The following is a 144,179-nucleotide window of genomic DNA, read 5'->3' on the forward strand; positions in this document are numbered from 1 at the left end:
CTTGGCTCCTCCTCTTCAGCAAGTGCCCCAAAAGAAAGCCCATTTTTATGGGGGCACTCGTATGAGCTTGCTGCTGAGCTGCCCTGTCTGCATCTCACAGACAGGGTGGCTTGGCCCCACCCCGTGCTCCCTCGCCCCAGAGTTTGATTGACAATAGCCCCTGCTGCTATCAATCTGCCCAGTGAAGAGGCACAGGACTGGGAGAGCTTCTGTTCTCGTGCACAGCGCTGGATCAAGTTTGAGCTCAGGTAAGCGGTAAGGTAAGGTATGCTGGGGGGGGGCAATCCTATGTCACAGACGTTTTTTTTTTTTTACCTAATGTATACAATGTATTAAGGTAAATAAAAAAACTTCTGGCTTTACAACCACTTTAAAGTAACAGGAAGCAGCATGGTGACCTCATCAGGGTAATTTTGCTCCTTCATTGTCCAGTCACAGGCTAGGGCATGTTCTATTCAGGCTGCATTGCTCATCTGATTGTAATCTGCAAAGAGGTCAGAGTCAGATGACCTGGCTGTGAGTCTGGCAGGAGTACCTGTATCACAAGATCGGATAAAAAGAACTTACAAATCTCTTGGCAGCTAAAACAGTTAAAACACATGCAGTTCAACTTTGTTTAGGCTGCTTGCTCTAAATACTGTATTTTATTCTCAATAAAAAATTCCTATGAAAACATTCAGTTTCTGCCTTTGACATCAAGCTGCCCTATATTTCTTTGGTGGGAAATCCTTCCATGCATCAATTCTTAAGAAATAATAATAATAGCCTGTGGCCTAACCGCTGCCCAACAATTCTGATTAAATACTGCTCACTTCATAAAAAATCTATAGTATCATTAAATAACGAGTATTCATAACCTGGAATATTGGACTTCCTTTAACTGCACTGATTATAGACGTGGTTGACATTGAACATAGTCATGACCCTGTGTTACCTGTAATGACAACCTGCAGCAAGTTTGTAACTCTTGTGGACTTTTCACCTCTGTTTATGTCATCTGGTGGGTGTGACCCAACATTATAAGTCCAACAGCAACGTGAACACTCATTTAGACTCATTGTAATGAAGGTCGGTCATTGCGTGGATGACAGAAGAGACGCAAGGAACAAAAGGTGCGTTGTAGCTTCTCCAGGTATATAAACAGGAAAACAGGAGGTAAGCCAGATCAGCAAACTGAAGCAGAAATTATGTGATGTCTCTTCTCATGAAATGTCCTCATTCTTTCAGCAAAAGCACATTATTGTATACTACACTTGAAATTGAGAACATTAGGCAAAGTCCAAAGTTTATTATAAATTAGCCAAGTGAAGAGGAACTTACCTGAGCATGCATATTGTATTGGGGTGCACAGACAGTAATAAAACCTGACAGGTGTTCTAATCCCTTTCTACTCTGTCCAAAACTAAAAATAAAGTTTTTCCTTTAGTTATATTTTAAGCTTAGGAAGATTTTACCTCCTTCGTGACCAGGCTATTTTTTGCTATTGTACACTGTGCTACTTTAACTGGTAATTGCACGGTCATGCAATGCTGTACCCAAACAAACTTTATGACATTTATTTTTCACACAAATAGAGATTTTTGGGTGATATTTGATCACCATTGGGTTTTTTTTTTTTTTTTAATTGTGATATATACACAAACAAGGCAGACGATTTTGAAAAAAAAAACAAAAAAAAAAACTATATTTTAAAATTTTTGCCATAAAACATCCAATGAAAAAAAACGAATTTCTTCATAAATTTTGACAAAATGTATTCTGCTACACCTTTTTGATAAAAAAAAAATCCCAATAAGTGTTTATTGACTGGTTTACATTAAAGTTATAGCGCCTCTACAAACTATGGTGTGTGTGTGTGTCTATATATATATATATATATATATATATATATATACACGTGGGTGTGTGTATGTATGTACGTTTTTTCGGCGTAGGGCTTCCCCTTTAAGTCCATACCAGGGGATGGGGCCAGCGACATTGACTTCCTACCTTACTACCTGGAGTCACGCTCAAAATGAACAGACTTTTCTCCGTGCGGGAAAAGTCCATTCATTTCAAAAGTAGGGCGGACTAGCACACACACGGCCATATTGTCCGCCGGACTGCGAGTCTGGTGGACAATTTTTGAGTCAAAACTACTTTATAAGTTCTCCGGACTTTTGGGTAAAAAAAGTCCGCCGGAGCCCACACACGGGCGGATTGTCCTGAGGACTCGAGTTTGATCGTGTGTACGCAGTATTACACATTTTTTCACCAATAAATAGGATTGATCTTCCTCCCCCAGATTAGAAAAAATAGTTATGGGTGTAAACTGTAATGCCAATTGGTGTACTATAATAGTGTTGATGTGCTTGCTCAATTACCATGACTCCTTACAGAACTATGTTATTATGTACTTCATCTATAAAATGTTTAAGGAGTATTCATGTACACAATATACTATTAAAATGACTGATAACCCCAAAACAAACATTGCCATACATAAATTGTCAGATAACTAAAGATCCATAAATGAAGCATTCCAGATTTTAACATGATGATCTTTTTCATTTGTGATTGGAATTGCCTTAGAACTGAGTACAAGGTGTTATTCCCAGCAGTATCAGACTGATATAGAGTGACTTACAGTCTTACAGTCTTCAGGATGTTTTGGGGTTCATTCACACCAACTTTACTCTCTGAAGAACGATTAAGTTTAGATTGTGCATTTGACTGATGGTGAGGAGTGGTTGTATCTCCTCCTCACTGCCTGCTTTAACCCCTTGAACCTAAAACTGGCACTTCACAACTGTGGACATTGCACATGGTTGTGGGACACTTGCAGAGTAGTCCCATTCACTTGAATGGGCACCACACCCACCGAAAGCAACGGGATATAATTTCTGCTGCAGCTGTGGCATATATACAACCCTTGTCACTGCCTCTGCAGCTAAACGTGGTAGCGATTGGGGGCCGTAAAAGCGTAGCTCAATTGCAGGGTTTTACTGCCCCCCCACCACTACTGTGAACAGGGGTGGACTGACAACTCATGGGGCCCCCGGGCAATAGGAGATTGTGGGGCCTCCAGGCAATCAGAGATTATGGGGCAACACAGTATACACACACAGTATACAATCACACAGTATACACATACATGTACACACAGTATACACAGACATGTTTCTATTGTCTGAGAAGGTACTGGAGAGTTGGGGCAGCTATAATTTCAGGATTTTTAGACCAAAAGGATGTCGGTAAGGGACATTTCAGAGACAGATGTAAAAAAAAAACACAGATTTCTACATACTGTCCCTGGTTTTACTGAGGCTGGCAACCCTGATGGGGCCCCCTAGTGGCCCGGGGCCCTCGGGCAGTGCCAGAGTAGCCTAATGAGTCCTTTCTCCAGCTAAGCTTTCTATAATTCTTCGGTTGTGATGTACCAATCATGCAAAACGTAAATATGTAAACAGAAATTCTCCATTCACACCTATTTATTTGTATCCCCTTCTCCTTCAGGAGCTGTGATCTAGTTTTTTGTGCTACTATGTTTGATCAGGGAACTTGTTAGGCATTGAGAGCTCAGGCCATATTACCTGCTTGGGCTTGCATACCACAAGATATCATAAGGGATTGATTTTAGTTATAGTGGTTCCCTTTATTACAGAGGAGACACAAGGAGGATGTAATAGGATGATTGTCAACTTAGCTGTCCAACAGATTCAATATTACCACTTGAACTTTGGAAGATTTACCCCCCTTCATGATCAGACAATTTTTTGTAATACGGCACTTTATTACTTTAACTGACAATTGCGCGGTCATGCAACGCTATGCCAAATAACCCCCCCCCACACACACACACACACACAAATAGAGCTTTCTTTTGGTGATATTTGATCACCAATGAATTTGTTTATTTTTTTGCACTATAAACAAAAAAAGACCAATATTTTTTTTTAAAGTTTAGGCCAATATGTATTCTGCTACATATTTTTGGTAAAAAAAATCCCAATAAGCGTATATTAATTGGTTTGTGCAAAAGTTATAAAGTCTACAAAATATGGTATATATATATATATATATATATATATATATATATATATATATATATATATAATTGATTTTTTTTTCATACTAGTAATAGCAGCGATCGGCAACTTATTGTATAGTGGGACTGCAATATTACAGCAGACAGTCGGACACTAACTGACACTTTTAAACTAGTGACACTAATACAGTGATCAGTGCTAAAAATATGCACTGTCACTGTGCTTATGATACTGGCTGGAAAGGGGTTAAACCTCTAGGGCAATCAAAGGGTTAAATGTGTGCCCAGCCTGTGTTTTGTTTGTACTGTGTGTGGTGCTTTTACTATAGGAAGTGAAGGAGATTCTTTCCTTAAGTATGCTCCATTGCGTGACATTGGTGAAACCAGTCAGGGACCAGCACTGCTGGAGCTGAGGGACTCTCCTAGCTGCCGATGGAAGAACTCCTCCAGTGGGGGGTAAGCGAAGGGAAAGGAAAGACAGATTCTGGTGGTAGGGGACTCAATTCTTAGAAGGACAGAGAGGCCAATCTGTAACAAAAACCTGAAGCGCTAAACAGTATATTGTCAACTGGGCGCTCGGGTTTGGCACATAATGAATCTGGTGGACAGATTACTGGGAGGGGCTGGGGAAGACCCAGCTGTCATGGTGCATGTTGGCACCAATGACAAGATCAGAGGCAGATGGCGTGTCCTAAAGAATGATTTTAGGGACTTGGGAGCTAAATTGAGGAAAAGGACCTCCAAGGTAGTATTCTCAGGAATACAGGCAGAGGGAGATTAGGGAAGTAAACAAGTGGCTGAAGAGCTGGTGTAGTAAGGAGGGGTTTGGGTTCCTGGAGGACTGGGCTGACTTCTCAGTCGATAACCAGTGCTATAGAAGGGACGGACTGCACCTAAATGAGGAGGGTGCAGCTCAGCTGGAAATGAAGATGGCCAAAAAGTTAGAGGGGTTTTTAAACTAGTCGATGGAGGGGAGGGACCAGAGGTAGAGATAGTCAGAGCAGAACATATTCCAGAGGGTAGTATTGGGGGCATTAGTGGTAGGTTGACCAAAGCACATAAACCCAAGGTAAGTATAGTAGCAAGTCCTAGTTGCAATCTCAGAACACCCAATAAGAGGATAATATGCGACCTACATGACATGTTCACAAATGCCAGGAGCCTGGCAAACAAGATGGGTGAACTAGAGATACTGTTGTACAAGGAAGATTTTGATTTTGTGGGAATTTCAGAGACCTGGTTTAACAGATCTCATGATTGGCTGGCAAACATTCAAGGGTATACCCTTTAAAGCAAGGATAGAGAGGGTAAAAAAGGGGGACGGGTATGCCTATATATCAGGAATAATGTACAAGTGAATGTGAGAGATGACATCACTAAGGGAGCTAGGGAGGAGGAATCCTTATGGGTAAAGCTCCAAAGGGTTGAAGCTAAGGGGAAAATAATAATGGGAGTATGCTATAGAGGCCCCTTAACCTGAGGGAGGAAGGGGAGACAGATCTCCTATCACAATTTGGATTAGCAGCAAGGATGGCAAGTGTTATCATAATGGGGGATTTTAACTATCCTGACATAGACTGGGCGGAGGGCGCATTCATCTAAGGCCGCGTACACACGGGCGGACTGTCTGACGGACTTGGTCCGCTGAAACGTGTTTCAGCGGACAGTCCGCTCGTGTGTGGGCTTCAGCGGACTTTTTCAGCGGACAGTCTGGCGTACTAAGTCTTTCGGAATTTCCGTAATATTGTCCGTCCAACTTTGGTTTCAGCGGACAGTCCGCTCGCGTGTAGGCAAGTTGGACGGACTAAGTATAGCGCATGCTCAGAAAGGATTTACACGGCCGAAGGTTGCATTGCAGTGTATTGGACGTTGTATTTCTAGTCCCGTCGTACGTGCTGTACACGTCATCGCGCAAGCTTTCAGCGGACTGTCTGTTCATCGTGTGTGGTCAAGTCCGTTCATTCAAAAGTAGGACGGACTGTCTGTCGGATTGTCTGACGGACTTAGTTGGCCAGACAGTCCGCCCGTGTGTACGCGGCCTTAGGCTCGCCAGCTCCTAAATGTCTTGCAGGACAATTTTATAGGTCAGATGGTAGACGCACCAACTAGAAATAAAGCGTTACTGGATCTACTGATTACCAACAATACACACCTGTTAATGGATGTGGAAATACGGGCAAATTTAGGTAACAGCGATCACAGGTCAATTGGTTTCAGTATAAATCACACAAATAGGAAACATAAGGGGAATACAAAGACTGAATTTCATAAGAGCTAACTTCCCTAAACTACGAACCTTTCTAGAAAGCATAAATTGGGATAAAATCTTAGGAACAAAGAACAAGGCTGGATGGACTGGATGTTCAGGAACGTCCTTCAGAAGGAGGGGGATCACGCGCGCGTGTGCCCGCCCAGCAGCGTGATTCCGATGCACTTGTGTCACCCGGACACGGCGCATCTCGGAGCGGCAGGAGGGCTCTGTGATTGTCCCTCCTGATCACATGGCGGCCGTGTGTGATGTAAACAAACAGCTGGTTGCTAGGCAATCGGCTCTCCTCTCTTCACGCGGAAGTCGCTGCTGAGGAGAGGAGAGCAGATCGCTGCAGCTGGCTGGTGATCAGTGAATATGAGCTGTTTTTTACAGCTTTTTACTCACTGAGCACCAGTCGAGTGTAAAACACACATGTCCCCACACATGTCCCCAAATAATAAAAACACATGTCTCCCACATATGTCCCACTAAAATTACATGTCCCAATGATTATCTGCACACATATGTCCGTGATCACCTGCACACATCTGTACATGATCATTTGAGCACATATGTCTGTGATCACACAAACCAATTATTATACACTTAACGGATTTTTTTTTACCAAAAACATGTAGCAGAATACATTTTGGGTTAAATGTATGACAAAATTCAATTTTATTGGATTCCTTTTAAAATAGAAAGAAGAAAATCTTTTTTTTTTTCCAAATTTCTACTCTTTTTTTGCTTATATATATATATATATATATATATATATATATATATATATATATACATATATAAAAAGGAAAACGGAGTCGTGCATGGATACCACCAAAATAAAGCTCTATTTGTGCAAACAAAATGATAAAAATGATAAAAAATTTAATTTGGGTACAGGGTAGCATGACCGCATGATTGTCATTGAAAGTGCGAGAGAGATGAAAGCTGAAAATTGGGCTGGGAAGGAAGGGGGCGAAAGTGCCCTGTATTGTAGTGGTTAAATAAGGGCATTAGCCAATGCATCCCATTGGGTAATAAATTTAAAAGAGCAAACAAAAGTCCTGGATGGCTTAACTCCAATATAAAAATGCATACTAAAAAAGCAAAGTTGAAGGCCTTCAAAAAATACAAGGTTGAGGGATCATCATCAGCATTCAGACTTTATAAAGAATGCAACAAGAAATGTAAGGGTGCAATAAGGACGGCTAAGACAGAAAATGAAAGACACATAGTGGAGGAGAGCAAAAAAAACCCCCAAGAAATTATTTAAGTATGTAAACAGTAAACAAGGGAGGACAGACCATATTGTCCCCATAATTATGAGGAAGGACATCGGGTTACAAAGGATGGTTACAAAGGATGGGGAGCTGGCGAAGGTATTGAATTTATTTTTCTCCGCAGTCTTCACTAGGGAATCGGGGGGCTTTGGTAACCAAAACTACAGTGTTTATCCTCATGACACGTCACAGGAAGCACCTCCATGGTTAACAGAGGACAGAATTAAAATTAGACTTGGGAAACTTACCATTAATAAATCACCGGGACCAGATGGCTTGCATTCGAGGGTGCTTAGGGAACTTGGTCAAGTAATTGCCAGACCATTGTTCCTAATTTTTACTGACAGTCTACTGATTGGCATGGTACCAGTTGATTGGACAAAAGCCAATGTAGCACCAATATTTAAAAAGGGCCCAAAATACATCCCTGAGAACTACAGACCAGTTAGCCTAACATTAATAGTACGTAAACTCTTGGAGGGGATGATAAGGGACTATATACTAGATTTTAGTAGACATGTGCATTCGTTTTCGTCCGAATGCATTTTCGTCGCAGAATCCGAAAAAATAAAGATCCGACATAAATAAATGCTTTATTTTCGTTATCGTTGTTACAACATTTCGATATAGAATAGGAGATTCAACGTGACTCTTACAATAACAATCTGTGTCTATTGAACCTGTGGTCAAATGTGCCTAACCTTACCTCTATTAGTCCAGGATTATATAGAGAAAAGATTAGAAAGAGAGAAAATATTCGACATAGAGAGAAAAGATTCGACAGAGAGAAAAGATTCTGGAATTGGGTGGGGGAAGTAAAATAAAAATAATGATAATGATGAATGTTATTGGCTGATTGTAACCAAAGAGGAGGAGCAGTAAAATAGCTAGAACTAAGTACACACGTACAGCCAACTTACTTTCACTTACGATTGCTAGCAGAGAGAGACACACACACTGAATCATTTCAGAAGACAGTCAATCTTAACTGGTCTGTTTGAATTGTCACTTGTCAGAGAACCCAAATTATTATTAAGCATAAGCACAGCATCAGAATAATAGTGAAGCAAGCTACAGTTCAACTTAGCTTTTTCCTAATAATCTGCTGCTATTGTGTTAGTGTGAGAACCTTATAGTGATACTAGTGTTGCTGCTAGTGTTGTTGTCATAGCCTCAGAGGCTGCCTGTGTTGTGGGGGGGATTTATTATTATAGAATCTTGTTATAGAATCTTGTTACCTGTCTGATCAGTGATCGCTATCACCAGTCCACCAGTTTCTGTTTGAACGAGTATATAATATATATACAGAAACACTTGTAGATGGCCCAGGAACGTCCTCCAATGCCTCCATGTCACTCTCACAATGGGTTGCCGCCTCTTATATTACTCTGCAATACTCTGCAATACCCTGCAATACTCTGCATTACCCTGCAATACCCTGCAATACTCTGCAATACCCTGCAATACTCTGCAATACCCTGCAATACTCTGCAATACCCTGCAACACCCTGCAACACTCTGCAATACCCTGCAATGCTCTGCAACACCCGCCAATACCCTGCAACACTCTGAAATGCTTTGCAACACTCTGCAATGCTCTGCAACACCCTCCAATATCCTGCAATGCTCTGCAACGCAATATTCTGCAACGCCATACTCTGAGATACCCAGCCATACTCTGAGATACCCAGCCATACCCAGCCATAGTCGGTGATACCCTGCAATACCCAGCCATAGACACCCCCCCCTCCCGCCGCCCTCCGGTGCTTCTACCGACTCGCCAATACGATCAAATCCAGAATCTTTTTTTTTTTTTCAGGCTTCCCAGCTTAGAGGTGTTATTGACCCCATATGTCATGCCATATTCCTATTACAAGGGATGTTTACATTCCTTGTAATAGGAATAAAAGTGATCCAAAAATTTATTTTTGGGGAAAAAAATGTCAAACTAAAATAAATAAAGTAAAATGAACAATACATTTTTTTTTTTTAAAGCGCCCCTGTCTCCATGTGCTCGCATGCAGAAGCGAACGCATACGTAAGTCCCGCCCACATATGAAAACGGTGTTCAAACCACACATGTGAGGTATTGCTGCGAACGTTAGAGCGAGAGCAATAATTCTAGCCCTAGACCTCCTCTGTAACTCAAAACATATAACCAGTAAAAAAAAAATTAAATCGTCGCCTATGGGGATTTTTAAGTAGCGACGTTTGGCGTCATTCCAGGAGCCTGTGCAATTTTGAAGAGTGACATGTTAGGTATCAATTTACTTGATGTAACTTCATCTTTCACATTATGCAAAAATTGGGCTAACTTTACTGTGTTTTTTTTTTAAGCACAAAACAGTTTTTTTTCCCAAAAAAAAGCATTCGAAAAATTGCTGCGCAAATACCGTGCGAGATAAAAAGTTGCAACGACCACCATTGTATTCTCCAGGGTGCATGCTAAAAAAACATATATAATGTTTTGGGATTCTATGTAATTTTCTAGCAAATAAATGATGATTTTTACATGTAGGAGAGAAATGTCAGAATTGTCCTGGGTGCTCCAGAATGCCTGATGGCGCTCCCTGCATGTTGGGCCTCTGTATGTGGCCACACTGTGTAAAAGTCTCACACATGTGGTATCGCCGTACTCTGGAGTAATAGCAGAATGTGTTTTGGGGTGTAATTTGTGGTATGCATATGCTGTATGAGAAATAAACTGATAATATGACAATTTTGTGAAAAAAAAAGTAAAAAAATCTTGATTTTGCAAAGAATTGTGGGAAAAAATGACAACTTCAAAAAACTCATCATGCCTCTTACTAAATACCTTGGAATGTCTTCTTTCCAAAAAGGGGTCATTTGGGGGGTATTTGTACTTTTCTGGCATGTTAAGGGTCTCAAGAATTCAAATAGGCCGTCAGTACTTCAGGTGTGATCAATTTTCAGATATTGGCACCATAGCTTGTGGACTCTATAACTTTCACAAAGACCAAATAATATCCACCAATTTGTACTTATTTTTACCAAAGATATGTAGTAGTATAAATTTTGGCCAAAATTTATGAAGAAAAAATTACTAATCTGCTAAATTTTATAACAGAAACAAAGAAAAATTCATTTTTTTACAGAATTTTCTGTATTTTTTCTTTTATAGCACAAAAAATAAAAAACCCAGCAGTGATTAAATACCACCAAAAGAAAGCTCCATTTGTGTGAAAAAAAGGACTAAAATTTCATATAGGTCCAGTGTTGCATGACTGAGTAATTGTCATTCAAAATGTGAGAGCACCGAAAGCTGAAAATTGGTCTGGTTATTAAGGGTGTTTAAGTGCCCAGTGGTCAAGTGGTTAATCAGAGAAGCAGCCGAGAGGCCCATGGTAACTCTGGAGGAGCTACAGAGATCCACAGCTCAGGTTGGAGAATCTGTCCACAGGACAACTATTAGTTGTGCACTCCACAAATCTGGCCTTTATAGGAGAGTGGCAAGAAGAAAGCCATTAGTAAAAGAAAGTTATAAGAAGTCCTGTTTTCAGTTTGCGAGAAGCTATATGGGGGACACAACAAATATGTAAGAAGGTCAGATGAGACCAAAATTGAACTTTTTGGCATAAAAGCAAAACACTATGTGTGGTGGAAATCTAACACTCCTCATCACCCTGAACACACCATCCCCATTGTGAAACATGGTGGTGGCAGAATGTTGTGGGGATGTTTTTCTTTAACAGGGACAGGAAAGCTGGTCAGGGTTGATGGGAAGAGTCTACAAAAGACTTGAGACTGGGGCAGAGGTTCACCTTCCAGCAGGACACCAACCCAAAACATACAGCCAGAGCTACAATGTAATGGTTTAGATCAAAGCATATTCATGTGTTAGAATGGCCCAATCAAAGTCCAGACCTAAATTCGATTGAGAATCTGTAGCAAGACTTGAAAACTGATGTTCACAGACACTCTCCATCCAATCTGACAGAGCTTGAGCTATTTTGCAAATAAGAATGAGCAGAAATGTCACTCTCTAGATGTGCAAATCTAATAGAGACATCCCCAAAAACACTTGCAACTGTAATTGCAGTGAAAGGTGGTTCAACAAAGTATTGACTTAGGGGGGCTGAATACAAATGCACCCCACACTTTTCACATATTTATTTGTAAAAAAATGTTGGAAACCATTTATCATTTTCTTTCCACATTACAATTATGTGTCACTTTGTGTTGGTCTATCACATTAAATCCCAGTAAAAGACCTTTACATTTTTAGTTGTAACATGACAAAATGTGGAAAATTTCAAGGGGTGTGAATACTTTTTCAAAGCACTGTATGCAGACCTTTGTCCTGTGTGTCGATTGGGGGGTGCCAGTGGACATCCATTGGTCAGCATATGTGGCTTCTGCTATGACTGCATCTTGAGGCGATTCAGTTTGCGTTGTGCGCTATACAAATATCTCATTCATTCATTTATGACTAATCATAGCAGAAGTGGCGCACCCCCCTAGGAAGGTGCAGAATCACGTATATATACACTTGTTATCGTACAGAACAGCCGCCCTGTAGCAGTGAATTTGCTAAGTTTGCTAAGTGGTTAATTAACAGAATAGAAGTTCACCCTAATATTCTCCCTGGTCTTCTTTTCCAGTGATGGTGGGAATGGAGATCACGGTAAGCAAGGCCTGATTTACAGTGAGGTGCATGAGACAATACAATAACAAATCTTGACAATGAAAATTAACCACACAGTAAAAAGAAAATACATAATTAGAAGTTAACTTAGTAAAACAAATAAAAAAAAGTATGTGTCAAAAACTTTAAAGTGTTTGTAATCCCTAACATACCCAGTGAAGTTACTGGCCTCAGGTGATACATAGAGATGAAACAAATCATCCTACATAAGTTGTGCCTGCTGTGCTGAATTTATAAGTTTGTCAGAGAGTTCAGAAAAAAAAACTTAAGTTACACTCTGCAAAGCTCAGTGAGGAGAGCTCTGAGAGCTGATTGGTGGAAAGAGACACACCCTCTCCACACAGCACACAGGAACAGAGCTGAGGCTTTCAATCAGCTGGAGGTCCCTCCCCTGTCACCTTTTTTCTCTTGGTGTCAGGAAAACTTGTCAGAAGTAATTCATGCTGATTACAGAGGAATGAAGCAGCAGGCAGAAATGACACTTTGTGCTCTCAATTGAGACAAGCACATGCTATAGGAATATGCTTTGTTCATACTTCATGACTAAGGTTTAAAACTCCTTTAAAAAGTCAAGTTTGGCCCACCCTATCTTGTTTGCCAATTCACTGGTAATTTCGGCCACACAAGGCAAAAGAGGATCGGTAGGAAGGCCCCAAAGGCAGCCAAAGGTATCATATGCATATAGTCTGAATTTCTCAGGTTTATCACAGAATATTTTAAAGCAGATTCAGGACATTAAGAGAAACTCTGACAGGTATTAAAGTGGTTGTAAACCCTTACAAACCACTTTGACCTACAGGTAAGCCTAGATTAAGGCTTACCTGTAGGTCCAAGCAATATCTCCTAAACCTATATGGTTTAGGAGATATTTGCCCGAAAACGGGCACCGCTGTCTACGGCGCATGCGCGCAGGCACACTGAACGCGGCAGTTCCAAGAATGGAGCTGCCGCATTTGTCGACTCCCGTGCGCATGCGCGGGAGTGACGTCATCGCGGCTTCGCCGAATGACAGCGGCGCAGCTGCGAGACGCCACCAGCAAGATGGATGCGGCGGACTACAGGGGACAGCGGCGACTTCGCTGGCTCCTGTGTGAGGTAAGTGACACATAATGGGCTACTATGCGATGCATAGTAGTCCATTATGCTTTACCTTTGCAGGGAAAAAAAGAGGAAGTAAACTTATCAGGGTTTACTTCCTCTTTAATGGTTAATTGTATTGTGTTGAGGAAATGTTTCTCTGTTGAAAGGAATTATTTTATGTTTTTGTTCTGACACCCGTTATCTGGACAGGAAGTAAAAGGAAAGCTTCCTCATGGGGATACACTCCTATACATTTAGTCTATTAGAGTTTTTTATGCTGTATCCCCATAGGAAGGATTTCTGTTAATTTCCTGTTTTGTCTGATAACCATCAAAAAAACTGTTTGGGGGCTTTTTTCTTCTTTCCTTTTCTGTCTGAGCAAGAATAAATCACTCAAATAGGCAGACAACAAACAAAAAAAAGATGATGGTGGTTTTAAAACTTCCTCACCCTGTTCAAAGTTAAAAAAAAAAAACACTTTTGTTTGTATTTTGTATTTGCTTTGATTAAATAGGAGCAGGGAAGACACATGACAGGACATTATTGCATGGAGTTCTGCACTATAATAGAGGCGCTCCATTGTGTCCTTGTCTATGCTCGCTACAGTGCATCAGAGAATTCGATTTATCGTTATTATGCTTGCATATGTGGTTGCAGTAAAGTGAATAACCTGGTGTACACTATCACTCTGAGAATTAGAGATCAGGGTTGGAAATTTTATGTTGAAGTATAAAAAAGATGTATATTCTGTTCAGTTTTATAAGAGGATTTAGACTTGTGCACAACGGAAAAATTAGTTCGTAAAATACATAATTTCGTTCTGTTATATTCGTTATGTTACGTTAATAAGTTTTCGGATAATTGGTTATTATTCGTAGAGTGTCTAATTCATTCGTTCCTATTCGTTGAAATTCGCTATTGATGTATGTATAGACATTCGTGATAATGATTCGTAGTTTGGAAAGTCATTTGTTTATTGAATCTTTTAACACACACAATGACAACGTCTCTTCTCCTCGGCTCAAATACAATACAACACCCTTCTAACGCAGTTCTCAGGAATGCACTTTGCCAGTAATCCAACCTCCGGCACAAAATTAATCAGCTGATTGGACTATAAGATTTACTTTAAGCTGACCTTTTGTTTCATTAGATCTTTAAAGAATTACCGAATCATGTCAAATTCATTCAAATTCATTCGTTATATTTCTTTCGTATTCGTTGTTATTCGTTATATTTTTATTCGGACATTCGGATGCATCCGAATGTCCGAAAAAAGCAAAATTCGGCCGAATTTAGATTTGTTACAAAACTAATTGCACAAGCCTAAGAGGATTATCTTTATTGAACAATACAGGACACAGGAATAGACCATTGCTAATATGCTGTTCCTTACAGGTGATTTCTGTCTGTTTATGTTGACGGGTGCATGCCTGTGACGCTATAGGATCTACGCAAGGGAGTTTTATTCTATGCTTTACTTATTTAAAGATGTACTGTTATTTGACTCCATACCCATGAACATTGTGGCCCCTTGGCTATATATTTACTGTGGATTATACTAAGATCGTATAATTCTGAGCTTTTCCTACAGAAGCAGACACTCGTTTGTGTGCCATTCTTAGCTACCTCTGCGTGGGACTTGTGTGAATGATTGATGGCCCACTCTGCACTTCTGTGTCCTTGTGACATCTTTCATGTATGTCTGCAGTGTTATATATGCCCTTAGTCCAGCAGCACTACTATATGATGACTTTTGATGTGTGATCCCTTCCTGACTATTTTCTCTGACGAAGGGATGTTTGTGTCCTGAAACGCGTCAGTCAGTCTCGACTCTGGGAATTCATCTTCAAGTTTCATCCAATTTTTAACTGATTTGGTACTTACTAAATTTGTATATATGTATATTTACTTTAATAAAATATATTGTATTTTTTGTAACTTTTGTACTCTGTTACTGTTAAAGTCCCAGTTTCTTGGGGGGTACCTCCTTTTTGAACCTACAGGTGATCAGACATTGGCAAAAGCTTTGCACATAATCCTGCTCATTCCTTGAGGATTCATTTTTTGCTAGTGTCCTCAGGTGTTGTATGTCTTAACCCTTTGTATAAGTTTTTTTTCTACAATTTTTTGACCAGATTTTCCTACCTCCTTTGACTAACAATTTTATCAAGGTCGACTGCTTACTGCCTTAATGGTTCATTCTCAATTTCTGGATCTGAGACCCCCCCCCCCCCCCCAAGCACATCTTGGTAACTGTCCCAGTCACGGGACAGGCTTATAATGTTTTGCTTCAGCACTGGATCTTGCATTTGGCGTTAACCTTGGCACATGGTGCAACAAGTGTCATTTGGCTTCCACAAGGTGCCCCCTGACATGGGCATTCTTTGTTAATTTGCATTCAAATTTCTAATGCCAGAGATTTTCTTCCCTTCCACAGAGAGCACTTTGAGGTGAATTTCATTCCCATCTGCTTAACATTGTAAACCCTGTCCATTCCTTGAGGGACCATTTTTTAGCCAGATTTAGTTAACCCAAACAGATAGTCAGACAAGCCAGTAAATCAGGAAACTGAAGAATCAGCGTAGTGGAACAGCAAGCGGGATCAGGAACCAGAAGGGACATCAGCCAAGCAAGTCCTCAACAGGTACACAGGAGAGAGTCTCTGGATGTGTTTTTTTTTTTGTGGTTGAACTAGATGGACTTGTGTCTTTTTTCAACCTGACTAACTATGTAACTATGTAGGGCGAAGGCAGACAGGGACTGAACTGAACAACTTAAGTAACCAGCAGGACTGACAAACTTGATATCATCATCAGATGAGTCACTGTGGAAAAGATTGGAGCTGGCAATTAACCGACAGCTGAGCGGCCTGCTCTGAGAAGGAAGGGCTGAGCCCATCCCTGACATGGGCATTTTCACTTTATCAATACAGTGGGTGTTAGTTTCAGTTTTCTACTCAGGAACTGATTTCAAGGCTTACCAACTCCTGTATCGAAACTCCTGTCCTTGAAGGTTTAAATACCCTATTATACAAGATGCAATGTTATGATGTATTTTGGTAGACAGGCTTCCACAAGGTGCCCCCTGACTAGGGATGAGCTTCGAGTTCGAGTCAAACTCATGTTCGACTCGAACATTGCCTGTTCGCCTGTTCGGCGAACAGTGAACAATTTGGGGTGTTTGCAGTAAAATTCGAAAAGCCGCGGAACACCCTGTACAAGTCTATGGGAGAAATCTAAAGTGCTAAGTTTAAAGGCTAATATGCAAGTTATCGTCCTAAAAAGTGTTTGGGGACCTGGGTCCTGCTCCAGGGGACATGTATCAATGCAAAAAAAAGTTTTAAAAACTGAAGTTTTTTCGGGAGTAGTGATTTTAATAATGATTGTGAAACAATAAAAGTGTAATATTCTTTTAAATTTCGTACCTGGGGGGTGTCTATAGTATGCCTGTAAAGGGGCGCATGTTTCCCGTGCTTAGAACTGTCCCTGCACAAAGTGTCATTTCTGCAGGAAAAAAAGTAATTTAAAATCACTCTATGAATTGTCGGCTCCCGTAATACAGAGAACAGTCATTAAAAGTCATTGATAAAAAAAAAAAAGCATGGGGTTCCCCCAAATTCAATTACCAGGCCCTTCAGGTCTGGTATGGATATTAAGTGGAACCTGGCGTCAAATAAAAAAAAAAAGGCATGGAGTTTCCCCTAAAAATCCATACCAGACTCTTTATCCGAGCACGCATCCTGGCAGGCCGCAGGAAAAGAGGGGGGACGAGAGAGCGCCCCCCCCTCCTGAACCATACCAGGCCACATGCCCTCAACATTGGGAGGATGCTTTGGGGTTCACAGACCCCTTAAAGCACCTTGTCCCCATGTTGATGAGGACAAGGGCCTCATCCCCACAACCCTGGCCGGTGGTTGTGGGGGTCTGCGGGCGGGGGGGCTTATCAGAATCTGGAAGCCCCCTTTAACAAGCAGACCCCCAGATCCCAGCCCCCCCCTGTTTGAAATGGTAAGGGGGTACAAAAGTACCCCTACCATTTCACAAAGAAAGTGTAAAAGAGTGTTAAAAAAGACAAACACACTTTTGAAAAAGTGCTTTATTAAAAATAAAAAAATAAAAAAAAAGATTCCAGTGGTGGTAATCCACTCTTGCTATCCAGCGACGGATGATCATCTCTCCGGGGTCCAGCGATGGCTGATCTGATCCAGCGACGGGTGATCTCTCCGTCCAGCGCAGCGCAGTCCATCCATCCTCTGTCTCCACTGGCTGAGACACTGCGGGGATCCCGGCAGCCTGACATTTCTTATATGAGGAGGGCGGGGCCACCCGTCACCTGACCCCGCCCCCTCTGACACAAGTGGGGAAGCCTGGCTTCCCCAATGACGTGTGGGTGACCCCGGTTTCCGTTACATCAGAGAGGGGCGGGGTCACCCACAGTTTTGTATGCATTGTTTCATTTCTGAGCATGCGTAGCCTTGCTCTTACAATTTTATTCGGACAAAAACCGTACTAATTATACAAAAATCGGACACTGTGTTCACATCCGACAAAAAATGTATAGTCTGCACATCCAGCTTTTGTCGTACGAAAAATCGGAAGGCGCCCTACTGTTGAAGGCACCCTACTAACGATCCAAAAATCAGTCATTAGGCAAAATTTGAATTCCTATTTTCGTATCGTGTGTGCGGGCCTTTAGCCTAAGGAAACATTTTTAATAGCAGTAAAAGCTTTACCTGTAATGGTGGGAGGAGCCTAACATAAAATAGCCAATCTTCCTCTTTCACCTATTACATCCAGATAGCTGTTACAAAAGCTTTTCTTTCTCTTTTTCTAATTTCTTTCACCTTCAGGCTGTCAGTATTAGTTTTCTCACCTTCAGTTAGTTTTGTCTCCTTTTTTAATTTTTTTCTTTGAAGCTTTGAGTCAATTTCCTGGCTCATAGGTGCCATTGCGTCAGTTTGCTCTAGTGCGCATGTGCCAATGTCATCGGCACATGCAGGGGACGGGGGATATCTCCTAAAGCATGATTTACAACCACTTTAATGCATTCTCCGCATTAGAGTAAAAAAAATGTTCCAGTACATGTATCACCTCCTCATTCCTCCTTATATTTACCTGATCCCTCACTCGATCTGGCACCATGCTTGTTTGTAGCGGCTCTCCCCGCTCTCATGGGTTTTTCTGAGGCAGCAGAAGTAATTGGTGTCCGTCAAATCCTATGGCAAGGGAGCGAGAGGCAGGGCTAAGCCGCGCTGTCTGTGTCTATAGATGCAGCCAGCACGGCTCAGGATGGAGCCCCCAGATGTGCCAAAATAGAAATAGACTTCTTGTGGTGGCACACCGAGAAGAGGACAAGCCAGGAGCACCAATGGGGGACCCCAATAGGGGAGGATTGGGGCCACTCTTGCAATTCTATTGCACAGAGCAGGTAAGTGTAATGTGTTATTTAAAAAGAATATACTTTACAATCACATTAACAGTTATGAAGGATGAAAGTACAAAGTCTATCATAAAAGGGAAGTATACATAAAACAAATTGCTTTTATTATCACTGATTAACTAGTGTGACCCTGAGAGAGGGTACTGGAGTCATGATTTTTGAAAAAAGGCTTTAAATATAACAAAAATTTGAATTTGCCACCTAGTGCCATGGGAGCGTGCCCGGGGTCAATGTTTGCAGGCAGCCAGCGATTGCGGCGAGGAGAGGCTGAACAGGGAGATGCCTATGTAAACAGGGCATTTCCCTGTTCTGCCTAGCAACATGAGAGGGATCTACTCCTCCCTGTCATCGGTAGCAGTGATCTCTGTCATGTTGTAGTGAGCCCATCCCCCCTATAGTTAGAACACATCCAGGGAACACACTTAACCCCTTGATCGCTCCCTAGTATTTAACCCCCTCCCTGCCAGTGTCATTTATACAGTAATCAGTGGCTATTTGTAGCTCTGATCGCTGTATAAATGTCAATGGTACCAAAATAGTGTCAAAAGTGTCCAATCTGTCTGCCATAATGTCACAGTTCCGATAAAAATCGCAGATTGCCTCCATTACTAGTAAAAAAAATGGAAAATTTATATCAAATACTTACCGTAATTTTCCTTTCCTGATGGGCTCCATGGCAGCATACGTGTGGGTTAGCCCCACCTCCATAATTACCCAATAGGACCTCTACTCCCATAAATCTTTGCTCCAAGCTGCTATCCGTGTTCCGTAACTAGCCTACTCCAACATTTGGGAGGGAACTCCTGCTGCCATCAGGAAAGGAAAATTACGGTAAGTATTTGATATAAATTTTCCATTTTCCTGACAGGCTCCATGGCAGCATACGTGTGGGAAATAACTCGCCAAACACACCCGGGTGGGCTAAAAATGTTGAGCAAAGAAACTAGAAATTTATTTTTCATTGTCCACTGACAATACTTGTAAACCAAAATTAACAGAAGAAAGCGCAGCTGGCTCTACACAATAATGGGAAACAAAAGTATTAATTGAAGACCAGGAAGCTGCTCTACAGATAACTTCTGGTGCGACATGTCGAACTGCTGCCCAAGAGGTCGAGATGCCCCGAGTTGAATGAGCCGTCACTGCCTCAGGAGGAACCATGCCATTAGCCTTGTATGCCCTTTGAATCGTTTGGACCACCCAAGATGAGATTGATCTTACTGATGCTCGCATCCCTTTATTTTTGCCATGGAGAAGGACAAAAAGAAAGTCTGTTCGTCTGAACGAGGCTGTAGCGTCCAAATATTGCTTCAAGGTGTGACCAACATCCAAGGGATGAATCTCTTGGTTGTCTGACATTCTAAATGTAGGTAGCACGATCTTCTGATTTTCATGTAACTTTTGGATTTGACCCAAGCATAGGGATCAGGACCACTCTGTCCGGAAAGAAGGTTAGAAATGGTTCCACAGACCCAAGATTCCTAATTTCCGACACTCTTTTGGCTGAAGTTATTGCCACCAAAAACACCGTCTTGATAGTGAGATCTCCTAAAGACAGGGGAGCGTCCGAACTTTTTCCAAGATCAGAAAGAAAATCCAGTACTAATGGAAGGTCCCATTTGGGAAACCTGGGCCTTTTTTGAGGCCTAAGCCTGATGGCTCCTTTAAAGAATTGTTGTATTAATGTACGATTCGCCCACGAAACTCCTGTAAAGGCTGAAATGGCTGAAACTTGTACTCTCAGAGAACTAACTGCCAGAGACAAGTCTAACCCTGACTGAAGGAAAGACAAGATATCTTGAACTGCCGGAGAATTATATGAATTTGACCTAGAAGACATGTGGACCATAAACCTGGCCCATATACGTTCATATACTTTATTGGTACTCTTCTGTCTGGCACTAAGAAGGGTTGGAATCGCTTCTTCTGGGCAACCCAGAGCTTCTAGCCTTCCCCTCTCAAGAACCATGCTCTGAGGTGTAGACAGGATGGGCACGGGTGTAACAGTGTGCCCTGGGACAGTAGATCTGGCCTGAGAGGCAGGGGAACTGGATCCCGATAGCTGAGGAGCAACAGCAGAGGAAACCAAGGCCTGTTGGGCCAGAATGGTATTATCGCAATGATCTCCACCTTCTCCCCTCTGAGCCTCCGAAGAAACTGTAGGATTACAGGAACTGGAGGGAAGGCATAGGCTCTCTGGAACTTCCAACGATCCGTGAGAGCATCTGTCCCGAACGCCTGAGGATCTCTGAACCTCGAGTAGTATCTGTGCATCTTGCGATTGTACGGTGAAGCGAACATATCGACCTCTGGAGATACTCCCAGAGTCAGAAGCCACTCGAAGACATCCCTGTGAAGGGACCACTCATTGTTGTCTATTCTGACCCGTGACAGAAAATCTGCTTGAACATTCTGGACCCCTGGGATGTATACAGCAGAAATGTTGACCAAATTCCTCTGAGCCCAGCTCATTATCGGTTCTACTTCTCGTAATAGAGACCAACTGTGAGTCCCTCCTTGTTTCTTTATATAGGCCAGCGCAGTTGTGTTGTCCAATCTTAACATTACTGACGACCCTGCCACCAGATGGCGAAATGCTATGAGCGCTTGAAAGGCTGCTCTCAACTCCAGGATGTTGGAGACCACACACAGCGACGGGAACGACCACCTTCCTTGAGCTACTTCCGTAAGGCAATGAGCGCCCCAACCTTTGTTGCTGGCATCTGAAGTTACTATTACCCAAGAAATGGGGACTATCGAATGATGGTTGCGTAGATTCTTCCCTTGAAGCCACCAGAGGAGAGACATCCTCATCGCTGGAGTAAGGAGTATGGGTTGTGCTTGACTGGACGAGTCCCATTGTTGCAGAAACCCTTTCTGGAAGGGACGAGTGTGCCACTGGGCCCACTTCACCATAGGGATGGTGGCCGTCATTGTGCCAATCACTTTCAAACATTGTAGAGCCGAAAGATGAGATGATTCCCAAGCCTTGTGAATCCTGTCTCGGATCACACTGATTTTCTCCTCCGGTAGGGAGATAGTGCCTTTTAATGTGTCGAACTGAGCCCATAGAAACACGATAACTTGAGTTGGAACCAGATGGCTCTTCTCCAGGTTCAGGAGCCAACCAAACGTCTGCAGAGTGGAGATGACTAAACTCTTGTGTTCCAGAATTTGATCTCTGTCCTGAGATAATAGGAGCAAATCGTCCAGATAATGATGGAGACGAACTCCTTTGACTCGTAAAAGAGCTACTATCGCTAGGAGTACCTTGGAGAAGACCCGAGGAGATGTTGTCAACCCGAATGGGAGACAGGTAAACTGGAGGTGTTGATCGCCAACTGCGAAACGGAGAAATTGCTGGAAATCCCTTGCTACTGGCACGTGAAAGTATGCATCTTTCAAATCGATTGAGATTAACCAATCCCCTAGCTGCACCGACTGTTGGATTGTAAGAAGAGATTCCATCTTGAACTTTTCCTTGCGAATGAAGGAATTGAGGTGGGTCAAATCTATCACCGGCCTCCATGCGCCATTTCTTTTCTGAACCATAAACAGAGGAGAATACATGCCGTCGCCACGTTCGTCTTCTGGCACGGGCACGGCTGTGCCTTGATCCAGTAAACAACTTACGTAGGTCAATAGGACCTGTTTCTTTTCCTCCGAGCTTGGAATTGTTGTGGGAACGAACCTTAACCTCGGAGTGTTGATGAAAGTCCACTTGTGACCCGAGGAAACCGTCTTGACGGTCCAATAATCTTGAATTGATGCCGCCCAAACATGTCGGTAGTGAAGAAGGCGAGCCCCCACCCGACATGTTTGAGCGGGCCCAATTTCAAAAAGATTTAGTAGAATCTTGGTTACCTGCGGAAGCCCCCTTTGAGGTTTTCTTAAGGGAGGATTGTCTGGACCTCCAAGACCTAGAGAACTCCCTGCCGGGTCTATAACTGCTCGCTTCTCTAGCGCGATCCGAGGTCTGCCTTCTTGGAAAAATAAGTTTTTGGTTTTGAAGACGTCTGTCTTGAGGGAGGAACCCAGACCTCCCACCTGTGGCCCGGGATATGGCGCTATCTGGTTTATTACCAAACAAGGAGGTTCCCTCAAATGGTATACGACACCATGCCTGCTTAGATGTTGGATCCGCCAACCAAGGACGGAGCCACAAAGCATGGCGTGCCGAGACTGCTGCCAACATAGCCCGAGACAGAAGGCGGGTAATGTCAATAGATGCCTCCCCCAAAAAGGCTGATGCCATTCTGATCTCCTGAATGGGAGAGTCTTTAGCCGTATTCACTGAGATACCTCTCAAGAACTCCTCAACATTGTCGGCCCATGTTTCAATAGCCTTTGAGACTGCGGCTAAAGCCAAAGTTGGTTTACAAGCCATCCCTGAAGTTAGATAAATTCTTTTCAGATCTGAGTCAATTCTTCTCTCTAACAGGTCTTTGAAAGATACTGTGTCTTCCAAAGGGAGAGTCACGTATTTGACTAAACGCATAAGTGCTGCGTCTACCAGAGGAGCTGATTCATGGTGCTTCACATCACCCTCCTTAAAGGGGTACAATTTAGACACTTTTGATTGCATGGAGCTCTTCCTATCAATCTTGCTCCACTCTTCAGTAATGATTTCTCCCAATTCAGATAGGAAAGGAAAATGTTGCCGTTCCTTTTTGAGTTGTTTGAAAAACTTTCTTTGTTTGGGGAGGGGGGAAGTAGTGGGTTCTTCCCATTTTAAAGCTTCTTTCACTGCCTTGACAAGAGCAGGTACTAAAGCATAATCAAATCCTACTCCTGGATCCTCTAGATCCGATTCGCTGTCAGACAAGAGCACAGAGTGGTGGCTTGGTTGAGAAGATTCCCCAGTCTCTTGTAAGAGCCCTTCACCTCCTGAAGGACATAATGGGTCTGAGGGTGATTCCATAGAGTCATGAGCTTCCCTCTGCTGCAGGGATTCCTTTACCACCCTTCTCACCATAGATTCCAAGCGTTGATCCGCACCATCTCTTTCATCTGCGACTTTAGAGAAGCAATGATCACAGAGCGATTTGTCTGATGGGATGGGCATCTTACAGCCCCAACATGAATTAACTGGTCCTCTGCTTGAGTGCGAGTGACCACTGCGTTGTTCAGATCTGGAAGACCTATGGTGACCAGACTTTGATGATGATTTACGGTGGTGCGATTTTGACGATCCACTGCGACTATGCGCACTGTAATGCGGTTCGGACCTAGAAGGGCTATAAGGAAATATACAAAAGAGAGAGAGAGACACAGACCAGGCTGGTATCAAATGCTAAAGAATACTCCACATATACACAGCAATCCAGCCATGCACATACCTGTTACAAGCGGGCAGGTCACTAGTAGACAGTGAGGCATCCATGACTAAGAACGCTGACTGTAACAACAATAGACCCTCATAAGCAGCCATACAAAACACAGGAGCAACAATACATCAGAGCAGATCATAACCTACCTTACACCAACCAGAGAATGGCCCCGGGAAGTCGCTGAATTTCCTGCAATCATTCCCAAATTCTGACATCTCTCACTGTGTTTTAAATATGGCGATCATGACGTCATCAGCGGCGTCAGACGCGAGATGCCCGCGCGCATGCGCGGGAACCAAGCCTCACTTTGGATTTGGGTCCGCGCATGCACAGAACGCAGCGCTGGACCCGGAAAACAGGAGGAGAAAGGCTGCTGGAACGCGGAAGCGTCAGCGCCTATGCACAAGAACCAGCTGGCATATGAAAAAGACACAGGTAGAAAAAACACATAAACACTGCTGCCATGAAAAACTGAATTTTTACAGCTCACCACTCCACCAACGATCATCTGGCTGAACAGATTCAAGCACACACCACCGATCCACCGGGCAGATAATGGCCACCTTACATAGCAGGTAATAAGCCGTGCGCACTTATCTTCGGACAAACCAAGCATGCTTAACAGACAGGGCCTATCGGAGGAAAATAGCTTGATAGTCGGCCGACTTGATCGTAGTGAAGATCTCTTCAGATAGGAAACACCTGTCCTATGGAGGAGGACAAAAAAGGAACACGGATAGCAGCTTGGAGCAAAGATTTATGGGAGTAGAGGTCCTATTGGGTAATTATGGAGGCGGGGCTAACCCACACGTATGCTGCCATGGAGCCTGTCAGGAAAAATATATTATAATAAAAATGCCATAAATGTACCCCCTATTTTGTAGACACTATATCTTTTGCACAAACCAATCAATATACACCTATTGCGATTTTTTTTACCAAAAAAATTTAGGTACATATCAGCCTAAACTGAGGAAGAAATTTGTTTTTTTATATATTTTTTGGGGATATTTATTATAGCAAAAAGTAAAAAATATATATATTTTTTTTTAAATTGTCAGTCTTTTTTGTTTATAGCGCAAAAAATACCACCAAAAGAAAGCTGTATTTGTGGAAAAAAAGGATGTAAATTTTGTTTGGGTATAACATCACACGATGCAATTGTCAGCTGAAGCAATGCAATGCCAGATTGCAAAAAAATTCTCTGGTCAGGAAGGGGGTAAGTCCTTCTGGAGCTGAAGTGCCAAAAGACACTCAAGCAGTAAGGCATATGTATTATAATATGATAATTCACTCTCCACCTAAAATAAAAATAAACATACAAAGTGTATATATCAGCACAGATGGACAAATGTACATATGGACAATACAAATATGAATAAACAAGCATATAATACTGTACGATAAAGACAAAGATTATAAAAGTGAATAAAGTAAAAAAAAAAGACAAATATGTGTATAATGTCCAAACAGAAGGATAAATATCCTGGTGAGACACTAATCCCACTTAGAGCACGAGGCACCTTGCCGTCCCACAGCACCAAATGTTCAGACACACCACTCCATGTATGTATGATCCTGTGTTAATGCGCTCAGCACAGAGATATTAAAAGCAAGGAGGGACAACCATAGTGCAGTATTTTTTTTTTAAATCATGGTAATGCACATACAATAAGAAGACAACATGTAACAAACAATAAGCACCGCCGGATTCCCAAGTGTGCATAAAGATGTCACATGTTCGGTCCAACCCAATGCATTTCCCTGCAAACAGCGTCTTCAGGGGATAGAGGCACCTTTGTCTTTACTATACCATGAGTGCAGGCTGCTGGCCATCTCTTTCCACAAGAAATAAAAAAAAAATAAAGAGTGAGTATGACACTGCTTATTTTTGGTGTGGGCACAGTGGTGTGTGTCCCTTTAAATGCACCTTCGATAAATATGTAAAAACAACTCTTAGTGATTAGTGATATATGATTACAATACCGTATTAGTGAATAAATTCATAAATCACTGAAATCATCAGAACTGTACCCTATGCAAAACACATAATATACAATAAAGTGACTGTGCTGTGCTTAGAATAATTCCTAGCATCCGCGAAAAAGTGACATTTGCTTTGCAGCTTCCTCTCTTCTGTTTGCTTTCAATTGCAAAGGACTACATATCCCAGGGTATCCTGCTGCCTGAAAGCAGTGATTCCTGTACTGACTCCGCCTCCTGAAACTCCTCCTCTTAACCACTAGGTACTTCAGAAGGCAGGCTCTGTGAAATGTGGGACACTGCAGTGCCTGCTCACAGGACATAGGGCATATGTGTCATAGAAATCCAAGAAGTAAATGTGTGGGAATATTTACAAAGTAAGTTTACAAATTTCAAGACCATTCAGAGTAATAGGAGTAAGCTAGAAATATCTCAAATACAATGTGGAAATGAATATGTAATTTTACAATATGACCATAGATACTCTTTAACCACTTGACCCCTGAAAGGTTTACCCCCTTCAAGCCAGGCCATTTTTAATTGTTGCAGTTCCGCCTGCTGAAAACAATGGGGGTACTTACCTTAATGTCCAGGGAATTTTTTTCGATAAGGCACTGCGCTAATTTAACTGACAATTGAGCAGTCGTGCGACACTGTACCCAAATAAAATGAATGTCCTTTTTTCCCCACAAATATAGCTTTCTTTTGGTGGTATTTGATCACCACTGCATTTTTGATTTTTTGTGCTATAAACAAAAAAAGCCAATTTTGAAAAAAAATTATAATTTTTTGACTTTCTGCTATAAAACATATCCAATAGAAAAATGTAAGAAATCACATTTCAACATCAGTTTAAGCCAATATGTGTTCTGCTACATATTTTTGTTAAAAAAATCCCAATAAGCATATATTGATTGGTTTGCGCAAAAATTATAGCGTCTACAAACTATGGGATATTTTTATTACATTTTTTTTTACTAGTAATGGCGGCGATCAGCAACTTATAGTTAGACATTGCGGCGGACATTTTGACAGTAACTGAAACTTTTTACGCTTTTTGGGAACCAGTGACACGAATACAGTGATCAGTGCTAATAATATACACTGTCACTGTACTAATGACATTGGCTGGGAACGGGTCAACATCAGGGACGATCAAAGGGTTAAATGTATCCCTAGCCTGTGTTTTACTATACTGTTAGACATGCTTTTACTAGGGGAAGACATGGATACTAGTCCCTCCTTTGCAGAGACACAGAATCCATGCCTTCTCTCCTTTCAGAAAGGCGATCTGCCTTCTTTACATAGCAGTTCTGTCTCTCTGGCTGTCTCTCTGCAGTGCCCAACTGATCGTCTCCCGCTGTGTGTAATTAAAGCTAGAGCGAGCCGCGACGGTGCGCATTTGTGCCTCCTACCTCTAAGTGCAGGATCACGTAAATATACATGATCCTGTGCACAGCTGCCGCCCTGTAGCAGTAGAACGGTGCTATAGGGTGGTCGCTAAGTGGTTAAGCAGTATGATGGTGTCACTTTCCAACCCGTAGCTTGCTGATTGGACAATAAAGAAGCACCAACACACTAATATGTTCCATGCCCATGTGAGCACATGTGCATGCAGCAAAGTTGGGATTAGCTACGTACTAGTGCTGCCTATCCCTCTCCTAGTCTGAGTGCTGCTGTGCAGGAAATATAAGAAGATTATAATATTAGAGATTAATCAATAATTTTTATACCTGCCTTGAATTTAGCTCTATGTAACCATTGTTAGTCTGAGGTTTAATACGGCCCTTTCTGCCAGACATGCATTGAGACCAAGCAAGGCAGAAGAAGAAGTCTGCATCTGCCTATCTGCATTCATCCAGCATGGATATTAACCCCCCTAGCGGTAATCCCGAGTCTGGCTCGGGTTGGGATTTTAATTACAGGAGCGGTAACCCCGAGCCAGACTCGGGATCACTTCGTTCGATGCAGGGGAGGACACAGGGAGAGTTACTCACCTTGTCCCCTGGATCCAGCGATGTCCGCCACGCTGTGTGATCGAGCTGTCCTCCGCTCGATTCACAGTGCCGAATGCCGCCGAGCTCCGTTCCCTGCGGCGTTACGGCGCACGGGAGCGGAGAACGGCGGCAAATTCAAAAAAGTAAAAGTACACAAAACACACACAACACTGTAATCTTACAGATTACAGTGCTGTATTACAAAATACACACCCCCTTTGTCCCTAGTGGTCTGTGCAGTGCCCTGCATGCACTTTTATATTATAAATACTGTTTTTTTCTGCCTGAAATTTGGAGATTGTCCATCGCAACCAAAACATGTCCCTTTTTCAGTGTTTTAGGATTTGATTACATTATTGAATATTTTTTATTATTCTTTATTATATTATAAACTTTATCATACCCGGGATGTCTGCTAGACTCTGGTTTGAACAGATTTAAGAGCGTTATTCCTAAGAATTACAGGACTACAAAATAAAACGATTTCCATGCAAAATAATTGTACCGCTTTCAGCACCTAAAACCAGACTGAATCATACCGCCAGGGAGGTTAATACATTACTGTAATAGAAACAGAGATATCCTGGGTGCAGAATAACCTGTACTTGGTGTAAAAGTTATGAATCAAATTTACTACAGCTTAGACTTACATGAAAACATATTTTAACGTGGTTCTAAAGCCTGGACATTTGCAGTAAGGTAAAAAAAAATGCCCAGTGTTTGTATCGCCCCCCCCCCCCCCCTCACCTCCCTGTATACTTAGCTAAATTATATGTTGTTCCAGCACTGCGTCCGTCTGCAGAAGCTCCTTCTGCCTTCTCACAGAGGCAATAGCAGGAGCCATTGGTACCCCCTGCTGTTAATCAAACCCTATGAGCAGAGAGCGTGGTCGGGGTTGAGCCGGACTGTGTCTGTCAAAAGAAGCACACAGCCTGACTTGGAATCGAGCCAGCAGGTGTGTTCCCCATAGAAAATGGGAAAAGGATAAACATCAGAAAAGGATTATAAAGCTCCATCCACTGGTTATCTATAAGAATGCAAAATATGAATATGCTAATGAAGAAAATGTGTACACAGCCATTATATAGTACTTAATTCATCCAGATCATGTGAACAAGAGCAAGATAGGGTTGGTTTGTTTTATTTTAATATAATTGCTGTAAGAGTAATAGGCATGCTCCTTTCTCCTAAATGGAAGTGTCAGAAGTGGATGAGATGCTTCTGTTTAAAAGGAAAGTCTCCCTGAAAAGTCAAGTCAAACCTTATTTTGAAAAATGAGTTCTCATGGCCACTGGTGTGTTAAAGGATCAAGCCGGTGCCTGCAGTTAGATGTCTGCAGATCTTTAGAAAAGTGTTTGCTAGAGCAATTGCAGAATGTGATGTAAACCTCTCTGTGGAAGTTGTAAGTATAGGTACGCGCCGTTTAGGAGATATTTATTGTGTTTTGAGCAGATGATGTAAAATCGCATGCCAAACCTGGTATTAAAGGGACATACTTCAGCCAATATCTGTTCCCCCCTTCTTCTTCCAAAATGTAGCACCCTCTACCATAGGTAGGTGCTAGAGGGAGTTTTTTTGGTGATGCACTGTCAGTACAGGTAAACTTAGACAGGCCTATGCTTCAGGCTAGGCCTGTTTGTTTTGGCCTGGGGGGCAGGGAGTGCTTAGTGTAGCAGTGGGTGTGGCCACATGTATTTTAGTTCTGAGGCGCCTCCCCTGCTTCCAGGGAGAATGTTCTGGAAGAGGGGCAGGGCCCGGAACTGGAGTGACAGGCAGCTCATGTGAAGAGCCCTGACCAATCCCCAACTGGAATTGACAGGGGGCATGCCTCCCATATAAGCTGAGGTAACAGGCCACTGGGAGGAGTTGTCGGCCGGGAGAAGTTGGAGTGCTAGACAGCAGCAGGAGGGCACCCCCATCTGGGTGGGGGGTGGGGGTGCGCCGATCGTGGGAGGAAGTTCGGGAGAGCTATGAGGGAACCTTACCCTTACACGGTCATGGGTGAAGTCCTCATCTTTACATGGTCATTGATAAGGAGTTCCTGGAGAAGGGGGGCAGGAGAAGCTGCTGGAACATACGGTCGGGTTAAGTTCTCCATCATGGACTTGGGGCAGAGAAAGGTGGGTGAGTGTACCACAGTGGAGTGCTGGATGTGGAGACATGCCAGGGAGTCTGTGATAGAACTTCATCCTTACATGGTCATGGATGAAGTCCTCATCTTTACACGGTCATTGATGAGGAGTCCTGGAGCAGAAGAAAGATTGTGGGGAAAAGTGTCAACTCGATGCGGCCCGAGGGCACAGGATTTGCAAGCTGGATTAGCTAGGAACAGTAATCCACCGTTCAGCACATGCTATTAAACTACTAGGCCTCTGGGGAAAGGTACTGCAGGCCTCTGGCCTAGTAGCAGCAACCAATCAGAGTCAGCATTAGAGACTATTCAGAGTGCGTTATTTTGCATATAGAAGAGGATGTAACAAGTAACATAATGTGCTACAGAATGAGTTTGTGCAGGAGAGAGGGAGCAATAGTCTGCAGAAGTTACGCAGAAGAGGAGCAATAATCTGCATGGTGATGCAGGGAACAGACTGTAGATGTTATACATGTGCATTATTTCTTCAAGGCTCAATCAAGGTTTTAAATTATCAATATGATGGCAAAGTAATTTGATCTATGGGCATCCCATATACCCTTTATCCCCCAATAAACAAAAACAAAACAAAGCAAATGACTGTTCATTGTCTCAGAGGTGATATATGGAGGTCTTGCAGCAGGGTGATATGGTGGATGTTAAGTTACTAGTGGCAACACACCACTACAAAAGCAATCTCTGTTACCATCTGACATCCTTATGCCGTGTCCGGCAGACAATTTGATTGTGTGTGGGCTTCATCGGACCTGAAAAATCAGATGGACTTTAGATTTAGAACATGTTTCATATTTTTCCGACAGACTCAAGTCAAAAAATCAGTTCGTCTGTATGCTAGTCCAACGGACGAAAACCGACGCTAGGGCAGCTATTGACTACTGGCTATGAACTTCCTTATTCTAATATGGTCGTACGTCAGCATGGTCGAATCCGTCGGACTGTGGTGTGATTGTGTGTGGCAAAGTCCATTGGAAATTCCGCTGAAAGTCCGTCGGAAAGACCGTCGGACCTAGTCTGCCAGAAAGTCCGGTCGTGGGTACCCGGCATAAGAGTGATTCTTCACCTTACCAATGTTTATCAAAGAGGATATCCAGTAGCTTTTTTAACATCCCTTGGGTAACTCCATTTTCCTCAAAGAGACTACATCTCTATTGTGCACCGACATAAGGGCTCCAACTAGTCGACACAAAAACGTTCTTCAGGTGCTTGGGGTATCTCTGATGAGAATCTACTTGCCTAAATTCCTGAAAGTTAAACCCTACTCTACTCACTGAAAGCCTGCAATTGAGCAAGCCCAGTGTTTTTTTTTTTTACTTATCTCATTCGCTCAAATGGGGAAAATTTCTCAGTTCGGGAGCTCCATTTAAATCTTCAGTCCTGCAGGATAGGTGGGAGTGGCTTAAAGTGGTACTGTATTGTGTTATATTGCCTTTTCTTGTTGGTGTTTTGTTTTGCCATTTGGAAAACTCAAGGCATTGTTTTCTTTTGCCGGTTTTGCCAGTTCCGTGACATTATTGCAAGTTAAACATCTATCTCATCAAAGTGTACATATTCGTCCTTTTTGTGACATACCCATAAAATAAGCCGAGACAGTATTTCTGAGCATTTGCTCAATATAAGCCATACCCCGAAAATACGACATAGTGACAGGTGTGGCTATGCGTACTGCCGCGGAGCGGTAAAGAGGACGTAAGACATAGTGATAGGCATCGCTACGTAGCGTACTGGTGCGGAGCGGTAAAAAAGTCGGGCAGCCCTTATCATTTGCCCCATCGTGACAGCTGCCATCTCGGAGGTGACCAGAGAGGTGCGGGCAGCTCCATCAACAAGGTCGGCTCCCCCTGTCAGTTACCGGCCGTCTGTGAAAGTGAAAGTAAAAGTGAGGAGCAGGACGCTCTGTATTGTGTGTCGTCAGGGGAAGAAGTAAAGCTGCTCCCCAGCACTGACAAGCAACAGTCTGTGGGTCTCTCTCACCCAACACAAACACCAGGGGATAGGGGAAAAGCTTCAGCAAGCAGTCTGCTACTGAGCCCAGAGAGATCATCCCAGCTCCACTGTGCAGATTGGACCCAGTTCTCGCTGAATCCCTGATAAATAAGCCAGCCCTTACACATCAGCTTTGCTTGCCTATCTCTGCTGTTCCAGAGTATCTGTCCAATTAGACAAGATGAGTGCAAAAAGAAAGAGTTATTCTGTTGAGTACAAGAAAGGAATTGTGGAGTCTCCCAGGGCAAGAATCTTATGTTTTTCTGTAAAAATATTTGAAAAAATGTATATATATATTTATATATATGTGTCATATATATATTTGGTGAGACCGATTGAGATTGTGAGACGAATTTCCTTAATTAGTTCTGAGTCAGCGTAAATCAAAAAGTGTGTTCTATTGTACACACTAAAGTAGAAAATAATACTTAGAAAAATAGTACAATGAAAAAATTCTAGTATCGTTCTTTCGTTTCAAATATATAAAAATCAAGCTAGTCCATGTGTTCTAAAATGGCGGAATAACCCTTTGTATGCTGAAAAGTCTGTGTGCTGAGATGTATCTTTCAAAGCTGTAGGAATCAAAGAGAAGGTCTTCTCTTCAGCCTTTTGATTATATCAACCAAAGCTTCTAAATTTGCGCCAAAAGAATAAACCCTCCTTCACAAGGGTGTGGGCTAAAGAGTGGTTACCATAGCTACCATCTGGTAACACTCAACACAGCTGACCATACTAATGAAGTGGGGGGGAAGGAAAAATCTAAACAACATATCAGTTACATAGGCATATATCTCTTAAAAGCATATATAAGATTTACAATATTCATCAAAATCCTGACAGGTTTTAAATGTTTACTTTTTCAATCACCGCATGTCATAACATGGAGATTAATTGATTCAGAGTTTTTCTTTCACACAATGGAGAATTCATATTCTAAATGAAGTATAAAAAAGCCAATTAAAATTTAGATATTAAGAATATAACACTTTCTGCAAAGAAAAGATGTTGGATATCCGAATGGTCCAAAAATGGCGGGCAGAATATGATAACCTCAGTCTACAGGTGGACAGAGGAAATGCCAAGAAGCCCAAGTGTGGTTCAGGTCAGCAACCTTTATTTCCTGAGCTGGAAGACATGATCAGTGAATGGGTTGCTGACAGGAGAGCAAAGGCTTTGGTTGTGCGCAGGGCTGATATTCAAGCATTTACCCTTGCAATGGCACCACAATTCGACATATCCCCAGAATTCAAAGCATCACAACACTGGCTGGATGGCTGGATGGCTTCCTTCAGCAATATGAACTGATTCTCAGACAATGAACAACACTGATTAACCACTTTCAGATCGGACCATTTTGCTGGCTTAAGACCAGACCACTTTTTGCGATTCGGCACTGCTTCGCTTTAACCGAAAATTGTGCGGTCGTGCGACGTGGCTCCCAAGCAAAATTGACGTCCCTTTTTTCAGACAAATAGAGCTTTCTTTTGGTGGTATTTGATCACCCCTGCGGTTTTTATTTTTTGCGCTATAAACAAAAACAGAGCAACAATTTTGAAAAAAAAACGCATTATTTTTTACTTTTTGTTATAATAAATATACCCAAAAATATATAAAAAAAACATTTTTTTTCCTCAGTTTAGGCCGATACGTATTCTTCTACATATTTTTGGTAAAAAAAAAATCGCAATAAGCGATTATTGATTGGTTTGCGCAAAATTTATAGCATTTACAAAATAGGGGATAGTTTTATGGCATTTTTATTAATAATTTTTTTTTACTAGTAATGGCGGCGATCAGCGTTTTTTTTTTTTGTGACTGCGACATTATGGCGGACACATCGGACATTATTGACACATTTTTGGGACCATTGTCATTTATACAGCAATCAGTGCTATACAAATGCACTGATTCCTGTGCAAATGACACTGGCAGTGAAGGGGTTAACCAGGGGTGGCAGTGTAGGGGTTAAGTGTTCCTAGGGGCATGTTACTAACTGTGGGGGGCTGGGCTTTGTGTTAGTGAACACTGATCTCTGCTCCACTCACATGAAGCAGAGATCAGCATCACTTGTTGCTAGGCAGAACGGGGAGATGCTATTTACAACGGCATCTCCCCATTCAGCCTCCCCGTGAGACGATCACAGGTATCCCCGCGTTGATCGAGTCCGCGGGACCAGCGACCGGACTCACAGGGGTCCCGACTGGCACATGAGCTCGCCGACGTTGGCAGGGCGGCATATAGAAATGGACGTACCTGTATGGCAATATGCCTGCCCATGCCATTCTGATGACGTACATCGGCGTGCGCCGGTCGGGAACTGGTTAAGTTGGAAGATGCTGATGTTATTAAGTGAGCACTTGCATTCAAGTCCTTTGTTGATGGCATCGACTTTTCTAAATACCAACTTTGCAACATGATTGCAATGGATGAAACTGCAGTGTTTATGGGTCAAGACGCCCAAGCAACAATTGAACAGAGGGGTGCCTTCTCAATCTACGTTCCCTCCGCTGGTCACGAAAGTTCACATGTTACCTGTATTTTGGCAATTCTGGATGGAATGAAAGCCACACCTGTAATCATCACTAAGGGCAAGAAAGATAGAATTGAACGTGTTTCTGGCATTTATGTTCTTGAAAACAAAAAAGCCTGGTGCACACAAGCAGTTATAAGGAAGTGGCTTGATTTAATGCTGCCACTTGTTTTGGGAGGTGGTCAAAGTGGTCTACTAGTTTGGGATTCAGCCAGCACTCACCGTGCTAAAGACATGAAGAACTTACTTGCAGAGAGAAGAATAAATCAAATAATGATTCCTGCAGGAATGACTGCCTATCTGCAGACTCTAGATATTGCAATAAACAAGCCATTCAAAGACCATTTGCATATGGAAATTAATGACTACATTGAAAATAGAATGACAAGAAATCAGCGTGGAAACTTTGTGAAACCTAGCCTGCAAGAAGTCATGATTTGGGTGAAGAATTCATCACTGACAGTGTTGTTGCCAATGCACTCCGAGCAGGTTACATGGAGAAGAGCTGCTCATTTAATGAGAGCTCTATTGCTCGACATAGAAGATTGGGGCCAATGGTTCTAAAGGAAATGGAGTTGCATGAATTTCAGGATGGAATTCCAAGTTTGGAGAGTTATGACGATGTTCCAGAAGAAGACAACTTACCTGTAATTGAGTAAATGTAGATTGTTGTACCATATTTGTACCATACTTAATAGAAATAAGACACCCCCTGAAAATAAGCCATAGTGTGTTTTCTTGAGGAAAAATAAATATAAGACAGTGTCTTATTTTTGGGGAAACACGGTAGTTTAAAAGCTTAGGGGTGGTCAGATGAAGCCCCTGTTTTCAACTGTCCCCTGATGTCTATGACAGTTTTTAGGCTTGGTTCACACCATCCCTGTATCTGTCTCAAAGCAGGGGTCCGGGGCGTCCTGGTTCACCGTTTTAAGGTCCGATTTCAGCCCGAATTTCTGAATTCAGACCTGAAATGGACCAAAAGAAGCATAGCGTTTTTCTGCAAAACACACCGGACCTGCTGCGGCGAGATGTGAAACTGCTCCATAGAGAGCCGGGCAAAATCTCCTGCTATTGCAAATTGGATGCAGGGAACCCGTTTCCAATTTGCATTGGTGTCAAAATTTAAGGTTAACACATTGATCTGCAGATTAAAACGGGTCTATTTGCTGATCTAGCAGAGAAAGATAAAAAATATTTTAAATATGAAGATCAGATCTTCAACAGCAACTTGTGATTCACCTGCAAAGTTTCCAATTCTACAGATCTGCCAGTACTTCTAAAATACGTATTTTTTTGTTTTATTATAGAGTCTATGTACTTTTGTGTGTACTAGTGTGCCATTTTTCTTGAACTGCTATCCTACCAATAAACCCACATGGTATTTCATAATTCAAACATTTATGACTTTCACTAACTTAGATAACTATAAATAGAGCAAAATATTCCAGTTTCTCACTACTGAGCTAAAAATATAAACTCCGATCATAGAAAAGTAGATAATGTGCAGATAAGAAACTACACTTTGCCCTTCCTGTACAGGAATAAATGAAATACACTATATCACCAAAAGCATTGAACACCTACCTTTACACGCACATGAACTTTAATGGCATCTCAGTCCTAGTCTGTAGAGGTCAATATTGAGTTGGCCCAACCATTGCAGCAATAACAGCTTCAACTCTTCTGGGAAGAATGTCTCCAAGGTTTTGGAGTGTGTCTATGGGAATGGTTGACCATTCTTCCAGAAGCGCATTTGTGAGGTCAGGCACTGATGTTAGACGAGAAGGCCTGGCTCAAAGTCTCCGCTCTAATTCCTCCCAAAGGTGTTCTATCAGGTTGAGGTCAGGACTCTGTGCAGGCCAGTCAAGTTCCTCCACCCCAAACTTGCTATGGGCACTGGTGAGCAGTCAGCAAGGGGACATCCCCAAACTGTTCCCACAAAGTTAGGATCATGAAATTGTGCAAAATGTCTTGGTATGCTGACGCCTTAAGAGTTCCCTTCACTGGAACTAAGGGGCCAAGCCCAACCCCTGAAAACAACCCCACACCATAATCCCCCTCCACCAAATGATTTGGACCTCTCAAGTTCACTTTTAGCTTTTCCAGTCTTCTACGTTGCAGATAAGTTAAACCAATGTGATATTTTAATCAGAAGTCTTTGTTGATTATATTTTGTCCTGTATTTGGAATAATTACACAGTACAGTTACAATACAGTTTTTCTTATTTTTATTTTTTATTTTTTGTTCATTTACTCTCAACTAAAACCAACGAGATAAATTATATGTCTCCAAATGTTATACCATATTAAAGTCTTATTGGACCTGAAAAAACAATGTGTAATACATTAGAGTAGACTACTGCCATAAAAGATAATGTACGCAAAATGAACATTGGTAGCAAAAGTGCACTGAGGCCATTTAGTTTGCATATGTATCGCTATACAAGTTATTCATTCATTCATTCACTAAGACATCGGAAAAAAACAAAAAACCCTTTGGTGATTTAGACAGAAAAACGTCTGGTGACCTGGAACCCAAATGATTAGAGTGTTTTCAGAATTAATTGCGTTCAGGTGAAGCAACTGTATGAGATATTAAAATGATGAGTATGAGATGAGATAAAATAACTGGCAGAAAGTTCATAGCAGTATGGTCAAAAGATCAGAAATGTGTTTATTAGGCAGCTCAAAGGTCATTAGAGTTTTGTAATTCAGATATTGATCCAACTCACTTACCTGTTAGCAATTATTTAATTTTTTTTTTTAATGTACAATGCCGCTTTCACCATCTAGTTAATAGTTGAGCAAGTGTGTGTGCATACATGCATGCATGTGTATAGAACTTTTTTTAACACAACAACTAGTGGAGGGTGCGTTAACCAAAGTAACAACTTTTAATTTTATGACTGGGCCAGCATATTTTTGTGACTGTATTGATCTTAGTACATGGAAGTGGTAAACTACAGAACTTGCATAAATTAACGAGATAAGGGACATGTTTTTATAGAAAGAGTCCTGATAAAACAGACACAAATGTAATTTAAACCAGTAGGACAATGGACCTTTGTGAGGGCTGATTTGTATAGGGTGTTATAAATAATGATAAAAAAAATGTGTAGTGCATTTGTATCAATTTTATTCCTTTATTATGATCAGGAACAATAAAACATAGTTTTAAAATATTGATTAATTTGCTGTAGGCAAAGTGACATACCTGGATACCCTTTGATGAAGTCATGTGTTCAGTGACGCAACACATCAGTGGGGAGCAGGGCCGGATTAACATAGGGGCTATTGGAGCTGCAGCTCCAGACCCCTCTCTCAAGATAGGCCCATTTGCCCAAAAAAAAAAAAAGATCGACTTTGAGGATTGTAGCTCAGCAATCTGGAGTCACAGAGACCCCACATTTTGGGGGTAGGTAGCTAAAGCACTCCAGCACTGGTTAAAATATGGGGCTGCTATCATCTATGGTTCCGGAGATACAGGGCTGCTTGCGCAGCCTGTCAGAAGCTACATACAGAGCGGCCAGTTTAAATACAAGCTGGAACACTCTGCAGCAGACTGAGAGGATGAACTCAGTGCTTATAATAATTATTTGTATATTACTTATGATAATTAACCCCTTGCCACCCAGTCTAAATGGAATATATACATATAGCATGGGTTGCGCTAACTGTACTTTTTATCTAAAATGCCAGACTCAAGCACTAGGCTATAACACCTACTTGCCTGTGAGAATTTTTTTTTTTTTTTAAATAACAAAAAAAGTATCAAAAAAACCCCCTACCACCTGAAAGATACCCAATGTGAACTAAAAATGTTCAAACAGTATTCAAAATATATTTAGTAACAATGCCACCCAGGCCCATTCTGAGACTTCTCTCCTACATGTAAAAATCATCACTTTTTTTATGCTAGAAAATTACTCAGAACCCTCAAGCATTATATATTGTTTTAGCCGACACCCTATGGAATAAAATGGTGGTCTTTGCAACTTTTCATGTTACACGATATTTGCGCAGAAATTTTTCAAACTTTTTTTTGTAAAGAAACTGCTTCATTCATTAAAAAAAAACACTAAAGTTAGCACAATTTTTTGTTGTGTACTAAACGATGCTTAACATTTTTTTACAGGTTACATGTTTAGAGTTACAGAGGAGGTCTAGTGCTAGAATTATTGCTCTCGCTCTAACGATCGTGGCGTATGTGTGTATCTGGCTCTGATACTAACCAGTGCCTACCCAGGGACTGACTAGTATCTCTCCCCAGCCTGTCCCCACACACCCTCACCTGCTGACCTGTGAATGGGGCAATCACTCCCGCAGTGTTATTGTGTTCTGCCAGTGAATACAGTGATTAGTGTTGCTAACTATAGCCGGCAGCACTGATTGTTTTGGGGAAAACCTGACATGCTGGTTGTACTCAAGTCGGTTAAAACCAGCTAGCCCATACATAGATCAACTATGGCTGGTCTCTGCTTAATTGGTGTAATTTCAATCCATGTATGGCCCGCTTAACCACTACGCAGTCCCTAAACATCCTTCCACAAACCTTTACATTTTTCCTTCCCAGATTACTTCATCCTCCTCGCCTATACATAGTGCCCACTGTCATACTCTCCATACTTCTCTCCTATACATTGTGCCCACTGTCATACACTCCACACTTCTCTCCTGTACATACTGCTCACTGTCATACCCTCCACACTTCTCTCCTATACATAACGCCCGCTGTCATATCCTACACACTCCTCTCTTGTACATAGTGCCCGCTGTCATACACTTCTCTCCTGTACATAGTGCCCACTGTCGTACCCTCCACACTCCTCTCCTATACATAGTGCCCACTGTCGTACCCTCCACACTCCTCTCCTATACATAATGCCCACTGTCCTACCTCCAACACTTCACTCCTATACATAGTGCCCACTGTCATACCCTCCACACTCCTCTCCTGTACATACTACTCACTGTCATACCCTCCATACTCCTCTCCTATACATAGTGCCCACTGTCATACCCTCCACACTCCTCTCCTGTACATACTACTCAATGTCATACCCTCTATACTCCTCACCTATACATAGTGCCCACCGTCATACCCTCCCTCCACACTCCTCTCCTGTAATTACTGCTTACTGTCCTACTCTCCACACTTCTCTCCTGTACATAGTGCCCACTGTCATACCCTCCACACTCCTGTACATATTGCTCAGTGTCATACCCTCCACACTCTTCTCTTATACATAGTGCCCAATGTCATACCCTCTACACTCCTCTGCTGTGCATACTGCATACTGCCCACTGTTAGACCCTCCACATTCCTCTCCCTCACCTGCACATACTTCCCACTTTTATACCATTCATACCCCTCCCCTATGCCTCTTACCAACAAAAACTGTTCTTTAAAATTATACTGAATATCCTCAATGTTACCAGCTCCAGAATGGGCACACTTGTCAGTTCAACTAAAGGAAATCTCACAGTCCTCATATTTGTTCTGCCCCGTTATTAGTACTTATTTAATTTTGCAATTACTATTGTGATGTATAGAGGAACATAGGGGATGTCAGCTACTCTAAATATAGCACTTGTAAAAAAAGCGTCCCTGAAAATATTTTTGAAATGTTGACAACTATGCGTGATTTTCACATTCACTTCACCACTTTTGTTCTGATAAGCTGATACCATACCGATTACTTTTACCTTGTCCACTTAGATTCCAATCATCCCATTGTGTAGCTCCCCCAAGTTTCCGCGGGGGACCATTTATTAGGTGGTAGCACTATGAGCTTGAGGCCTGCTGGACCATGGGTAAGCTGCTTTGCTCTTTCCCCGTTTTTAAGTTTAAAAGATTTTTTCAATTATGATGCTGTATGACAATATTTTATTTCTTTATTATTTTTTTGATCATCATATTGTCTTTTGCGATCTAATCACAGATAACTTCCTGATGAAGCGGTAAATGTCCATGAAACTAGTTGAGGAAATTACATCTGTGATCAATTGTTTTATTGTGACTACTCACTGGTGACACAATGTGTATCGTTATTATGTTTTTATATGTAAATGATGATTTGTTTTTTGGCATCAATAAAATCATCTGTAATCTTTATATTTGCATTGTTGCTATATTATTCACTGTATTGCTTTTATAGTTTTATATTATAGTTTATATTGAATATGCACCATATTATTTTTCTTTATTTTATTTATGTAGCGTGAGAGCACCTTCTGATGTGGGCAGCTAATCGCTTAGTGTAGATTTATCCCCCTTCTCTACTGGGTTTGCGCATTGGTATTATTACATTGTTTATACCATTGTTTATTGTTTATACCTGTATGCCTCTGCCTACTTATGGGTTTAGATCGCGCACCCCCAACTGTCTGGCTCCCACTGTGATTGTACACAGCGGGAGCCTTTCAGCAAGTCCTGGCCAATGATTCACGGCTGGGACCTGCTGATGGGCTGTGTGCAATTACCGCCCAGAGCTCTACGTTGGTAAACAATACAGAGTTCTGTACAGAGGGAGCAATCTGGCAGTTTCTCATCCGTGCAAAGCAAAACTTTATTTGTATGAAAAGAATGATAGAATTTAATTTGGGTACAGCGTTGCATAACTGCGTAATTACCAGTAAAAATAGCGCAGTGCCGAATGACCTGGTCATAAATGGGGTAAAATCTTCATAAGTGGTTATGTTTCTCCTTAACTCATCTTTACAGAGCTCAGCAGCTTCAGTGGAAATTTACACTCGCACAAGTGAATAAGTCAAGGGAGTGACATCGGTGGGGAATTCAATGAATCATTACTGATACTTTTTTGGTGGTGGTGCTATTATTGCACCAAATTCAAAAATAATAAGTTTGTAGTTAACAAACCTTGAGGTAATTAAGACCCACTCTAAATTGGCGCACAGTGAGCGATAGAGTGCTTGTCCCTGTATGCTACCCTTTCTCTGTCACTGGTTATTAAGGATGCTGTGGGATGTGAGCATGTACAGCTCTGCTTACATTCTGGCACACTGCTGGTGCATGCGGGAGAGGGCAGGGCATTGGTGACATAATCCCGCACCTACCAATCAAAATGGCCGAAGACTGGCACTCAGAAGAACCCATATAGAAAATGCAGGCATTGGCAGGGTCCCTTGGGGCCATCAGACCATTGGAACTAAGGTAAGAATGTGTGCCTTTAGTACAGCTTTAACACTTACAGTGGTACATTGTTCAGGTTTTATTAGTTAATGTAGAACATGTATCCCAAAAGGGAAAAACGTTGCTGAAACTGCCTAAAAAGTGTTAGGGGGAGTTCAGCTTTAATTTGTTAGTCAAGTCCATCTAAACCTGCTAGTGGCTCCAACACTATCCTCTCCTCGGATTGACAATGCTCCTTTCCAAAGGTGTTTTCGTTGCTCCTCTTTCCAGAGTAGAGAAACCCTAAGACCGAAAATGTGTCCTTGGCCGGATCACCAGGAAAAAAATAAATAAATAAATAAAACCAATACAGCCACCACATTTAAATTGGTTGTAAACCCAGTCTAGCAAGTTTATTTAAAATTAATCAGTACAGCCTATAGTACTGTGTGCTCTGTGTTTATGTCTTTTTATCTGCTTGCTATCTGTGTAATCCGTAATTTTCTTTTCGGTGATGTCAGTGACAGTCCTATTTTTCCGGCAAGCTTTTCATGCTGGAAGAATGACGTGTATATGCCGGGGCTGCGTCATTTCCTTCGACATCAGCCCTGAGATCTCTACGCTCCTTCCTCATACTCCATTCAGATGCTGAGCCTTAACCCTATGTGACTCACTACATCACAGGGTTTGTGAAGACGAACAGAGACCGAGAGACAGAGAGCGGAACTGAAAGACAGATGCGCATGTGCGGTATTATGGTCGAAGAGAAATAGTGAGGGCGGAAATACAATACTGTTGGGACGCAGAAGACAGGAGTTATAATGGTGGCGGTGACATACTCTGTGCTGTGCTGGAAGGAAATAACATACTAGCAGAACTCCTCCCACTATCCCTAGCATTATCCAGCAGTGGAGGAATAGTGGGGGGATTATAGACCCCCAATTGCAGCTGTATGCTAGGGTAAAATTTATTTAATTTATTATATTTATTATCATTCATAACTTTCAGGGGATTTTATCAGGGTTCATTACAATATGCAGGCTGCCTTTAGTTGTACTTTAACCACTTACAGACCGGACCATTTTGCTGGCTTAAGACCGGACCATTTTGCTGGCTTAAGACCAGACCACTTTTTGCGATTCGGCACTGCGTCGCTTTAACTCACAATTGCGTGGTCGTGGGACGTGGCTCCCAAACAAAATTGACATCCTTTTTTCCCCACAAATAGAAATTTCTTTTGGTGGTATTTGATCACCCCTGCAGTTTTTATTTTTTGCGCTATAAACAAAAATAGAGTGCCAATTTTGAAAAAAATGCATTATTTTTTACTTTTTGTTATAATAAATATCCCCCAAAAATATATAAAAAACGTTTTTTTCCCTCAGTTTAGGCCGATACGTATTCTTCTACATACTTTTGGTAAAAAAAAATCGCAATAAGTGATTATTGATTGGTTAGCGCAAAAGTTATAGCGTTTACAAAATAGGGGATCGTTTTATGGCATTTTTATTAATAATTTTTTTTTACTAGTAATGGCGGTGATCAGCGATTTTTATTGTGACTGCGACATTATAGCGGACACATCGGACATTTTTGACACATTTTTGGGACCATTGTCATTTATACAACAATCACTGCTATATAAATGCAGTGATTCCTGTGTAAATGACACTGGCAGTGAAGGGGTTAACCAGTGGGTGGCAGTGTAGGGGTTAAGTGTTCCTAGGGGCGTGTTACTAACTGTTGGGGGCTGGGCTTTCTTTTAGTGAACACTGACCTCTGCTCCAATCACATGGAGCAGAGATCAGCGTCACTTGTTGCTAGGCAGAACGGGGAGATGCTGTTTACAATGGCATTTCCCAGTTCAGCCGCCCCGTGAGACAATCGCGGGTATGCCCTCGGTGATCGAGTCCACGACCGGACTCACGGCGGTGCGCTCACGATGGCAGGGCGGCATTTAAGATTGGACATACCTGTACGCCAATATGCCTGGCCGTGCCATTCTGCCGACGTACATCGGCGTGCGCAGGTCGGGAAGTGGTTAAGGCACATTAATTACTTGGTTACATAGTTACATAGTAGGTGAGGTTGAAAAAAGACACAAGTCCATTAAGTCCAACCTATGTGTGTGATTATATGTCAGTATTAAATTGTATATCCCTGCATGTTGTGGTTGTGCTTATTTAATAGTTTCTTGAAACTTTCAATGCCCCCCGCTGAGACCACTGCCTGTGGAAGGGAATTCCACATCCTTGCCGCTCTTATAGTAAAGAACCCTCTACGTTGGTGTTGAATTTGTTTAAGAAATATGTTATATTTAAAAAGGGATCAGTGCTATCACCCATTAGGTACAGAGCTGTAAGTTTAACTTCTATTGTAGAGAAAATATGTGAGGGATTGGTAAAGGATCCCATATTGAAGTGTAAATAAATAAGCAATGTTTATTTATATGGCACCAACAATGCTCATACTTTCACATCAGTCCCTTCCCTCCATGAGCTTACAATCTAGAGTTCCTATGCTACATGCATGCACACACGTAGTAGGTCCAATTTAGACACGAGCCAATTAACCTACTGGCAAGTATTTAGAAAGTGGTAAGCAGAGGTGTAACTAGAACCTTCAAGCCCTTCAGAAACCATGAAGGGTCCTCTTGACTGCAGGGGCCCTTTCCATTGGTCCCTGGGCCCTTTGCTCTGGTCTGGAAATTGCAAGGGAATCGAAAGCCACATGACTTAGGGGTTGCAGCAGTGTGAACCGAGCCTTACAGTTCTATAGCCATCTTGGAGCCCCTCACAGTGGCGGAATGTCAGGGCAAGTCAGAAGTGCGACATTTGTAACCCTATTGGTTCCACCACTGGTGGGAAAAAAGGCATGCAAGCACAGGGAGAAGATGTAAACTCCCTGCAGAAAGTGCCCTGGTTTAGGATTTAAACTGAGGCATACGTGCTGACCAATAAGACGCCGTACTTCCCCGAATAGCCAACATGGATTTATGTAAGACAAGAAATTTCGAAACAAATCTATTTCTGTTTGATAAAGAAGTAAGCAGAAGCTCCAAATAGCTCTCATCAATTTGCACTAAAGTGTTTGACATCATTCCACATGATAACGTGCAAGGTAATATTCATAGGCTTGGATAACGTAAATCAGTACATGGATAGAAATGTATCATGTAGGCCATAATCAGAGAGTTGCGATTAATGATTCATACTCTAAATGATCAAAGTTCTAAGAGGCGTACCCCTAGGTTCACTTTTGGGATTACTTTCTGAAGATCTATAAGAATGTGGAATAATATTTCACAGTAGCTGGTTTTAGCCAACTAAATAGATTGCAAATGTACTGCATTTGTTTCTAAATGCAAGAAATAAAAATGGCTACTAATATTAATAAGAAATGACATGGTAGATTGTTGATCTAGGGAATAATTTGACTATTTTTGGGGTCAGGACAGAATTCTGCCTTTGCTTTAGCAAATTGAACTATCTCTTATAGGACACAATATTGTCAAAAGTATTGGGACACCTGCCTTTACACACACATGAACTTTAATGGCAGCCCAGTCTTAGCCCCTGTACACATGGTCAGAGATTTCGACAACCAAATCTGTCGCATTTTGTCCGTCGGATCTTGTCCGAAACTGTTGCATACACACGGTCGGACTAAGTTGTCGAAAAATCCGATCATTCAGAACGTGATGACGTAATTTCGTTACGATGGGACTATGTTCAGGCTAGTAGCCAATAGCTTTGATGTAGGAATTTGATCTGAGCATGCGTGGCACTTGGTCCGATCAAAATTCTCTACACATGATCGGAATATGTCCGATCGAACCAGTTGGTCGGAAAATATTTCCAACAAGTTGGAAAATTGGGTCCGACGGATATTCCGACGGAATCAGTCCGATGCATACCACACACAGTCGGATTATCCGACAACACGGTCCGGTACACCGTGTGTACAAGGGCTTAGTCTGTAGGGTTCAATATTGAGTTGACCCACCCTTTGCAGCTATAACAGCTTCAACTCTTCTAGGAAGGATGTCCACAAGGTTTAGGAGTGTATCTATGGGAATGTTTAACCATTCTTCCTGAAGCTCATTTGTTAATTCAGGCACTGATGTGGACGAGAAGGCCTGGCTTGCAGTCTCTGCTCTAATTCATCCCAAAGGTGTTCTATAAGGTTGAGGTCAGGACAGTCAAGTTCCCCTCCACCACAAACTCGCTCATCCATGTCTTTAAGGACCTTGCTGTGTGCACTGGTCCAAATCATTTGGTGAAGGGGGATTATGGTGTAGGGTTGTTTTTCAGGAGGGTTGACAATATAGTGAATCTGGATGATGACTGGTTCACACCAGATGCGGTAGGGCTGTGTTGAGCAGCTATTCTAGCGCAGTCCTTTCGCATGGACAAGGCAAAATGCCTTGTCTGCTATGTGCCTGGTTCACACCACTGCTTTGTGCTGAAAAATAGTACTGTCTGCATCACAATAAAGTTTGTTGTGAGTATCGCACCGCACACTAGCCGCTGTGCTAACCAGTGTGTGTAAACCAGTCCTAAAATTATGTCAATGTTTTGCTTTTTAACAGCTGGTCTTGACAGATGTCTTTTTTCATGTTATACATTTTGCCAGGCCGTTTTTCAGTCTATGTGTTAGCTCAGTGTTCGTATGAATAAAGTCAGGTGTATTTATCAGTGCTTGTCTGTAGGAATCAGCAAATGTTGGGTTAAAGTCAACTTTATCTAATATTTATTCAACAGGTAATACACCTTTTTATGAGTATGCCATGTCACCATATCTGTGTTTATAGCTAATATGGTGTATTTATTGTTGCATTTTTTTATTGAGTTCATATCAGTTACTTGGATCACTTTATTTCTAGGTTGTAAATTATGTGGGCATGGGCTCTTTTACCGATATCCCTGACGGTATGGGCAACAGCTGGAATATGGATAGTGTAAGTTGATGATTACATCTTGCACAATAAATGTTACATTTTGAAATTTGCTGAGCTTAAAGTGTACTTTTTCAATGTAAAACTCCTACCTAAAAGCGTATGACTTAGGATGCCTGCTATTACCTTTAGCCAGAGAAGCATCTTCTGCGCCAATCTCAGATCTCATTCTACATCAGAATGGTGATTGTCAGGACTTAGCTATGAAGTAGAGGAAAGCCAGGAGGACCCCAACACAGCAAAACTAAATCAGAGGGGGATACAAAGGAACATTTCTGGCCAGTAGATCTGGCCATCTGACAAGTTTTGTAAAAATGTAATGAAAAATTATTTTAAAAAGGTTTTTGTATTTACAAGAAAGGGGGAGAGCCTTTGCTTGACTTATGCTGAATATTGAGAGTAACCACAATCAGATCTCTGCAAATCAGCTGTATCAACTAAATTTGTGGTGGTAAAAATACTCCTCTCATTGTCTATAATGCTGATTCATTGGTTTCACTACTTCCAAAGTCACTAATCGAAAAAAAGTATGCCTATCAGGAATTCTGTCATCCTTCAGACTTCATTTGCTGCATACTTGTTCTGGGTCAGTGACTTTGAAGTCACGGTAGCTGTCTTTAAAATTAAAGGATCGCCATTAAACCCAAACAACTAGAATTATCAAACCAGGGAAGCGTTTTGACAGCTTTAATACTACCGGTGGACCCCAGCCCCTAAAACCATTAATATAATTGGGATTTTGGCCTTCATTGGTTTGGACAGTTTGGAAACAGATGACCTTCTCATGGTAATGCAGAAGCATCACAGATGCTAAGAAACCCCGCCTACCCAAAAATCCAGAAGAAATGTGGTCGGGCCAACAGGTAATGTCTAGAACCAATAGATTTTTGAGGTTGGACGTCTAACCTGAACATGGCTGATATGCAGATATTAGAGAACATCAACCAATCTTCCCGATTTGTATTTCTTTTTCTTTTTTTTAAACATGAAGAAAAATATGTAATTGCTGTGGTTAGAGTTAAAAAATTGCAATTATGAGGCTCCTTCTTGACTGAATAAAGTAATTAACACTGAGAGCATGAGAAGTAAACCATAGAAACCCTGCAAAATCCTGCAGTCTTGTTACTATTATGAACCTTTGCTGAGATTTATTCACATGGGGTTGAAGCTGTTAACCTTTGATAGAGCTTAATAGTAAAGTAAACCTGAAAAACAGCATTTGGATTATTTTACTAAACATTCCTAATGAAGTGTGTATTGTAGAAGAGGAGGTTCATTTTCAAAAAGAGCTTGGCATTAAAAAATTTAAATTTAGAAACCTGTGGATTTCTGGGGCTAAATGAGGGAATTACTCATCTTGCCACAGGTTATACTTATCATTATAATTTATTCGTTTTTCAGGTATGCAATGTCAGTGACTAATGGTTCAGTCAACATCACAGAAGGCTTTCCATATATCAGGTGGGATACATTGTAGTATATATTATATATAGGGTTTTATTTAAAGAGAGACTGCCTTTCCTGACAGTCTCCATGGCAAACTACGTGTGGGTTAACCCCACCGCCTCTCCAATGCTATAGGACCCCACTCCCATAAATTTGAGCTCACCACTAGAGACTGTGTTCCTTTTTTGTCCTCCTCATTGGACCTACAAGCAATACACTTACGTTTACCGATGTCCAAATCAATGATTTCAGGCAGTATCAAGATAGCACAGGACCCAGCCATGGGTGCGTGTGTGGCTCCTGGCCCGTGTCCTGTGGTGGGGACGGCCTTCGTATGCCCAGGCATGGTGAATCGGCTGACAGGTCTAAAATTCCTCCTTGGCAGCAGTTTCTGTATGTAATGCCCCTGTTTGTCTCCCCCTCATGTGCCTTTCTTTTCCTTTCTTTGCCTTTGCTGTGCCTGGAAGCGATGCGTTCCAGGATTTGGCTCCCTCTTTCGGGTCACGGCTCAGATGCACTACTGCGTATGCACAACCCTCAGGCGAGGCCAAGGCTTGGTTTCGCGCATGTGCAGTGAGGCTGATGGGTCGCCTCTGTGCAGGCACAGTCCAGGCGTGGCAGTGACGTCATCCCGGCGGGTATATTTGAATCCCTGAGAGCCCTTTCAAACCGAGGATTACTGTGGGCAGCTTTGCATCAGCTCCTCCAAGCGACAGGCTCCCAGGTCAAGGTAAGCTTTAGCCTGGGGCCATGGTACAGGGGGAGGGAGGCTAAGATACCTCTTAAAGGCGAAGCTGCACTACTATCTGTACTCCTTTGTGCCAGGACATGTGAGTGCTACTACAAAGCTGCAGGATCGTCATCTATACCTATTCCGCCAGGGTGCCATGAACAGATCACCACCTCCGTGCAGTCAGCCCTCATACTCTAGTTATGTGGGGCATGAGAAGGGGGAGCCAGGTCCAAGTGGAAATAGACTGATTCCCTAATGTCATGTTTTACCCTTCTCCCTTTTTTAGCCCTTCCAGGTCAGACTGTTAGCTTCAAGAGGAGAGGTAACTTGCCAGGCCACATGCCCACCTTCTTCATCCAGGTCCAGACGTGACTCTCCGGCTAGGACCCAACAACAGCGGAGTTCCTATTCCTCCTCCCAACAGAGGAGATGTTCCCATTCCTCCTCTAAACACCACACCTACCACCATGACAGCCGCTCTGATTGCAGATCCTGCTGGGTTTGTGGGACCCGAGTCCCGGAAATCAAGTCCTTATGTAACCCTTGTTATGCCAATGCGGTCGGGGAAAAAGAAGCTGAAAGCCAGCAAATGGAGTCGCTAGTCAAGCGGGTGGTGCAACAATCCCTCAATGAGTGGGGTACATCTCACACGTGGAGCCAGTCCACCACACTATCTGGTTCCCTGTCTGATGAGGCCCAGGAGGATCCAAGCCCATCTCAGCCTTATGATTCCTCCCCTGATTCCTCTCACAGCGAGTTGGAGGGAGATGAGTTTGTTGGAGGCTTTGACTTCACCCTGGTTGCCCCACTTATTAAAGCAGTCAAAGAGGCCCTTAAGTGGGAAGATTCTTCTACTCCCCCGGCTAAGCAGAGAAAATTCTTTAAGCATCTGGGGAAAGAACGTTCCAATTTTCCACTTCTTTCTGAATTAAAGGATATTATTGACAAGGAATGGAGCAAGGTAGGTAAGAAGACCTCTATGTCGAGTAAAACCTCCAGATTATACCCCTTCAATGCTGAGGAAGAGAAATATCTGGAAAACGCTCCCCTCATAGACACAGCTTTGATATACATGTCACTCTTCCTTTGTAAGATGCGGTATCCTTCAAAGATGGACTTGAGAGAAGACTAGATCAAGACCTTAAAAGGATCTACGGGTCAGCCGAGATAGTTTGCAAACCAGCTTTGGCCCTGTCCAAGGCCATGGAGGTCTGGACAGAGAACGTAGACTCCGTGCTCAGAGGAGTCTCAGAAGAACTGGCCAGGGGCACAGCAATCCAGGAGCTGAAGCTGTCAGTGGCCTTCCTGGGGGAGGCTTCAATCAACTTTATCCACCTGTCGGCCCGGACTATGCTGTCCTGGTCACAGGCAAGTGGGCCTTGTGGTTGCGCCTCTGGCTCGCCGATCCAGCATCCAAGCAGGCCTGGTGTAGGATCCCCTTTGAAGGGTCCTCACTGTTTGGTGACAAGTTGGATAGCGCCATAGCCCGGGCCACCTGCCTTAGGATAGGCATCTGCTCGGTCAGAATAGGCCCAATCACAGAAAAGTACTGAGCGTTCAAGGGAAGCATGCTCTTACAGGCTAAGCCTGTACAGAGGAAGTGAGCCTTAACCAGAACGATTGTGACCTGGATCATCCAGTCTATCCAACAGGTTTATAGGGCTAAGGGCTTGACTCCACCAGAGGTGATCACAGCACACTCTACCAGGGGTATGGCAGCTTCCTGGGCAGCAGTCTGGCATGTGGCTACTAAAGTAATTTGCAAAACGTACTTGTGGGCCTCTAGTAATACCTTTATGTCACACTATTGCATAGAACCTGCTTCTCTATTCTCTGTGAACTTTGGTTTAAGAATCCTTACGGTTGACGGGGAAAATTAAAATTATTTTGTTCAGCATACACACCCATGGGGTTTGGCTAGTTATTTCCCACATGTAGTCTGCCATTGAGTCTGTCAGGAAAACGGAAAATTTATTATCAAATACTTACCGTAATTTTCCTTTCCTGATGGACTCCATGGCAGACGGAGTTCCCACCCATTGGTCAAGAGTTGGCTAATTACGGAACGCAGTCTCTAGTGGTGAGCTCAAATTTATGGGAGTGGGTCCCTATAGCATTGGAGAGGAGTGGGGGGGGGGGGGGGTTAACCCACATGTAGTCTGCCATGGATGCATCAAGTAAAGAAAATGATGGTAAATATTTGATAATACATTTTCCGTTTTATCACTCACAAGCTGTATACTAATTCCAGAGAAGAGAAGCTAATGTTCAACATTTCTGTGGGTAAGATGATTGTCCTGGAACTTATTGTACAGCCTGAAAGTTGGGTAGTGGCAGCTTTAATTAGATAAATACAACTTTTTGGCTCAGTGAGAGATTATCTTTAATAATATAGAACATTTAAAAAACTAAACCTGCAGCAACCACTAAATATGGGATTTAAAATTAATTAGAGACCACTAAAGCAGAACTTGGTTCACCACCAAAAACAATATATCACTTCTTCCCCTTGAAGCTTTTGCTCTTAAATTTTGCTCCTAAATCTAAATATCCTAATACATGGCCCCAATGTTCAATATGCTACAGGCAGACAAGGAACACTAGATACAAAAACATGTGTGATGCCTTGAAAGCCAGATCAAATGATGATCACTGTCCCTGAAACATCTGGACAAGACCTAAAATGGTTCTCCTCTCTTTCTGCACTTGTCTCTACCATTAATACCAGTTTAAAGTATGATATTAAAAATATAAAAAAATTGATGAATAAAAATAAATATGGTAAATATAGACCATTTTTTATTGCCGTCACGTTTCTAATACAAGGCCCAGCCACAGAAGTGGTTCAGGAGAGATATGTTATGTTAAGAGCAGTAACCACTTAGAATGTGAATTTCACTGGTTTTGTTCAGACAGAGCAGTGAAAGAAGATTGGTTGCTCCGAGGTGCTGCATTTTGCACATTGTTCTGTTTCTTAGGAAATAGACTTGTGCAGGTTAGTTTTGACATGCAAGTGTTCAATATCTAGATGAAATGATTTGCAAGTATTGACAGTGATATTTTTTTGACCAGCACATGTGGCTCATACCCTCCTCAGAGTTGTATATTTGGACAAGTTCTTAACATAGGAGCCATGATAGGTAAGTAGCCTCACCCTATGTTTTTCATATTTTTTATCAGTAATACATTTTTTAAGCAGATGGATTTTTAATGAGATTTTGGCATGGTTTATAAGCAAAACAATTATCTGATCTTCACAATTCCTCTGCTATTTTTAGACTTCTTTCCTTATTTTTTTGTTCTTTTACTTTGCTGTACACTTATGACCCCTCCTGTTCTTCCACATTCTCCAGGAAGGAATCTTCTGCGTGCACAGCAGTGGCTATAGTAGAACCTTCTGTCCTTGATTCAGACTATGAGAACAATATAAGAATGTATGTAGCGGTACCCCCGTGGAGCCACTGAGTGTAGTAGTTCACCTGTCACCCTGCCCAGCCTGGCATTCGCTTCCGGTCACTCTCCAGACAATGAACAGTCTTTCAGCTTTGTTTTTGTCCTTTTTTTGAGAGGTTAAACTTGAATGGGGTAAAGGGGTTATGGTATTATCAGGGAATGATTAGACCAGACTGTGTGGACTGCACAGAGGAAACCCAAAACGCATGTGAGTGAAATAACAAAGGTGTTTATTATAAATAAAAGGAATGTGAAAACAAACAGTGCACTACCAACCACAATAACAAGTAATATATATATATATATATATATATATATATATATATATATATATATATATATATATAAATATATATATATATATATATACACAATAAATGGGAACTACCAGAGACGTCAATGAAAGCCAGGCCGAGGTCATACACCGGGGAATCAGTAGATGGGTAGGGACGGATGGATGGGCTGTAGAGCAGGGATCTAGGTAGCAGCAGACAAGAGGGACAGGTCCAGGATGGGCTCAGAATTGGGAAGGAACAGGTCAGATAGATACAAGGTTCCAAGGTTCAGGTTCCAAGGTTCAGGTTCCAAGGTTCAGGTTCCAAGGTTCAGGTTCCGGTTCCAAGGAGAGAGCAATACCAAGGCAACCATGTTAGGGCTTGCCGGGTATTTATAAGACTACTGATGATTACCCTCACGTAACAGCTGATCGCAGCAGGTGCTGTCTGTTCCACACTGCCGAAGTACACCCGCTGGTGGTACTACAGTCCAGGGATCCAATAGTGCCACCAGAAGGTAGGTCCTCTTATTACAGGCCCTGGGTGTTAGAAGACACCTGCTGGTGGACACTGGTGCTGCAATCCAAGAGATCAACAGCGCCACCAACGGGTGGACCTTTTCATGACAGGTATGCCCATAATCAATAGTATTAAATGATTAAATGATTGATTGGAACCTCTATTTGCATCCTCTAAAGCTCCAGACTTCTCCAGCACAATGCTTATTTGTAGACTGTGCTGTGCAATACTTGGTTCCTGGCACAGCTAGCACATGGTAAGGCCCAACTCTGAATTAAGCCCAACTTTAGGGATTTTCCATTTGATGTAGCAACCAATGGTAAAAGAAAGTATTTTAGTGCTAGCTGTAATGAGGTGGACTACTGATCCCAGTCAGTCCTGTGTGGACTCTGGCAGCCCTCCTGGCTGCAGCCTCCCTCCTACTTTGCAAGTAACATCTCAGTCTCTCCTGCTCGCTGTTTGAGGGTTCTAAGTACTTTTCTAGCAATAAAACCTGTTTTTAACTTGTAAACAAGAAATCTCAGAAAGAGGCTTGGTCCTTAAGGTGGTTAATGGGATAATAATGAAGCTGCTTTGCTGGTGATACTGATGGAGTTATTGCAAACTAATTTTCAAAGGCTTTTTTTTACTAGTGATATCAAGAATAATATTATAATGCTTTTTTTTTGCTTAAAGTGAAACAATGAAAGTGTAATATTCCTTTAAATTTCGTACCTGGGGGGGGGGGGGGGTGTCTATAGTATGCCTGTAAAGGGGCGGATGTTTCCCGTGTTTAGAACAGTCTGACAGCAAAATGATATTTCTAAAGGAAAAAAGTCATTAAAACTACTCACGGCTATAATGAATTGTTGGTTCGACAATACACATAAAAGTTCATTGATAAAAATGGCATGGAATTTCCCCACAGAGGAACCCCAAACCAAAATAAAAAAAAATGCATGGGGGTCCCCCTCAAAATCCATACCAGACTCTTCAGGTCTGGTATGGATTTTAAGGGGAACCCCCGCGCAAATTAAAAAAAAAAAATAGCGTGGGGCCCCCCCAAAATTCCATACCAGACCCTTATCCGAGCACGTAACCTGGCAGGCCACAGGAAAAGAGGGGGGACGAGAGAGCGCCCCCCCTCCTGAACCATAACAGGCCACATGCCCTCAACATTGGGAGGGTGCTTTGGGGTTGCGCCCCAAATCACCTTGTCCCCATGTTGATGGGGAGAAGGGCCTCATCCCCACAACCCTTGCCTGGTGGTTGTGGGCATCTGCGGGCGGGGGGGCTTATCAGAATCTGGAAGCCCCCTTTAACAAGGGGAACCCCAGATCCTGCCCCCCCTGTGTGAATTGGTAATGGGGTACGTACCCCTACCATTTCACAAAAAAAATGTCAAAAGGGATAAAAAACACAAGAGACGGTTTTTGACACATTCTTTAGTAATTCTTCCATCTTCTTTCTTCTGGTCTTCCTTCGGTGTTCTTCTTCCTCCATCTTCTTCTTCTCCATCTTCTTCTTCATATTATTCAAATACAATTAGACATGCTATCTGCCAATAGAACGTAACCAAAAAGTGCATTCTATGCATCCAAAAATATAGAAAATATACCAAATGAAATCATTATTCAACCAAAAAAAAGAAATGTCAAAGCAATAACTCCAAGGCCAATAATAAATAATACGTTATCTCCTCCAATTGCGCAACATGGCTGGTTGACAAACGGCCGCTCAGAAACGAACTGAAAAGTGCAAAATTAAAAATGCGAAATTAAAAGCGTGAAATGAAAAGCGTGAAATGAAAAGAGCGAAATGAAAAGTGCGAATCAACACTTACCAAACTTCTACTAACACTTTGGCACCAAAGAGCTGAAAAACAACGTAGTCACTACATTTGTTGTTGGCCAACAATTGTGTGTATGCAAGACAAGTTTGGGCTAACCCCCCCCCCACAAAATTCAAAAGTTTTTTGGCAAACAATCCGATCGTGTGTACGAAGCTTAAGGGTATCTAGTCCTATTTCACAAAAGAAACCCTCAAAAAACAAGGACCTGGCCTGTGGAAGCTGTGCCACCAAAGAGCAGGCAGAGAGAAAAGACCCAGTCCCCAGCAGTGCCAGTAGACCCTCTGCTGCTGATCTTTTTCCTGGTTACCGAGTTACATAGTTAGTCATGTTGGAAAAAGACACAATTTCATCTTGTCCAACCAAAGAGAAAAAAATAAATAAATAGAAAACCTCCATGTATATGTAATCCCATACCCACAGTTGATACAGAAGAAGGCAAAAAAAAAAACTATAACACATGGTCCATTTTGTTCCAGTGGGGGGAAAAAAATCCTGATCCCCCAGTAGGCAATCTTATATTCCCTGGATCGACAATCTCTGGTGTCATTACCTACAAATATTATTATCCAGTTATATTTTGTGCATTTAGGAATGCATCTAACTCTTTTTTAAAACCATCTACTGAGCAGGCAAGAACTTACCCCGCATTGTTCCATGCCTCCTCTGTGTGGAGGTGCCCACCTTTGTGAAGGCAAGGTTTTGTTCCTTATATCAGAGGTGTACCCCGCATGATGACTTATGATCTGATAACTTGTGGGGTAATGGTCAAGATGCAGCAGAGGAGGTTGAGGAAGCACAGATCCATAGCATAAATGAAGCGGAAGCAGGGAGTACTTGGCAGCTTCCCAGGTACAGCTTTCTCTCCAGCAAGCTGAAAAGGAGTGATATTGCCAAATCTCATGAGATTAGCAGTCAGAGGGCCTCAGATGATTTTACACTGCATAGATACAGCTATTAGACAACAGAACAGGGGTGCCTAGGCACATTCACCATTTACATGGCAGCAGGTGCACTGCCGTTTTTCAGGAGGAAATCAAGACAAAAGTTTCAGGGTACTGCTTAGGAAAATTAGCTTTTTTAGATTTTTTTCCTATTTGATTTCTATGCATTAAACAAGCCCTGAGCACACCCCACTAATGCAATACTGGTACCTTTTCAGAGATAATTGAAAAAAAGTGTAACATACAAAGAAGCAATGACCTAAACATGTTCTTATTGTTGTCTTAGTGGTATGGACCGTTGTCATGCGCTACTGGTACCTTTTCAGAGATAATTGAAAAAAGTGTAACATACAAAGAAGCAATGACCTAAACATGTTCTTATTGTTGTCTTAGTGGTATGGACCGTTGTCATGCGCTTTCAACAAATCAGGGACTATCAATGCCACTCTTCTGTAAACTCTGCCAGTCTTGCAATGGGATTGTTATGTGCTTTAGGAACATCTCTGGTCGGCAATTTCCAGGTTGGTCTATATTAAGCTTTTAAAAGTGCTATTTCTCTGTTTTAAAACAGAACATAATTACCCAATCTGATTATCAACACATGCATGCAAGTGAGTTTATATTTTTAAAATAAAAGTTTGCATAAAGAAAAGTGCCCATAGCAGTCAGTCAGATAGCTAATACCAGATGGGTGGGCATGGTTAGAGGTATGTCTATCCACATTTCATAGCTCCCAAAGGTCCCTTATTTTGCAGAACTGTCCCTTTTTTGGAACTAAATCCCTCTGTCCCTCTTTCTACCTCAGTTGTCCCTTTTTTGACCCAATGTATCAAAAGGTTATTTTACTGAACTAAGCCTTATATCTAAACTTTAAATGTTTCTATTTGTTATTTTTAAAAGCCAAAAGAAAGGAAATGTAGTGATGAAAATAACAAATTTTGGTTTAAGCCAATAATTTTTTTTTATATATATATTAATCCTCATGGTCATTATTAGTGGAAACATTGTAGGACTATGCCATATGCCTACATAGTTTGTGTTGTAATTTGTCCCTCTTTTCCATCTCATAAAATTGGAAGGTATGCCATAGGAACAGGATTTATTAGGAGAGAACAATACCCATTCTGGGAAATGATTTGGGATTGTTAGCTAGTATACAGCAATGATAAAGCATTGATATGGATGGTATATGTGTTTTCTCCACAGCAATCCAACCAAATTGAAACACATCTGGTTGGAGCTTTATTGGCATTTATCGTTGGTAACATTTATTTCTGGCTGCAAATAGTATTAACCTACAAGGTAAAGCCAAGACATGGTGGAAGCTGGATTGGTCCAGTTCGAGTCATCCTCTGTGCCGCCACCAGCATATTTATTATAGCAAGTATCCTTTAAAACATCAGGTTAATAAGTGTAAATGCAGAAAATCAATCAAATAATTGTATCTTTTATGTTTCTTAGCATGTATAAGGAATGTAACAAATGTCCGTAAGATTTTGGTGGCAGTGTAATCCATGCATTCAAGATGCCTCCCACCCACTTCATACTTTTCTTGATCATCGAAGTTGCCCTTTCATTTTCCTTTACCTATCTGTCATAATCAACCACAGAGACTATCCAAGCAGCAAGCCAAAAGAAAAAGCCTATAAGCAGATTGTTAGCTACAAAGTCAGCTACAGTGCCTTGAAAGGGTATTCACGGCACTTGAAATTTTACACAATTTGTCTTGTTACAACTAAAAGGCGTAAATGTATTTTATTGGGATTTTATGTGATAGACCAACACAAAGTGGCGCATAAGTGTGAAGTGGAAGGAAAATGATAAATGGTTTTCAAAATGTTTAACTCTGGCGGAGCTGCAGAGATCCACAGCTCAGATAGGAGAATCTGTCCACAGGACAACTATTAGTCATGCACTCCACAAAACTGGCCTTTATGGAGTGGCAAGAAGAAAGCCATTGTTGAAAGAAAGCCATAAGAAGTCCCGTTTGCAGTTTGCGAGAAACCATGTGGAGGACACAGCAAACACGTGGAAGAAGGTGCTCTGGTCAAATTCTACTTTTTGGCCTAAAAGCAAAATGCTTTGTGGCAAAAAACTAACACTGCACATCACCCTGAAGACATCATCCTGTGAAACATTGTGGTGGCAGTATCATGTTGTAGGGATGATTTTCTTCAGCAGGGACAGGAAAGCTGGTCAGAGTTGATGAGAAGATGGATGTAGCCAAATACAGGGAAATATTAGACGAAAACCTGTTAGAGTCTGCAAAAAGACTTGAGACTGGGTTAGAGATTCAACTTCCAGCAGGACAACAACCCCAAACATACAGCCAGAGCTACAATGGAATGGTTTAGATCAAAGGATATTAATGTGTTGGAATGGCCCAGTCAAAGACCTAAATCCATTGAGAATCTGTGGCAAGACTTGAAAATTGCTGCTCACAGACGCTCTCCATTCAATCTGACAGAGCTTGAGCTATTTTGCAAAGAAGAATGGGCAAAAATGTCACTCTCTAGATGTGCAAAGCTGGTTAGAGACATCCCCAAAAAGACTTGTAGCTGTAATTGTAGTGAAAGGCGGTTCTACAAAGTATTGACTCAGGGGGCTGAATACAAATGAACACCACACTTTTCAGATATTTATTTGTAAAAAAATGTGAAAACCATTTATCATTTTCCTTCCACTTCACAATTATGTGCCACTTTGCGTTGGTCTATCACATAGAATCCCAATAAAAATAAATTTACGTTTTTGGTTGTAACATGACAAAATGTGGATAATTGTAAAGGGTATGAATACTTTAGGCACTGTAGTGTGTGGTTTAACAAATTAGTTATTTCTATTAGTACAAATCATTGTGCATATTAAGAATGATCAGGACTCAATTACCTTTTAGAAGAACTTTACTAGCCAGTCAATCAGCTGCCTCTTGTTTCCCAGCAGAGAAAAAAAACACCTTGTGCTTAACAGGATCTGCATCATTACAGGGGTTGGACAGATGTGTGGCAAGGATAGAATTACATTTTGAAGTGTAGAATACTATAAGGTAAATTTTGCAGCATCAAACTAGTAATCTGCCATAGATGTGGTTACTGTGAAGTTAGATAAAGAGCGTGATTAATCCACTTATTACCATTTTTATATATTTGTAAAACGAATTAGAAAAAGAATAAAGGCTTATTATTTTTTTCTAATTTGTTTTACAAATATATAAAGATGGTAATAAGTGGATTTGAAGGCATTTTCAACATTTTCAAAAATAAATAAATAAATGCATCTATATTGCAAAAAATAAATAAAAATTATAAAATAATATTTTGCACTGGAGCAATTAGTGATTGCGGGTTTAATGCATTGGCTCCTGCAAATTGTAATTCCAACCCTAGGCCTGTACTGTATGAAAACAGGGGCTGTGGAACGACACCATGTTTAATGTTACACCCTAAATATGGGTGGAACATAAACAGGGTCATTAAAGTGGAGTTCTACCATTTCCTGTTTAAATCCAATTATTGTCATGCCCATCCTGAATGCTTTAATAAATGGCAATAATTATTATTTTTTCTCTGTAAATACCTTTCTTTATCTTCTGCAACATTTACCGTATATACTCGAGTATAGGCCGACCCGAATATAAGCCGAGGCCCCCAATTTACCCCCAAAAAAACTGGCAAACTTATTGACTCGTGTATAAGCCGAGGGTGAGACATGCCTGTCCATCCCTGTGTGTGTGTCCGTCCCTGTGTGTCCGTCCATCCCTGTGTGTGTGTGTGTCCATCCATCCATCCATCCCTGTGTGTGTGTGTGTCCATCCATCCATCCATCCCTGTGTGTGTGTGTGTCCATCCATCCATCCATCCCTGTGTGTGTGTGTGTCTCCATCCATCCATCCCTGTGTGTGTGTGTCTCCATCCATCCCTGTGTGTGTGTGTCTCCATCCATCCATCCATCCCTGTGTGTGTGTGTCTCCATCCATCCATCCCTGTGTGTGTGTGTCCATGTGTGTGTGTCCGTGTGTGTGTGTGTGTGTGTGTGTGTGTGTGTGTGTGTGTGTGTGTGTGTGTGTGTGTGTGTCCAGCCTACCTGTGTCCCGAGCCTCCGTCCCGTGCCTTGCCTCCTTGCCTCCGTCCCGTGCCGTGCCTTGCCTCCTTGCCTCCGTCCCGTGCCGTGCCTTGCCTCCTTGCCTCCGTCCCGTGTCGTGTCGTGCCTTGCCTCCGTCCCGTCCCGTGCCGTGCCTTGCCTTGCCTCCGTCCCGTGCCTTGCCAGGATCGCCTCGGCGGCCATTCTAAAATTCAAAAGCCCCGCCTCCGCCTCCGCCTGTGATAGGCGGAACACTGAATTTCCCAGCAGCCTGTGTTCCGCCTATCACCGATATCGTCTCATCCTCGTACTACGGACGAGGATGAGACGATGTCCGTGATAGGCGGAACACAGGCTGCTGGGAAATTCAGTGTTCCGCCTATCACAGGCGGAGGCGGAGAAGGAGGCGCGGCTTTCAAATTGTAGTATGTCCGCCGTCTGTCTGCTCGATACGCTGATCGAGCAGTCAGACGGCGATGACTCGAGTATAAGCCGAGGGGGGCACTTTCAGCCTCAAAAAAGAGGCTGAAAATCTCGGCTTATACTCGAGTATATACGGTATGCCGATTTCCATGGACTCCTGGGAGACTGGTCATCTATCTTAGGGATCCATGGAAATCACCTAGTGACAAAATCTCACATTATTTCCTTTGGGGATGTCCTCTTCTTGACAGGTTGCTATAGCAAAGGGGTGGGAACTTCAGTCGAAGCCGCCATTGCTATGGCAACCTGCCAGGAAGACCGAGCGCCGTGCAGTGGCATTACTGCACAGGTGCGAGATCGGGAGGTGAATGCTGGGTGAGGGCTTCAGATGCCCACAGCAGAGATGAACCCTGCCTGCTTCTCAGATCTGGTCAGTTTTAAATGATTTAAACATAACCTAAAACAATGAGATTAATGACAGTATCTAAATGTTTCACTGAAACCAAACACAATTATGGCCGTGTATTTAAAAAAATAATAATTGGGGGACTCCGCTTTAAGGCGGAGAGCTTATAAATCACCTATCAAGCTCCCCCCAGCATTGGTGAACAGTGGCAGGCAGTGATAATAACCCCCAGCATTGGTGGTCAGTGTCAGGTGGTGATAATAACTCCCTGCATCGGTGAACATTGGCAGGCAGTGATAATAACATCCCAGTATTTTTGGACAGTGACAAACAGTGATAATAACCCCCTGCATTGGTGGACAGTGGCAGACAATGATAATAACCCCCAGCATTGATGGACAGTGACAGGCAGTGATAATGACCCCCCCCCCCCAGCATTGGTGGACAGTGACAGGCAGTAATAATGACCCCCCTGCATCGGTGGACAGTGACAGGCAGTAATAATAGCCAACAGCATTGGTAGACAGTGGCAGGCAGTGATAATAAGCCCCAGCATTTTTGAACAGTCACAATCAGTGATAATGACCCCCCTGCATTGGTGGACAGTGGCAGGCAGTGATAATAACCCCTCAGGATTACTGGTCAGTGGCAAGCAGTGATAATAACCCCCTGCATTGGTGGATAGTGGCAGGATGTAATAATAACCCCCAGTATTTTTGGACAGTGACAAGCAGTGATAATAACCCCCTGCATTGGTGGACAGTGGCAGGCAGTGATAATAACCCCTAGAATTGGTGAACAGTGACAGGCAGTGATAATAACCCCCCTGCATCAGTGAACAGTGACAGGCAATGGTAATAACCCACCCCTGAATTGGTGGACAGTGACAGGCAGTGATAATAACCCCCAGCATTTGTGGACAGTGGGAGGCAGTGATAATAACCCTTCTGCATTGGTGGACAGTGATAGACACTAATAATAACCCCCAGCATTGGTGGTCAGTGGGAGGCTCTAAAAACACAAGAATGTGTTTATTGTCTGTGTCCTGTGAGGGCAATTTCCCTTTACCAATGTTTTCCCTTGTCTAATAGACAGAACAGGAAGTCAGATCAGATCTCCCCAAACCTAGGGATATCCCCTCTTGAACAGTTATTACTGGAGCAGGTTCACGCATTGAAAAAAATCCCTTCACTCACTTGCTCCTGTGACAACTAAAATTTTTAGATTTTCTCATCACTTTTGTATCCAAAACAATGATATAGCTTCATGATCCCCATATAGACCTGCAATAAAATCACAGCATCAAGCAACACATATTTTATTTGCTGCTCTAACTTGTCATGTGACCAAATAGAGCTGATACTGGAAAATGTGAAAAAGGTGTGCCACAATATTTCATGTTCTTTCTTTTCAAATGTTTTTATTGAGATTTTTAGCAGAGTTAGTTACAACAAGGGTTACAAAACAAAAAAAAATAATATATAGTAATAAAATTAACATAACACAGTATAATGTAGTGACAGGGTTTTCTCAGCACAATATAGCATATAAACAAATAATCCACAATAAAGAATAAAGTAGTATTCCCAAGTATCTAATATTCATAGTCATAAAGTATTTCATGTTCTTTAGGACCACCCTCCTTTAACAATGCCCACCAAATAGAGCTGCACAATTAATCGTCAAGAATCATTATCGCGATCTTGACTAAAATGTTTCACAATTCTTTCTATGCAAAGAATTCTCTCTGCTCTTCTGAAGCCACAGCCATCAAAAGAAAGGAAGAGAAAAACTGAGCTGTCTGCCAAGAATCAAAAAATTATTTATCAGCTGAACTTAAGTATAAACATTGTAACAATTTGTCAATGGAATAAACTTTGTGTGTAAGTGAAAAAAGTTTAAGCACTTAAACACTAAACCTTTTTCTGACATTTGTTGGTTTCAAGTTAAAATCTTTTTTTAGCTAGAAAATTACTTAGAACCCCCAAACATTACATATATTGTTTTAGTAGACACCCTAGAGAATAAAATGGTGGTTGTTGCAATATTTTATTTCACACTGCATTTGCACAGCGGTCTTTCAAATGCAATATTTTTTGAAAAAACTTACTTTAACCACTTCAGCCCCGGACCATTTTGTTGGTCAAAGACTAGACCACTTTTTGCGACGTCGCTTTAACTGACAATTGTGTGGTTATGCGACGTGGCTCCCAAACAAAATTGGCATCCTTTTTTTCCCCACAAATAGAGCTTTCTTTTGGTGGTATTTGATCACCTCTGCGTTTTTTATTTTTTGCGCTATAAACAAAAATAGAGCGACAATTTTGAAAAAAAAAACGCATTATTTTTTACTTTTTGTTATAATAAATATCCCCCAAAAATATATAAAAAACATTTTTTTCCCTCAGTTTAGGCCGATACGTATTCTTCTACATATTTTTGGTAAAAAAAAATCGCAATAATTGATTATTGATTGGTTTGCGCAAAAGTTATAGCGTTTACAAAATAGGGGATAGTTTTATGGCATTTTTATTAATAATTTTTTTTTTTACTAGTAATGGCAGCAATCAGCGATTTTTATTGTGACTGCAACATTATGGCAGACACATCGGACATTTTGGACACATTTTTGGGACCATTGTCATTTATACAGCAATCACTGCTATATAAATGCAGTGATTACTGTGTAAATGACACTGGCAGTGAAGGGGTTAACCAGTGGGTGGCAGTGTAGGGGTTAAGTGTTCCTATGGGTGTGTTACTAACTGTGGGGGGTTGGGCTTTCATTTAGTGAACACTGATCTCTGCTCCAATCACATGGAGCAGAGATTAGAGTCACTAGTTGCTAGGCAGAACAGGGAAATTCTGCTAACAACGACATTTCTCCGTTCAGCCGCCCCGTGAGACGATCGCGGGTATGCCCGCGGCGATCGAGTCCACAGGACCCGCGACCGATGGCAGGGCGGCATTAAAGATTGGACGTACCTGTACGCCATTATGCCTGCCTGTGCCATTCTGCCGACGTACATCGGCGTGCGCCAGTCGGGAACCGGTTAATGTTTAAAAGAAATAAAATGAACCAGCAAAGTTACCCCGCTTTTTTTGTATAATGTGAAAGATTTTACGTTGTGAGAATCGTGATCTTTTATTCTAAGCAAAAAAATCATGATTCTCATTTTGGCCAGAATCATGCAGCTCTAAAGTAGAGAGGCCCCAGGGCACACTTTACATGGTAAACTTTAGTTCACAGAAATGATCTGTCCTTAACATAAGAGGGCTTGTTGTTTGTTTTCTTCCCACAGCCCTCCCCGGTTCGATGACCACCACATGTGGTCTGTACAATGAAGTGGCACAGTTTACAAAATGAATACACATGTCCACATGTGCATTTCCATTATCAGGGTTATTTTTCCTTAACAAGGACTAACAGTGATTGTGTGTGCTGCATTCAAATTGCCATCGATAGCTGCTATATGTGAATGGGTTGTGGCCATGTCTTTATTTGTATTGTTCGGACTGTTCGCTGTTGAATTTTGGTACATTGATGGACTCTTCTTCCACGTTAAGAAAAGGACAGCCATTCCTAATGAAATGCAAATTTCCACTGTCACACTGACTACGTAAGGATTTGGATGTACCTGCTGTAGAACTAAAGTGCCTTTCCGGAATGTATTTGGAGAAATCCAGGGGCATTCATCTACTGGGATTAATCAGGATTATCATTCCATTTGGATATCAGCCAAAGCATGCCTCAATTACAGCCAGAGGCTCTACAAATTTCAGTATTTTTCTGTGATTTTTCTGTGTCCCATACATTTCAATCCAAGACTATTTTTTTTACATTTTTTTTTACAAAAATGTGTTTTTAAAATTGCATAAAATGGTATGGCTTTTTGACTGTTTAATTTGTATCTCCCTCCCAATTTAAGACAAGCTTTGTCCATATACTTTGTGAATCCAAAAAAAAAAAATATCTGAGGATTGTACAGTGCTTCTGACATCAGATTTTATCAACTTGGAATAACCAAATAATTATTTATTATTTTGATTGCATTGTTAACAACTGTGATTTGCTCTCTGATTTATTAAAGGTAAACACCATGCAAATAGATAACTACACAGTTATACATATAAAGAAATACATATATGTGAATGGTTTCTTCCGCCTAAAAATGTATAATTCCATTCACTCTAGTGATCTAGGAACATCTGCCAGACAATACAACAAGGTCTGGACCCTCACTCTGACGTTCTGCAGTTAAGCAGAACAGTTTAGTCAAGTACCCAGCCTTTCTGCTCATTGCACAATGCAGGAGCATTAGTAGGATTAGTAGGGAGGCTGACAGCCCCCCGAGACAGTATATGGGATCACAGGCAGTAATGCTTGGACAAAAATGAAAACTCAATACACCAACTTTAACTAATAAAATTATTTTATTGGATAAGATTTGGCCACGGCATATATTATTGGATTATAAATATCTTTATTAACCACTTACAGACCGGACCATTTTGCTGGTCAAAGACCAGACAACTTTTTGCGATTCGGCACTGCGTTACTTTAACTGACAATTGCACGGTCGTGCGACGTGGCTCCCAAACAAAATTGGCGTCCTTTTTTTCCAACAAATAGAGCTTTCTTTTGGTGGTATTTGATCACCCCTGCGGTTTTTATTTTTTGCGCTATAAACAAAAATAGAGCACCAATTTAGAAAAAATGCATTATTTTTTTACTTTACAACGTTTACAACGGCATTTCTCAGTTCAGCCGCCCCGTGAAACAATGTAGAGGGCAATTTGCACTGATTATCATTAAAATAAAAACATATACCTTTCTTATAAGGAACCGTGGATGTAGGAAGAACATTACCTGTACTCAATCTGGGAGGATTCGGTTTCTGTGGAAGGAAAAGGTTAAGCCACAAAACCGACATCTTTCAAACCCCACTGTAAACCAGGATAGATAGAAAATTTGGTGACAAAAGGCTTTATCATATGTAAACCATGCAAAATCCGAAAAACATTTGTACGCTTCTTGGATAATATCAATATGCTGAAAAAGACCAGGGTTCCTATCTGGATAGCGCTCACAAAGCACACTAGAAAAAATACAAAAACCCTGCAACCAATTAGAAAAAGGATTTAGGAATATTCTTGCGACGATCTTCATCGCATTTATCACTCTTATCGGCTTGGAAAAAGGAATCTCTGCTAGAAGGTAAAAGTGATAAAATATCTATGAAATCACCATTTCAAATTTTATCTTTAATATTTTGTAATAAATGGAAGCCCAGAGGTGACAAAAAACACGGCATAGATTCTTTAACATTAACCTTAGGCAAAACGCCAACAAGTTGGCCCAGCAGTTGTTTGCTCCCCACATTGCAATTATTTTTGTTTTTATGTATCACGTGATTTTAAATATATTTTTTCAGTTCTGTCTATCAGAATTTTTTCAATAAACCATCATTGGTTGTATTTCACCATGCGAGGCGTTTTTTATGTTTTGTCCCTTTTATGATGAACCTTCACGAGACTTCTGGCACCAGGTTCTACAGCAAATCTTGGTACGGAAACTCTATTCATCTTCCCCATCTGGATATCGTAAGGAATCCCAAGAGGAAAATACCATCTGGCCGGTGTTTAGGGGTGAGTGGCTGGAGCCCCCCCATAAGCTCGTAAGACACGCTACTATACAGATGATGTGTCCAAACTATCTGGTAAGAGTATTTACCTTCTCTACTTGCCTATAATCCATTTTCAAGAAGCTTTGAAGTCTGAGAACGTAGCGAGATATTTAGCCTTGAATGCCATCTGAGGACTTTAACAAAGCTCCAGATGCACTGGATTGATTAATTTTGGGACTGTTTCCAAACATTTTGTGGACTTTTTTATTATTATTATTTGTCTGTTTGTCAGATATACACATTTTTCACCTATTGAGATAGGTGCCTTTAAGCGCTGCACTGATTTATTTAAGTTTCAAACATACACTTTAAACACAGTTAGAGGCACTCCCCTTAGCCTTGTCATAGAGGGGGTAGGGGAGAACGAAGAACCAATGGAAACTCAACACTTGTATATTCAAACAACTACAGTTGAAACACATAAAGGGATTATGATAAGCAGGCAGCCCCTCCTTACACATCCCCTGCTGGGACGTGTCTCCAGTCCAGACCTTTTGTCTATATGCCATGACCCAACACAATTAAACACAGCAATAAGAGGGGGGGGGGGGGGAAGAAGGGATGTAGCATTACATTACATTATCTCAGTACCATTTTGTATATGTCTTTATCAGCTAAAAGTACATTGTGGAATAAAAGTATATATTTAACCCAGACGGGCCAATAGCTTTAGGTAGCCAGGAACGACTCCACAAGCCCAGCCACAGATCCTGCGTTCACCCGGTTCCAATGAACAAACCGACACAAATATCTGGAGGTGGCATCTTCTCCAGGTAGTGGGAGACGGCAAATAGCCCTCCAAATATCATGTTCTCTGCTGGGCCATAGTCTGTGGGTAGGAGGCGAGCCCACAGCCCCTTCTAAAACACACAGTGACAGTGGGTTCTGTCACAGGGATCAAATATTTTTTCCATCACTGTATCTCTTTACATATCTGCATTCAAAACCTTAAATTGAGACTTGCACATAGGTTGCTTTAAAGCCTTTGTGAGATGCTTTGTTTAGGAGATTTTTCCCTGTACTTTGTCTGATTATGTAATTTGCGCATATGCATTTAAATTCTTATTTATGGAATGAGACTGTCAGTCTGTGTGCCATGAAAGTGTATAGCGATGTGCTGTAGTGATGTAATCCTCACTGCCCGGCATTGCAGTTGTCTCATGAAAGTGTCATCTTGTCACGATCATCCTGGCATTCCGGTCGTACACGGGAGACTTACCCGCAGAAGCCTGGTGTTGAGAACCCGTCGTTTCCCCTTGACGCGCGCTAAAGCGAACGAACGCACCCACGTCGACATGAACGAGCGCACGCATGCACGCGGGGTCACGAACGGGCGCACGTCCACTCGCGGGGGCACGCTGACCCGTCGTGCAACCGTTTTGGCGCCCTAAGGACTTCTTAAGGCCCTTGCTCCATCCCATTCTTGCTGTCCAGTCTACAGCGTGTTCTGTGATCCTGCTATTCTATACCTGTACCCGTTACCTTTGTTCCTGATACGCGGCTAGTTCTTGACCTTGATCCGTTGCTGCCTGCCTACGACTTCTGCCTGTCTGACCACGTCTCTGCCTCATCCTCTTGTACCACGCTGACTGTTTCCTGCTGACCCGGCCTGCACCCGACTCTGCTGTTCCTGCCTACCCGTTGGATTTCCTGTGACTGCCATCCTTGCTGACGTCCATCGGCCTGCCAGTCTACCCACTTGTGCCTGTCTACACGAGCCAAGTACCACCAGCCCTTCCTACTCGCTGTCGGTATCCTGCTGCTTATCTGGACCGGTCTCCATCTGCCAGGCACTTGTGCCCTCTGAACTTTTGAATTCCTGTTACCATCTCCAGGGGTTCATTAGCCAGGGGATACGAGGGGCCGCTCCCTGCATTCCGGGCTCGTCCATTAGGTAAGTGACACATCTCTTCCTAAAACCCCATGTGACTAGCTATGTCAAAGGCGTTGTTCATACTGTAACGAGGCAAGCACACAGGAAGCAAAGAGGATTGCAATAGTAGAAATGCGTAAGTAGGGTTTGAATCAGCATCAGCGGGCTTCCCTAAAGATGGCGCTGGCTTCAGAAGTATTACTGTGTCATGCAGTGGTGTAGGGGCTGGTGGAAGGAACCACAGAACGTGGAAGGGGATATGTGTCCTACACATCCAGAAGTGTTTTATATGTGAATGTTCTTTTTGTTCTAGGAATTAGACAAACTCTACCCTTGCAATGGCTAAACCCCCCCCCCCCCCCCCCAAAAAAAAAATACAAGCGTTACATGTTCTTTGGGTCTGGCAAGGTAGAAGAAGCTGTGATAGCTGGTGTATCACTGCTCCAGCAGGGTCTGGTCCTCTCCACCTCTCCCTCCGGCACTCCAGTCTTTGGGTGGTCTCCCTGTGTCATAGCGTGAAATGTAAGGTAGCACTGGACCGGTCGCATAGATAGAGAGCAGCCAGAGTGGAGAATAGGGAAGGTATTAGCCCTTATACACACAGTCGGATATTCCGACGGAAAATGTCCGATCGGACCATGTTGTCGGATAACCCGACAGTGTGTGGGCTCCATCGGACTGTTTCCGTCGGAAAATATCCGACAGACAAAGTTTGAGAGCTTGGCTATAAAATTTTCCGACAACATGATCCGATCAGACTTTGTCCGATTGTGTGTAGAGAATTCCGATCGGACAAAGTGCCACGCATGCTCAGATCAAATTAAGAGACCAAAGCTATTGGCTACTAGCCTGAACGTAGTCCCATCCTAACGAATGAACGTCATCACGTTCTGAACGATCGGATTTTCCGACAACTTTGTCCTACCGTGTGTATGCAACACCAGTATCGGACAAAATCCGTCTGAAAAAATCTGACGGATTTTGTTGTCGGAATGTCCAACCGTGTGTACAAGGGCTAACTCCTTAATCTGACATACCTAGACATAACTAATAACCCTTGTGAGGGTTGTAGGCACTGCCAGGGTGCATTTTGTCTAATTCCTGGAGCCAGGCTTTAAGGTGGAACTTCACTCCCTCAATTAACTATTTTTAATCCTTATACTGCTAGCATTGGTAAATAGATAGGAAACTATATTAGACAGTATAACAGTAACACAAATAACATGAGACAGTCCCGGGAAGCATACCCACGCAGGGGCATCATGGAGACACTGCGGTAAAATGAAATAATCAAGACAACCTGAGGGACTGTAACTGTGAAAATTGCTAACTAGTAAGGCTTGTGTTTAATTAGTTGGCAATGGTGTGTCAACCCACATTCCTAGTGTGACCCTAATACAGCCTAGAGGCTAACAGTTGAAAATAACAGGGGATTCTGTCTGAAACATTAGACATCCATTGCATTATAAGGTTCTGCCAAACATTTTGCCCAGATTTTGTCATATTATTTTGGGCAACCTCTGAAAATAGGTGTTCTTGTAGAGGTGCAGGACATTATTAACCTGCTGTTTCCAGATGGAAAGGGAGGGTGCTAAAGGTGCCTTCCTAGCATAAAATAAAAGGAGACCAATCAGGCTCCTCTTTGCCACCCTAGGTACTAGATTCTCAACCAGACCCAGCAGACACACTCTATGTGATGGAATTATGGAAGTGGCTGCAAGCAAGTTTACCACAGGGAGTGCCTGTGCTCAGTACATGCTGATTAAAGGGCTGGAACAAAATATTTGGATAAAATTGCTAGGGAGATGGCCACAGCATTAACATTGCTATGGAAGGGAAGGCCTCATTTTATTCAGCCGATAAAGCATGAGCATGTCCTATGGACAATCTTAAGCCGTATGAGGCAGTCTCGTAAGGAGACTAGAATTTTCAACAGGAAATCCCACATGTCTTTCTAATACTTCAGGGCCCTGCTCAGGAGCATTACAAGACCAGCTCTGGGAAAGCACTGATAGCTCGGGTAAGACACATGGAGGAGATGTGCATAAAGAATTTACAGACCTTCATAGCGCAGTACCGTCTCCAGATCAGGCTGTACTAGTTGGATTACACCAGGGGGGAACTGACTTCTGAAAGCATGGAACAACTGCAAATATCTAAAAAGGTGTGAAGAGTGGACATGAGATGAGACATGAAATAGCCCAGAGAGTGTAGTGAAAGGTCTGACATCAGATATCAGATACTAAATATGGTCCAGACTTTAGGATCAGGAAGCTTAAAAAAGTGCGACAAGGAGGGGTTATTCCATAAGGGGGCATTTGGAGAGACCGCAGCCCGTGGATAACCCTTGCATGCAAGGCAGACTCTCCAACACCCGGAGGGTTGTACACAAAAAGTGGGTTAGGTCATAAAGAGATTTAGGTGCATGGAGGAGTAGATATTTAATGGCCTCCACAGAATGCACCACAGCAGCCTCCAGTACTGTAGCTGAATTTGGACATATCCGGATTTAGCCACCAAGCTGCAGTACCCAATTGAGTGGCAATGAAGTATTTGTGGCAATCTGGAAGCGCTAAACCTCCCTGCGAGGTGGGTCGCATAAGGGTAGATCATTTGTACCAAATTGTACCAAATGTAACTGATTAAAAATAAATTAGGAAACCATTGTGGGGAGTTGCAAAACAAATAATAAAATTTGGGGAGAATCTTCATTTTAATAAGGTAATGGGGCCCAGGAGGGCCAGGAAGAGGTTCTCCCATGCTTTCAGCTTAGGCCTAGTACATACGGGCTAAATGTCATAGTTAGTTACATAGTTACATAGTAGGTGAGGTCAAAAAAAGACCCAAGTCCATCAAGTCCAACCTATGTGTGTGATTATATGTCAGTATTACCTTGTATATCCCTGTATGTTGCGGTCATTCAGGTGCTTATCTAATAGTTTCTTGAAACTATCGATGCCCCCCACTGAGACCACCGCCTGTGGAAGGGAATTCCACATCCTTGGCGCTCTTACAGTAAAGAACCCCTTTACTGTAATGAATGCCAACATGTACTATGACATACTGAAGCAGAGCATGATCCCCTCCCTTCGGAGACTGGGCCACAGAGCAGTATTCCAACATGATAACGACCCCAAACACACCTCCAAGATGACCACTGCCTTTCCTAAAGAAGCTGAGGGTAAAGGTGATGGACTAGCCAAGCATGTCTGCAGACATAAACCCTATTGAGCATCTGTGGGGCATCCTCATACGGAAGGTGGAGCAGCTCCGTGATGTGATCATGGAGGAGTGGAAGAGGACTCCAGTGGCAACCTGTGAAGCTCTGTTGAACTCCATGCAAAAGAGGGTTAAAGAGATTATAATTTAATTTTATTTGCGCAGCTTTTTTCTGTATTTTGTTTTGTTTTTTTGTGTATATCTCACATTGTTGAGCTGCTGCTGTTAGGGTGTACAAGCTAGCGCGGTATTCCTTCCCATTTCAACATTATATTTCTGCCATTAAGGAGGTTAAAGTGAGCCAGGCTGATACCACAGTTTGTTTACTACGATTACCTTCCGCCAATATGGGCTGGACCATTCGTAATCCAACTTTTACCTCTTGCTGGCCTACAAGCGTAACTTACATCCTCACTTAGTGGAGGTTACAGGATTTGAATTATACAATTCCAAACAACGATTCTTTAAACAGGAGGATATGAATGGCAGACTGTTGGCGATCATGTCACAACATGACACCCCTCTCACCTTAATCCCTGAATTTACCTGTTCCCTGAGTGAGGCTGTCTCCTCTTCAGAGGACACTTAAAGGAATTTCAGAGCTATTATCAAAACCTGTACACATCTACATTACCCTCTGATCTGAGCCCTGAACTATTAGAATCTCTCCTAGATCCGATAGCCCTAGTCTAGCTCTCAGATACTGAGAGGTCCCACTTAGTTCACCAAATTACCTCAAAGGAGGTTCTTAAAGTAATCTAGTCCCTAGCCACGGGCAAGGACTCAGGCCCTGATGGCCCTCCAATAGAGTTCTATAAGGAGCTTGGTTGGTCCTATTATTGACCTCACTATAAACACATTGTCTAAAGGTAGGTACCCTTCCTCCCCCCATGTCAGAAATGCATGTCATTGTAGCAAAGTGTAATTTCTTCAGTGTTGTCACAGGAAAAGATATAATAAAATATTTACAAAAATGTGAGGGGTGTACTCACTTTTGTGAGATACTGTATATACCAACAATGACATAGCGTTGATGCCATAATGTAAGCACAAGTATAACATTTTCCTTGGGGATCCCTGTGGACTGCTTCAACTATACTGGTAAGAGACTTGTTTATCAACACACAAACCCCTATAGCATAAGTAGAGTAATGCCGCGTACACACGAGCAGACTGTATGACGTACTTAGTCTGGCGGAAAAGTACGCCAGACTGTCCGTCAGACTTTCCGAACGGGCTACTTGCCAACACACCACTTTTTGAGTGGACTAATACGGCGTACTAAGTCCGCCGTACTATCCGCCCTACTTTTGAAATGAACGGACTCGCCCACACACGCGGAGGAAAGTCTGCTCATTTGGAGCGCGTCTCCAGGTAGGCGGGGCCCGCGAAAGAGACGTAGCTGGCCCCGCCGCCTGGTATGGACTTAAAGGGGAACCCCAACGCCGAAAAAAATCGGCGTGGGGTTCCCCCCCAAGTCCACAACAGACCCTTGTCCGAGCACGCTACCCGGCCGGCCAGGAAAGGGGGGCGAGCGAGCGCCCCCCCTCCTGAGCCGTACCAGGCCGCGTGCCCTCAACATGGGGGGGTGCCTTGGGGAAGGGGGGCCGCGCGGCCCCCCCACCCCAAAGCACCTTGTCCCCATGTTGATGAGGACAAGGGCCTCTTCCCGACAACCCTGGCCGTTGGTTGTCGGGGTCTGCGGGCGGGGGGCTTATCGGAATCCGGGAGCCCCCTTTAATAAGGGGGCCCCCGGATACCGGCCCCCCACCCTATGTGAATGAGTATGGGGTACAATGTACCCCTACCCATTCACCTGTAAAATAAAAGTACAAAAAAAAAACACAACACACGAGATAAAATACTTTATTGCACAGCTCCGGGGGTCTTCCATCTTCGGGGGTCTTCTCGCCGGACTCCTCCGCTATCTTCTTGTAGCTCTTTTGCTAGCGGAGGAGTCCGGCTTTCTTCCTCGCCGCCGGCCTCTTCTCCCGACTTCGGGGGTCTTGTCCCCCTCTTCGGTTCTTCTGCTGGGCCACCGCACCTTCTTATAGCTCTTTTACAGGCGGTGCCGCCGCCTTCCGTTCTTCCGTTCTTCTTCTTCTTCTTCTTCTCCTTCTTCTCCAGGAGATGTTGACTCGACGTTCTCTCCGGCCACAATGCCAGGGCCGCGCTGCGCGGCCACTTATATAGGGACAAGGGGCGGTGTCACATGGCTTTTTGTCACATGGGTTGGTGTCACATGGTGACCCCGCCCCTTACGATGTCATAGTCCCCATGTGACATCAACCCATGTGACCAACCCATGTGACATAAAGCCATGTGACACCGCCCCTTGTTCCTATATAAGTGGCCGCGCAGCGCGGCCCTGGCATTGTGGCCGGAGAGATCGTCGAGTCAACATCTCCTGGAGAAGAAGGAGAAGAAGAAGAAGAAGAAGAAGAACGGAAGGCGGCGGCGGCGGCGGCGACAGCAGACCGGGCCACCGCCTGTAAAAGAGCTATAAGAAGGCGCGGTGGCCCGGCAGAAGAACCGAAGAGGGGGACAAGACCCCCGAAGTCGGGAGAAGAGGCCGGCGGCGAGGAAGAAAGCCGGACTCCTCCGCTAGCAAAAGAGCTACAAGAAGATAGCGGAGGAGTCCGGCGAGAAGACCCCCAAAGACGGAAGACCCCGGAGCTGTGCAATAAAGTATTTTATCTCGTGTGTTGTGTTTTTTTTTGTACTTTTATTTTACAGGTGAATGGGTAGGGGTACATTGTACCCCATACTCATTCACATAGGGTGGGGGGCCGGTATCCGGGGGCCCCCTTATTAAAGGGGGCTCCCGGATTCCGATAAGCCCCCGCCCACAGACCCCGACAACCAACGGCCAGGGTTGTCGGGAAGAGGCCCTTGTCCTCATCAACATGGGGACAAGGTGCTTTGGGGTGGGGGGGCCGCGCGGCCCCCCCTTCCCCAAGGCACCCCCCCATGTTGAGGGCACGCGGCCTGGTACGGCTCAGGAGGGGGGGCGCTCGCTCGCCCCCCTTTCCTGGCTGGCCGGGTAGCGTGCTCGGACAAGGGTCTGTTGTGGACTTGGGGGGGACCCCCACGCCGATTTTTTTCGGCGTTGGGGTTCCCCTTTAAGTCCATACCAGGCGGCGGGGCCCCGCGAAGGAGACGTCGGATACCTGGATACCCGCTCGAAATGAGCGGACTTTTCTCCGGGCGGGAAAAGTCCGCTCATTTCAAAAGTACGGCAGACTGGCATACACACGGGCGGATTGTCCGCCGAAATGCGAGTACGGCGGACAGAATTTCGAAAAATCCGAAATACTTAGTACGCCGGACTGCACGCTGAAAAAGTCCGCTGAAGCCCACACACGAGCGGACTGTCCGCTGAAATGTGTTTCGGCGGACTAAGTAGGCCATACAGTCCACCCGTGTGTACGCGGCTTAAGAAGCATGGAAAGCTTTTCTGAAACCATGATTTTTTTAAGGGCCATCAGGTTACTGCCCATCAGGTGCATCTCTTTCAGTATTAAAATGTGGGGATTATGAGATGACATACTGGAATAAGAGCGCCCTCTTGAATTTAAAGTTAAAACCCAGTACATTCCAGGAGAGGACAGATATTGTCTCACAATCATGTGAAGCCATGATCAATCTGGTACAGTATAATAGGCGGGCCTTAGGGAAGATAGCACCGGATGAGCAGCAGAGGAGTATGAGCCAATACGAAAATAAACAAATAGAGAACAAAGCATCCTAAGCACATGGTGCTTATCTTGCCGGTACCTGACACCTCCATAAAAAACATAGGGAGGGGTCTATACCCCAAAACAAAAACCTCAAAAACTAAACCGGAGAATACAATGTAGCTGTGTTCAGTAGCAAGGTTCAGTTACACAATGTGTCAGATCAGTGTTCAGGTGATCTTCTGGGATGAGAGGTCTGGAGAAGGAGGGGGGGGGGGGGGAGAAGGAGGAACCAGAAAATGGCTAACAGTTGTTGCGTGAAATTCTACTAAACATCTAGGTGACAAACATATAGGGGAGCAGTAAAAGACTATGGCAGTAAACAATCAAACAACAGAAGTAAAAACACGGTACTGTAGGGAATCACAGCTCCAAACAATGTGCTCCGTCATGGGCACAGGCTGTAACTCAAGCCCGGCATAGAGGGGTGTCCTCCAAAGGGGCTTACAATGGAGCATGGCAAGGGAAGGGATGCTCAAATGGGCAACCAAAAAAAAACAAGGTAAGTAACTCCAAAAACAGCCAAATTACCTTTGGGTCGCGAAGCCCAAATACTTGCTGTGTCGCAGAGCAGGGGTTTCAAAGAACCTGGCTCTGTCACCATCCACCACACGAAGCTTGCTGGGATACAGGAGGCTGAACTTGAGACCTTGATCCCATAGACGCTTGCAGGACCTCCGTGAACTCAGGTGAGTAGTCAGGAAAGGGGAGTATCTTGGAATTTTCGTAGTGCAGATCTTATTACACTCAAACTGCTGCCAGTACATGGTCCTGATCTCTATAATTAAGCAAATGGAGAAGAAAAGGCCTTGGAACTGGAGGTGTTGAGGTGGATTCCTATGTGCCTGTACCACCACGAAGGTAAGCGGCATTGGCGGGAAGGTCCAGTAGTGTCTCGGTGAGTTCCAGCGGGCCTGGGGCCTTCTGCCATCTCGGGTGGGCCAAGAATGTGAATGTTGTTACACTAGAGATGGTTCTCTGTATTGATCGCTTTTTCCTGGAGCGCCTTTACCTGTAGCTGTAGTGCATGAAGGTCATGGGAGTCACATCTGGTAGAGTCTTCCAATTGCGAGATGCGATCATCTACTTCTGATATCTGAGATATGAATTTGTCTAGATTATGGCGGATGAGACTAATATCAGTCGCCAGATAATAAATTTTTGTAGTGGGAGTGTCTTTGCATGCCCAGATGGCCTCCAGGATGTCCACGGATGGGGGGGCCAGGCTGCCTCCTTAGGCCCCAAGGCTGTCTATGTGCCGACAGAAATGGTGGAAGCTGGCCGCCTCGTGTCCAAGATGGCCGCCTCTGAGGAGGAGAGGTGAGGAGTACTCGAGGGAGTTCAGGAGGAGCACAGCTTTCCCGGTGGGGTGCTGTGCTTCCGCCTGGAGTCCAGGGTGTCATTTGGAGAGTGCCGGAGCTAAGGGCAGATGGATTCCAGTAAGTAAATGCTACATGTATCGTCTGTTCTTCAAACAAAATTTCAGAAATTACAAACTATCCCTGAACCCGGTGCTAAATGGATTTTGTATATCTTGTACCTACAGCTGCTGTTATCACAAAAAATATATATATAAAACTCAACAAATTAACCCTGTCTGATTAATAAACCAAACAGTAACAGCGCTACTTAATATTCACAACATAAATTATCCATTCATGCATCAAATTGCATAAAAATCGCAAAAAATCGCACACAAATATAAAATCGCATAGTAAAAATTTAGATTGTTACTGCTACATATAATACTATGGGTTAACAGTCCACATAACAATATTTAGTAACGCTAAAGGAAATCCCAAATGCGCTAAAAAAAGTTCAAATGTTATTATAACAACAAACACTGTCCATATATGTCATTGGAGAGAATATAGAAAAGTAAAGTCACACAGAGTGTCCCACAACTTCCCGAAAGTGAGAAAGTCCTTTCCTTCTGTTATAAACCTTCACCATTCACACCGTGTGCAAAATCCCACAGGTGGCCGCTTACCAGAGGGTCTATGCAATCAAGCAAATAATAAAGGTATCTCTCTGCTTTATCTCAGCTCTCCACTTTTGTAATTCTTCCAGTGATCACATTAGCGTCAAAAGCATGTAAGGGTAAAGACAAGGCTTCCAATAGTGTTATACCTTTTATTAAAACTTAAGTCAAAAATACCACAAACTACATGCGCTTACATCTAAAACATCTTTAAAACAGCATATCACACTGATATAGAACACAGCGATCTGTCCTCTCACCACCAGCTAAGTTTGTTCAATGCACCAGTATCCTGATCCAACCAATCAGGATACTGGTGCATTGAACAAACTTTACTTTTCTATATTCTCTCCAATGACATATATAGACATTGTTTGCTGTTATAATAAAAATTTTTTAGCGCATTTGGGATTTCCTTTAGCGTTATTAAATATTGTTATGTGGACTGTTAACCCATGGTATTATATGTAGCAGTAACAATCTACATTTTTACTATGCGATTTTATATTTGTGTGCGTTTTTTTGCGATTTTTATGCAATTTGATGCATGACTGGATAATTTATGTTGTGAATATTAAGTAGCGCTGTTACTGTATCGTCTGTTTTTACTCAAGATGGCCACAGCCAGAAATGCTAAGGAGTGTATTCCAAAGTGATTTCCCAGCAAAATAAAGCATGGAGACATGGATGGATGGGGGAGTTTGCTTTGAGTGCTAAAAGATAATTAAACCATGTTTTTGTTTTGAGGTTTTCAGACAATGTAGCTTGTTTAAAATGCTGTGCATTGTATAAAGCAATCCAGCCTTGACTGGCTCAGAGTGGAGGCCTTGCCTTTCCCATTGCTGAGGAAGCAAATATAAAGACACATTACATTAACACATCTAACCAACAGTGGAGAACAGAAAGATGAATTAAATCGTTTTTCATATGTAGCAAACCCATGTAGGGGCTGCTGATGAACTTGGATCTCCCACTCCTGCACAGCCAGGCACACCACATTTTCACAAGCACCTCAGAGTCAGAGAACAGTCTATGATTTTGTTTTTTGTTATTTATTGAGGGTTAATAACTTGGATAGGGATGGGAGGTTATGGGATGCCCACTTGACAAAAACAACTTCAGGGACATCTTCCTATATATGGTCTCCTTCACTTCCCTCCTGCACACACTTGCTTGCTCCAGCTGAATCACTGTAGAATAATTTGACAGGCTCCCAGGCAGATTGTAGCAATAGCCCTTTACAGGCAGGAACTCGTAGCCTCTCGTGGTGTAGAAAAATACAGTGAAACAGCTTGTCACTTCTCTGTGGCTACTGATCACAGCACCACCTCTGCAGGCACTGCCAACCCACCTGACTGCAGCTGCCCCTTTCACTAGCCCACCAGTCCTCCCGATTGACTCTCTCACCAGCCCACCCGACTGACTCTCAGGAGATCTCTCAGGGAATGAATGAAGACTTAAAGCGGAGGTCCACCCTAAAGTGGACCTTCCGCTCATTGGAATCCTCCCCCCCTCCGGCGCCACAATTTGCACCTTTCAGGGGGGAGGGGGGGTGCAGGTACCTGTACAGTACAGGTATCTGCACCCACTTCCGGGATAGCTCTCTGCGGAAAGGGGCGTAGATCTACGCCCCTTTCCGAAAGTCCCCCGCTGCCTGCTGGGAAACACACAGATCCCAGAGGCAGCGGGTCCATCCTTATTGCGCAGCGCGACTCGCGCATGCGCAGTAGGGAACCGGGAAATGAAGCCGAAAGGCTCTACTTCCTGATTCCCATACCCAAGATGGCGGCGGCAGCACCCGAGAGACGATCGAGAGATCGGCTTCGGGTGCCGACATTGCGGGCGCGCTGGGCGGGTAAGTGTCCTTATTTTAAAAGTCAGCAGCTGCAGTATTTGTAGCTGCTGGCTTTAAAAAAAAAAAACGGCGGAACTCCCGGCGGTCTCCCGCTTTAAAGTGTTACTAAACCCACAACAGTAAAATCAGTCTGTACATGCAGTAAAGCATGCTTGTTATACTCACTGTGGAACCTAAGGGGTTAATCCTCTGCATTGGGTAAAAATGTTGTTTGATTTTGTATGCACAGATCCTCTTCTTCTTCCACTGACTCGAAGACATTTCCTGATAAGTGCCTTTGGAGTCAGGCTGCACATACTCAGGTTGGTGTGTATTGCTAGAGAGGTTTTTCTTTTTCTTTGGAGGGTGCATGTAAGCAGCATAGGGCCAATCAGCGCTGTCCAGACATAGGCTCAGGGGTTCTGGATCCTGATAGGACAGCTTAGTGCAGTATGAAAACTCCTCTTACGACCTTTACCAGGAACTGATAGAAGCCACAAGATTGCTATATACTGCTGATGAGAAAAGATATTTAGCAGTTTATATTTACTAAACTAATTGCATTTCCATGTTTCATGGCTCAGACTTAGCTCTTAGCCAAACTATATTTTGCCTACTCTAAATCCTAGCATACCCTGTACTAACTTCTAGCACACACTAGAGGGTGCTACACATTTGTTCCTGGATTTCAGCTTTAAATAGGATTCTTTGAGTAAGCCAACTATAATGCCACGTACACGCGACCGGACTTTCCGTCGGAATGAACTCTGACAGACTTTTCGAATGACTTTTTGATGGAGCTCTGCTGAAACTACACACGATCACACCAAAGTCCGATCGTTTAACACGATGACGTAGGACGGGACTAGAAAAAGGAAGCTCAATAGCCAGTAGCCCATAGATGCCCTTGTGTCGTTGTTGGTCCATCGGACCTGCATACAGAGGAGCAGTTTTCTTGATAGGAACTGGTTTCAGCAGAAAGATTTGAAACATGTTCTATTTCTAAAGTCTGCCAGATTTTTTGACAGAAAAGGTCAGATGAAGCCCACACGCGATCGAATTATCCAACGGATTCGTTACGTCTGAACTTTGCTGTCGAAAAGTCTGGTCGTGTGTACACACATTAGTTATTGTGGGATATTCATATACTGTACATACAAATCCCCTGACATATGCCCTGGTCTAGGCTGTGAAAAATGTTATGTTAAATGTTAGCCCCCTTTCACACATACTTTCAGTTTGTTTCATCAGTTCAGTCACATTTTTTCAAAGAGAAAACGGATCAGTTTATATCAGTTTGTATTATCAGTTTTTCATCAGTTTATTACATCCACTTAGCCACTTGAGACAAATTTTTGGTTTACAGTGCCTTGCAAAGTATTAACCCCCCTTGGCATTTTTCGTGTTTTGTTGCCTCACAACCTAGAATTAACATGGATTGTTTGAGGATTTGCGTCATTTAATTTACAGAATATGCCCACAACTTTGAAGATTTTTTTTTTTTTTATTGTGAATCAAACAACAAATAGGACAACAATAACAGAAAAAGTAAATGTGCATAACTATTCATCCCTCCCCTAAAGTCAATACTTTTTAAAGCCACCTTTTTGCGGCTATCACAGCTCCAAGTCGCTTTGGATAAGTCTCTATGAGCTTGTCACATCTTACCAATGGGATTTTTGCCCATTCCTCCTTGCAAAACTGCTCCAGCTCCTTCAAGTTGGATGGTTTGCACTTGTGAACAGCAATCTTTAAGTCTGACCACAAATTTTCTATTGGATTGAGGTCTGGGCTTTGACTAGGCCATTCCAGCACATTTACATGTTTCCTCTTAAACCACTCAAGTGTTGCTGTAGCAGTGTGTTTGGGGTCATTGTCTTGCTGGAAGGTGAACCTCCGTCCTAGCCTCAAATCATACACAGAGTGGTACAGGTTTTGCCAAAGATTATCCCTGTTTTTAGCACCATCCATCTTTCCCCCAACTCTGACCACTTTTCCAGTCCTGACTGCTGAAAAACATCCCCACAGCATGATTCTGCCACCACCATGTTTCACTGTGAGGATGGTGTTCTTTGGGTGATGTGATGTGTTGGGTTTGTGCCAGACAGACATTTGATGGCCAAAAAGTTCATTTTTAATCACATCAGACCAGAGCACCTTCCTCTATACATTTTGGGAATCTTCCACATGCCTTTTTCGCAAACTCAAAATGTGCCATTTTGCTTTTTGCTGAAAGTAATGGCTTTCTTCTGGCCACGCTGCCGGAAAAGCCCAACTCTATGGAGCGTACGGCTTATTGTCATCCTATGAACAGTTACTCCAGTCTCTGATGTGGAACTCTGCAGCTCCTCCAGAGTTATCTTAGGTCTCTGTGCTGCCTCTCTGATTAATGTCCTCCTTGCCCGGTCCGTGAGCTTTGGTGTATGGCGGTCTCATGGCAGGTTTGGTGTTGTGTCATGTTCTTTCCATTTGGTTATGATAGATTTAATGGTGCTCCTGGGGATCATCAATGATTTGAATATTTTTTTATAACCTAACCCTGACTTGTACTTCTCAACAACTTGTTTGGAGAGTTCCTTGGTCTTCATGGCAGTGTTTGGTTAGTGGTGCCTCTTGCTTAGGTGTTGCAGCCTCTGGGGCCTTTCAAAAAGGTGTGCATATGTAATGACAGATCATGTGATATTTGAAATGCACACAAGTGGACATCATTTCACTAATTATGTGACTTCTAAAGGTAATTGGTTGCACCAGAGCTTTTTATGGGCTTCATAACAAAGGGGGTGAATACATACACACATGCCAATTATTAGTTTTTTATTTCTGAAAAATCGTTTTATGTATATATTTTTCAAATTTTACTTCAGCAACTTAGACTATTGTGTTCTGTTCCATCACATATAATTCAGATTAAAAAAAACACTGAACTAAAGGCAGTAATGTAACAAAATATGTAAATAGCCAAGGGAGGGGGGTGAATACTTTTGCAAGACATTGTACATTAGAGCTGCACGATTCTGGATAAAATGAGATTCACAATTTTTTTGCTTAGACTAAAGATCACGATTCTCTCATGATTTTTGCCGTGTAAAATCATCTTTCACAGTATACAAAAAATTGGGCTAACTTTACTGTTTATTTTCTTTTAATTAATTGAAGGGTATTTTTTCCCCAAAAATTGTGTGTGAAAGACTCCTGTGTGACAATGTGACATAAAATATTGCAACGATCACCATTTTATTCTCTAGGGCAGTGATGGTGAACCTTGGCACTCCAGATGTTTTGGAACTGCATTCCCCATGATGTGATGCTCATGCACTCTGTTTACGTAAACGGGGTAATCCCACCCCCCCCCCTCTGACATCTCGGGAAAGCCATAGGGAAGTCCCTGTGCATCGGGGGGTGGGGTCACTGGGTGGCCCCGCCCTCTGTTATATAACAAGTGTCAGAAGAACAGAAGCGTCACACGGTGGAAGACTCCCACTGAGGCGGATTGTGCGGATGGAGCGGAGAAGAAGTTGGAGCAAGATGCGGGATGAGAAGAGCGGAGGAAGAAGAAGATGAAGAAGATGAAGAGGAAGATGGAGAAGAAGATGGAGAAGAAGAAGAACACAGAAGAAAGACCAGAAGAAAGAAGATGGAAGAAGAAGGGGAAAGACGAAGAAATTAATAAAGGACTTGTCAAAAACTGTCTCCTGTGTTTTTTAACCCTTTTGCCACTTTTTTTGTGAAATGGTAGGGGTACATTTGTACCCCATTACCAATTCAAACGGGGGTCAGGATCTGGGGGTCCCCTTGTTCTAAACACGGGAAAAAACTTTTGATTATTCATGTTCGTGTCCCATAGACTTTAACGGTGTTTGCGTGTTAGAACACATTTTTTGCCTGTTCGCATGTTCTGGATGCGAACCGAACAGGGGGGGTGTTCGGCTCATCCCTATTCGCCATCACTGCTCTAGGGTCTCTGCTAAAAAATATATATATAATGTTTGGGAGCTGTAAGTAATTTTCTATCAAAAATACTGTTTTTAACTTGTAAGCAACTTGTCAGAAAAAGGCTTAGTATTTAAGTGGTTAAACTTCCCTCATTTACAGACTCAAGTGTATCCCTTTGATCTAAAAGAACCACCAGATACATTTTATCTCTTCTCTATCTCTCTGAGGAATGTCTTCTTTTTTTTTACAGCTCTGGCTCTACATAGAATCGGGGAAATGGCAGTTAAGATCGAGAGGGGGGTTGAGTCGAGATCTTTTTTTAACGATTAATCATGCAGCTCTAGTATGCCTGTATATTTGGAGGTGGGGAGGCAATGCTGGAGGCAATTTATAGCACACACTAATTTTGGTAGCATAGTTATTATTGTGAAATCTATGTTCCTTGCTAAAGAACATTATTTTTTTTATCAAGTTGTTATGGGTAAAGTTCTGCTTTAAGATCCTCTTTGCACCTCCCCAGTGTGCTGTGGTGCACTTAACATTTTGGATTCTACAAGGTGTGTCTAAAATGTTTGGTGAATGATATCAGAAAACAAATAAAACAGAAGATACAAACAAATTACCTTTATCAGCCTTCAAAATAATCACCATCCTTTACAACACATTTTTGGCAACATTCATAAAGCTTCTGGAAACTGTCAGCAAAGTCCTCTTTGGGAATTGGTCGAAGAACCACCGTTGCACATTCTTGGATTGCTGCCACATCTGCAAAATTTGCGCCTTCCATATCACTCTTCAGGCGGGGAAACAGAAATAAGTTTGCAGGTGCCAGATCAGGGGAGTATGATCGAGAACAGGTACGCCGCACTGAGCCAAGAACTGGCGCACATGGATCGCACAGTGCGCAGGATGGATCCTGGTCACACATAGTAATGACATCTCCAGAGGTTTCCATCCATTTTGCTTTCTGGTCATCTGTCAGCTTGTACAGACCGAGAACAGATATTAAGCTTACCCAAATGGTGCGCACTGTGTCTTTGCTAAAGCCCAATTCCTCCACCATCAATCATAGTCAGTTGCTGATCTCATGCCAGCAATTGTCGCACTCGCTCGATCATGTCAGAGGTTCTGCTTGTCGATGGCTAACCAGAACCTGGCTTATCCTTAATTGTTTCCTTCCCATTGTGAAAGCGTTTGAACCAATCATAAATACATTTTCTGCTCATGGCTTCCATTCCATACACTTATACCAACATTTCATGCGTCTCTGCTGCCATTTTCCCCAATTTGTAGCAGGACCTTGATATTCACTCATTTCTCCATTGCATTGGGATCTACCTCTCACACTGACTAATATGTTCGACTACCCTGATGGTCACGTGTACTCCACGTTATGTTGTGCTTTGTGATGTGTCTCTGGATAGTCATGTGCATCATTTTGGTTAAGGGAGATCTGCTATGGGTTACTGCACTTTGTACTTCTGCTCTGTTTTTTGCATTGTCTCACTGAAAAAGTCAATATGTTATATTTCTGTGTATTTTATCTGTTCTCTAACTTTATTAAAACGCAATATTTATTATTTTATCTTGTCTTCTAGTTTTTTGTAAATGTATTTGTTTGCAAAAAGAGATACTTCATATATCAATAAATTGAGTTTGGAAGCACAAAGTGATTCAAGTTGTTCAGAAGACCTACAAAAACCACGTACACACGACCGGATTATCCGGCGGACTTGGTCCCACAGACCAGAGTCCGCTGGACAATCCACCCGTGTGTGGGCTCCGGCGGACTTTTTCTTCCCCAAAGTCCGGCGGACTTTGAAAGAAGTCTTGACTCAAAATTGTCCACCGGACTCGACAGTCCGGAGGCCAATCCGCCCGTCTGTGTGCTAGTCCGCCGGACTTTTGAAATGAACGAACTTGCCCACACACGGAGTAAAGTCTGTTCACAGTCCCAGCATCCTCGACGGCAGCAATGAAGGAGAAAGCCGGGCCCCTCCACTAGTAAAATAGCTAGCAAAAGAGCAGAAGATAGAGGAGGAGTCCGATGAGAAGACCCCCAAAGATGGAAGAAAACCCCAGGAGCTGTCTAATAAAGAACTTTAAAAACCTGTGTTGTGTTTTTTATTAACACTTTTTTCCCCCAGTTGAATGGGTAGGGGTACATCGTACCCCATACTCATTCACATAGGGTGGGGGGCCGGAATCTGGGGGCCCCTTATTAAAGGGGGCTCCTGGATTCTGATAAGCCCCGACAACCAACAGCCAGGGTTGTCGGGAAGAGGCCCTTGTCCTCATCAATATGGGGACAAGTTGCTTTGGGGTGGGGGGCCGCAGGGCCCCCCTTCCCCAAAGCACCCCCCATGTTGAGGGCACGCGGGCTGGTACGGCTCAGGAGGGGGGGCACTCGCTCGTCCTCACCCCCTTTCCTGACTGTCTGGGCTGCGTGCTCGGGTAAGGGTCTACTATGGACTTTGGGGGACGCCGTGCTATTTTTGGTGTAGGGGTTCCCCTTTAAATCCATACCATACCAGGTGACGGGGCTAGCGAGGTGTCAATCTCGCCGATGGAGGCAGCGACATTGACCTCCTTCGCTAGTTCCGTCTACCTGGAGCCACGTTCAAAATGAACGGACTTTACTCCATGTGTGGGCATGTCTGTTCATTTCAAAAGTCTGGAGGACCCCCGCCATTGTCGGCTTCTCCGCCGGAAAAGTCCGGTCTTGTGTGGGCGTGTGTGGGTAGGTCCGCTCGTTCGGAAAGTCTGGTGGACCTCTGCTGCAAAGTCCAGCGGGTTGTCTGCCGGACTAAGTCCGCCGGATAGTCTGATCGTGTGTACTCGGCATAAGAGGATGTATTAAAAAAACACAAAAATGCAAATGAAATAATGAAGTGCCTACTTGTCACAAAATACAATACATACTAAAATAAATTGCAACTCTAATTGGCACAGTAATTAAAGGTAATGAAATATACATAAACAAGGTCCATGCAATTTGGATCCTACCTAATGTGTTTCATCCATCAGGGGTATCAAGCTGGATGAATTGCACCTGTAACACCATATTCTAGACTGGAGTTTTTTTGGAATATTACTTGTTATTGTTATAATATGAGTTGTAAATCTGTGCTTTATCAGTAAAACCTGTTTGTCAAATGTCGTGTACTATTTAGCTTTTATTACTTAAAGGTTGTGTATTGACTGGAATCGTGTTCTGGCTGATAAAGCAGTATTAAACCCAAAAGCAAACATTTATTATATTTTAGCTGACCAATTCTTAGATGTGATGGCTGCATTTGTTTCCTTTATTGAGCTTTCTTTCTTCTTCTATTTTCATCTGGTGATCTGTCAGTATTCTTCTACATATTTTTAGTAAAAAAAATTGCAATAAGTGTATATTGATTGGTTTGCGCAAAAGTTATAGCTTCTACAAAATAGGGGATAGATTTATGACATTTTTATTATAATTTTTTTTTACTAGTAATGGTGGTAATCTAGGATTTTGTCAGGACTGCAACATTGTGGCAGGCAGATCGGACACTTTTAAAAACTTTTCTGGGACCATTGACATTTATGTAGCAATTGGAGCTAAAAATAGCCATTGTTTACTGTATAAATGTCACTTGCAGGGAAGGGGTTTACACAAGGGGTGATCAAGGGGTTAAGTGTGTTCCCTGGGAGTGTTTCTAAATGTATGGGGGCTGGGCTGACTTGAGGAGGAGAAAGATCGCTGTTCCTAATCACTAGGAACAGCAGATCTCTCTCTAACTCCCCTGTCAGAACAGGAATCTGTCTGTTTACATTGACAAATCCTTCCTGTGACAGCGGGTGGCTGGTGGATGTCACGGCCACCGGCCACGAGCATCGGGTCCCCCGCACGCGCCTTGAAGGAGCCAACATGCACCTACGGCAATTTGTGGGAATGTGCCGACCTCCTGCCGTATAACGATGGCGGCTGGTCGGCAAGTGGTTAAAGGATTCAATAATTTTAATGATGATTAAAATTACCTATTTATGAGGTATGTCACTCCTTTTATAGGGGGCACGATTTTGGAAATATTTACCCTAAACATATATTTTTTTCTAATGAAGCTCAAGTTTTGATGAGTGAGCTCATTCTTGGATCATGGTAAATGTTATTGCTAGTTATCTTTTATTCTATTTATTCTGTTCTGTACAATTATTATTAATTTAAACCAATAAAGTGCAGTTGCCATTTCTACAGTTAAACATAATACATTTGATTTGATTGTGATTTTAATATGCATTTAAGTATGTTTTGTATGTTAGTCTATTTTTGGTGTATGGCTTGCATTCTCATGGGTTAACTGTCTGACTTAAAAGGCCTTTCCTCCTGTGGTTTTCCTCCACAGCTGGTGCCATGATGGTTTGTAGATGACCTAGTATTACTGGCCTGTAGGGATGAGCCGAACACACCCCAGTTCGGTTTGCACCAGAACCTTCGAACGGACCGAAAATTCGTACGAACTTAGAACCCTATGAAAGTCTATGGGACTCGAACGTTCAAAATAAAAAGTGTTAATTTTAAAGGCTAATATGCAAGATATGCAACAGACAACACCAGCAATAAGGGGTATCTTCAGGTGTATACTGTGCTGGAGGCACACAACACCCACTTTAACTCCTGCAGATGCCTGTATTAGAGAACACCAGCAATAAAGGGTAGATACAGGTGTATACTGTGCTGTGCTGGAGGCACACAACACCCACTAACTCCTGCAGATGCCTGTATAAGAGAACACCAGCAAAAAAGGGTAGATACAGGTGTATACTGTGCTGGAGGCACACAACACCCACTAACTCCTGCAGATGCCTGTATTAGAGAACACCAGCAAAAAAGGGTAGCTACAGGTGTATACTGTGCTGGTGGCACACAACACCCACTTTAACTCCTGCAGATGCCTGAGAAAAGAACACACTGTCCCTGCCTATCTTGCTCTTTCCCTGCACGCCGGAACACACTACACAAGGCCACCACGCTAGTGGCCTTATATAGTGTGGGGCTTATACTAAACCCCCTGAGCTATAATTGGCCACAGGCATCCTGCCTGTGGCCAATTATGGCTCTCCTTGCTGCCGGCACTGTGATTGACCAAGCATGCGGGGTCACAGTGCATGCTTGGCCAATAATGAGCCAGCAATGCACTGCAATGGCATAGTGCATTGTGGGCCGTTCGTGCCACACGAATTTGGTGCGAACGGTCCACAAAGTTCTGAATTCGCAGAACAGACGAATGGCCGATGTTCGAGTTGAACATTTGTTCGAGTCGAACACCAAGTTCATCCCTACTGGCCTGTAAACTAACAGAAACAACAAATTTTTGGCCAGTGTGTCCAGTAGCTTTGAATGACATCTAATATCCCCCAAGCTTTAAAGAACGGGGCATGCTTTTTGAGACAAGTCTCAATACTGTTGCTTCTTTTCTTAAAAAAAAAAAAAAACTATATTTTTGGAGATGTATTTGAGTTTTTTCATTAGTATTTGCTCTTTTGTCAGATTTGGTTTAGCATTCTCCCAAAGTGCTAAATGTTAGAAATGTATTTCATCTTAATTGGTTTAGGGAAAAAGGAATAAATATATTAAAGTGGTTGTAAATGCATTTTTTTAATAAATAGGTTTATACTTACATGATGTGTGTTATGTAATGGCACAGAGCGGCCCCATGCCTCCTCCTTTCAAAATCCCCCACGCCACTTCTGGCTCCTCCTTTAGTGAGTGCAGGCTCGCTCCCAAGCATCGTTGTCTGCGTCTATAGACACACACGGTGGGGCTCGGTCCCTGTCTCCCACTTCCTCATCATTGGCTTTGATTGACAGCAAGTGGGGCCCCTGGCTCCCATTGTGTCAGCAAAGCCTGACCAGGAAGTAAAGGGAGATAAAGGGAGATAAGGGCTGCAGATGTGCACAGCGCTGGATCGAATGAGGCTCCAGGTAAGTGTAAAGGGGGAGGAAGGTGAGGGGGGATATTAATACTTAAACGTTTTATATTTTAACGCAAAGAATGCATTAAGGTAAAACATATTTAGGCTTTATAACTACTTTACCCGATTTGCCCCTGAATCAGAGAACAGGGACACACCGGACACCCTGCTGCAAGCCTCTCCGCATATAGTGTGAACCCAGCCTCAAAGTGAATCCCTGACTTTGGGAGTCTAGCATCCATATTTATATTTCCCTTGTAAGCACTAACAAAATGTGTCTGCGAAAGATCTCAATAAATCAGGTCATGGTATATCTAGTAGTGGTTAGTCACAATCAACTCGGCTTGTTCTCTAATGTTGAAGATGTTTCAGAGTTTACTAAGTCAAAATTTGGTAAGATACAAAATGTCTTCAGTGTTACACATCCAGCTGAATGTAACAAAATACTACTAGATATAACAAAAAGATGTGGTTTCTGCTGCCATTTTTTTCTTTTGATGTAGCAAGGTCAGTTACACAGAGCCAGCTTGCAATCAATCTATGAATTAGCTCTGCTTAGACGGTTCAATGAATGCCATGTAGACAGTCAATGAGCCTTATACTCTAAAACAGTTTCATATAAGTTCAAAGGATATTTCTTATTGATTTTCACAGTGTTGTGTTAACCTGTAACACTTATGTACACAGTGGGGTTCAGCTCAGCACTTATGCACACAGCAGGCTTGCAGGAGATGCCATAGGGTTCAATGAACCTTTTAACCAATATGAACGGCTCAATGTAGGTGTGAGGTGACAGGCACATATGAATAAAATGTATGCTTTTAAAATGTCCAAAAATATTACTATATTATATTTTAGACCCTGGGAGGGAAGAAATTAATGAAACAGTTTTCATTTCCCCAAATAGTGTTAAATGAGAGGACTGAGATTTATTTTTGTGTTATTCCTTTTTTTGATGGTAAGATATTTGGGTTTATAACAATATAATACTGTTGATTCCTCACTCTTTTTTTTCCATCCATACTGTATGTGTGCTAGTATAGTAGACTGAAAGACACACTACATTAAATGCAAATCCTAGTTCTGTAAAACATTTGTAAAAAATTATGATATTATATGACTAAAATATAATGACTGTATGAATCCTTTGTTACTCAGCTCCAATCTCTTGCAACCTACTGTGTAATCATTGTAATACTTATTAACTGTGTGTCACTGCTGTTTTAGCTGCTTGTGAAGTCATTTTATAGCTAAAAGTATATACAACTTACCATTAAATTTGTATTGCTCTTGGTAATGCACTGTATACACTAGTGTAGAATTGCCTTTTGCGTATTTTTCTGTGCCTTTGAACTATAGGATAAGCCAGTAATGTACCTCTCAGGCGCTGTCTGCCATCAATTAGATAAATTCCCAAGAGGACCATTCAGAATAAGTACAATGTACATCTACTGGATACTTATTTAATGCTCAACTGCAGAAACAAATATTCTCTCTATTAAATGGTAGTGAAACGTTTAAATAAAATGTATTTACCCTTTTCCTTTACTCTCATAAGTGCATGTAACCCTCCCTCCCCTTGAAATCTCTGTATTTACCTAAATCTCACCACAAAGGCAATGTTTACTCTTCCTTGCCAGCTTCTTCACATAATGTGATAATGTGGAACTAGAGGCAATTCCTACTGTGTCTCAAGGAAAAAAAAAAAAAATGGACTATCTCGGTACCCACACATAGTGTCCTATTGGTGTGTGTGTGTGGTGCTTTAGGCCCCCGTACTCGCCGTCGGGGAAATTGTCCAGTGCCCCCTTCTTGGTTTCCTTACAGAACTCCTCTTTGATAAGCAACCACTTTCCCCTTTACCATAGTAGTTATTATGTTTGTCAGTTATTGTATTATTATTATTATTATGTTATTATGTTATTATGCTCTTGTTACAGATGGAACTTTATCTTATTCCTTCTGAAGAAGCAGAATTGTCCACAAAACTTTTAAAGGATTTAATGTACACTGAAGATTCAACATATATTGAGCCCTCGGTTTATGCCTGATGGTATTCCATTACCGGTGGAAACAGTTTTTCTGTCCTTTGTTCAATAACATATGGTTTAAATATGTAATTTTTTATATTTATCTCTGTACTTGGATATGTGTTCTTTTTAAAATATTTTGTATTAATAAAATCTATTTTTATCATTTTGGGTTGCTAATGTGCTGTATGGATACTGAGATACTGAGATACTGTCCATTTTAGCTTTTTCCTGGACACCGTGGGGATTGCTTCTGGTTCCACATTATCAGTAACGTAAGGATGATGTTACCCCTCTTTTTTTTCAACTGTATTTTTCCTAGTAGAGGGCTATATTTTATTTTATAAAAGTGGTCAGCCCTCGCGCCGCTAAGTGGTAATAAGTGACTAAAGTGGAACAAAATCCAAAATCAGATATAATGAAACACAGATGCTGTGAAAAAGAGCCTGAGTGATATAAAGTGCAAATGCTAACTAAAAAATGCAGCAGGACAAAATAGTGAGCACAAACTATCAAATAATGAATATAAAGGGGTGGGTCCTGCGCAAATCGTGCCACTCAAATAAAATACACAAATTCAAAATAATATAAATATGTGCATACATACAATGCCGTGAAAAAAAATATAGTCCAAAAAATAGCACGCATAAAAATATATAAAAAATATATAAAAAAATGGAAAAAAGGTTTAATGATAGAACAATAATAAAATGTCCGCTACTCAAGGCTCCCAGAACTCTCACCTTTAAACGAAGTGAATAAGCAAATCAAACAAACTCCAGGATTCTCTTATTTCATTCATAAATAATAAATAATAGCCATCAGGCAATCCAAAGGAGGGATGCAATGATACAATTCCGCCACTAGAGGGCCAGTCCCAGCTTCCAGAATAGCTGAAATGGATCTTCACTTCTATTTCACAGTGTATGGCTCAAAATAAGAGAGAGGAGGGGGAGAGAGAGAAACAGGAGACTTCCATAGTGTAGTAGTTTAAAAAACGGCAGGTAAATTTATTAAAAAGCAGTAAAGACTCTCACATTTTAATTGCAAAAACAAGCACAATCAGGAAGAGGGTATAATGACAACTTCCTCCCGCCTTACTCTACTTCCGGTTCGTCCTCTGGCCAATCCCGGATAATAGGGAGATAGGATAAAAATATAAATATAGATTGCAAAATGGCAAACCCGCTGCAAAAAACTGGGACTACTATATAAAAAATCAGTATATCAATGTATAATGATAATCATACTAATACAAAAAAATAAAAAATAAATTTTGTTTAAAAATTAAAATTAAATTATTAATAATTAATAATTTAATAAATATGCATACGTGAGATAAATAAAGTCACATACCGGAAATAGAGTAGGACTTTACAAAAATTATTATATAATAATCTATCCACAATTTCATCAATAAATAATCACAGGAAAAAAACAAAAAAAAAAACAAAAAAAAACATAAAAATTAAAAAGATAAAAATATTAATAATTAATACCATCAATATTAAAAATTACTTAAAAAACAATTCAGATCAAAATCTACATTAAGACCATCAGGATAAAAAGACCTCATAGTAAAAATCCATCTAGATTCCTTTTGACTAATAGTTCGGATTTTGTGGCTACCCCTCCAAGTGGGGTTATATCTTTCGATGCCCCAAAACTGCAAGTGGGAGGGGTCTCGATTATGTACCTGATCAAAATGTTTAGACACACTATGATTGGGAAACCCCTTAAGGATGTTCTGTATATGCTCTTTTAGCCTAACTTTCAACGCTCTTTTTGTTCTCCCAATGTATTGCAACTTGCAACTACATTGGAGGCAATATACTACACCCTCCGTATGGCATCCTATAAAGTCACGTATATTGTGTGTTTGTCCAGTGATAGTACTAACAAAATTAATTTTTTTATTTTGAAATTTTTTGGCATGTCTACATGCAAAGCAGTTTTTACATGGATAAAAACCTTTCCCTGTAAAAAAAGAAAAATCCCTTTTGGGGGGTGGTTCGACAACAGATTTGGCAATAATATCTCTCAGGGTGGGAGCCCTTTTATAAATAACATTCGGTCTTTCTGGTAGGCTTTTGCCCAAGTCCCTATCATTTTTAAGGACATGCCAATGCCGACTTAATACTCTGGAAACCTCTTTGTACTGTACGTTATAATCAAGAATAATAGAAGGAACCTCATAATTGTATTTGAGTCTCTTGTTAACGTTATCTTGGAGCATGGTACATCTATCCATGCATTTAACATGTTCAATTTCCCTTTTTAGTTGTAAATCTTCATAGCCCTTTTCTTTGAATCTGGTGGCAATTAAGTTAGCCTGTTCTAAAAAGTCATCGGTTTTAGTACAATTCCTTCTTATTCGGACCAACTGTCCTTTAGGTATGTTGTACAACCATGGCTTAAAATGACAGCTGTTAATGGAGATATAACTATTCGCATCGACACTTTTAAAATGCGTTTTTGTAATTACTGTGTTCTTATCCAGGGAGATGTTTAAATCTAAAAAATTAATACTTTTTGCATCTATTATCCATTCCAAATGGATATTTTTATCATTATTATTCAATTTGGTAAGGAATTTTTCCAATGCTTCACGGCTACCGTTCCAGACAATAACAATATCGTCAATAAATCTTTTATAGAGCGTCAACTCTGCTGGGGTGTCTTGATATACAGCCTTCTCTTCCCAGTGGGCCATAAAGGCATTGGCCACACTGGGCGCAAATTTAGCACCCATGGCTATCCCAACTGCTTGTCTGTAATAGGTTTGGTTATGCCAAAAAAAGTTGTGTTTCAAGCAAAACTCAAGACATTTAATCAGGAATTTCCTATGTTGACACCTCAGTGTGGTAAAGGATCTTAGAAGCCATTTAATAGCAGAACATGCTTCATGGTGTGCCACAATCGTGTATAAAGATGATACATCCGCAGTGGCAAGAAGTGTTCTTCCTTCCAACACTGTCACTGTTTCCAATAGCTGTAGAGTATGCTTCGTATCTTTTAAATAAGCACTGGTTTTTTGTACTGCCGGTTGGATGAAGAAATCTAGGTATTCTCCCAGTCTCGATGTAAGTGATTCAATGCTGTTGACGATCGGCCTACCAGGTGGGTTATTTTTATTCTTATGGATCTTCGGAATAATATAAATGATTGGTGTCCTACATAATTCTGGGATAAGATATCTGCTTTCTTTCTTATTTAGAATTGCTTTCTTATTCCCTAGATGTATTAATTGCTCCAATTCCTTCTTATATTTTGTAGTAGGATTACTTAAAAGTTTAACATAAGTATTGCCATCTTGAAGTTGTCGATCAAGTTCACTCAAATATGCTTCTTTAGCTAGTACAACGACAGCCCCTCCCTTGTCCGCCGGCCGGATAACAATGTCTTTTCTTTGCGTTAAGGATTTGATGCCCTTTCTAATATGACCAGGATCGCACACTTTCTTGATTTGCAAAGCTTCCAGATCATTAAGCACCAATTTTTTAAAAACCTCGACATGTTGATTGTTGGCCATCTGAGGGTTAAATACTGAGTTGTTACGTAATGTACTAAATTGTGCAGGATTTTGTTCATTCAATGTTCTAGTAGTGGATTTGATGGGGTTGTTCATGATATACTTCTTAATATTTATCTTCCTAATATATTTTTGGATGCCTATATAAGTATCAAACTTATTCAGATTTTTAACAGGGGCATACTTGAGACCCTTATCCAAGACAGCTAACTCTTCTGGGGACAAGGGGGTGTTACTTAAATTCACAACACCTTCCCCAATCACTCTCTTTTGCGCTTGGACTCTCTTTCCCGCTCTGCAGCCTCTCTTCTTTCGGGGCTGTTTCGAGTTCTGTCGTTCTCGATCCTTCTTGTGGGAGAGTGATATGGTTCCTGTAGTGGTCTTCTTGGGGGGGATTCTCTCCTCCAATAAGTCTCTTGAGGTCTTCTCGGAGAATGATCTCTCCTGTCCCGGTCTAAAAAATGATCTTGTGTGTCCCGTGAATAATGATGGTAGGGATGCTCATAATAGTTCTGTTCGGAGTAATTTCTGATAGGTTCATATCTGTTAGATGTAGGTATGGGACTTCTGTCTCTCCTTCCTTGGTTATCATACTGATAACTAGGTCTTCTATTATCTCTTTGTTGCCAGTTGTTGTTGTGCGATTTCTTAAACTTCTTGAAGGGCTTTTTCCAACCTTTTTTGGGGGTTTGTTGTGTGTGATTCCCCCCATATGTATGATTGTCATATGGTACTGGTGTGGTATACTGATTAGTATAGGATGGGTAACGCCTTCTAGGTGTTTCGGGGTAGCCCCTATTGTGATATGCAACAGGAGGCTTCCCTGTGTCATACCTGGCATTATCTTTTTCCCACATCGAACCATGATTCACATGGGAGGATGTGGGATCCTGTATCCTAACCTCCCTTTCCGGAGTGGATTGTGCAGACTCAGGAATGGCTGGTTCTAATTTCCCTTGCCATTTAAATACCTTATTAGTCTTGTAATCAGTAATGTCGCGGTGATATTTTTTCATTTTGCGCTGCTGGACCTCTAGATCTTTAGCAATAAGATCTTTATTAAGTTGTGTAGCCATTTTATTAAAATCTGGCGATTCCTTATGCGACTCAAGTTTAATTTTAATTTCCTCAATCTGTTTTTCAATCATGTGGGTCTTTCTCTGCTTTCTTTTTAATAGAAATTTAACACATTCAATACTTTTGTTATTAAAGAATTCAAACCATTCTTCCATAGACTCCTTATCGACAAGACCATCATTAGGTGGTAATTCCCACCTGATGCGTCTCGGAGCAATATTTTCTCTAATGTATTGATCAAAAGTAATAGTGTCCCACCATAAACTAATCTTTTTTTCCATATGGTGTCCCAATTTTCTCATTAAACTATCAAGATCAAAATTACGTGCTTTATTGTGTGAAAATATTTCATCTAAATTAATGTTTCTATTTTCCAAAAATGTGAACACTTCCATAATGGCAGCAAAGGAAAAATGTGTCAGAACAAAAAAATAAAAGTGGTCAGCCCTCGCGCCGCTAAGTGGTAATAAGTGACTAAAGTGGAACAAAATCCAAAATCAGATATAATGAAACACAGATGCTGTGAAAAAGAGCCTGAGTGATATAAAGTGCAAATGCTAACTAAAAAATGCAGCAGGACAAAATAGTGAGCACAAACTATCAAATAATGAATATAAAGGGGTGGGTCCTGCGCAAATCGTGCCACTCAAATAAAATACACAAATTCAAAATAATATAAATATGTGCATACATACAATGCCGTGAAAAAAAATATAGTCCAAAAAATAGCACGCATAAAAATATATAAAAAATATATAAAAAAATGGAAAAAAGGTTTAATGATAGAACAATAATAAAATGTCCGCTACTCAAGGCTCCCAGAACTCTCACCTTTAAACGAAGTGAATAAGCAAATCAAACAAACTCCAGGATTCTCTTATTTCATTCATAAATAATAAATAATAGCCATCAGGCAATCCAAAGGAGGGATGCAATGATACAATTCCGCCACTAGAGGGCCAGTCCCAGCTTCCAGAATAGCTGAAATGGATCTTCACTTCTATTTCACAGTGTATGGCTCAAAATAAGAGAGAGGAGGGGGAGAGAGAGAAACAGGAGACTTCCATAGTGTAGTAGTTTAAAAAACGGCAGGTAAATTTATTAAAAAGCAGTAAAGACTCTCACATTTTAATTGCAAAAACAAGCACAATCAGGAAGAGGGTATAATGACAACTTCCTCCCGCCTTACTCTACTTCCGGTTCGTCCTCTGGCCAATCCCGGATAATAGGGAGATAGGATAAAAATATAAATATAGATTGCAAAATGGCAAACCCGCTGCAAAAAACTGGGACTACTATATAAAAAATCAGTATATCAATGTATAATGATAATCATACTAATACAAAAAAATAAAAAATAAATTTTGTTTAAAAATTAAAATTAAATTATTAATAATTAATAATTTAATAAATATGCATACGTGAGATAAATAAAGTCACATACCGGAAATAGAGTAGGACTTTACAAAAATTATTATATAATAATCTATCCACAATTTCATCAATAAATAATCACAGGAAAAAAACAAAAAAAAAAACAAAAAAAAAACATAAAAATTAAAAAGATAAAAATATTAATAATTAATACCATCAATATTAAAAATTACTTAAAAAACAATTCAGATCAAAATCTACATTAAGACCATCAGGATAAAAAGACCTCATAGTAAAAATCCATCTAGATTCCTTTTGACTAATAGTTCGGATTTTGTGGCTACCCCTCCAAGTGGGGTTATATCTTTCGATGCCCCAAAACTGCAAGTGGGAGGGGTCTCGATTATGTACCTGATCAAAATGTTTAGACACACTATGATTGGGAAACCCCTTAAGGATGTTCTGTATATGCTCTTTTAGCCTAACTTTCAACGCTCTTTTTGTTCTCCCAATGTATTGCAACTTGCAACTACATTGGAGGCAATATACTACACCCTCCGTATGGCATCCTATAAAGTCACGTATATTGTGTGTTTGTCCAGTGATAGTACTAACAAAATTAATTTTTTTATTTTGAAATTTTTTGGCATGTCTACATGCAAAGCAGTTTTTACATGGATAAAAACCTTTCCCTGTAAAAAAAGAAAAATCCCTTTTGGGGGGTGGTTCGACAACAGATTTGGCAATAATATCTCTCAGGGTGGGAGCCCTTTTATAAATAACATTCGGTCTTTCTGGTAGGCTTTTGCCCAAGTCCCTATCATTTTTAAGGACATGCCAATGCCGACTTAATACTCTGGAAACCTCTTTGTACTGTACGTTATAATCAAGAATAATAGAAGGAACCTCATAATTGTATTTGAGTCTCTTGTTAACGTTATCTTGGAGCATGGTACATCTATCCATGCATTTAACATGTTCAATTTCCCTTTTTAGTTGTAAATCTTCATAGCCCTTTTCTTTGAATCTGGTGGCAATTAAGTTAGCCTGTTCTAAAAAGTCATCGGTTTTAGTACAATTCCTTCTTATTCGGACCAACTGTCCTTTAGGTATGTTGTACAACCATGGCTTAAAATGACAGCTGTTAATGGAGATATAACTATTCGCATCGACACTTTTAAAATGCGTTTTTGTAATTACTGTGTTCTTATCCAGGGAGATGTTTAAATCTAAAAAATTAATACTTTTTGCATCTATTATCCATTCCAAATGGATATTTTTATCATTATTATTCAATTTGGTAAGGAATTTTTCCAATGCTTCACGGCTACCGTTCCAGACAATAACAATATCGTCAATAAATCTTTTATAGAGCGTCAACTCTGCTGGGGTGTCTTGATATACAGCCTTCTCTTCCCAGTGGGCCATAAAGGCATTGGCCACACTGGGCGCAAATTTAGCACCCATGGCTATCCCAACTGCTTGTCTGTAATAGGTTTGGTTATGCCAAAAAAAGTTGTGTTTCAAGCAAAACTCAAGACATTTAATCAGGAATTTCCTATGTTGACACCTCAGTGTGGTAAAGGATCTTAGAAGCCATTTAATAGCAGAACATGCTTCATGGTGTGCCACAATCGTGTATAAAGATGATACATCCGCAGTGGCAAGAAGTGTTCTTCCTTCCAACACTGTCACTGTTTCCAATAGCTGTAGAGTATGCTTCGTATCTTTTAAATAAGCACTGGTTTTTTGTACTGCCGGTTGGATGAAGAAATCTAGGTATTCTCCCAGTCTCGATGTAAGTGATTCAATGCTGTTGACGATCGGCCTACCAGGTGGGTTATTTTTATTCTTATGGATCTTCGGAATAATATAAATGATTGGTGTCCTACATAATTCTGGGATAAGATATCTGCTTTCTTTCTTATTTAGAATTGCTTTCTTATTCCCTAGATGTATTAATTGCTCCAATTCCTTCTTATATTTTGTAGTAGGATTACTTAAAAGTTTAACATAAGTATTGCCATCTTGAAGTTGTCGATCAAGTTCACTCAAATATGCTTCTTTAGCTAGTACAACGACAGCCCCTCCCTTGTCCGCCGGCCGGATAACAATGTCTTTTCTTTGCGTTAAGGATTTGATGCCCTTTCTAATATGACCAGGATCGCACACTTTCTTGATTTGCAAAGCTTCCAGATCATTAAGCACCAATTTTTTAAAAACCTCGACATGTTGATTGTTGGCCATCTGAGGGTTAAATACTGAGTTGTTACGTAATGTACTAAATTGTGCAGGATTTTGTTCATTCAATGTTCTAGTAGTGGATTTGATGGGGTTGTTCATGATATACTTCTTAATATTTATCTTCCTAATATATTTTTGGATGCCTATATAAGTATCAAACTTATTCAGATTTTTAACAGGGGCATACTTGAGACCCTTATCCAAGACAGCTAACTCTTCTGGGGACAAGGGGGTGTTACTTAAATTCACAACACCTTCCCCAATCACTCTCTTTTGCGCTTGGACTCTCTTTCCCGCTCTGCAGCCTCTCTTCTTTCGGGGCTGTTTCGAGTTCTGTCGTTCTCGATCCTTCTTGTGGGAGAGTGATATGGTTCCTGTAGTGGTCTTCTTGGGGGGGATTCTCTCCTCCAATAAGTCTCTTGAGGTCTTCTCGGAGAATGATCTCTCCTGTCCCGGTCTAAAAAATGATCTTGTGTGTCCCGTGAATAATGATGGTAGGGATGCTCATAATAGTTCTGTTCGGAGTAATTTCTGATAGGTTCATATCTGTTAGATGTAGGTATGGGACTTCTGTCTCTCCTTCCTTGGTTATCATACTGATAACTAGGTCTTCTATTATCTCTTTGTTGCCAGTTGTTGTTGTGCGATTTCTTAAACTTCTTGAAGGGCTTTTTCCAACCTTTTTTGGGGGTTTGTTGTGTGTGATTCCCCCCATATGTATGATTGTCATATGGTACTGGTGTGGTATACTGATTAGTATAGGATGGGTAACGCCTTCTAGGTGTTTCGGGGTAGCCCCTATTGTGATATGCAACAGGAGGCTTCCCTGTGTCATACCTGGCATTATCTTTTTCCCACATCGAACCATGATTCACATGGGAGGATGTGGGATCCTGTATCCTAACCTCCCTTTCCGGAGTGGATTGTGCAGACTCAGGAATGGCTGGTTCTAATTTCCCTTGCCATTTAAATACCTTATTAGTCTTGTAATCAGTAATGTCGCGGTGATATTTTTTCATTTTGCGCTGCTGGACCTCTAGATCTTTAGCAATAAGATCTTTATTAAGTTGTGTAGCCATTTTATTAAAATCTGGCGATTCCTTATGCGACTCAAGTTTAATTTTAATTTCCTCAATCTGTTTTTCAATCATGTGGGTCTTTCTCTGCTTTCTTTTTAATAGAAATTTAACACATTCAATACTTTTGTTATTAAAGAATTCAAACCATTCTTCCATAGACTCCTTATCGACAAGACCATCATTAGGTGGTAATTCCCACCTGATGCGTCTCGGAGCAATATTTTCTCTAATGTATTGATCAAAAGTAATAGTGTCCCACCATAAACTAATCTTTTTTTCCATATGGTGTCCCAATTTTCTCATTAAACTATCAAGATCAAAATTACGTGCTTTATTGTGTGAAAATATTTCATCTAAATTAATGTTTCTATTTTCCAAAAATGTGAACACTTCCATAATGGCAGCAAAGGAAAAATGTGTCAGAACAAAAAAATAAAAGTGGTCAGCCCTCGCGCCGCTAAGTGGTAATAAGTGACTAAAGTGGAACAAAATCCAAAATCAGATATAATGAAACACAGATGCTGTGAAAAAGAGCCTGAGTGATATAAAGTGCAAATGCTAACTAAAAAATGCAGCAGGACAAAATAGTGAGCACAAACTATCAAATAATGAATATAAAGGGGTGGGTCCTGCGCAAATCGTGCCACTCAAATAAAATACACAAATTCAAAATAATATAAATATGTGCATACATACAATGCCGTGAAAAAAAATATAGTCCAAAAAATAGCACGCATAAAAATATATAAAAAATATATAAAAAAATGGAAAAAAGGTTTAATGATAGAACAATAATAAAATGTCCGCTACTCAAGGCTCCCAGAACTCTCACCTTTAAACGAAGTGAATAAGCAAATCAAACAAACTCCAGGATTCTCTTATTTCATTCATAAATAATAAATAATAGCCATCAGGCAATCCAAAGGAGGGATGCAATGATACAATTCCGCCACTAGAGGGCCAGTCCCAGCTTCCAGAATAGCTGAAATGGATCTTCACTTCTATTTCACAGTGTATGGCTCAAAATAAGAGAGAGGAGGGGGAGAGAGAGAAACAGGAGACTTCCATAGTGTAGTAGTTTAAAAAACGGCAGGTAAATTTATTAAAAAGCAGTAAAGACTCTCACATTTTAATTGCAAAAACAAGCACAATCAGGAAGAGGGTATAATGACAACTTCCTCCCGCCTTACTCTACTTCCGGTTCGTCCTCTGGCCAATCCCGGATAATAGGGAGATAGGATAAAAATATAAATATAGATTGCAAAATGGCAAACCTGCTGCAAAAAACTGGGACTACTATATAAAAAATCAGTATATCAATGTATAATGATAATCATACTAATACAAAAAAATAAAAAATAAATTTTGTTTAAAAATTAAAATTAAATTATTAATAATTAATAATTTAATAAATATGCATACGTGAGATAAATAAAGTCACATACCGGAAATAGAGTAGGACTTTACAAAAATTATTATATAATAATCTATCCACAATTTCATCAATAAATAATCACAGGAAAAAAACAAAAAAAAAAAACAAAAAAAAACATAAAAATTAAAAAGATAAAAATATTAATAAATAATACCATCAATATTAAAAATTACTTAAAAAACAATTCAGATCAAAATCTACATTAAGACCATCAGGATAAAAAGACCTCATAGTAAAAATCCATCTAGATTCCTTTTGACTAATAGTTCGGATTTTGTGGCTACCCCTCCAAGTGGGGTTATATCTTTCGATGCCCCAAAACTGCAAGTGGGAGGGGTCTCGATTATGTACCTGATCAAAATGTTTAGACACACTATGATTGGGAAACCCCTTAAGGATGTTCTGTATATGCTCTTTTAGCCTAACTTTCAACGCTCTTTTTGTTCTCCCAATGTATTGCAACTTGCAACTACATTGGAGGCAATATACTACACCCTCCGTATGGCATCCTATAAAGTCACGTATATTGTGTGTTTGTCCAGTGATAGTACTAACAAAATTAATTTTTTTATTTTGAAATTTTTTGGCATGTCTACATGCAAAGCAGTTTTTACATGGATAAAAACCTTTCCCTGTAAAAAAAGAAAAATCCCTTTTGGGGGGTGGTTCGACAACAGATTTGGCAATAATATCTCTCAGGGTGGGAGCCCTTTTATAAATAACATTCGGTCTTTCTGGTAGGCTTTTGCCCAAGTCCCTATCATTTTTAAGGACATGCCAATGCCGACTTAATACTCTGGAAACCTCTTTGTACTGTACGTTATAATCAAGAATAATAGAAGGAACCTCATAATTGTATTTGAGTCTCTTGTTAACGTTATCTTGGAGCATGGTACATCTATCCATGCATTTAACATGTTCAATTTCCCTTTTTAGTTGTAAATCTTCATAGCCCTTTTCTTTGAATCTGGTGGCAATTAAGTTAGCCTGTTCTAAAAAGTCATCGGTTTTAGTACAATTCCTTCTTATTCGGACCAACTGTCCTTTAGGTATGTTGTACAACCATGGCTTAAAATGACAGCTGTTAATGGAGATATAACTATTCGCATCGACACTTTTAAAATGCGTTTTTGTAATTACTGTGTTCTTATCCAGGGAGATGTTTAAATCTAAAAAATTAATACTTTTTGCATCTATTATCCATTCCAAATGGATATTTTTATCATTATTATTCAATTTGGTAAGGAATTTTTCCAATGCTTCACGGCTACCGTTCCAGACAATAACAATATCGTCAATAAATCTTTTATAGAGCGTCAACTCTGCTGGGGTGTCTTGATATACAGCCTTCTCTTCCCAGTGGGCCATAAAGGCATTGGCCACACTGGGCGCAAATTTAGCACCCATGGCTATCCCAACTGCTTGTCTGTAATAGGTTTGGTTATGCCAAAAAAAGTTGTGTTTCAAGCAAAACTCAAGACATTTAATCAGGAATTTCCTATGTTGACACCTCAGTGTGGTAAAGGATCTTAGAAGCCATTTAATAGCAGAACATGCTTCATGGTGTGCCACAATCGTGTATAAAGATGATACATCCGCAGTGGCAAGAAGTGTTCTTCCTTCCAACACTGTCACTGTTTCCAATAGCTGTAGAGTATGCTTCGTATCTTTTAAATAAGCACTGGTTTTTTGTACTGCCGGTTGGATGAAGAAATCTAGGTATTCTCCCAGTCTCGATGTAAGTGATTCAATGCTGTTGACGATCGGCCTACCAGGTGGGTTATTTTTATTCTTATGGATCTTCGGAATAATATAAATGATTGGTGTCCTACATAATTCTGGGATAAGATATCTGCTTTCTTTCTTATTTAGAATTGCTTTCTTATTCCCTAGATGTATTAATTGCTCCAATTCCTTCTTATATTTTGTAGTAGGATTACTTAAAAGTTTAACATAAGTATTGCCATCTTGAAGTTGTCGATCAAGTTCACTCAAATATGCTTCTTTAGCTAGTACAACGACAGCCCCTCCCTTGTCCGCCGGCCGGATAACAATGTCTTTTCTTTGCGTTAAGGATTTGATGCCCTTTCTAATATGACCAGGATCGCACACTTTCTTGATTTGCAAAGCTTCCAGATCATTAAGCACCAATTTTTTAAAAACCTCGACATGTTGATTGTTGGCCATCTGAGGGTTAAATACTGAGTTGTTACGTAATGTACTAAATTGTGCAGGATTTTGTTCATTCAATGTTCTAGTAGTGGATTTGATGGGGTTGTTCATGATATACTTCTTAATATTTATCTTCCTAATATATTTTTGGATGCCTATATAAGTATCAAACTTATTCAGATTTTTAACAGGGGCATACTTGAGACCCTTATCCAAGACAGCTAACTCTTCTGGGGACAAGGGGGTGTTACTTAAATTCACAACACCTTCCCCAATCACTCTCTTTTGCGCTTGGACTCTCTTTCCCGCTCTGCAGCCTCTCTTCTTTCGGGGCTGTTTCGAGTTCTGTCGTTCTCGATCCTTCTTGTGGGAGAGTGATATGGTTCCTGTAGTGGTCTTCTTGGGGGGGATTCTCTCCTCCAATAAGTCTCTTGAGGTCTTCTCGGAGAATGATCTCTCCTGTCCCGGTCTAAAAAATGATCTTGTGTGTCCCGTGAATAATGATGGTAGGGATGCTCATAATAGTTCTGTTCGGAGTAATTTCTGATAGGTTCATATCTGTTAGATGTAGGTATGGGACTTCTGTCTCTCCTTCCTTGGTTATCATACTGATAACTAGGTCTTCTATTATCTCTTTGTTGCCAGTTGTTGTTGTGCGATTTCTTAAACTTCTTGAAGGGCTTTTTCCAACCTTTTTTGGGGGTTTGTTGTGTGTGATTCCCCCCATATGTATGATTGTCATATGGTACTGGTGTGGTATACTGATTAGTATAGGATGGGTAACGCCTTCTAGGTGTTTCGGGGTAGCCCCTATTGTGATATGCAACAGGAGGCTTCCCTGTGTCATACCTGGCATTATCTTTTTCCCACATCGAACCATGATTCACATGGGAGGATGTGGGATCCTGTATCCTAACCTCCCTTTCCGGAGTGGATTGTGCAGACTCAGGAATGGCTGGTTCTAATTTCCCTTGCCATTTAAATACCTTATTAGTCTTGTAATCAGTAATGTCGCGGTGATATTTTTTCATTTTGCGCTGCTGGACCTCTAGATCTTTAGCAATAAGATCTTTATTAAGTTGTGTAGCCATTTTATTAAAATCTGGCGATTCCTTATGCGACTCAAGTTTAATTTTAATTTCCTCAATCTGTTTTTCAATCATGTGGGTCTTTCTCTGCTTTCTTTTTAATAGAAATTTAACACATTCAATACTTTTGTTATTAAAGAATTCAAACCATTCTTCCATAGACTCCTTATCGACAAGACCATCATTAGGTGGTAATTCCCACCTGATGCGTCTCGGAGCAATATTTTCTCTAATGTATTGATCAAAAGTAATAGTGTCCCACCATAAACTAATCTTTTTTTCCATATGGTGTCCCAATTTTCTCATTAAACTATCAAGATCAAAATTACGTGCTTTATTGTGTGAAAATATTTCATCTAAATTAATGTTTCTATTTTCCAAAAATGTGAACACTTCCATAATGGCAGCAAAGGAAAAATGTGTCAGAACAAAAAAATAAAAGTGGTCAGCCCTCGCGCCGCTAAGTGGTAATAAGTGACTAAAGTGGAACAAAATCCAAAATCAGATATAATGAAACACAGATGCTGTGAAAAAGAGCCTGAGTGATATAAAGTGCAAATGCTAACTAAAAAATGCAGCAGGACAAAATAGTGAGCACAAACTATCAAATAATGAATATAAAGGGGTGGGTCCTGCGCAAATCGTGCCACTCAAATAAAATACACAAATTCAAAATAATATAAATATGTGCATACATACAATGCCGTGAAAAAAAATATAGTCCAAAAAATAGCACGCATAAAAATATATAAAAAATATATAAAAAAATGGAAAAAAGGTTTAATGATAGAACAATAATAAAATGTCCGCTACTCAAGGCTCCCAGAACTCTCACCTTTAAACGAAGTGAATAAGCAAATCAAACAAACTCCAGGATTCTCTTATTTCATTCATAAATAATAAATAATAGCCATCAGGCAATCCAAAGGAGGGATGCAATGATACAATTCCGCCACTAGAGGGCTATACTATACTAATCAGTATACCACACCAGTACCATATGACAATCATACATATGGGGGGAATCACACACAACAAACCCCCAAAAAGGTTGGAAAAAAGCCCTTCAAGAAGTTTAAGAAATCGCACAACAACAACTGGCAACAAAGAGATAATAGAAGACCTAGTTATCAGTATGATAACCAAGGAAGGAGAGACAGAAGTCCCATACCTACATCTAACAGATATGAACCTATCAGAAATTACTCCGAACAGAACTATTATGAGCATCCCTACCATCATTATTCACGGGACACACAAGATCATTTTTTAGACCGGGACAGGAGAGATCATTCTCCGAGAAGACCTCAAGAGACTTATTGGAGGAGAGAATCCCCCCCAAGAAGACCACTACAGGAACCATATCACTCTCCCACAAGAAGGATCGAGAACGACAGAACTCGAAACAGCCCCGAAAGAAGAGAGGCTGCAGAGCGGGAAAGAGAGTCCAAGCGCAAAAGAGAGTGATTGGGGAAGGTGTTGTGAATTTAAGTAACACCCCCTTGTCCCCAGAAGAGTTAGCTGTCTTGGATAAGGGTCTCAAGTATGCCCCTGTTAAAAATCTGAATAAGTTTGATACTTATATAGGCATCCAAAAATATATTAGGAAGATAAATATTAAGAAGTATATCATGAACAACCCCATCAAATCCACTACTAGAACATTGAATGAACAAAATCCTGCACAATTTAGTACATTACGTAACAACTCAGTATTTAACCCTCAGATGGCCAACAATCAACATGTCGAGGTTTTTAAAAAATTGGTGCTTAATGATCTGGAAGCTTTGCAAATCAAGAAAGTGTGCGATCCTGGTCATATTAGAAAGGGCATCAAATCCTTAACGCAAAGAAAAGACATTGTTATCCGGCCGGCGGACAAGGGAGGGGCTGTCGTTGTACTAGCTAAAGAAGCATATTTGAGTGAACTTGATCGACAACTTCAAGATGGCAATACTTATGTTAAACTTTTAAGTAATCCTACTACAAAATATAAGAAGGAATTGGAGCAATTAATACATCTAGGGAATAAGAAAGCAATTCTAAATAAGAAAGAAAGCAGATATCTTATCCCAGAATTATGTAGGACACCAATCATTTATATTATTCCGAAGATCCATAAGAATAAAAATAACCCACCTGGTAGGCCGATCGTCAACAGCATTGAATCACTTACATCGAGACTGGGAGAATACCTAGATTTCTTCATCCAACCGGCAGTACAAAAAACCAGTGCTTATTTAAAAGATACGAAGCATACTCTACAGCTATTGGAAACAGTGACAGTGTTGGAAGGAAGAACACTTCTTGCCACTGCGGATGTATCATCTTTATACACGATTGTGGCACACCATGAAGCATGTTCTGCTATTAAATGGCTTCTAAGATCCTTTACCACACTGAGGTGTCAACATAGGAAATTCCTGATTAAATGTCTTGAGTTTTGCTTGAAACACAACTTTTTTTGGCATAACCAAACCTATTACAGACAAGCAGTTGGGATAGCCATGGGTGCTAAATTTGCGCCCAGTGTGGCCAATGCCTTTATGGCCCACTGGGAAGAGAAGGCTGTATATCAAGACACCCCAGCAGAGTTGACGCTCTATAAAAGATTTATTGACGATATTGTTATTGTCTGGAACGGTAGCCGTGAAGCATTGGAAAAATTCCTTACCAAATTGAATAATAATGATAAAAATATCCATTTGGAATGGATAATAGATGCAAAAAGTATTAATTTTTTAGATTTAAACATCTCCCTGGATAAGAACACAGTAATTACAAAAACGCATTTTAAAAGTGTCGATGCGAATAGTTATATCTCCATTAACAGCTGTCATTTTAAGCCATGGTTGTACAACATACCTAAAGGACAGTTGGTCCGAATAAGAAGGAATTGTACTAAAACCGATGACTTTTTAGAACAGGCTAACTTAATTGCCACCAGATTCAAAGAAAAGGGCTATGAAGATTTACAACTAAAAAGGGAAATTGAACATGTTAAATGCATGGATAGATGTACCATGCTCCAAGATAACGTTAACAAGAGACTCAAATACAATTATGAGGTTCCTTCTATTATTCTTGATTATAACGTACAGTACAAAGAGGTTTCCAGAGTATTAAGTCGGCATTGGCATGTCCTTAAAAATGATAGGGACTTGGGCAAAAGCCTACCAGAAAGACCGAATGTTATTTATAAAAGGGCTCCCACCCTGAGAGATATTATTGCCAAATCTGTTGTCGAACCACCCCCCAAAAGGGATTTTTCTTTTTTTACAGGGAAAGGTTTTTATCCATGTAAAAACTGCTTTGCATGTAGACATGCCAAAAAATTTCAAAATAAAAAAATTAATTTTGTTAGTACTATCACTGGACAAACACACAATATACGTGACTTTATAGGATGCCATACGGAGGGTGTAGTATATTGCCTCCAATGTAGTTGCAAGTTGCAATACATTGGGAGAACAAAAAGAGCGTTGAAAGTTAGGCTAAAAGAGCATATACAGAACATCCTTAAGGGGTTTCCCAATCATAGTGTGTCTAAACATTTTGATCAGGTACATAATCGAGACCCCTCCCACTTGCAGTTTTGGGGCATCGAAAGATATAACCCCACTTGGAGGGGTAGCCACAAAATCCGAACTATTAGTCAAAAGGAATCTAGATGGATTTTTACTATGAGGTCTTTTTATCCTGATGGTCTTAATGTAGATTTTGATCTGAATTGTTTTTTAAGTAATTTTTAATATTGATGGTATTAATTATTAATATTTTTATCTTTTTAATTTTTATGTTTTTTTTTGTTTTTTTTTTGTTTTTTTCCTGTGATTATTTATTGATGAAATTGTGGATAGATTATTATATAATAATTTTTGTAAAGTCCTACTCTATTTCCGGTATGTGACTTTATTTATCTCACGTATGCATATTTATTAAATTATTAATTATTAATAATTTAATTTTAATTTTTAAACAAAATTTATTTTTTATTTTTTTGTATTAGTATGATTATCATTATACATTGATATACTGATTTTTTATATAGTAGTCCCAGTTTTTTGCAGCGGGTTTGCCATTTTGCAATCTATATTTATATTTTTATCCTATCTCCCTATTATCCGGGATTGGCCAGAGGACGAACCGGAAGTAGAGTAAGGCGGGAGGAAGTTGTCATTATACCCTCTTCCTGATTGTGCTTGTTTTTGCAATTAAAATGTGAGAGTCTTTACTGCTTTTTAATAAATTTACCTGCCGTTTTTTAAACTACTACACTATGGAAGTCTCCTGTTTCTCTCTCTCCCCCTCCTCTCTCTTATTTTGAGCCATACACTGTGAAATAGAAGTGAAGATCCATTTCAGCTATTCTGGAAGCTGGGACTGGCCCTCTAGTGGCGGAATTGTATCATTGCATCCCTCCTTTGGATTGCCTGATGGCTATTATTTATTATTTATGAATGAAATAAGAGAATCCTGGAGTTTGTTTGATTTGCTTATTCACTTCGTTTAAAGGTGAGAGTTCTGGGAGCCTTGAGTAGCGGACATTTTATTATTGTTCTATCATTAAACCTTTTTTCCATTTTTTTATATATTTTTTATATATTTTTATGCGTGCTATTTTTTGGACTATATTTTTTTTCACGGCATTGTATGTATGCACATATTTATATTATTTTGAATTTGTGTATTTTATTTGAGTGGCACGATTTGCGCAGGACCCACCCCTTTATATTCATTATTTGATAGTTTGTGCTCACTATTTTGTCCTGCTGCATTTTTTAGTTAGCATTTGCACTTTATATCACTCAGGCTCTTTTTCACAGCATCTGTGTTTCATTATATCTGATTTTGGATTTTGTTCCACTTTAGTCACTTATTACCACTTAGCGGCGCGAGGGCTGACCACTTTTATTTTTTTGTTCTGACACATTTTTCCTTTGCTGCCATTATGGAAGTGTTCACATTTTTGGAAAATAGAAACATTAATTTAGATGAAATATTTTCACACAATAAAGCACGTAATTTTGATCTTGATAGTTTAATGAGAAAATTGGGACACCATATGGAAAAAAAGATTAGTTTATGGTGGGACACTATTACTTTTGATCAATACATTAGAGAAAATATTGCTCCGAGACGCATCAGGTGGGAATTACCACCTAATGATGGTCTTGTCGATAAGGAGTCTATGGAAGAATGGTTTGAATTCTTTAATAACAAAAGTATTGAATGTGTTAAATTTCTATTAAAAAGAAAGCAGAGAAAGACCCACATGATTGAAAAACAGATTGAGGAAATTAAAATTAAACTTGAGTCGCATAAGGAATCGCCAGATTTTAATAAAATGGCTACACAACTTAATAAAGATCTTATTGCTAAAGATCTAGAGGTCCAGCAGCGCAAAATGAAAAAATATCACCGCGACATTACTGATTACAAGACTAATAAGGTATTTAAATGGCAAGGGAAATTAGAACCAGCCATTCCTGAGTCTGCACAATCCACTCCGGAAAGGGAGGTTAGGATACAGGATCCCACATCCTCCCATGTGAATCATGGTTCGATGTGGGAAAAAGATAATGCCAGGTATGACACAGGGAAGCCTCCTGTTGCATATCACAATAGGGGCTACCCCGAAACACCTAGAAGGCGTTACCCATCCTATACTAATCAGTATACCACACCAGTACCATATGACAATCATACATATGGGGGGAATCACACACAACAAACCCCCAAAAAAGGTTGGAAAAAGCCCTTCAAGAAGTTTAAGAAATCGCACAACAACAACTGGCAACAAAGAGATAATAGAAGACCTAGTTATCAGTATGATAACCAAGGAAGGAGAGACAGAAGTCCCATACCTACATCTAACAGATATGAACCTATCAGAAATTACTCCGAACAGAACTATTATGAGCATCCCTACCATCATTATTCACGGGACACACAAGATCATTTTTTAGACCGGGACAGGAGAGATCATTCTCCGAGAAGACCTCAAGAGACTTATTGGAGGAGAGAATCCCCCCCAAGAAGACCACTACAGGAACCATATCACTCTCCCACAAGAAGGATCGAGAACGACAGAACTCGAAACAGCCCCGAAAGAAGAGAGGCTGCAGAGCGGGAAAGAGAGTCCAAGCGCAAAAGAGAGTGATTGGGGAAGGTGTTGTGAATTTAAGTAACACCCCCTTGTCCCCAGAAGAGTTAGCTGTCTTGGATAAGGGTCTCAAGTATGCCCCTGTTAAAAATCTGAATAAGTTTGATACTTATATAGGCATCCAAAAATATATTAGGAAGATAAATATTAAGAAGTATATCATGAACAACCCCATCAAATCCACTACTAGAACATTGAATGAACAAAATCCTGCACAATTTAGTACATTACGTAACAACTCAGTATTTAACCCTCAGATGGCCAACAATCAACATGTCGAGGTTTTTAAAAAATTGGTGCTTAATGATCTGGAAGCTTTGCAAATCAAGAAAGTGTGCGATCCTGGTCATATTAGAAAGGGCATCAAATCCTTAACGCAAAGAAAAGACATTGTTATCCGGCCGGCGGACAAGGGAGGGGCTGTCGTTGTACTAGCTAAAGAAGCATATTTGAGTGAACTTGATCGACAACTTCAAGATGGCAATACTTATGTTAAACTTTTAAGTAATCCTACTACAAAATATAAGAAGGAATTGGAGCAATTAATACATCTAGGGAATAAGAAAGCAATTCTAAATAAGAAAGAAAGCAGATATCTTATCCCAGAATTATGTAGGACACCAATCATTTATATTATTCCGAAGATCCATAAGAATAAAAATAACCCACCTGGTAGGCCGATCGTCAACAGCATTGAATCACTTACATCGAGACTGGGAGAATACCTAGATTTCTTCATCCAACCGGCAGTACAAAAAACCAGTGCTTATTTAAAAGATACGAAGCATACTCTACAGCTATTGGAAACAGTGACAGTGTTGGAAGGAAGAACACTTCTTGCCACTGCGGATGTATCATCTTTATACACGATTGTGGCACACCATGAAGCATGTTCTGCTATTAAATGGCTTCTAAGATCCTTTACCACACTGAGGTGTCAACATAGGAAATTCCTGATTAAATGTCTTGAGTTTTGCTTGAAACACAACTTTTTTTGGCATAACCAAACCTATTACAGACAAGCAGTTGGGATAGCCATGGGTGCTAAATTTGCGCCCAGTGTGGCCAATGCCTTTATGGCCCACTGGGAAGAGAAGGCTGTATATCAAGACACCCCAGCAGAGTTGACGCTCTATAAAAGATTTATTGACGATATTGTTATTGTCTGGAACGGTAGCCGTGAAGCATTGGAAAAATTCCTTACCAAATTGAATAATAATGATAAAAATATCCATTTGGAATGGATAATAGATGCAAAAAGTATTAATTTTTTAGATTTAAACATCTCCCTGGATAAGAACACAGTAATTACAAAAACGCATTTTAAAAGTGTCGATGCGAATAGTTATATCTCCATTAACAGCTGTCATTTTAAGCCATGGTTGTACAACATACCTAAAGGACAGTTGGTCCGAATAAGAAGGAATTGTACTAAAACCGATGACTTTTTAGAACAGGCTAACTTAATTGCCACCAGATTCAAAGAAAAGGGCTATGAAGATTTACAACTAAAAAGGGAAATTGAACATGTTAAATGCATGGATAGATGTACCATGCTCCAAGATAACGTTAACAAGAGACTCAAATACAATTATGAGGTTCCTTCTATTATTCTTGATTATAACGTACAGTACAAAGAGGTTTCCAGAGTATTAAGTCGGCATTGGCATGTCCTTAAAAATGATAGGGACTTGGGCAAAAGCCTACCAGAAAGACCGAATGTTATTTATAAAAGGGCTCCCACCCTGAGAGATATTATTGCCAAATCTGTTGTCGAACCACCCCCCAAAAGGGATTTTTCTTTTTTTACAGGGAAAGGTTTTTATCCATGTAAAAACTGCTTTGCATGTAGACATGCCAAAAAATTTCAAAATAAAAAAATTAATTTTGTTAGTACTATCACTGGACAAACACACAATATACGTGACTTTATAGGATGCCATACGGAGGGTGTAGTATATTGCCTCCAATGTAGTTGCAAGTTGCAATACATTGGGAGAACAAAAAGAGCGTTGAAAGTTAGGCTAAAAGAGCATATACAGAACATCCTTAAGGGGTTTCCCAATCATAGTGTGTCTAAACATTTTGATCAGGTACATAATCGAGACCCCTCCCACTTGCAGTTTTGGGGCATCGAAAGATATAACCCCACTTGGAGGGGTAGCCACAAAATCCGAACTATTAGTCAAAAGGAATCTAGATGGATTTTTACTATGAGGTCTTTTTATCCTGATGGTCTTAATGTAGATTTTGATCTGAATTGTTTTTTAAGTAATTTTTAATATTGATGGTATTAATTATTAATATTTTTATCTTTTTAATTTTTATGTTTTTTTTTTTTTGTTTTTTTTTTTGTTTTTTTCCTGTGATTATTTATTGATGAAATTGTGGATAGATTATTATATAATAATTTTTGTAAAGTCCTACTCTATTTCCGGTATGTGACTTTATTTATCTCACGTATGCATATTTATTAAATTATTAATTATTAATAATTTAATTTTAATTTTTAAACAAAATTTATTTTTTATTTTTTTGTATTAGTATGATTATCATTATACATTGATATACTGATTTTTTATATAGTAGTCCCAGTTTTTTGCAGCGGGTTTGCCATTTTGCAATCTATATTTATATTTTTATCCTATCTCCCTATTATCCGGGATTGGCCAGAGGACGAACCGGAAGTAGAGTAAGGCGGGAGGAAGTTGTCATTATACCCTCTTCCTGATTGTGCTTGTTTTTGCAATTAAAATGTGAGAGTCTTTACTGCTTTTTAATAAATTTACCTGCCGTTTTTTAAACTACTACACTATGGAAGTCTCCTGTTTCTCTCTCTCCCCCTCCTCTCTCTTATTTTGAGCCATACACTGTGAAATAGAAGTGAAGATCCATTTCAGCTATTCTGGAAGCTGGGACTGGCCCTCTAGTGGCGGAATTGTATCATTGCATCCCTCCTTTGGATTGCCTGATGGCTATTATTTATTATTTATGAATGAAATAAGAGAATCCTGGAGTTTGTTTGATTTGCTTATTCACTTCGTTTAAAGGTGAGAGTTCTGGGAGCCTTGAGTAGCGGACATTTTATTATTGTTCTATCATTAAACCTTTTTTCCATTTTTTTATATATTTTTTATATATTTTTATGCGTGCTATTTTTTGGACTATATTTTTTTTCACGGCATTGTATGTATGCACATATTTATATTATTTTGAATTTGTGTATTTTATTTGAGTGGCACGATTTGCGCAGGACCCACCCCTTTATATTCATTATTTGATAGTTTGTGCTCACTATTTTGTCCTGCTGCATTTTTTAGTTAGCATTTGCACTTTATATCACTCAGGCTCTTTTTCACAGCATCTGTGTTTCATTATATCTGATTTTGGATTTTGTTCCACTTTAGTCACTTATTACCACTTAGCGGCGCGAGGGCTGACCACTTTTATTTTTTTGTTCTGACACATTTTTCCTTTGCTGCCATTATGGAAGTGTTCACATTTTTGGAAAATAGAAACATTAATTTAGATGAAATATTTTCACACAATAAAGCACGTAATTTTGATCTTGATAGTTTAATGAGAAAATTGGGACACCATATGGAAAAAAAGATTAGTTTATGGTGGGACACTATTACTTTTGATCAATACATTAGAGAAAATATTGCTCCGAGACGCATCAGGTGGGAATTACCACCTAATGATGGTCTTGTCGATAAGGAGTCTATGGAAGAATGGTTTGAATTCTTTAATAACAAAAGTATTGAATGTGTTAAATTTCTATTAAAAAGAAAGCAGAGAAAGACCCACATGATTGAAAAACAGATTGAGGAAATTAAAATTAAACTTGAGTCGCATAAGGAATCGCCAGATTTTAATAAAATGGCTACACAACTTAATAAAGATCTTATTGCTAAAGATCTAGAGGTCCAGCAGCGCAAAATGAAAAAATATCACCGCGACATTACTGATTACAAGACTAATAAGGTATTTAAATGGCAAGGGAAATTAGAACCAGCCATTCCTGAGTCTGCACAATCCACTCCGGAAAGGGAGGTTAGGATACAGGATCCCACATCCTCCCATGTGAATCATGGTTCGATGTGGGAAAAAGATAATGCCAGGTATGACACAGGGAAGCCTCCTGTTGCATATCACAATAGGGGCTACCCCGAAACACCTAGAAGGCGTTACCCATCCTATACTAATCAGTATACCACACCAGTACCATATGACAATCATACATATGGGGGGAATCACACACAACAAACCCCCAAAAAAGGTTGGAAAAAGCCCTTCAAGAAGTTTAAGAAATCGCACAACAACAACTGGCAACAAAGAGATAATAGAAGACCTAGTTATCAGTATGATAACCAAGGAAGGAGAGACAGAAGTCCCATACCTACATCTAACAGATATGAACCTATCAGAAATTACTCCGAACAGAACTATTATGAGCATCCCTACCATCATTATTCACGGGACACACAAGATCATTTTTTAGACCGGGACAGGAGAGATCATTCTCCGAGAAGACCTCAAGAGACTTATTGGAGGAGAGAATCCCCCCCAAGAAGACCACTACAGGAACCATATCACTCTCCCACAAGAAGGATCGAGAACGACAGAACTCGAAACAGCCCCGAAAGAAGAGAGGCTGCAGAGCGGGAAAGAGAGTCCAAGCGCAAAAGAGAGTGATTGGGGAAGGTGTTGTGAATTTAAGTAACACCCCCTTGTCCCCAGAAGAGTTAGCTGTCTTGGATAAGGGTCTCAAGTATGCCCCTGTTAAAAATCTGAATAAGTTTGATACTTATATAGGCATCCAAAAATATATTAGGAAGATAAATATTAAGAAGTATATCATGAACAACCCCATCAAATCCACTACTAGAACATTGAATGAACAAAATCCTGCACAATTTAGTACATTACGTAACAACTCAGTATTTAACCCTCAGATGGCCAACAATCAACATGTCGAGGTTTTTAAAAAATTGGTGCTTAATGATCTGGAAGCTTTGCAAATCAAGAAAGTGTGCGATCCTGGTCATATTAGAAAGGGCATCAAATCCTTAACGCAAAGAAAAGACATTGTTATCCGGCCGGCGGACAAGGGAGGGGCTGTCGTTGTACTAGCTAAAGAAGCATATTTGAGTGAACTTGATCGACAACTTCAAGATGGCAATACTTATGTTAAACTTTTAAGTAATCCTACTACAAAATATAAGAAGGAATTGGAGCAATTAATACATCTAGGGAATAAGAAAGCAATTCTAAATAAGAAAGAAAGCAGATATCTTATCCCAGAATTATGTAGGACACCAATCATTTATATTATTCCGAAGATCCATAAGAATAAAAATAACCCACCTGGTAGGCCGATCGTCAACAGCATTGAATCACTTACATCGAGACTGGGAGAATACCTAGATTTCTTCATCCAACCGGCAGTACAAAAAACCAGTGCTTATTTAAAAGATACGAAGCATACTCTACAGCTATTGGAAACAGTGACAGTGTTGGAAGGAAGAACACTTCTTGCCACTGCGGATGTATCATCTTTATACACGATTGTGGCACACCATGAAGCATGTTCTGCTATTAAATGGCTTCTAAGATCCTTTACCACACTGAGGTGTCAACATAGGAAATTCCTGATTAAATGTCTTGAGTTTTGCTTGAAACACAACTTTTTTTGGCATAACCAAACCTATTACAGACAAGCAGTTGGGATAGCCATGGGTGCTAAATTTGCGCCCAGTGTGGCCAATGCCTTTATGGCCCACTGGGAAGAGAAGGCTGTATATCAAGACACCCCAGCAGAGTTGACGCTCTATAAAAGATTTATTGACGATATTGTTATTGTCTGGAACGGTAGCCGTGAAGCATTGGAAAAATTCCTTACCAAATTGAATAATAATGATAAAAATATCCATTTGGAATGGATAATAGATGCAAAAAGTATTAATTTTTTAGATTTAAACATCTCCCTGGATAAGAACACAGTAATTACAAAAACGCATTTTAAAAGTGTCGATGCGAATAGTTATATCTCCATTAACAGCTGTCATTTTAAGCCATGGTTGTACAACATACCTAAAGGACAGTTGGTCCGAATAAGAAGGAATTGTACTAAAACCGATGACTTTTTAGAACAGGCTAACTTAATTGCCACCAGATTCAAAGAAAAGGGCTATGAAGATTTACAACTAAAAAGGGAAATTGAACATGTTAAATGCATGGATAGATGTACCATGCTCCAAGATAACGTTAACAAGAGACTCAAATACAATTATGAGGTTCCTTCTATTATTCTTGATTATAACGTACAGTACAAAGAGGTTTCCAGAGTATTAAGTCGGCATTGGCATGTCCTTAAAAATGATAGGGACTTGGGCAAAAGCCTACCAGAAAGACCGAATGTTATTTATAAAAGGGCTCCCACCCTGAGAGATATTATTGCCAAATCTGTTGTCGAACCACCCCCCAAAAGGGATTTTTCTTTTTTTACAGGGAAAGGTTTTTATCCATGTAAAAACTGCTTTGCATGTAGACATGCCAAAAAATTTCAAAATAAAAAAATTAATTTTGTTAGTACTATCACTGGACAAACACACAATATACGTGACTTTATAGGATGCCATACGGAGGGTGTAGTATATTGCCTCCAATGTAGTTGCAAGTTGCAATACATTGGGAGAACAAAAAGAGCGTTGAAAGTTAGGCTAAAAGAGCATATACAGAACATCCTTAAGGGGTTTCCCAATCATAGTGTGTCTAAACATTTTGATCAGGTACATAATCGAGACCCCTCCCACTTGCAGTTTTGGGGCATCGAAAGATATAACCCCACTTGGAGGGGTAGCCACAAAATCCGAACTATTAGTCAAAAGGAATCTAGATGGATTTTTACTATGAGGTCTTTTTATCCTGATGGTCTTAATGTAGATTTTGATCTGAATTGTTTTTTAAGTAATTTTTAATATTGATGGTATTAATTATTAATATTTTTATCTTTTTAATTTTTATGTTTTTTTTTTGTTTTTTTTTTGTTTTTTTCCTGTGATTATTTATTGATGAAATTGTGGATAGATTATTATATAATAATTTTTGTAAAGTCCTACTCTATTTCCGGTATGTGACTTTATTTATCTCACGTATGCATATTTATTAAATTATTAATTATTAATAATTTAATTTTAATTTTTAAACAAAATTTATTTTTTATTTTTTTGTATTAGTATGATTATCATTATACATTGATATACTGATTTTTTATATAGTAGTCCCAGTTTTTTGCAGCGGGTTTGCCATTTTGCAATCTATATTTATATTTTTATCCTATCTCCCTATTATCCGGGATTGGCCAGAGGACGAACCGGAAGTAGAGTAAGGCGGGAGGAAGTTGTCATTATACCCTCTTCCTGATTGTGCTTGTTTTTGCAATTAAAATGTGAGAGTCTTTACTGCTTTTTAATAAATTTACCTGCCGTTTTTTAAACTACTACACTATGGAAGTCTCCTGTTTCTCTCTCTCCCCCTCCTCTCTCTTATTTTGAGCCATACACTGTGAAATAGAAGTGAAGATCCATTTCAGCTATTCTGGAAGCTGGGACTGGCCCTCTAGTGGCGGAATTGTATCATTGCATCCCTCCTTTGGATTGCCTGATGGCTATTATTTATTATTTATGAATGAAATAAGAGAATCCTGGAGTTTGTTTGATTTGCTTATTCACTTCGTTTAAAGGTGAGAGTTCTGGGAGCCTTGAGTAGCGGACATTTTATTATTGTTCTATCATTAAACCTTTTTTCCATTTTTTTATATATTTTTTATATATTTTTATGCGTGCTATTTTTTGGACTATATTTTTTTTCACGGCATTGTATGTATGCACATATTTATATTATTTTGAATTTGTGTATTTTATTTGAGTGGCACGATTTGCGCAGGACCCACCCCTTTATATTCATTATTTGATAGTTTGTGCTCACTATTTTGTCCTGCTGCATTTTTTAGTTAGCATTTGCACTTTATATCACTCAGGCTCTTTTTCACAGCATCTGTGTTTCATTATATCTGATTTTGGATTTTGTTCCACTTTAGTCACTTATTACCACTTAGCGGCGCGAGGGCTGACCACTTTTATTTTTTTGTTCTGACACATTTTTCCTTTGCTGCCATTATGGAAGTGTTCACATTTTTGGAAAATAGAAACATTAATTTAGATGAAATATTTTCACACAATAAAGCACGTAATTTTGATCTTGATAGTTTAATGAGAAAATTGGGACACCATATGGAAAAAAAGATTAGTTTATGGTGGGACACTATTACTTTTGATCAATACATTAGAGAAAATATTGCTCCGAGACGCATCAGGTGGGAATTACCACCTAATGATGGTCTTGTCGATAAGGAGTCTATGGAAGAATGGTTTGAATTCTTTAATAACAAAAGTATTGAATGTGTTAAATTTCTATTAAAAAGAAAGCAGAGAAAGACCCACATGATTGAAAAACAGATTGAGGAAATTAAAATTAAACTTGAGTCGCATAAGGAATCGCCAGATTTTAATAAAATGGCTACACAACTTAATAAAGATCTTATTGCTAAAGATCTAGAGGTCCAGCAGCGCAAAATGAAAAAATATCACCGCGACATTACTGATTACAAGACTAATAAGGTATTTAAATGGCAAGGGAAATTAGAACCAGCCATTCCTGAGTCTGCACAATCCACTCCGGAAAGGGAGGTTAGGATACAGGATCCCACATCCTCCCATGTGAATCATGGTTCGATGTGGGAAAAAGATAATGCCAGGTATGACACAGGGAAGCCTCCTGTTGCATATCACAATAGGGGCTACCCCGAAACACCTAGAAGGCGTTACCCATCCTATACTAATCAGTATACCACACCAGTACCATATGACAATCATACATATGGGGGGAATCACACACAACAAACCCCCAAAAAAGGTTGGAAAAAGCCCTTCAAGAAGTTTAAGAAATCGCACAACAACAACTGGCAACAAAGAGATAATAGAAGACCTAGTTATCAGTATGATAACCAAGGAAGGAGAGACAGAAGTCCCATACCTACATCTAACAGATATGAACCTATCAGAAATTACTCCGAACAGAACTATTATGAGCATCCCTACCATCATTATTCACGGGACACACAAGATCATTTTTTAGACCGGGACAGGAGAGATCATTCTCCGAGAAGACCTCAAGAGACTTATTGGAGGAGAGAATCCCCCCCAAGAAGACCACTACAGGAACCATATCACTCTCCCACAAGAAGGATCGAGAACGACAGAACTCGAAACAGCCCCGAAAGAAGAGAGGCTGCAGAGCGGGAAAGAGAGTCCAAGCGCAAAAGAGAGTGATTGGGGAAGGTGTTGTGAATTTAAGTAACACCCCCTTGTCCCCAGAAGAGTTAGCTGTCTTGGATAAGGGTCTCAAGTATGCCCCTGTTAAAAATCTGAATAAGTTTGATACTTATATAGGCATCCAAAAATATATTAGGAAGATAAATATTAAGAAGTATATCATGAACAACCCCATCAAATCCACTACTAGAACATTGAATGAACAAAATCCTGCACAATTTAGTACATTACGTAACAACTCAGTATTTAACCCTCAGATGGCCAACAATCAACATGTCGAGGTTTTTAAAAAATTGGTGCTTAATGATCTGGAAGCTTTGCAAATCAAGAAAGTGTGCGATCCTGGTCATATTAGAAAGGGCATCAAATCCTTAACGCAAAGAAAAGACATTGTTATCCGGCCGGCGGACAAGGGAGGGGCTGTCGTTGTACTAGCTAAAGAAGCATATTTGAGTGAACTTGATCGACAACTTCAAGATGGCAATACTTATGTTAAACTTTTAAGTAATCCTACTACAAAATATAAGAAGGAATTGGAGCAATTAATACATCTAGGGAATAAGAAAGCAATTCTAAATAAGAAAGAAAGCAGATATCTTATCCCAGAATTATGTAGGACACCAATCATTTATATTATTCCGAAGATCCATAAGAATAAAAATAACCCACCTGGTAGGCCGATCGTCAACAGCATTGAATCACTTACATCGAGACTGGGAGAATACCTAGATTTCTTCATCCAACCGGCAGTACAAAAAACCAGTGCTTATTTAAAAGATACGAAGCATACTCTACAGCTATTGGAAACAGTGACAGTGTTGGAAGGAAGAACACTTCTTGCCACTGCGGATGTATCATCTTTATACACGATTGTGGCACACCATGAAGCATGTTCTGCTATTAAATGGCTTCTAAGATCCTTTACCACACTGAGGTGTCAACATAGGAAATTCCTGATTAAATGTCTTGAGTTTTGCTTGAAACACAACTTTTTTTGGCATAACCAAACCTATTACAGACAAGCAGTTGGGATAGCCATGGGTGCTAAATTTGCGCCCAGTGTGGCCAATGCCTTTATGGCCCACTGGGAAGAGAAGGCTGTATATCAAGACACCCCAGCAGAGTTGACGCTCTATAAAAGATTTATTGACGATATTGTTATTGTCTGGAACGGTAGCCGTGAAGCATTGGAAAAATTCCTTACCAAATTGAATAATAATGATAAAAATATCCATTTGGAATGGATAATAGATGCAAAAAGTATTAATTTTTTAGATTTAAACATCTCCCTGGATAAGAACACAGTAATTACAAAAACGCATTTTAAAAGTGTCGATGCGAATAGTTATATCTCCATTAACAGCTGTCATTTTAAGCCATGGTTGTACAACATACCTAAAGGACAGTTGGTCCGAATAAGAAGGAATTGTACTAAAACCGATGACTTTTTAGAACAGGCTAACTTAATTGCCACCAGATTCAAAGAAAAGGGCTATGAAGATTTACAACTAAAAAGGGAAATTGAACATGTTAAATGCATGGATAGATGTACCATGCTCCAAGATAACGTTAACAAGAGACTCAAATACAATTATGAGGTTCCTTCTATTATTCTTGATTATAACGTACAGTACAAAGAGGTTTCCAGAGTATTAAGTCGGCATTGGCATGTCCTTAAAAATGATAGGGACTTGGGCAAAAGCCTACCAGAAAGACCGAATGTTATTTATAAAAGGGCTCCCACCCTGAGAGATATTATTGCCAAATCTGTTGTCGAACCACCCCCCAAAAGGGATTTTTCTTTTTTTACAGGGAAAGGTTTTTATCCATGTAAAAACTGCTTTGCATGTAGACATGCCAAAAAATTTCAAAATAAAAAAATTAATTTTGTTAGTACTATCACTGGACAAACACACAATATACGTGACTTTATAGGATGCCATACGGAGGGTGTAGTATATTGCCTCCAATGTAGTTGCAAGTTGCAATACATTGGGAGAACAAAAAGAGCGTTGAAAGTTAGGCTAAAAGAGCATATACAGAACATCCTTAAGGGGTTTCCCAATCATAGTGTGTCTAAACATTTTGATCAGGTACATAATCGAGACCCCTCCCACTTGCAGTTTTGGGGCATCGAAAGATATAACCCCACTTGGAGGGGTAGCCACAAAATCCGAACTATTAGTCAAAAGGAATCTAGATGGATTTTTACTATGAGGTCTTTTTATCCTGATGGTCTTAATGTAGATTTTGATCTGAATTGTTTTTTAAGTAATTTTTAATATTGATGGTATTAATTATTAATATTTTTATCTTTTTAATTTTTATGTTTTTTTTTTTTGTTTTTTTTTTGTTTTTTTCCTGTGATTATTTATTGATGAAATTGTGGATAGATTATTATATAATAATTTTTGTAAAGTCCTACTCTATTTCCGGTATGTGACTTTATTTATCTCACGTATGCATATTTATTAAATTATTAATTATTAATAATTTAATTTTAATTTTTAAACAAAATTTATTTTTTATTTTTTTGTATTAGTATGATTATCATTATACATTGATATACTGATTTTTTATATAGTAGTCCCAGTTTTTTGCAGCGGGTTTGCCATTTTGCAATCTATATTTATATTTTTATCCTATCTCCCTATTATCCGGGATTGGCCAGAGGACGAACCGGAAGTAGAGTAAGGCGGGAGGAAGTTGTCATTATACCCTCTTCCTGATTGTGCTTGTTTTTGCAATTAAAATGTGAGAGTCTTTACTGCTTTTTAATAAATTTACCTGCCGTTTTTTAAACTACTACACTATGGAAGTCTCCTGTTTCTCTCTCTCCCCCTCCTCTCTCTTATTTTGAGCCATACACTGTGAAATAGAAGTGAAGATCCATTTCAGCTATTCTGGAAGCTGGGACTGGCCCTCTAGTGGCGGAATTGTATCATTGCATCCCTCCTTTGGATTGCCTGATGGCTATTATTTATTATTTATGAATGAAATAAGAGAATCCTGGAGTTTGTTTGATTTGCTTATTCACTTCGTTTAAAGGTGAGAGTTCTGGGAGCCTTGAGTAGCGGACATTTTATTATTGTTCTATCATTAAACCTTTTTTCCATTTTTTTATATATTTTTTATATATTTTTATGCGTGCTATTTTTTGGACTATATTTTTTTTCACGGCATTGTATGTATGCACATATTTATATTATTTTGAATTTGTGTATTTTATTTGAGTGGCACGATTTGCGCAGGACCCACCCCTTTATATTCATATTTTATTTTATGTTTATGCTTGCACAGCTTGGCCACATAAATTTATATGAGGCTGGGAGATGGATTGGCTCCTCTCCATCTACCAGCACCACAGAAGTATATGGGTTCAAAGTGAACATTCATAGACATTGGGTAGAAAAGCCAGCGGATGAATGTAAACATTGCTGTGGGCCTTGGTGGTGAGATCTAGGTAAGTATAGAGTTTTGGGAAGGCAGATAGGCTGCCCTGTTGGAGAATTTCCCCTCACTTCTTGTCCCGATAACACAGTTTGTCACTGGGACAGAAAGTGAGTGAAAATCTCCACATCTGGGACACAAACAGCAATTAAAAACATGACAACATAACATTCTAAAAAGGTAGATTATATCTAAATGTTCTGTTTAGCGATAAAGGGAAACAGGAAGTGAATGAAAATCATCAACATGGCATAAAAACTGGCTAAATTCTCAAAACCAGAGAAGGTCATTGCACATTAGGCATACAGCACTGTATAAATCTGAGGAATATCAAGATTCAGAGGATAACTTATCATCTAGCTGTACAAAACATTTATGAGTAGTAGCTGACAAGTGTTTAAATGCATGTGAGAGCAAAGTAATAATAATGAAAAAACATATGCTGTACAGTACTTCGCTGCAACACATGAACATTCCCATGTTGTACCTCTTTAAATATTATGCAACTACAGAAAAATACCTGTTGATCTATCAGAACAGGGTCCAGCTCCTAATTTCTTGTGGTCTGGCAGCACATGGAGTTTTGTGACTGAGTGGTGACAGCTCTGACCAGTTGTCTTTTGCTAATCCACTGATTCCCTCCCACTGTCCTTATTTCCAAAACACAGGAATGCCCCGTATACATGGTCGGATTTTCAGACGGAAAATTTTCATTGTGAGCTTTTTATCAGAAATTCCGTGTGTAGGCTCCATCGAACATTTTCCATCGGAATTTCCGACACTCAAAATTTGAGATCTGGATCTCAAATTTTCCGACAACAAAATCTGTACACAATTCCGAGGCACAAAGTTCAACGCATGCTCGGAATCAAGCAGAAGAGCCGCACTGGCTGTTGAACTTCATTTTTCTCAGCTCGTTGTACGTCACTGCGTTCTTGACGTTCGCAATTTCCAACCAACTTTGTGTGACCATGTGTATGCAAGACAAGTTTGAGCCAACATCCGTCAGAAAAAATCCCATGGATTTTGTTGTCGGAATGTCCGATCAATGTCGGATCCTGTGTACGGGGCAGAAGTTTGTACAGGACACAGAACAGACTTGAATTTGTGACTTGAAAATGTGAATTTTGCTCTTATCAAACACTTAGAACAAAGCATTTTCAAAGGTGTATTTAACCACTTCCCGACCAGCGCACGACGATGTACGTCGACAGAATGGCACGGGCAGGCATATTGGCGTACAGGTACGTCCAATATTCAATGCCGCCCTGCCATCGGGAGCGCGCCGACGGCGGCGCGCTCCCGCGCTGGTTGGGACCCCCGTGAGTCCGGTCGCGGGACCCGCGGACTCGATCGCCGCGGGCATCCCCGCGATCGTCTCACGGAGCGGCCGAATGGAGGAAATGCTGTGTAAACAACATTTCTCCATTCTGCCTAGCAACTAGTGATGCTGATCTCTGCTCCATGTGATTGGAGCAGAGATCAGTGTTCACTAAATGAAAGCCCAACCCCCCCACAGTTAGTAACACACCCCTAGGAAAACTTAGCCCCTACACTGCCACCCACTGGTTAACCCTTTCACTGCCAGTGTCATTTACACAGGAATCACTGCATTTATATAGCAGTGATTACTGTATAAATGACAATGGTCCCAAAAATGTGTCAAAAATGTCCGATGGGTCCCCCACAATGTCGCAGTCACAATAAAAATCGCTGATCGCCGCCATTACTAGTAAAAAAATAAAAATAAAAAATTATTAATAAAAATGCTATAAAACTATCCCTATTTTGTAAACACTATAACTTTTGCGCAAACCAATCAATAATCGCTTATTGCGATTTTTTTACCAAAAATATGTAGAAGAATACGTATCGGACTAAACTGAGGGAAAAAATGTTTTTTTATATATTTTTGGGGGATATTTATTATAACAAAAAGTAAAAAATAATGCGTTTTTTTCAAAATTGTCGCTCTATTTTTGTTTATAGCCCAAAAAATAAAAACCGCAGGGGTGATCAAATACCACCAAAAGAAAGCTCTATTTGTGGGAAAAAAAGGACATCAATTTTGTTTGGGAGCCATGTCGCACCACCGCGCAATTGTCAGTTAAAGCGACACAGTGCCGAATTGCAAAAAGTGGTCTGGTCTTTGACCAGCAAAATGGTCCGGTCTGCAAGTGGTTAACAAACCAAAAGGGAACAAATGAGAGAAGTTTATTGTTAGGGTTTACATATACTTTAACTGTGAGCTGCTTTTCTGCTCAGGTATGAAGGTGTTAGAATCTTTACATGCAGTAATGAAAATAAATGTCAGTCATTACTATATAAATAATTGGTTTGGTAACTTTTCATAATTGGTTGATCAGTTTGGCTGGATTCACACTTTGGGGTCAATTAATATTTATTTATTTATTTTTAAATTTCATCATCAATTTCATTATTTGCACATACATAATAAATAATACTATTAATGTTTGTAATATGTGATTAATAATTTCTATGTTTCTTTTTCGCTGGACTGCATGAACCGTCAAGCCATCAAATGGCTGGTGTTATAACTGATCACATGTGTAACAGCAACTGCAGATCAAACAGTGGCTTAAAGCGAAGTTCCACCCACTTTTAAAAGTTTGCGCCATCCATTTCATTATGTAATGTTAAGAACACAATGGCATATTTTTATTTTCTGGAGTTTTACCTTATTTTCAAAGGCATATTGATCCTCTTCCTGTGTATGTTGCTGCAGTGAGGTACATCATTTCCAGACATGCATTGACTCCTGATGAGTGTCATCAATCTCAGGAGTCAGTGGGCATCGCTGGCTGGAAGCATCGCTGCAAATGCGCAAAATCTGGAGGTGCATGCTGGGTAGCCTGCATGCACCGAATCCCGGAAGAGGGACCCAGCAAGCTTCACATCCCCACAGTAAGGATGGTCACGCTCTGCAGAAGGGGAATAAAGTGAGTAATAACTGCTGCACATGTACATATAAGGGGAGCCGTAACTCTGCTTTAAACTTGATACACATCGACCGACTTTCGATCAGTACGTACAGCTGTCTTTCCGACAGAAAAGCCGGTCTAACGATTTTGTTGAAGGGTCATGCTGGAAAACCAGCATCCGATCCGTGCTCATAGCCAATGGCTGCGTGTACTCTGGTTTGTGAACTTTGGGAGTGGCGAGCAAGAATTCAATACAACAGGGGCGAACTGTCAGTTTTTTTTTTTTTTCATTCTTCAAAATAACAGTGATCTGTCAGTTTTTTGTTTACTGTTCAACCCACAGTATGTACCCAGCTTAAGATGGCAGCATCCTTGTCTGTAACCACCATTTCACAAGGCCAAGACACCCCACAATTCTGCCATACGTGTAAAAATATATATATTTATGTTAAAACAGATGCCCTAGAGAATAAAATGGTGGTTATTGCAATTTTTATGTTGCACAATATTTGCGCAGGCATTATTAAAATGTGACTTTTAGTGCACGCAAACACCTGATTTTTAGACAGCAATGCTGATGCTGTCACCACTACTCCTGTCAGCCTTGTAACAGAAGCAACTCAACACAAGGCAACCCCATCCCTGCAATAAACCATTGCACCCAGGGTAGACTCCCCTATTACCAACCCCATGTCCGAGCCCTGCAACCATGTATGCCTCCATAGATACAGTGAAAAAATATGTTTAGACACAGGGGGACAGAAATTGTTTTCTTCTTATCCTCCCCCCTTCTTTTCTTTCTTCATTCTTTTTTCTTTCTTTTCTTTACTACTTCTTGTTTTTGTGATTGAGGGTTTCAGACTGCGTAATTCCGCAGTTGTGGAAGATAGAGCGTCCTCCACTTTGAGGTAGAGGAGATTTGTATTTCCTACTGTGAAGGACATACTCCGAACCCCATCAAATCACATTGCCATTGTACAATAAAAATACATACTGGGACTTTTATGTTCTACTGCCTCTTTGCAAATTCTACAGTTAGACTGTGGTTGACAGAGAATCGATTTTTTCAGTTTGCAGTTATATATTTCAGTTAGCTGTCAAGGACATCTACCTTAGAGTGAATAGTCATTTGCTAATGCGAGGATTGTTGTAATATGTCTTTCGCTCATAATTAGCGTAGCTACAATGCATAATTTGTCTTTATGATATGTGCAATTTATATTGTGGATATTGTGTACTGTTCGAAACTTATACTGGAATCTCTTTATTTTGATTTGTGAAAACCTTCCATAAAAAATATTGAAACAGAAAGATTACCAGATGAAAATAAAAGAAAGAAACCAGAAAAAAGGAAGGGTGGGTATTAATTTGCTGTGTTTGGCCTTATGCTTTAAAGCTGAATTCCAGCCTACTATGAGTTCAGTCCAACAAGATGCATGCCACTTTCTGGATTTATCTTTATAATTTACATCTGACATGTTTAAGGCACTCCCGGAGAAGACACTCAAGGCTCTGAGAGGAGAGTAGCCCACACAGCAGCTTTTTACACCTCTCCCCTCTGCTGCCCATTGACAGAAGCTTTTGTGTTTTGTGAATGAGTTCACATAATGCAAAGGCTTTAGTGATTGGGCAAAAGGAGGGTAGGGCATAGCAGCTGCATTGACTCTGCATTTGGAGAAGCTGAGACCAGCACATCCATTGTAGGAGCTCTGGTAGCTATGTTTCTGAAGTACAATAAACCTAAAAAATCTACAAGGCGGCATGCACCTCTGTTAAGCCTGCAGTTTTTCCAAAGTAGCTGATTTCCTAGATTTCAGCTTTAAAAAACAAAAGAAAACACATTTGTCGTAAGCCTCGTACACACGCTTAGGTTTTCGGATGACTGAACGTTTTTGTGGCATGCTAGTCTCATGTCAAAAAAGTGAAGAGATTACTCACAATACGAAAATTTTCATACAACAGAATATGTCAGAAGTGATGTAATGTGTTGAATAGTTTTGTATGTATTCTTTTGTTTCTGAGCGTGCAAAAATGATTTTACTGCACTGGAAATTGGAGCTACATTCATACAGAGGCTTTACTTACTCTGTAGGTGTCTTTGTTTAAGGTGACAGGCTGGGGCAAACCACTAATGCACTACGGAATTTGGAAGCAATTGGACATATTTGATTCCCTTGTCTTTTGACACAAGCACTTTATTTATTATGAACTTTATGAATTGCACATATTTTAATGTTTATTTACTATATTGACACTTCAGAATCATTGCACAATCACAGCCATCTTTACCCCAAACTAATAAAAATCACAAATGGGGTTTTATATCAGACTTCCACTCCCAGTACAGAGAAGTTGAGTCTGTTTTTAATACCCATTGGCACGTTTTATGTCTAGATAAGACATTACAAAAGGAACTTCCATCAAAGCCAAAGTTTATCTACAGGAAGGCTCCAAATTTTGGTTACATGGTAGTAAAAAAAATGTTGGACCCCCCCCCCCCCCCCAGTCGTCTCCCCACTGGGATAAAGATGGCTTTTTCTCATGCAGAAAGTGTAAAGCATGTCGTGAAGTGTCATGTAAAATAAGCGGTATAGTAGATAGGTTTCTATCCACATCTAACAATAAGGATTTTTACCATCAAGGAGTTTATTACCTGTAATACAACTCATGCAGTATACACTTTGAAATGCCCTTGTGGGCTAAAGTATGCAGGCAAAACTAAACGATTGTTACGCATTAGGATAACAGAACATATTCACAATATAATGATTGGTTTTAAGGACCATGATGTGTCCCTACACTTCAAGTTACTCCATAATCAGGATTCTTCAGGAGTGATGTTTTGGGGTATTGATAACATTAAGCCATCTCTGAGAGGTTCTAATATGGTACGAGAGCTTTCAAAGTGTGAAACTCAATGGATTTTCCTGATGGACATGCTAGCCCCTAAGGGGTTAAATATAGAACTTGATATTAATTGCTTTATTACTGACTATTGAAACTTAAAATGAATATTCTACAAGTAATTTGGGTAGCAATCTTTTTTTTTTTTTTTAAACAAGTTTCAGTTACCGGCTGATGTAAGTGTACATTTATATAAGATTTGATTGGCTTTTCTGGGTTGTTTGTCTTTATGGGTATATAAAGTCAGTATTTTTAGTATGTCTATACAGGATACACAAAACTCAATCCTCCTACTCAGTGTATCATCACCGCGCTTAAATGTCCCCACCCTAAATCTAAGCTGCTACTTAAACAAGTGATTTCAAAACAAATTATAGGTGCATCAAAATTTGTTACTAGTAATAAACAAATAAATAATACCCCGTAGCGCTAATGCTGTGTGAATATTAATTCACCCAATCTATCTCTAATAAAAATCTATTCGTGCTCTTTACATAAACCAATATGCTTAATACACTCCACACAAGTCGCATCAATTACAGGTATCACCTCCTTACAGTGAATATAAGAAAAATAAAAATAATAAAAATAAGAAATATATATATACCTATTTATACATAAAACATAATAAGCAAAAAATAATTAAAATACAATCACCCCCCCCTAAATGAAAAAAAAAGAAAAAGAATATATATATATATATATATATATATATATATATATATATATATATATATATAGTCCTTCACCAAGGAGTGATCGAAATTAAAATACTCCAACAGTAGTCCTTCTAACACACTTTAATCTTAAAATAATCCACTCTTTATGCACTCACATGAACAATATGAAAGAAAGCACTTCAAAAAACGTGAAATCACTCCACTCTTCAATTCCAACAGAAGCTTTACATACACCGGGGCATTGGTGGTCCCAGCGGACCCTTTTTAGCCGAAAACACGACTGCTCTCTCTCACCCTTCCTTGCGTGTCCTGCCTGGTCCCACACAGCAGGTGTGCAATTTGAATAGGGCGCCTCAACTTGCTAGTCCCGTCCCTCACGTCCAGCACCTCCTTCCACCACCGTGTGTAAGCTTAGTATATTAATATTAGTTGCCAGATAGCCACGCTCCCGACATGTTTTGTCATACCAGACTTAATCATGGGATTGGCTATCTGGTCTATTATCCCACCTTTATTTCTCTGCCAACCATCCCATAATATCCCAACTGCAGACTGCGCATGCGCCTGCTCGGTATTACAGCAACCAAGTGACATTGACGCCTGTACAGCGTCTAAACATTAAATCGCGCATGCACCAGCCGCTCGTTCCCACATCTCCCTCCCTGTCACAAAACGGGCCGCTCTCCTCTTTGTTCGCTATCACTCTGCAAATACAGTGTGTGACTCCCGCGCATGCGCTGACACCACCCTCTAAATCTACCTTACGATATCATGTACGGGTAACGTCCCTCTATGCATATGTAAATTAAACTCCCATCCCACATCCAGGATGTGTGGGACCCGCATATACGTGAGCATCCTCCCCCTATATCCCTCATGTGCTCCTGCATACAAGCAGCCTCACTCTATATTCTCTACTATACTATTATTGTACACAAGAGACACCTGATCTTTACATTTGAACCAAGCAATCGGAAGCGCACATGCGCCACACACAGATCCTTGTGTCCCCAATTACACATTGTCCAGGCAGAGTGCCTCTGTGTCACCAATGCACTGGCGTTTACATTAAAATGATCTCTAATTGACTTACACCTTTATACCATTCCACATCTATATAAGCTTACAACAGTGATGCACAATAAGAGTATATAATAAATAAAAATTATATATAAAAAAAATCTATATAAAAACCTATAAAACCTTCATGGGGATAAATTGCTAAATTTTTTCCTCAAAAATAAGTTGGTGGATTGCCCATCCTACCCCTTCCCTGAATATTTGATAGCCCTGGGTGACCTTCATACATCCCCTATCCCACATTCATCAAATTGGGGAATCTCTTTACATCAAAAACACAGAATCAGGGTATTATTAAGTTGAATAAAGTATCACCCACAACACCCTGATTCTCAGGCATTACTAATAAAACAATTCAAGTCCAGCTCTATGTTCATCCCTCTTGGAGAAAGGCATCTCAGATAGATCTCTAACTCGATTTGAGCCCCTCCAAGAGGGATGAACATAGTCTATACCACAAAACTGTAAGAGGCTAGGATCCTGTTGATGACATTCCTTAAAATGCATTGATACACTGTGGTATTGGTAACCATTCCGAATGTTGGCTAAATGTTCCGAAATACGTATCCTCAGCAACCTCTTAGTGCGTCCCACATAAAAAAGGTTGCAGGGACACCATAGCAGATAAACCACATACGACATATTACATGTCATAAATTTATCAATCCTGAACGTGTCTCCCTCCCCATTAGTCACTGAGGTCACTCCTCTATTTACCTGCCGAACAGTTCTACAGCAGATACATCTTCTACAAGCATAGAATCTTCTCAATTCACCCGAAATTGTCTGTCTCACCGGGGGATCGAGAATCTTTTTTACGATTCTATCTCCAATATTGGGTGCCCTTCTGTAAATAAACTTAGGACGTTTGGGTAATACTGTGCCCAAATGTATATCCCTACCTAAAATGTGCCAATGCTTCACAAAAATCTGCTCTACCTCTCTATATTGGTGGTGGTACCTCGATAAAAATTTAAATTGATGCTGTACATCACCCACTTCCTTATTATTTCCCTGAAGGCATGCCGCCCTGGGGGTATTGGCAACCTCCCTAATTATATCATCCAGGCAGGCATCCTCATAACCTTTTCGTACAAATCTCTTTTTCAAGACTTGAGATTGGGATGCGAAGTCCTCGTTAGTAGTGCAGTTCCGGCGAACCCTTAAAAATTGTCCTTTTGGAATATTCTTAATCCAAGAAGGATGATGTCCACTTCTCGTTGACAAGTAACTGTTCCGATCGGTGGTTTTGAAAAATACAATTGTGTTCAAGCTACTTCCTTTTCTCTCTATTGTGAGATCAAGGAAGTTCACCTTGATAGGGCTAATATTGAATTCCAATCTAATATTATTAGAATTAGAATTCAACCTTTCCAAGAAATTCATAGCTGACTCCTCCGTTCCCTCCCATATAAAGAACAGGTCATCTATGAATCTTTGGTAGAAGATTAATTGCTGACAATTAGTTCCAAACACATGCCTATCCTCCCACTCAGCTATAAATAGGTTGGCGAGGCTCGGAGCATACTTAGCCCCCATTGCCACGCCAACACATTGGGAATAGAATGCACCACCATACCAGAAGTAGTTGTGGGCCATGCTAAGCTCTAACGCATGGCCCACAAACACCTTCCAGGCATGTGAGACATCCTCCCTCCTGCTCATGGCCCAGTTAAGAGCCAGCAAAGCATCCTGATGTTGGATAATAGTATACAGGCTCACCACATCGGCTGTCACCAAATATACTTCAGCCGAAGAGGACACAGATACCTCACTCAGTGCTTTCAAGAGATCTGTAGTGTCCCTCAGATAAGCTCTAGTGTTTCTCACACTGGGCTGGAGGGATTTATCAAGATATTCGCCTAATCTAGACGTCACTGATCCTATCCCATTCACAATAGGGCGTGGAGGGGGCCACCACATCCTTGTGAATCTTAGGCAAGGTGTAAATCACTGGTATCCTACAGGCACTAGGGATCAGATATTTCTTCTCCTTGATACTAAGAACTCCCTTCCCATAGCCCCACTCCACCAAAGCTTCCAACTGGCTTTTATATTCACATGTGGGATCTGAGTCTAGTTTTTTATAGGTATTGGTATCACTCAGTAACTCTTCTACCTGGTAATGGTAAAAAGACCTATCCAAAATCACCACCCCACCCCCCTTGTCAGCCGGGCATTTAATAATTTCTTTTTTATCCTCTAGGGATTTAATCCCATCTTTAACCACTTGCTTACTGGGCACTTAAACCCCCCTCAGTCCCAGACCAATTTTCAGCTTTCAGCGCTGATGCACTTTGAATGACAATTGCGCGGGCATACAACACTGTACCCAAATGAAATTTTTATCATTTTTTTCCCACAAATAGAGCTTTCTTTTGGTGGTATTTAGTTACAGCTCGGAGTTTTATTTTTTGCTAAACAAACAAAAAAAGATGCAAAAAAATAAAAATAAATAAATCATGTTTTAATAGTTTGTTATAAAATTTTGCAAACGGGTCATTTTTCTCCTTCATTGAAGTGCGCTGATTAGGCGGCACTGATGGCTGCATTGGTGGGCACTGATGGGCTGCATTGGTGGGCACTGATGGGCTGCATTGGTGGGCACTGATGGGCTGCACTGGTGGGCACTGATAGGCATAGTTAAGGCGGCACTAATAGGCACAGATAAGGCGGCACCGATGGGCACAGATAAGGCGGCACTGATGGGCAAAGATGGGCACAGATAAGATGGCATGGATGGGTGGCACGGATAAGTGGCACGGATGGGTGGCACGGATGGGCACTGATAGGTACCACTGATAGATGGGACTGATGGGCACTGATAGGTGGCACTGATAGGTGGCTCTGATAGGTGGCACTGCTGGGCACTGATGGGCGGCACTGCTGGGCACTGATGGGCGGCACTGCTGGGCACTGATGGGCGGCACTGGGTCGCAGCACCTTTGAGGCAGATTGTGGGCACTGTTGGTGGCACTGTTGGTGGCACTGCTGGATGGCACTGTGGGTGGCATTGTGGGTGGCACTGTAGGTGGCACTGTGGGCACTATGGGCACTGATGGGGGGCACTGATGGGGGGCACTTACTTTTATTCAGGATGGCACGGCGGTGGGCAGGTGGGCACTGGCAGGGGGCAGGTGGTCAGCTGTATTGCTGGCCGTGATCGGGACTGATGTCCCGATCACGGCCGCCGGTGATCGGAATAATAGCCGATTACCGGCTCCGTTCTATCACATGATCAGCCGTCATTGGCTGACAGCTGATCACGTGATAAGGGGTCGGGATCGACCCCTTGCACGGATCAGTGATCAGGCAGGGGGCGCGCAGGCCGCTCGTATCCGGGACGACGTCAATAGACGTAGTCCCGGAAATGTAGGTCCGCGCTGTTGCCGTCATTTGGCAATAGCGCGGATCTGTAGTGGTTAATATACCTTGGGTTTACACCCTTGCTTAGGGGTAGCTTTTCTAGGTCATTTAATACCAGATTCTTAAAGACCTCAACAAAATGATTGCTGGCAATCTGAGGGTTAAATAATGATCGATTCCTCAATCCACTATCAACCTGAGTGTCTGATTTCCTATTCACCAATTTCGGGGTGATGGGATGCATCAAAAAGTGTTTCTTGATGTTCAGAGTCCGGATATATCTATGGACATCTATATATACATCAAATTTACTCATAACCTGTCTCGGGGCACATTTAAGTCCCATATTTAAAATATTTAATTCTCTATCATCTAATTTAACTTTACTAAGATTGAAGATACCATCATTTAGATGTCCCTCATTCTCTTTCTTGGATTGTTTGGATTGTTTTCTCCGTCCTGCATGACATCCCCTCCTTCTCTTACTGATGGAACACTTTGTTGAGGGGGCCCATTTCTCTGTCCATTGTGTACTCCAGGCGCCTGCCCCCTCGGAGTGCCTCCCCCCCTTCCCCCTCTCCCCCTCTGATTTAAAAAAGGTGGAGGAGGAAGAGTTTGAGGTGGGTATCTTGTTTCATTATATCTCCTACTTGCATCTTCATGCACTAAAGGCATGAATCTGTTGTATAGCGGTATCGGACTCCCCCTTTCTCTATCATATCTATCCCCATAGTCCTGTGTCCACCTTTGATTTCCATGGGATGCATATTGTGTTGGAATTTCTATTTCCCTGTGGTGGTTGGTATTCATAATAATTCGATTGATAGTCTCCCGACCTTTCCAATGGTGGAAATCTTGGTGAATAATGCCCTCCATAGGGATTTCTGTGTTGTGTGTTATTATAACCATAACCCGAGGTCTGGGGCATGGGCAGTTTTGTATTAGCATTAATGTTCTTACCCTTCCCATCTCCTGCCTTGTCTCCGTGTTTCTGAACAGTAATCCCCTTAGTTTGTGATTCACTATCTCCAGTGGATTCCTGAATCTCAGTGTCTTTCCCTCCATTCAATTGCCATGCATACATTTTATTATTCCCAAAATCTGCTGCATCTCTATTGTACTTTTTAACCTTCTTTTTCTGAATATCCCTATCCCATTTTTCCAGCTTTTTCTTCATCGTGCCATTAAACTCACTCATCTGATTAGTGTCACCCAAAGGCTCCAATTTAATTTTAATCTGGTTAATCTGCTCTTTTAATTTAGGCATTTTTATCTCCTTTCTCTTTAAAACTAAAATCTGTAGCTCCTTTCCCATTTTATTAAAAAAAGCTAGCCATTCATCCATAAAAGTCTGGTCATTCAGGCCATCCTGCGGGGAAACTTCCCATCTCAGACTTCTAAAAATAAGGCCCTCCTTCAAATATTGTTCAAACGTGAGTACATCCCACCATGTTTTAACCTGTTTTTTCTAGTAAATGATCCAAGGTTTTGAGGAGTCCTGAAATATCTTCCCCTTCCTCCATCATTTCATAATTACTAGAAAAAATGTTATCAGGGTTAATCTGCCGTGAAGCCAGATAGTTTATAGCCTCCATCTCCTCACCAATCAGTGTAAACAAATGGAAAAATTTGTGAAAAAATTCCCACCACTCGTAAGCTGCTCGTTATTAATTGAATGAACTATATGGTTATTATCTAGGATTTTTTAGTAGTATTAAGTCATTATTTCTAGGTTTTTATAGTGATATTTATTCATTTTATGCACACATAGTTCTTTTTACAGAGACTCTGCATAAATAAAAAAATAGGGGAATAACCTAATAGCGGAATTATTCTTTTTAATTTATTAAAGGTCGATATACTTTTTAAATTAAGACTGTAATGATCAATAATTTGATGTCAGCTGTTATCAATGAATCGGCTTGAAATAGTCTCTCTTGATAATGGCATCTGACCCTCCGCTGGTGTGCACCTTAATTTGTAGCGGTTGGGAAGTACACATATAGCTAATCCGAATAGATTGACTGTCATATATAACCCGGGATGCCGCGCCGTAAGGTCTTTGACAAAGTCGGAATGATGAGACGCGTCAAGCGTGACCTTACAACGACCGAGTGACACACCTTTGAGTTCCAAACTATTGAGTGGAGAAACCGGAAGTGGTGCATAGCGGCTTGTGGAGCTGAAGCACACTACGGAACCAGCTTTTGTCTCCTCAGTAAGTGACTGATAATAACATATGACAACAAGTTATACGGTCAAATTAGGAACAAGGACTGTGAAAAGATTTTAATGAAGGCAAGTATTTTAACAAACGGTGGAAATTCAATAAAAACCTAAAATGGGACTAGACTATGTGGAATTTTTTTCTCTCTTCCCATATGATGGTACCGGATGATTGTTGGAAAACCCCGATGTAAGGACATCACAAGAAAGCAGTCTTTGGGATATCTATGTGAGGCTTGATATTTTCAGATGTTTGGTGAGTTTAAACCCCAGAAGGGAGTGTTACGCATGTGTGGAGGGATCTGGTGAAAGGTGCACAATTTACAGACAACATTGAGATCACCATTTGTGTTCACTTTGGACTCTCTCTCTCATCCCTATCTGATACTTCTGTCCAGTGTTTGTTATTTTTTATCACTTATATCAAATGGACATTTGTTATCCTGGCTATTTTAGTATTGACAGGAGCGCTGCTTATAATGAATTTTTTCTGATGCTATTTTAGAATTAGGTATATTTATGATATGGAAGAAGAAAAAGTATTATTTATTTATTCTTGTGTACAATATAGTTACACATCCAATAATATTTTTTGTTTTGTTCATTTGATACACCGCTGTGTTTGGTGACACATCACATTACATTCAAAGTAAACGCTACATTATTCATTACATTAATAGCACTGTGTGGGGACACCAATTTTGTTGGCAGCTACTTAGTCCCAAATTTAGTATTATTTATTTTGGTTTGTGCATTAGTACTTACACTTTATATTGGGAAATGTTTGCAGAGATCTCACAATTTATTGGAAATTGAAAGCCTTGATTTTGGTCATCCCTATTTATTTAGAATCATATATAAACTATGCTAAAGCACCTGTGTCAAAAATTACATCAAAGGTCAACTATAGGAACCAAGTAAAATTGCTAAGCCCGAAGGTCCATTTTTTGCCTCCCCCCCCCCAATTGGCTTTAAACTAGTCACACACCTCCTCCCTAGCTGGCTATGGAGCCTGTGGCCCCTTAGATTTGTTCACATCCTGCTGCTGATCTACTGTGTGCTGGATACTATTGTGAAGTAGCTTCCCATAGAATTCTTTAGGACAGTCCACCTAGGGCAGTGATGGCAAACCTTGGCACCCCAGATGTTTTGGAACTACATTTCACATGATGCTCAACTATACTGCAGAGTGCATGGGCATCATGGGAAATGTAGTTCTAAAACATCTGGGGTGCCAAGGTTCGTCATCACTCAGCTAGGGGGTAGGATTGGCTGGTGGGATGTAATCTAACTTCATAGGCCATAATCCCAATTGCCTGCTGTATGCATTTGGGGAGGGGAAAAAGGCTAGTTTAGCATGGGATAGAGCAAAACATAATTGAATTTCGTTTAAAAGTGCACTAACTCTTAAAGAGGAAGTAAACCCTGATGAGTTTACTTGCTCTTTCATTCCCTGCAAAGGCAAAGCATAATGGACTACTATGCATCGCATAGTAGTCCATTATGTGTCACTTACCTGACACAGGAGCCAGCAAAGTCACCGCTGTCCCCTGTAGTCCGGCGCATCCATCTTCTCGGTGGGGTCTCGCAGCTCCGCCGCTGTCATTGGGCGAAGCCGCAATGACGTCACTCTCGCGCATGCGCACGGGAGCCGACACGCGCGGCAGCTCCGTTGTTGTAAATGCCGCGCCCAGTGCGCCTGCGCGCCGATATCTACGGGCAAATATCTCCTAAACCGTATAGGTTTAGGAGATATTTCTTGGACCTACAGGTAAGCTTTAATCTAGGCTTACCTGTAGGTCAAAGTGTGTTGTAAGGGTTTACAACCACTTTAAGGGCTTGTTCATATCAGTAGCTACTCTGAACACAAGGCCACTGGTGTGCACTAGGAAGAAACAAAGCCAATGTGCACATCACACTGTTTACTTTTTTCTTTGTTAGAAGCATCCTCCTAGGTAGTTGCTAGGATTAGTGTAATATAGCTCAGTTCCCCTGCTTAACAAGAGAACTGCTGAGGAAGTTTACTTGGTTTTCTGCTTAACAGATAAGCTGCAAAGGATTAGTGTAGTCTGCTCAGTGTGATCAGCTTTTGCTTGGTTCTGCCTCTGACCTCTTCTGTAGCCAAGCAACCCAGGAATGTTCTGGGTGAATAGGTGGATGTTATGCCAAACACAGCATGAATATTATTGACACTCAAGCTAATCCCAGGGAGGGTGACCCTAAAGGATGCTGGGAGAGGGAATCTATTCTTTGGACACACTGAGCACAAGGTCTTTCCTGGAAAGGAGAGTTCCAGTCTGGGTGGGGGCACACTGCCTCTCCCAGTCACCTGGCTGTTATGTGGCTTCAGGTTGGCAACCTGAGGGCCTGAAGACAGAGAGAGTGACCCTGGTTCTACAGAGAGTTGACTGAGGGGGCTGTCTAGTTATAGATCTGGTCTGGTATCACTGGTATATTATTGCTTGGAAGTTGGAAGGAGGCAACCAGCTGTCCCTGGACATTTAGTGAGTATAGACAACCTTAAGGATCTATGGACTTGTGCTCTTAGCCCCTTCTGGTGTGCTATATAGTCAGCCTAGGGTCCAGACATGGGAACACTGGCTAGTGCTCTGAAAAGCTTTGTCCAGTTACTACTGCTACTAAAGGACTTTGCTCTATCCTGATACTACATTATTGCTATTGCCAAGGAGTAGTTGTCTATCTGCTTTTAGTAAGGACTTCACCAGAGCTTAACCAAGAGATCAACTAGATGTAAAACAGCAAAAAAAAACAACAACCCCTAGACCAGTGGTCTCCAAACTACTGCCCTTTGCTTTCTTTTGTCTGGCCCTTGGGGCACTATTCCATCCGCTGACACCAATGATGGGGCACAATTCTTCCCACTGACCATTGGGCACAATTGTTCCCAATGTCAACAACAATGGGGCACAATTCCTTCCACTTACATCAACAATGGGGCACTATTCCGCCCAATGTCACAATGTTGATGTCACATGGCGACAGTCCCAGCATCCTCCGGGACTGTGACATCGTAAGGGGGCGGGGTCACCATGTGACATCAACTCATGTGACATCAACCGATGACCCCGCCCCTTGTCCCTATATAAGTCACCGCAGAAGGGGACAAGACCCCCGAAGTCGGAAGAAGAGGCCGCGGCGACGAAGAAGAATGCTGGGCTCCTCCGCTAGCAAAAGAGCTAGAAGAAGATAGCGGAGGAGTCCGGCGAGAAGACCCCCGAAGACAGAAGACCCCCGGAGCTGTGCAATAAACTATTTTATCTTGTGTGTTGTGTTTTTTTGTACTTTATTTTACAGGTGAATGGGTAGGGGTACATTGTACCCCATACTCATTCACATAGGGTGGGGAGGCGGTTATCTGGGGCCCCCTTATTAAAGGGGGCTCCCGGATTCCGATAAGCCCCCCGCCCGCAGACCCCGACAACCAATGGCCAGGGTTGTCAGGAAGAGGCCCTTGTCTTCATCAACATGGGGACAAGGTGCTTTGGGGTGGGGGGCCGCGCGGCCCCCCTTCCCCAAGGCACCCCCATGTTGAGGGCACGTGGCCTGGTATGGCTCAGGAGGGGGGGCGCTCACTCGCCCCTCCTTTCCTGGCCGGCCGGGTAGCGTGCTCGGGCAAGGGTCTGTTGTGGACTTAGGGGGGGGCCCCACGCCGATTTTTTTCAGCGTTGGGGTTCCCCTTTAAGTCCATACCAGGTGGCGGGGCCAGTGGCGTCTCCTTCGCGGGCCCCGCCTACCTGGAGACCCGCTCGAAATGAGGGGACTTTCCTCCGCGTGTGTGGGCAAGTCCGTTCATTTCAAAAGTAGGGCGGAAAGTACGGCGGACTTAGTACGCCGTATTAGTCCGCTGAAAAAGTGCTGTGTATGGGCAAGTAGCCCGCTCGGAAAGTCCGACGGACAGTCTGGCGGGAAGTCCGCCAGACTAAGTCCGTCGGACAGACGGCTACGTGTGTACGCGGCTTTAGAGTGGGGAAAGGTTGGAACTCCTGTCCAGTGTTACAACTACATAGAGATTAGGGAGATTTCTCTTTATTTTCTGTTCTGGGGACAACCTTTTACCAGACAGCAAGTGAGGGAAAATCTGCAACAGGGAAACAGACAACAATAAAAATCTGCCAGAGATTTTAGCACTCCCCTACTGAACTTAAAAAAAACATTTTGACTTCTGTCTGTGTGTCAGGGCTGTGCTCCTGCTATTTACGAGCAGGTATTTTCTTTCAGTGCACAGAAGCTGCTCAGCTGTTGGTTAATTACCAGTTTCCACAGTGACTCACATGATTACCATTACATGCCTCGTTAGCCCAGCCTACAGTCAGCCTCTTTTGGCTATTTAACCACTTAAAGAGTTATGCCCCGTACACACGATCGGAAATTCTGACAACAAATCCATGGATTTTTTTCCGACGAATGTTGGCTCAAACCTATCTTGCGTACACACGGTCACACAAAGTTGTTCAGAAATTGTGATCGTCAAGAATGCAGTGACGTAAAACACATACGACAAGCTGAGAAAAATTAAGTTATAGCCAGTGCGGCTCTTCTGCTTGATTCCGAGCATGCGTGGAACTTGTAGTGCATTGAAATTGTGTACACACAATCAGAATTTCCAACAACGCATTTTGTTGTCGGAAAATTTAAGAACCAGATCTCAAAATTTGTGCAACGGAAATTCCGATGGTAATTGTCCAATGAAGCCTACACATGGTCGGAATTTCTGACAAAATTCTCCCATCGAACATTTTCCGACCATGTGTACGGAGCATAAGTTCACCTTTACAGAAAACTCTGTGAGGTGGACTTACACAGGTCCTCCACCTTGCCCCTCCCCTGATCCTGCTGACCTGGACCGCAGTAATCTCCAGTTCTAAGCCCCGGTATATCAGTGTCAGGAGCCCGGGGCTTTGAAATCCTCTCAGCTGAATGTCCAAAAACGTCCCCCATCAGGGTGACATTTTGGAGCATTCTAATTGGTCAGTGCCTTCACATGGGCGGCTCTCACCAACCAGCAGCCGCATAGCCCGTCCTGTCAGCTATGCAGACAGTGCGTGGATGGAGACTAAGCCCCGGGCTCCTGACGCCTGATATACCATGGCTTAGAACCGGAGACTGCAGCAGTACAGGTCAGCGGGACAGGGGCGAAGAGGGGGATCTGTGTAAGTTCACCTTACAGATTTTTCTGTAAAGGCGAACTTACACTTTAAGGAACGGAAGGACTTGCCCCTTAATGATCAGACAATTTTTTGTGATACTGCACTGTGTCGCTTTAACAGACAATTGCGTAGTTGTGCGACCTTGTACCCAAACCAAATTTATGTCCTTTTTTCCCACAAATAGGGCTTTCTTTTGGTGGTATTTGATCACCTCTGCAGTTTTTATTTTTTGCACTATAAACAAAAAAAGAGCAACAATTTTGAAAAAAACAACTATATTTTTTACTTTTTGATACAATAAATATCCCCCAAAAAATTTCTTCTTCAGTTTAGGCCAATATGTATTCTTCTACATATTTTTAGTAAAAAAATTGCAATAAGCGTATATTGATTGGTTTGCGCAAAAGTTATAGCGTCTACAAAATAGGGGATAGATTTATGGCATTTTTATTATTATTATTTTTTTTTACTAGTAATGGTGGCAATCTGTGATTTTTAGCAGGACTGCGACATTCCAGCAGACAGATCGGACACTTTTTTGGGATCATTGACATTTATACAGCGATCAGTGCTATAAAAATGCACTGATTACTGTGTAAATGTCAAGAGAGGAAATGGAAGAGGTTATCACTAGGGGCGATCAAGGGGTTAAATGTGTTCCCTGGGAGGTGTTTCTAACTGTGGGGGGATGGGACTGACTGGAGGAGGAGAGAAATCGCCGTTCCTAATCACTAGAAACAGCAGATCTCTCTCTACTCCCCTGTCAGAACAGGGATCTGTCTGTTTACATTGACAGATCCCTGTTCTGGCTCTCTGTGAAGCAATTGTGGGTGGCCGGCAGACATTGTGTCTGCTGGCCACGTGCATTGGCTTCGGTGTCGTGCCGTACATTAACAGTTTTGTTCATTTCCTCCTTGCCCTTGCATGGTCTGTGATCTCCAGTGTGTTCCTGCGTATGAATTGGCCTGGCTGACTTCTGTTCCGATACCTGTTCCTGTTTTAGCTCTTTACTATGCTGACTTCTGGCTTCCTGACCCTGGCTCATCTGATTACCCACTCTGGCATCCAGACCCTGGCTTCAGTTTTTGACTGCGTTTCTGAACTTTTATTTTTTGCTATTTCATTAAAGGTGAGATTTTAACTGCATTTTCGAGTTCTGCCTGGTTTATGGTTCCTGACACCGTGTTAATGTAGGAAAAATTTCCCCTCACTTCCTGTCCTGGGGACCCCTTTTTTACCAGGAGGAGAGATTTCAGGTGTTCTAGCCCAACCTGTTCAGTGTCTCCAAAGCAAAGGGAGGAATTCGTCCCATTCTTGATTTGAAATTAGTTAACATGTTTCTTCGGGTCCATAAATTCCATATGGAAATTGCCAGGTAAGTTATTGCTTCCCTTTAGGGTATTTGCTGGCCTCTGTGGACATCAAGAATGCCCAGATGGATCCTAAAGTTTCAGTCACTGGAACTGACCCAGTGCTTGGAGTATCTGGGCCTGATTGTGGGCACAGACCAGTTTGAGGTTCTCTTCCCTCTGGACAAGCTCCTATCCTTCAGTCCAGAAAGGCCAGCCATTCGCTTTTACATGAAGGCCTTGAGCCTAATGGTGGCCTCCTTCAAGAAAGTACCATTCCCTGAGTTTCATTCCAG

At 41.1% G+C, this 144,179-nt stretch overlaps 1 protein-coding gene across 5 annotated transcripts; it reads left to right on the plus strand.

The window, feature by feature from the left end:
• Positions 1–1,015: 1,015 nt before the first annotated feature.
• Positions 1,016–66,400, plus strand: LOC143934133 (modulator of macroautophagy TMEM150B-like). Of its 5 annotated transcripts, none has more exons than XM_077457479.1 (8): positions 1,054–1,155; positions 12,181–12,224; positions 46,739–46,813; positions 48,212–48,271; positions 52,062–52,129; positions 56,402–56,529; positions 57,215–57,392; positions 64,348–66,400. In XM_077457479.1, the coding sequence occupies exons 3-8, from the start codon at positions 46,749–46,751 to the stop codon at positions 64,539–64,541; spliced, it is 693 nt and encodes a 230-aa protein (XP_077313605.1). In that variant the 5' UTR covers positions 1,054–1,155; positions 12,181–12,224; positions 46,739–46,748; the 3' UTR covers positions 64,542–66,400. The 5 variants fall into 5 exon arrangements, with proteins under 5 accessions (XP_077313604.1, XP_077313607.1, XP_077313605.1 ...); XM_077457483.1 differs by having other exon boundaries at positions 12,181–12,203; XM_077457480.1 differs by lacking the exon at positions 12,181–12,224 and adding an exon at positions 40,441–40,535.
• Positions 66,401–144,179: the final 77,779 nt, after the last annotated feature.

This window comes from Lithobates pipiens, unplaced genomic scaffold, assembly GCF_037356315.1.
Source record: "Lithobates pipiens isolate NorthernLeopardFrog02 unplaced genomic scaffold, aLitPip1_a1.2 Scaffold_27, whole genome shotgun sequence".
Classification (NCBI taxonomy): Eukaryota; Metazoa; Chordata; class Amphibia; order Anura; family Ranidae; genus Lithobates; species Lithobates pipiens.

Bases quoted from the DNA above. Each gene is read 5' to 3' on its own strand.
- LOC143934133 (XM_077457478.1), top strand. From the start codon at position 46,749: ATGTGGGCATGGGCTCTTTTACCGATATCCCTGACGGTATGGGCAACA. The intron at 48,272-52,061 runs GTGGGATACATT...TTTTTTGACCAG, and splicing joins GAAGGCTTTCCATATATCAG to CACATGTGGCTCATACCCTC. The intron at 57,393-64,347 runs GTATCCTTTAAA...AAGGACTAACAG, and splicing joins CAGCATATTTATTATAGCAA to TGATTGTGTGTGCTGCATTC.